The sequence below is a fragment of the Dioscorea cayenensis genome, chromosome 5, assembly GCF_009730915.1.
Source record: "Dioscorea cayenensis subsp. rotundata cultivar TDr96_F1 chromosome 5, TDr96_F1_v2_PseudoChromosome.rev07_lg8_w22 25.fasta, whole genome shotgun sequence".
NCBI lineage: Eukaryota > Viridiplantae > Streptophyta > Magnoliopsida > Dioscoreales > Dioscoreaceae > Dioscorea > Dioscorea cayenensis.
In genome coordinates, this window is record NC_052475.1 from 26053127 (window position 1) to 26160261 (window position 107135).

Below are 107135 nucleotides of genomic sequence, written 5' to 3' on the forward strand. Positions count from 1 at the left end.
CAAAACAAAGCAGAAAAATCTTTAACATATGAGAGCGAGTTAATAAAACCATACTCGATACCTTAGATTGTTGGGTGGGAAATCTGCATTGGTTGCTCGGGGGACTTCTCCTTGAGATCTGGGTGGAAAGGGAAAAGGCTACCCGATTCTGGAGGCTTGGCCAGGTGAGACAACCGGAGGCGGCAGGAATCGGAAAGGCTGAAGGCAGTTGAGAGAAAAAGCCAGTGGCAGGCTCCCGGTGAATAAATTGGTGTGTTGGGGTTGCCTAAAACCCACCCACTTCTCAAGCGCACTTGAGATATTTCTGACCCCGACTCCGCGTCTGAGGCGTTTTGTCCATAAAGGTGGCTTCATTTCAGATTCGCGTCAGATTCTACGGGTTTTGGGGTTTGAAAAAGCATAGAGTTTAAAGGGTTTAGGGATTCTGTGTAACGGGGTGTTTTTGCGATTCTGACTTGGGGATTTTTGGCGATTTCCACTTACTTTGTCAATGTTTTTATTAATAAATTTTTATATATTTACTTTTTCTCTATAGATCCCTCTCTCTAGATTTTTTCACTTTTTCTGAAATCAATACCAAAACAAAATTATCAAAAATGATACTAATTTTCAACCGGTTCATAAAAATTGTCGCTTTCCTCACTTCTTCACTTTAAGAGTTTATACAATTTCTCACAATATTCTCATAGTAATTCTGTTCTTTATCTTAAAAATTAAAGGTTTTAATATGTGGGTATTTATATTTCTTTTATATATATATTACTTTAAAATTACATTTTTTTTTTTTTTGAAAAATGTGGATAGTTCCATTTAATTCAAACATGTCAATTTTTTCGCTTTTTAAAAGTTTGTTTGATTACCAATAAATGAAATTACAATATATAACTAAAAATATTGTATTTTAAATTATATCAATGCTATTTGATTTATTATAACTAAAAATGTTAGGTTGATATAAATTGAAAAGTATGTGAGTGAGATAATAAAATTGCCCCATTATCTAATATTAGTACTAAGTATTTAAAAATTCATTGTAAAAATCATTTAAGTAAAAACAATTAATTAATTTAATAAATTATTTTTAAAAAATAAAATTATTTAAATATTTTAAATTTTATTAATTTTATTAATTAGAACAATTTATAATTTAATTTTAAAAACACTTACTCTATTAAATACTTTTTATAAAATTTTTAAATATAAAAAAATATCATATAACTGTTTAATTATATACATTTTTAAATTATAAAAATATTGGTGAATTCCACTTGCTTTATAGCATTTTAACTTATAATAAATTTTATTATAAGTTGAAATGTCAAAAAAGAAGATGAGATGTAAGTTGTTTTCAATCAATTTATATATAAATGAAATTTTTACATCAAACTAGATAATCACTTATATATAAAATCATTTATATTACAATTACTTACAAACAATCAACTGGCCTTAAACAAATAAAGAATTAAATACTTATGGTAGAGTTGGTAATAAATCAATCTTCCTCAATCCCTTATATTTATTTTTAATGGATTAATTAATTAATTTTATTCTATTTTAGTTTAAAATTGTAAATAAAAATTGATGACATCAAATATAATTCGTTTTTATTATGGAATAGTAAAAAATAACAATAACATAAAAATAAAAATAAAATGTATTTTCAAAAACTTAAAAATAGTTATTATCTTTTAATACTAGTTATTATATATTTTCAACACTATATATTTTTCATGTTAAATATACAGTTGATTTCCGTATTTTCATATTTTGTATGATTTTTTAAATTAATAGCAATGTTTAACACGGTTAAATAAAATAAATAACAATAAAAACTCTTCATTGGTCTTGACGTCATAGTTTGTGGAATTCGAGTTCCTTATGACTTGTGTTTAGCTTTTCTCCTTTTTAATAAATTTATGATTATATTTTTTTATTAATTAATCATAATTATGAGCTTCTTACCAACTTAATAGCTTTAAGGATATGATTACAAAACTGACATTCTTGTGGTCATAAATGGGCCTCAAGATATTTATTTGAGTAAAATAGTGATTAAAACATGTTGAGTTATGTGAGCCGTAAGCTCATCTTTCTTTTTCTTTTCTTCAAAAAATTTGGAGCTTTGTTTATTTTTCAACCTATTATTTCTTTCATCCCATTGGCACAAGACTCACAACCCACTTCATCCAATTAATTAATTAATTAATTAGTTAAGCATCTTTCATAACCCAAACAAGTAAACCTTATCTTTTCTTTGACTCTACTCTAGATATATCTTTTCAAACTTGCCCATTGATTATATCAAACACAAAAAAGTAGATAAAAAAATATATATATTATTTAATTTTTAAAATATAAATTTTATTTTAAATTTTTAATTATTGGTCCACAGAACATTGTAGGGAATGTTATGTAAAATATAATTTTCTCTTTTAATTAGCAAATTTTTTTTTACATGCATAAAAATTATAATTCAAAATCACTTGTTTAAGATATTTAAATATCCACAACTTAGTTTGGATTTTATTATTTCTATTCTTTACATCAGGGTATTCAATTTTTTTTTTTACTAATAGACAACAAATGCTCCGTTATGGCATTTAAACATAATAACAATGAAAATGAGAAAGAAAAAAATCCCAATTTTATTGCTCCATAAATCATCAAATAAAGATACATTAGTTAGAGATAAAACATATGATTCACACAATGACCTCCTTCCATAAATTTCCTTACTTCCTTGAAAGTTAATGACATTTTTGCCCCCATTTTCCCTTTCTTGATGTTGTAATGCAAGCCATGATCAAAATCAAGATGTCATTCCTTTGAGTTTTAGCATTCTCTGGACATCCAATATTGGTCCTCTTCCTCTAAAGTCAGCAAAAACCTTAAAAAAAGAAAATTTACCAAATAATAAGAAAAACATCAGTTATTTTAATAAAATAATTTAAAATTTTATTTTATTTTTAATAGGCTTATCATTATATATGATTGAAACTTGTTTAATTTGATCATTCTCACCTCATTAGGAGGTATTCCACCACCAAAAGAAAGGAATGTATTTCGGAATTTAAGACCAAGCTTCCTGATACCCTGAAAATAAAATAACATAAAATAAATTTATCATTTTTTTAAGTAAATTTGTTTAGTAGATTTTTTTTTTCGGTTAGTATATTAGGTTCTATTCTTTTGCAATTAAATCATGTAATATATTATTTAAAAAATAAAAAATAAAATACTTACTTCAGCGTTAGACAACCCCACACCCTCCAATTCTGAGAAAGCATCAGCCGCAATCACATCGGATAACTGCAACAATAAACCAAAAATAATAATAATTTTATTAAAACAAGTTATATTTGCATAAATAAATAAATAATAAAACAAATTAAAGTGGAAATAAAGGCTATACCAGATAATCAAAGAACACAGAACCATATTGACCTGTGATCACATAATATATGGAAAAAAAAAAAACCAAAACCAAAATATCAGTTAAAATTTATATGAAAAAACGAATATTTAAATATATATATATATATATATATAATGGAAGTTCATACCTCCAAACTCTTGTCTCATGGTGCTGCAAAGGGCTTTGTTTTGAGGAAGAGGAGGAAGGAATTCACTTTCTGATTGAATCCTTTGGTAAACATCATAAATAGATTCAGAGCCACCAGGAGTGTATTTTGAATGTAATTCCAAATCCACACTAGCAATTTCCACCTGAAAATTAAATAATAAATATTTTTAAAAACTCATTGAAATGTGAATATTAATTTATTAAACATGTATAAAAAAAAAAAAAAGAATTTACCCAGCTCTGGAGTTCTACGATGAGAGATTTTTTGGTTGTGACAATGTACATATCAAGAACATTATCAGGAATAGGGGCCCCTGTTTGGTAATGTTTTCCCATTGCCTTCATGGTGTCCCTGCAAACACAAACATTTAATATATATATATAGATATATATATATATATGTTTAATTATAATAACTATTTTAATTGTAAACAAAAGAATAATATTAAAGCAGCAGCATCATTATTATTATTATTATTATTATTATTATTTTATAATAAATGTAAACGAGTAATTTGTTAAAAAAGTACATATGTTTTTTAAGTATACCATGCACTTTTAGCATGTATAAAAATTTGGTTTCTAGTCTTCACCTGCATATAAAAAAACTTTGTGCTAACAGGCTAAAACGCCATTATTATTATTATTATTATTAGTAGTAGTAGTAGTAGTATGGCTTTCGTGATGTTGAAATGTATAAAAATTAACTTAATAAATAAATAAAATAATATATAAAAAAATACTTAATGGTAATACCTCTGGAAACACCAGTAAATCATAAACATGGAAACCAATTCATAAGACCCGGCATCAAGGTTACGAAATCCGGCAACCATGTTTTCCTCTTGCTGGGTCAGTATGCCTTGAAGTGCATGTCCTATCTCATGGAAAAGAGATCGAATCTACATCAATAAAAACCATATATATATATTAATGAATAATTTAGGATATTAGACGAGTTAAAATGTACTTATCTTGAATGGTTTTAGAATCAGGATATTTCATGATCCTCTCCTATCACTTATTTTTTTTATATTGTTATTAGAAATAACATTTGTCAAACTATGATAGAAAAGAATTAAAAAATAACTTGGTTCTAGAACCAAATAACATAAATGACGTTTAAATAAACAATTATAAAAACCTCGTAGAATCCCATGAGAGTGGGAGTGTTAGGAGTGGGAGCGGTGTATGCTGCTCCAATCAAATAAGCCGGTAATCTAACTGATTGACCAGGACGAGTAAGTGTCTTGCTATGCACAATGATTTCACTAGTCCAAAAACCACCATATTTTCCTGCTCGATAGTATGGATCAAGAAAGAGATGTCCAAGAGGTTGGCCTTCGCTATCTTTCACAATGAAAAATCTCACATCTTCATGCCATACCTATAAATTTATTTTTATTTAATATAATAATTAAATATATACATTAATAAATCAATAAACATGAAATAATAATAATAAAGACTTACTGGAGCTTGGCCATCTGCGGGTTCAATGACAACACCAAACATTTTCTTTACGGTGGCAAAAACTTGGTTAATTAGTGCTTCCAGAGTGAAATATGGAGTCACAGAATCCTGCAAGATTAATTGTAAATAAATTTTAATAAGCAAAATATATATTTTTATAGATATATAAAATTGTTTAAAAGTAATAACCATAGCACTAGAAAAATTAATTAGACCAAATACTGACTTGATACTAAAATGTAATTAGATTTGAATAAAAATCATCATGAAAATATATATTTTTAATAAATAATTAATAAAATTATTGAGAAAATACGAAAAAATAAAAAATAAAACCTCATCTATGAACTTTGGATCACCAGCGTTTTTTATCCACTTCCAGTACCCAACATCCCATTGTTTCAAATCACTGGCCGCGCTTGGATCTACGCTTTGAACAAAGCTCTTAAGATCATCAATGTCTACACACCACCAAACAAAAATAAATAAATAAAATATATATATACACAAATTATTTGGAGTATATACACACACACACACATATATTTCCTTAAGGAAAAGAAAAAAAAAAAAGAAATACCTTCAGTTGACAAAGCTTTTGAGGCTTTTCTTAGATTTTCAAGAACACCTTCAACCATTTCCAATTTCGCCCCCAATGTCATCTTCAAATAAATAAATAAATAAATATTAAGCAACATCAAGATTTATATAACAGTATATATAATAATTAAGCATTTAGAAAAATGATATAAATATATTAAAACAAAAGAAAGAAAATACCTTAGCAAAACTATCATATCCAAGAAGTTTAGCAAGATCGTGTCTAAGTGTCAGCATTTGCTCAATGACTGCACCATTATCTGTGCTTCCGGAGGATGATTTCTGAATGTCTGCAAGATAAAACTCTTGACGCAAAGAACGATCACAAGCATGATTAATGAGAGAAGTGGGACCCAAATCTGAATCAGCAGGGAAACAGATTTTGCCAAGTGTGTTCTCTGCTAAACCCTGCCATCAAAATATATATATATATATATATATATCATCTTAGATTAGCTTAATTTAATATATATATATATATGTAAGTTTATGTATTGTATTTAGAGTGATAATTTTCAGTACCGTTAGTGAACTCAGGTTTCCAGACATATCTGTTAAAGTGGTAGGTAGAACACTGACTGATTTTTTCTGAGCCATATCTTGCACAACATAGTAATCTGCAACTGAATTTCCTGCGTATTGTTCTCCCAATGTGTCCAGTTGCTGACAATTAATTAAAAAAAAATAAATAAACTCATTTATATATGATTTTAATATGTATATATATATATATATGTTGTTTTATTAGTGTGTTTACCTCCTTGATTTGCTTGACTTTCTGTTTATCTGCAGCACTGAGTTCAACACCATTTTGTTTTGCTTGCTCCAAGTAAACTGCCACATTTATAAATTTAAACATGTTTTTCTTTTTAGTTTATAAAAAATTTAACACAAACCAATAAATTCACTTATTAATAATTTTTGAAATCCAATGTTTAACTAACGTTTGACAACACTTTGCTGAGACTTAGTTAATGTTGAATAAGAAGAAGAGGCTTGAATAGCTTTGAAGGCATTAAGAATCGGAACGCTTGTCCACAGCTTGGTCTCCAAATCATCCAACAAGTCCTAAAATATAAACTCATACTCATTAATAATAACAATAATAATAATAATTTTAGAGTAAAAAGTGTAGGTATATACAGAAGCAGTGCCAGCAGGATCAGCAAAGTTTACTAAATCAAATCGCATATAGTTTGCCATCATATAAGCGAACACTTGAATCCGATCATAGATCTTTTCCAATGGCCGCACTAATGAAATATAATCCGGTTGCGCTGCTGACTCTAGTGCTGCAAGATCTTTTTCCTGCACCAAATAAACATTCGTTACTCAGTACATCATCTAGACTGGTTTAGAGTCTATAATTTTTTTTTAAAAAAAAAATAAAAAATAAATGACATCGAATCAAAGACTTATTAAAAAGAAAAAAATAATATAATATAATATAAAGATATAATATTTATTAATTACCAACTGAGAGACAATTGTTTTGACACCGGGAACCAAATGATCAGGTTTAATAAGGTCATAAGGGGGAATGTCCCAATCCAAAAGGAGAGGATTGGTTTGGGTAGCATCTTGTTTAGCCAAAAAAGGGACAGAAGGAGAGGGATTTGAGGAAGTGAGGTGCCGAGCCGTGGCAGAGACGGAGGAGCAAGTGAGCTCCGCCGTGAAAATAATGGCCAAGGCCAATAGACCAGGCCTAGCCATTTTATTCGGCTCGGTAAAATTAATTACAAAGGAGTGAAGCCAAAGTGTGAGATGAAAGAAAGGAAGAGTAAAAAGGTATATATATATAGAGAGAAGAAAGGAATTGTTTCTGTTGGATTTGTTGTTGGTTTCTTGGCTATGTGAAAAGATTGGACCGGGTCTTATGATCCTAAATTTAGAGGGAATTGAATGAGCGATGGCCCATGTTATTAATTTTTTTTAAAATTTAATTTAATTTAATTTAATTTAATTTTGTTCACATTTATATTGTAAAAAAAAGTATATTTGACAAGCATTAACATCAACTGCCAATTATTAGTTCATCAACATCGGATCCCATATAAAATACTAAAATGTTTGTGTCAAACTAAAAAGACAAATTTGAATTTTTGAGGTAAACATATTTGAATGTTAGCTAACAAATTGAAGCATGATAAATATCTTAATTAAAAAAATAAATACATATTTGTCTTGTCAGTGTTTTTTTTATTCAAATGTCATAAGGCAAATATATAAATCTAATCCATTATGTTGATCATTGATCATTGATCATTGACACGATAAAAAAAACACTATAAAAACAATTTCTTATAAGTAATTTATATACTTTGGCAAATGATGTTTTTGCCCTCGATACAATATTTTTAAAAAAACCATCTATTATATTTTTTTTGATTAAAATATCTCATTAATTAAGATGGCAATATCAAAATTCCTTTAAAACACAAGTATCTATAAAATATATTTTCTCCAATGGGCTTTACTGATTATTTTCAAAACATAAAAAAGAAGAAATTATATTTTAAAATACGTAAAATAAATACAATAAGTAGAATATCAATTTTGGGAGAAATTTACTAAATAAGATTTAGGCTTAGTTTGCTAAAGCAAATAATTTTAAATTCGATTCTTTTCTAGAGTTTTTATCCCCTCTCTCAAATGATAAAAATATTAACATAACTTATTTTAACGATAATTTAAAATTAAGTATATTTTAAATAACTATAATGATCTAAAACATTATCATATCAATATTTATTAATTCTAATTAATGTTTTGGATAATGATCTAATCTAAATGTAATCGCTCATGTCCCCATCTAACATTCATTTAATATTCAATCTATGGTTAAATTAAGTATATATCTCAATATTTTTATTATTATACTAAATTTGCTATAGGGGTAAGTAATTTTTTTTCTACTATTAATTAATTAATTATTTGGTTTATACATATGGCATATTAACATTGTGCTCTATAATATTATAGTATGACATATTTACATGCTTAAATATCATATATTATATTTTAATTATTTCTAATTAAAAAGAAACATCAAATGTCGAACTTAAATTACATACTATATAGAAAATCATAATTGCTATATTACATCTTCAAAATATTGGCATCTCGAAATTACAAAAAATAAATTCTTATAAACAATGGAACACGTGTAACACTACTAATTTATTTATTTATTTATTTATTCATTCTATAAAATACATAAGCTTCTTTGTCAAAAAGCTAATGGAAAATTCTCAAATTAACTAAATGAAGTAAAGGATGGACAACCTCCTGGGTGGGCTCCTGGGTGGTGATGGCGGCGGCGCTCGCGGCGGTTCCCTTGCAAAACCTTCGAAGCAGGCGGCTAAGAACGACTCCCGTTCCAGTCTCCCCTCCGGTGGTGGCGGTGGCGTGCGACCAGGCTTTTCTTACTCGCAGACCGCTCTTTCTCCTGTTGCAGAGGAGCGTTCCACTCCCCCTCGGTCCTCCAATACTCCTCATCCTCAGCAAACCCAAGAGTGGGTAGTGGTCAACAGGGGAGGTAAGCGTCTCTCTTCGAGCCATGGCCTTGGCCGTAGCTCATCCGGTAGTTCCTCGTCTACGTTTGTTCCCGCTCGTCCCGGTCCTCGTCCTAATGCGAAGCGACGCCGCTCACCTGAGTCCCCTTCCCAACCTTGCACGCGGTGTTTTCGGGTTGGTCACCGGGCGGATGAATGTCGTCACTTGATCGTCTGTTTACGCTGCTCCCGGGCTGGCCATACAGCATCGTCGTGCCAAATGCCTTCTCGCTCGAAGACTGGTGAGGGTTCGCGACGGGGTAACCTTCCCTCTGTTCAGAATCGTGGTGATTCCTTTTCTCGTAGTGGTAGCGGCCAGGCCAACCTTGGTGCTGGCAACTCTTCCCCGCCTCGCCGTCAGGTGCCTCCCCGCCCTGAGGCCGCGGCCCGGCCCTTCTAGAGGCCTTCGGGCCCCAGCCGGGGGGTATCTATCTCCATCCCTCTCTCTCTGGACATCATCCGTGCGAAGAAGGAGCTCAGTTTTGTAGTGGTGGCCTCCTTTATCTCTGGATTCATCTCCGCCAATAAGCTGCTGGAGCTAATCGCCGTGGAGTTGGACGTGGATTCCATCGGCTATGCATCTGGTTTCTGCGGGGACTCCTTGCTTCTCAAGTGCTCCGAGGAGGAGATGGCCAAGAAGATCACCAAATTCTCTGATTTCAGGTGCTCCTCCGCTTACGGCCTTTGCACCGTTCGCTTCCGCAGATGGTCTCCAGAACTAGGCTCCTCCGGCAGAGCTATTGGGAGGACCGATTGGGTCCACATCTGGAACATGCCGCTCCACTATTGGGGCTTGAACGCCGTCTCCGACCTGCTGAAATCTTTTGGAGAGGTGGTGACGATGCGTCGCAATGCGGAGGAGCCATCGTCGGCGCTGAGTGCTTTGGTGCGCCTGCGTCCCTCAGTGGTGCTCCCTATGACGATCGAACTTAGCGTTGGCATGCGTCGTTTCCTGATTCTCCTCACCGATCGTCGCTCACCGGTGCCTCGCTTCGACTCCCAGACGGACAGGTTCTCTCTCCCGGACCGAGTCCATGTTGCTGTTCCTATCCTGGCGAACCCCAAGGGCAAGCAAAAGCTGGTGGTTGAGGAAGGCCGGAAACGTGTCTCGAAGACTTCCAATGTTGTTCCGGATGCCGGCGAGAGCTCCAGCCATCGTCCGGTCGCCCATGAGGGGGGGTTCTCCAAAAGACCGTTGGTCTTACCCCGCCCGTCATGTCGACCGACGTTCCGTCGTTGCACTCGCGCGAGCGACCGGTGGATCGCCCGCACCCCCATGAGCGGCGTCCGTACGGTGCTGTCGAACGCGCAGTGGTTCATGGGCGGCGTTCCTCGGACATGTCGACTGGTGAGAAGTCCCGCGATGTGGTTCTCGGGAGAAGCTCCTCGGACGTGTCGATGGGAGAAGAGTCTCGCGATCCATGCAGCCCCATATCTCGGGGCATGCCGTTGGAGTCTGATCGCGAGGCTTCACGTGAGGAAATCTCCTATCGCGCAGATCCGACGGCTGTTACTACTCCCATCTCGGTCTTCCCATCCCGAGGAATTATAACGGTGGATGATGTTTTGCCCGTTGCAGCTCAATCCTGAGGCAGCTGTGATGCTGATCTGGATTCTTTGATTGTTCAGCAGCCCATGGGCCTTGGTCCAGGCCTTTGTCCGGGCCCGGAGAATGAGTTATTCAAATCTCAATCTCTGGGCCCTCTTATGAGCCCAAGTAATGTTGAATTCTCCAAATCTCAATCCTTGGGCACTAAGGATGGGCCTTATTCCACCTTGGGTCATGAGGATGCATTGCTTTCACTGTCCCCTTCCCCTTCTTTGGGCCAAGCAGTGGCTGATTCACTGACCCCGATCCCCAGTGATTCGGTAACTAAGGTGTCATGTGAGGGCAGTCTATCTGAGCTGCTTCCAGTGTCTTTTAGGAACCCTGATCAGCACCCGGTGGGGATCCACATCCCACCAGGTTTCACTTGGCATTATATGCTGGGCATTTGGTCTATCGTCCCTAAGGAGAATACCCTTCTCCTTGACTCCTTCCTCCCGGAACCCTCTTATTCCTTGGCAGATGGTGGGGACGTTGATGAGGAGCAGTTGGGGGACGATCTTGCTGTTGAGGCAGATGACCCTGACCTCAATCACCTTGCTCTTGTCCCTTTCGAGCCCCCTGCGCAGTCCCTTGAGGCAGATGGTGACCCTGATTTACTGATTACTGATGATCCGATTCAGGAGATGCTGCCACAGGTGTCTTCTCTTCCCCAAGCACAACGTAAGAGTCACAGACAGAAAAAGCCCTCCTCCCGCTGGAATGAGGATGCAGGCTTCTTGCAGCAACCTCCCCGCTCTACCAAGAACAAGACTTCAGGGGCATCGCTTGAGGGTACGCCTACTGACTTTCTGTCTATTAATTCTTGGAGTGATGCTCAATTAATTCAATATTGTTTAGCATGTGGCATTAAATTTCTTGACTCCGACAATCATAGGGCTGCATGCTTAGATTTCATTAGGAAACTAGAGACCTCTAGAGCTGGCCAGTCAAAGGCACAGCCGGGCCCGATCTCGGGGTCCCGATAGGTTTGTGTTTCCTTATGAATTTTATTTCCTGGAACGTCAGGGGCTTGGGTGGGCCGTCTAAAAAACACCTTGTTAGGGACTTTATTGATCACTTTAAACCTAGCATCGTTTGCTTCCAAGAGACTAAGCTTGCGGTGGTGGATTGCCCCACTTGGAAAGCTGTTGCTGGTAGCATTCTGGATTGTTTTTGTTTGCTGCTAGTGGCTCCTCAGGGGGTATGATTATCGATTGGAACGGTGCCCTTTTTAAGGGTAGTCTTGTCCACTCAGGCAACTTCTGCTTGACGGTGGAATTCCTTTCCGTTCTTGATCGTTCTAGATGGCATTGTACCACTGTTTACGGACCGAATGCACGCAATTTGAAGTCGGACTTTTGGTCGGAAGTCAGGAGCTGTAAGCCGCCACCTGGAATCCCCTGGATACTCTGTGGTGACTTTAATGCGATTTTTTCTGAGCTGGACAAGAGTTCTGGGAACGTGTGTTGGGATGATATTCGTAATGGCCAGGACCTCATTCGGGATTTAAACCTCGTGGAGACCCAACTTAGGGGTCGTCGTTTCACTTGGACCAACAACCAGCAGACCCCCATTTGGGTCCGTCTTGATCGGTTTTTGATCTCTCCCGACTGGCTCTGCCGCTTCCCTAGGGCTCATCAATTTGGTCTCCCTAGATTTGGTTCTTACCACGTCCCCATTCGACTCGAGCTTGGTCTTCATGTGTTCAAGCGTTCCTCCTTTAGATTTGAAAAATCGTGGTGTTTGACCGATGACTTTCATGAGCGGTTAAAGGGTTGGTGGGAAGAGCAGCACTTTGAGGGGTGCGGGGCTTTTGTGATGTCCAAAAAGCTGATTGGTCTTAAGAAGCGTCTCAAGCTTTAGGCAAAGCACACTTTCGGCTCCATTCGAGATCGTAAAAGAGACCTCCGTCATTCTTTAGACAGTTTGGATGTTGCTCGGGAATCCAGAACGTTGACAGCTGATGAGCTAGGGAGAGTGGAGTCGATTTCACACGAGCTTGCTCTTACCCTTAGACAGGAGGAAGTCTACTGAAAATAAAGATCTCGGGTCAAGTGGCTCCGGGAAGGTGATGATAATACCAAATTCTTTCATGCGGTTGCGAATGGTCGCCGTAACCGCAATCTCATTGCTGAAGTGACCTTTGACGATCGTGTGTTCAAGGGGGATAAAGATATTGGGCATGCGTTCACATCCTATTTTCGGGCACAGTTCGGTGCCAAACGTGATACCCATATGCACTTCGACTGGAATGTTTTACTCGCTGATAAACCAAGGGTTGATCTTTCTTGCCTGGAGGCCCCTTTTTCCGTCGAGGAGATTGCTACGGCCACTAAGGACTTAGGGGCGGACAAAGCTCCAGGCCCGGATGGTTTCCCTATCCTGTTCTTTCAAAAGTTTTGGAACATTACCGAACGGGACTTGGTTAAATTGTGTACTGACTTTTTTAATCACTCGGCCAATCTGGAAAAAATCAACTGGGCAAATATCGTTCTTATTCCTAAAAACGATTCCCAAGTGTCGGTCTCTGACTACCGCCCTATTAGCCTGATCAACGCTCCTCTCAAGATTATCTCCAAAATTCTTGCCACCAGACTCTCTAAGGTTATCGATCAGTTAGTGGATAGCTCACAATCTGCCTTCATTAAGGGCAGGTCCATCATGGACAATGTGGTGGCAGCTGAGGAACTCATATTTAGTCTTCAAAATAGGAATCTTGATGGGCATATCGTGAAAGTGGATTTTGCTAAAGCATTTGACATGGTTGACTGGGATTTCTTACTTGAGCTTTTGGAGGCACGGGGCTTTGGCCCGCGTTGGAGGCTTTGGATTGCCAATCTTCTGTCCACGTCCAAAGCCTCCATCCTTGTTAATGGCTCTCCTGAAGGCTATCTCAGATACCAGCGTGGTTTGCATCAAGGGGACCCCCTGTCGCCGCTGCTCTTTGTTCTTGTGGCTGACGTGCTCAGCTCTATGTTCAACCATGCTCTTACTTCACACATTCTGTATGGGGTCCCGCTTGGTAGCTTTGGAAATGTTTGCCACCTGCAATACGCAGATGACCTGATCATCTTATCGGCAGGTGGGACGGAGGACCTTAGGATTATTAAGTTGATCCTATTTCTCTCTGAAGGTATCTCGGGTTTGGCGATTAACCTTCACAAAACTTGCTTGTTCTCTACCGGTTTTAGATCCCTTCCCAGCTAATCTGCCCTAGACACTCTTAATTGTGCTGCTAGCGCCCTCCCGATCACCTACTTGGGTGTTCCAATTGCTGGTAGAAGGCCACGTAGACAGGACTGGGAGGTTCTCATCCTCAAAGTCAAGGATAGGCTCACCTCTTGGAATGCTAATTACCTGTCGCTGGGGGGCAGGCTCATCCTTATTAATTCCGTCTTGTCGGCATTACCCACTTACTGGATGTCGATCTTTCGTCTCCCTAAGTGGGTGGTTAATCGTATTGACGGCCTGAGAAGAGATTTTCTGTGGAAGGGTCCTGATCTGGATAGGCCTAAATGCCGTTTGGTCAACTGGCTTCGGTTGTGTCGTCCTAGGGATCAAGGGGGCTGGGGGATCATCAACCTTGTCGAGTTCAATGGTGCTCTTCTTGGGAAATGGTGGTGGAAAGTCTTAAAGGTTGATTCCTGGTGTGGATTGGCGCCCATCCTGTACAATTATTTCCAACATCATCCGAGGTGGAACCTCTGGTTACCCCGCCATCGCCGTTGCTCTTTCTTTTGGCAAGGCCTTCTCCCTTCGTTGGAAGCTTTCAAAGCCTGCCTTCGCTCCCATGTCAAGAATGGTCTCACCACGCTCTTTTGGTTGGACAATTGGTACGATGGTTGTGCCCCTAAATTCCACTGGGCTGAAGACTTCCACTCGACTACCTCCCCTTTTGTGACTGTTCGGGAGATGCTCTTGGACCTCCCCTCTGGCGCTTTGGGTGACGATCCCCTCTTGGCAGAGCTTAGTTTCAGCTTCCACTCTGCGTCTGAGGATCTTCCTGACCACAAAATCTGGAAGCTTACTGTTGATGGCTCTTTCACTGTCAAGTCTTTCTACAATTTTCTTATCGATAGGGGACTGAGATGCAGTGTCACCCCGAGGATCTTCAAACGCTTCGTCCCACGGAAAATTGCTGCTTTTGCATGGCTGGTTTGGGATAGGAAAATCCTCACGCTTGACACACTTTTTGCCCGTGGTTGCAACAAACTGGCTACTGCAACCTGCCTTCTCTGTTGCACGGATACTGAGTCAATCGATCATCTGTTTTTTAGGTGCCCTATGGCAAGGGATATCTGGGACCGCCTTGCTCGCCTTTTTTCCTTCCCACGTATTCCCTCTTCCTGCTCGGACCTTTGGGGTGCCTGGTACCGCGAGCTTAGCCCTCGGCTCACTTTGTCATGTTCGTTGATTGCTAGAGTGTTTTTGTGGCAAATTTGGCTTGCTAGAAATAACTGCTTTTTCAACTCAATTTTTATTTCTTTGCATGCTCTGTTTATGAAAATTTGTCATATGTACATCTCTTGGATTCCAGTGGTCCCTGCTAGGGATATGCACAGGCTTGAGGAGTCTATTGCCGCGGTCCGGCGCTGCATCCAGTTCTCAGGCCCCCCTCGCGAGGAGATGGAGCCCGATAGGCTCGAGGAGCGCTCTGGCTAGTGTTCCGCTGTGTTCCTGTGGTCCTGAGTCTTGGAGGAGTCCCTCCCTCCTCCTTTCTGTGTCTTAGGGTGTCTTTGTTTTCCCTTGTTGGGATCTGTTTTTTGTCTTTTACATGCGTGTCTTTTTTTGTTTCCACTTACAGTGGATGAGTCCATTTGTCTTACGTGCTTTTGTACTGTTTTCTTTGTTTAATTCATTTGTGGTTTATCCACTTTATAAAAATTCTCAAATTTAAATCTTATGGAAAATAATAATGATAAGATGTCTACAATAGTGAGAATCCCTATCTCCTCTTTTATCGCTTCCCTAGTCAATCAAGAACCGACCGAATCCGCCTCACTCGTGTCAAGACAAATGGATCAATAACTCTTTTCTGGTTTTTAGCGCACCCTGCCAAAAATATGCTGTCATCCCACACGTCTTTCCCATACAATACAATGATACAAAACCTAAAAACACACATGCACCAAAATTCAATACAATTATTAATGTTAAAATAATGCCATCTAAATATGCGTTCATTATTTAAATTTCATTTAATAAATGCCCAGCATCCATCATTAGTTCTCACGAGCTTATCTCCTTTAGTTTTGCATGATTCCAATCTATTAAATTTTAACACGTAATCATATGAGACACATATAATAGATTGGAATCAATGTATTTTTTTTATTCTAAAACCCGAGGAGATGAACTTAGTCCTCACCATTACTAGTATTCTCAATTCTGTTTTGAATCCTCCTCATCCTTAATTACCCACCTCACCATGGAAAACCAGCACGTTCTTATAGTAACCCTTGGTTCACAAGGCCAACTCAACCCTGCTCGCCGGCTCGCCGTCCAGCTTTCCCGGCTCTCCTTCTCCGGCCGCATCACCCTCGCCATCCCTCTCCACTTCTTCCGTCGTCTCTTCCCTTCTTCCCCTCCAAACCAACCTCAACCTCTCCCCGGACCTCCTTCCCCTCACCAAATCTTCTTCTCCTCTTTCTCCGACGGCTGTGACGACGGCTTCGACCCCAACACCGGCGACGGGCATCTCTTCATGGTCAAGTTCAAGAAAGTCGGCTCCCAGACTCTCTCCACCCTCATCCGTAACCTCTCCTCTCAGGGCCATCCCGTCACCGGAATCATCTACACTATTATCTTATCTTGGGTCCCTGACATCGCCGGAGAGTTCAACATCCCTTCCTTCTTCTACTGGATCCAACCGGCCTCCGTCTTCTCCATTTACTATCACTACTTCACTGTCTTCAAAGACCTCACCAAAACTCAACTCCCAGGCCTTCCACCATTATCCTCCAAAGACCTCCCTTCCCTTCTCTCCAATCCCACCTCCGACCCTTACCTTCCAGACTTTGAACTCATCTTCAAAACACTAAACAAAACCAAAACCAAAGTTCTAGTGAACAGCTTCACTGCTTTAGAGAGTGGAGTCATCTCCAGCCTTTCTGACAAGCTTGAGCTTCTCACTATTGGACCATTAGTTGATGATGATGAAGATGTTTCTCTGTATGAGCATGACGACTCAGATAATTACATGCAGTGGTTAGACTCCAAAGAAGAAGGGTCAATAGTTTACTTATCATTTGGGAGTCTATCAGTGTTGTCAGAGAAGCAAGTGGAGGAGATACTGAAAGGGTTGGAAGAGAGTGGGAGACCATTCCTTTGGGTGCTGAGGAAGAACAACAGAGGACAAGGCATTGATGAGAAGTTGATCAAGAAGATAAATTATGAGGAGAGGGGTAAGGTGGTGGGGTGGTGCTCACAAGTGAAAGTATTGAAACATAGTTCAGTGGGGTGTTTTGTGAGTCACTGTGGGTGGAACTCCATGTCTGAGGGATTGCTTGCCGGCGTACCTATGGTGATGGTGCCACAGTGGATGGACCAGATGACGAACGCGAGGTTGGGGGAGGCGGAGTGGAGGGTGGGAGTGAGGGTGGAGGTGGAGGAGGATGGGATGGTGACAGGAGAGGAGTTGAGGAGGTGTTTGGAGGTTGTGATGGGCGGAGAGGAGATCAGTGAAGGAGTGGAGATTAGAAAAAGAGCTGCGTTTTGGAAGGACAAGGCTTTGGAGGCTCTCGGACAAGATGATGATGATGATGATGATGGCTCTTCTGTTATTAATCTTAAAAATTTCATCAAAGATGTTTTTTAAGTTATTATTATATATTGATTTAATTATGGGTGTTTTGTTTTATGTTGGTAATTAATTAATTAATTAATTTTTTTTGTATGGAAGTTGCTGTAAGGTTGTGTTTTCAAAGAGATGTGAATGTGAGACCTCATCTCGAATTTTAAAATAGAGTTTTTAATTATTTAATATTTTTTAAAAATACATCAATAATTTTAGTTGATAAAAAATATATAATTGATTAAGTATTGAATTAAAAATTTTAAATATCAATTTATAATAATTATATTGATAAGGTTTAAAAAATTTTATGGTTTCAACTTTGTATGAGGCCTTGAATAGGTATTAAATTAAAATTTTTAAATATTAATATATTACAACAGATAGTTATAATAGTTATAAACTTATAATGATAAAGTTTTACAGAATCTTATCTGTTAAAGATAAAAGTTACTATGAAGGCTTCAAAATCGGGCGGGAGCTAAACTGGTTGCTTGGCTCATTTTATCTTTGAGCTGCTCCCACCGGTACACCTTGTCTTGTACCTTTGTTTGCCCGGTAGTGGTCCATTTAGTTTTTAATTTTTATTTAAAAATAAAAATCTAAAAAAAAAAAAAAACTAAAATTTCCAAAAAATTATAAATAATAAATAAATAAATAAAATTTATGCATAGTATCCGGGCCTGATAAGGCCCACGCCATCCCAAGCCCAGCCGTGACGGCCTGGTAATAACGCGGGCTTTAACAAGTTTAAGATTTCACCAAAGTGGGCCTTAATGCCACGTGGAAAATTGTTCTGCAGGGCGGGGGGAACTAAAAATAGAATGAAAAAAAGCGCTTAAAAAAATCAATCTTGGCTCCAAACTCCAAAATTCAAAGCCCTGATTTTTTTCCCCAAATTCTCAGATCCCAGAGGATCACCTTCTCTTCCGCTTCTCCGTCTCCGATTTGAGCATTCCCCGACTCACCGCCACTCCACTTCTCTTCCGGCTCTCGATCTCCTTCTCCACCTCCGTCTCTGCGGCACCATCTCACTAAGAGGTCAAAATTTAGTCTGGTTTGATATTTTTGTAGAATTTTATCAATATTGGCCACTCGATTCCTGCACATTTCTTCCTAAATTACATATGAATTTGAACGCCGTTTCATTGAGAGGTTCCAGAAATGCAAACTCATCCTCTGTGTCTGTGTGTCTGTATTGCAATTTTCTCATAATTTGTATGTTTCATGTTTGAGTTTTTATGCATGTTTAACCATGATTCTGCTGCCAATGATGTTTTCTATGTGTTTACTTTCATCTTGTCACTCATTATCATTTTTTGTCACCACAGATAGTGTAGTGCATTTTTTTGGCCTTGCCTGATGTCAGGTTATTACAATATCAATGATATTCTTATGGAGGAGGAGGTTAGGTCTTTCATTGAATCTTTTTCTTTGTTTTTAAACTTGTAGTAAGTGTGTTATTAATTGTTATTTTGTGTCTTAAGCCCATGTCAGTAGTTTTCCAAGTTGGAGCAAATGGGGTTGGGTTGCTGGATCCTGGTTCAGATACAAATAATGTAAGTTTTGAGAGATAACAGAGCTAGAAACCCTATTCATTTTTTACTTCTTGCTTATCATTTCTCTGTTTACTCAGGTTGATAAGGGTGCCCAAGTTGATCTCCCCTTTTGGCTTGCTCATGAGTTATACTTGAGGCAAGCAGTGTCAATAAATGTGCCTGCTTTCTTCAACCAAAAGTATGTTTTGTTCTCCTCTCCTCCTACATGCTCTAAATCATGAAGTGATAATTTGTAAGCACTACCACATGTGGTTAGAGAATGGTGTTTTGATAAATTAGTTTCTATCATCCAAGTATCTACATTTTAGGAAAAATTTAATTGTTTTACAAGCATGATAGTAATTCTCTTCCAATTTTATTATCTAATGGCATTGCACCATGATACTGCAGGACAAGAAATGAAATCCAGGCTGATGCAGCATGTGTGGATCTCAGGATTAGGTGTCCATACTTTTATGAGTTGGGATGCAAAACTGTTCCATTGTGAGTTTCCTTTCGCATATGTTGCCGAATGCCAATGAATAAATTTGTAGGCCAAATGCAACCCTTCTGCTATAATTCTACAACTACAGTTTCATTTAATTCTAGTCATTTATGGATATATTACAGTATGGTTTCCTCTCACTGATCTTCATCTGTGGTTAGGATTGCGGACAAAAGCATCGGCCCATTCCTCCTGCACTCATTCAGCAGCAGGTACAAGGAGGTGCTGAGTAGGTCACACAGTACTCCTTCAACTGCCGCATCTAAATTCTTGCCCCGTCTCACAAAAGAAGAAACTCAGTGTAAGTCTCTTAGCCATCCCTGGCTGCTCTCACATGTATTTGATAACACTATGTAGATTAACACATCCATCACTTGTTTATGGATGAAGTGTTTGAAGCTGCTCAGTCTTCAATGGCATCATTTAAGAAATGGAGAGTTGGTGGATCAAGGTTGGAGAAGGCATCCATTCTCGGCAGAAAGCGGAAAACAACCTTACCAATTGACCCTCCTTCCCCCTAACTTTTTTCCATATTAGTATCAGAGGATATTTACCACAGTAAGGCAATCATCGAGGTCGAAACAGAGTTCACTGAGTACCAACTCATTGGCATCATCATGGCTTTCATGTGTTGTTTAACTTTGCTTGCTCATTCTTAATTTGACAAAGATTTATGATCATCAGGCACATCGAATGCATACTGTAAACTGAGTTGTTTGTTGCCTTGTTGGCAATGTTGCCAGAGATAATTTCTTTCACTAGTATTGTACTAATTGTTTTAGTTTCACCAATTCAGACCTGGCCCAGTGGGTTAAAAAGAAGGCCTGGGCCTGAATAAATAGCCCAATAACGGTGAACTAAATAAACTCTAGTTTATATAAACCATCTGTAAAAATGGATGTGTATGAAAATACATTTATAACCATAAAGAGTTTTTCTTTTTATATGCAACCTTCCGCCTTTAAACTGTTTGATCCCATTACATTACGGACCATTTTTATTTAAAAATAAATAAATAATGAATAACTTTTTTTTTTCCGTGGTATGTATATATTGATGGGCCATTTGGATTATGAGGAACGGGAATCACGCTCTTTACTTTAATGTATAAATATTTATGTTTGAGTATACATCAAAAGAATGGACAAGGGAATGAGAGGCAAATGGACATATTTGCTCATTAATTAATTAATTTATTATGTTAAATAAAAACTATTAATTTAAATGATTAATTATAATAACAGGAATAAATAATGACATTCAAAATATTTAATACATACCGCCCTTGGCATTGTGAGGGCACAAATGCAACATTGAGTTTTCATAGGGTTATATGTATAACAAAACAAAAGCCCCTCAAGTTATGTTAGGTTGGATATGGTTTGAGGACTTGACCTACCACCTTAGACAAGTGAAACCATAAAGCCTCATTACCTTTAATGAAAATAAAAATAAAAGACATGACATTGTAATACTACATCAGCCTGTTTTCTTTTTTTCTTTTCTTGAAAAAAAGAAACAGGAACATGTGTCAAGTGGCCCCAAATCCTTTTCATCATATTTCATTAACTCTTTCTTTCTTTCTGTCTTTCTTTATTTCTTGGTTGCTTGATGTTCATAATAACATGGGCTCCATCTTTACTTGTTTGCCTTGTTTGCTTCTTGCCATTGTTATTGATAGCAACCACACCCATGTCTTCTCTATGTGTTGTGAGGAGCACTCACCCTCTATCTTAATACTTTTTATTGCTTTCTTTGTGGGTCCTGTTTAGATAAGCATTTAATTATAATTTATAAGGTTTCATTAATTATTATTTTTTTTTTAAAAAAAAAAAGAAGAAAAAGGGTATTGTTAAACATTATTATTATTATTATTATTATTATTATTATTATTATATATGTGTGGGAATTTAATACCATGAATTTTTTTATTTTATTTTTTATCTTTATTGAAATGTACGAAGATTCTGGTTTACATAAGTTTAATGGATTGAATCACTGGATGTATTGTTATATGGTAATTTTAATTTTAGATTAATGTTTTTTTTATGGGTTTCACTATTTTTTGTTTGGTGTTTATCTAGTGGTTTTGTTTCTATTTCATTTTTTTTTAATGTATATTGCTTTAAACCTTGTGTTAATAAATCTCTATTTTATTTTATTTGTAAAAGATTATATTGAAATATGGAAATTTAATGATGATATATTTTGACAAGTTCCAAAATAATCTATTATTCAACATCGCCCTATGTTAACATAAATAATGACATATTATCGAGATGATTATCCTTGGGAAGGGAGAATAAAAATATTTACTAAGGACGATTTAAAAATATTAATTAAACTTTCCATTTTTCTCAAATGGCCATGTTTTAAAAAACGTTTACTAAAGAGTTAAAAAAAATCAATTCTAATTTATTAATAATAATAAATAATTACATTAAAGTCATCACATGACAAGATTACGATATCATGTGACGATATAATTATATAAAATAACAAATCTATTTCTTATTTTTTTAAAAAAGTTGCCTTAAATAATAGATATATATATATATATATATATAATGCTAATACATGAACAAAATAATTTTTGAATAATTTTAAATTATTGAGAAGTAGGCATTAAGACCTTTGTCATGAAGAAAGGCAGCAGAAGGCATGTGGTGCTGATGCAATATCTCACTGATTCAACCACTTTTATTAGATCAACAACCTTCTTGAATTCTTGCCACTTTTCTCATTCTTTTTTTCATGTTCACATTCACATGGAATAAATACTACTACTTCTTTATTGCTTGCTTAAGTAGGTTAAAAAAGTCCATTTTTTAAAGTGTTTTTTGTCAAGTTTTTTATGTAAAGCAATGTTGGAACTTTTTTGTTAAAATGCATTTGCACTGATTAATAAAAAAAAAAATTCAATGATAAAAGCAAATATAAAGCTATGCAAAAAAGGGAATACAGAAAAAAAAAATTGACACTAGTAAGAAAATAAATGGAACTTTATTAAAAATCTTGAGATAATTTTACATAAAAAATGCATGAGTTATATATAGGTTTAATTTTTTGAATAATCACTAAAATTTGGTAAAATTACGGGTTCTTCACTCCCGAGTTTGATTTGTTTAAATAATCGTTTGAAGTTCTTAATTATTTTCAGTCTTGGGTCAACCGAATGATTCTGAGAACCGTTAGGTGACGTGGATCTGGTGAAAAGTCTAGTCAGCGTTTAGAAAGCGTAGTCAGTGATTGGTAATGGGCGCTGTAATCGTTCGGTGGTGACGTTTGAAATAATTAAGCATCGATGATTATTTTGAAAACAATCAACTGAGTGAAATAACTGTAATTTTCTAGGCTTTAGTGATTATTCAAAAAATATATATATATATATATCATGGCATAATTTTAATAACATATATTTTTCTTATAAATTAATGATATAGATTTGACACATGGATCTCCATATATCCAATTATTTGAAAACATTTGTTTGATTTTAGCCAAATAATATTACATCAATCACTATAAGTATGCTTGATATTAATTTCTGTATAAAGTCTCAAGTTGGCCTAGTTGGATCATTTGAAGGTCCCACTTTATCAAATTAATGAATCACAACATTAATAGACAGACACTTTATTGCATGAGAGTGAGAGAGAGAGAGAGAGAGAGAGAGAGAAATATAAGAAAACAACTAGCCATTGCTTGGCAATGCTTGGCAATGTTTTGAGTGACATGGCCTTTACACTTATGAATTTGAATCCAAGGTTTTACATAAAGAAAGTATAGTAAGTTTTTTTTTAAATATATATATATATATATAACACTGTTGCAGGTACATACCCATATATAAAATATGATATCCAACTTAGTCAAAATTATTTATCCTTTCAATTCACTGATAGGGACAAAATATTTAATAGTTTTTGTTAATTTTTTTAGAAAAATAGTTTTTTTTAAACAAACATATTTTAAAAAGTGTTCATTACTCTAATAAATAAATAATAAGTTATTTAACACCCGTGTAGAAATTGAGAGTTTGATTATCTCATAGCACCCAGTTAAAGTATAGTAAATATGCATAGTTGCTTGTCTATATTATATAAAATTAAAAAAAATGAAAATGACAAATTACTATATTAATATTAAAAATACTCAATATTTAATAAATTTTTTTATATAATTTAATTAAGTTTTACATTAGATAATTAGACTGTTATTTATTTTATAAATATAAATAAATCCCAACTTTTAATTATTATAGTAAAAAATTAAACTCTCAATTTTTCGCTATGGAAAGAAATGCGTTATTATTCTTTACTTGTCAAAAAAAAAGGATTATATTTTTTTACCTTATATTGTGTTTCTTCCTTGTAATCCCAAAATTTTTATTTAATATAAATGATGACATAGTTTTTAAAATTATAACTCCTTATCACTTATTTGCTCATTAATAATAATTAAAACAATAATTAAAATAATAGTAATAAAAAATATATTTTGTGGGACAATGTCACAATATCTCATTTAGTAAATAGATTATGAGGAACAATTAATATACAACTGACGCATTTAATTAGACTATCCTTGAAATGTCTCTTTTACCACAATTGGTCAACATGATTTAATAAATTTTCAAGTACAGAGAGGAAAACCAAAACATCAAAATGCTCGCATTTGATCATGAGGTTTACAAGATTTGGTGATTGATTTTAATTATTTTCTTTCATTAATTCATTATTTTCAAAATGAATTATGTTAATTAAATAGGCATTATGATATATATATATATACAGAATGAAGAAACTCAAACAAATTATAATCTTTAGCAGAATCTTTTTTAGTGTGAACTATTGTATTGGTATTTAAATTGATTTGAATGTAATTTGAAGATATATTTTCATTTAATTTCAATCTATATTTACAAATAAATTAAAAAAAAGTGATCATTTTCCTTGTTTTGTCATTCTCTTCATCTTTTTCTTAAAACTTTCATGAATTTATGGCAAGATTGATTGATCCAAATTAGATATATTGTCATTGCCAAAAAAACTTTTAATATTAGATAATTTTTTTTTTGTTAACTAAAAACTTTTGAAATATTATTATTTTCTTTTAAAAAGTCAAGTATTTGTACTCATGTTTTTATTTGCAAAATTCATTATCTGTTAGTCCCATATGGATACCACATCTTCCACTTATTTTATTGCATTAATATATATATATATATATTATTTTTATTTTTTATTTTTTTGACAATGATTCAATGAATCTTTTTTTCGTTTTAAATACCTATTTCATACCATAAAAGTAAAAATGACATTTGGAAATGCCGGATATAGAGTTCAATTGTCATCACTAATAAAAAAAATGTAAATTATTAAATATTTGATATTGGTTATGCCCCTTCCTGGGTTTGCCATAGATTTTTCCTCCAAGGGAAAATAAAAAATGTGGTAAAAAAAACTTAAAAATATACCAAAAAGAAATTGATTTTTATTTAGTAATTTTTAAAATAACCCGGATTTATAATTAAATTATTTACTCTATAAAACTCCAAAATAATTTATCACCGAAAAACCCAATAAGAATCTTTCAAACACACATTTACCCATCAACCCTTAATTAAACTTCTTTTTTTATTAAAAACTCAAAAACCTTAACTTTTTTATAAATACAGCCAAATTATATTAAAAAAAACCACAGTCAACCTCTACAATCAATTTTTGTAGATTATTAAAAACTTTAAAATCATTTTTTTAAAAAAAAAAAAACTAATAAACAGTAAAAAAACCCACTTGCATCTTTACCACTTTGCCACCACATCCACCATCCTTTCCATTTACTGATTTACTTATTATTAAAAAAGAAAAAAATTAAAAAAAATAATTAATTTGCCAACTGTTACTAGGTCAATTAACACCAAATTCTTTACATAAAACTTTCGTTTCAGAAAAATCCAGATTTAAATCCCATTTTGTGCAAAATGAGTGCACAGTTAAGTGAACATTACTCCCACATGTACATCTCTGACTATTTTTAGATGGGAGCATTTATTACTTATTTATAAAAAAAAATTAATGTTTTTATAAAATTTTATAAAATAATTAAGTATTTTAGTCCGTAAAATCCGGTTAATCATCAAAGTAAAAGAAGAACGAAGTAAATAAAAATTCTAAAATTAATTTTTTTTTTTATAAAAATAACACTAATAAACAGTAAACCCCACTTGCATCTTTACCACTCTGTCTCCATTTTTACTGATTTACTTCTTAAAAAATAAATAAAAAAAAGAAAAACACTGAAACGCGCTTTTGCCAGCCAATCTTCAGATCAAAACCCAAGGAATAATAAATAAATAAATAAATAAAAATAAAAAAACCCAGGTCCCCACCGCCGCCTCCCCCACTCCTTCTTCAAGCTCTCATCCAAACCCCCCTCTCAATCTCTTCTCGGATCCCATCGCCATGGCCATCAAGCTTCTCCTCATCTTCTTCTCCGTCACATTGCTCTTCTCCTCCTCCAGTGGCGCCGACGCCGACGTGATAGCCGCCCTCGCCATATCCCTCACCAACACTCCTCCCTCCTGGAAACCCAACTCCGATCCCTGCACCTCCAAATGGCAAGGCATCAACTGCGACTCATCCGGCGCCGTCACTGAAATCAACCTTGGATCTAAGTCCCTCGGTGGTTCCCTCCCCCCCAACCTCAACAAGCTCTCCTCCCTCAAATCCTTACAGCTCCAGCAAAACCAGATCGCCGGCAGTATTCCGTCCCTCTCCACCTCTCTCCAAATTGTCGCCCTTGACGGTAACTTGTTCAATTCTATCCCTAATGGCTTCTTCTCTGGTCTCGCTTCTCTCCAGAAGATCTCCCTCGATGACAACCCTTTGGATCCTTGGTCCATCCCTGATGATCTCTCCCAGTGCAACAGCCTCACTGATTTCTCTGCCTCCAACGCCAGCATCAACGGAACCATCCCGGACTTCCTCGGCACAATGCCGAGCTTGCAGACTCTCCGCTTATCTTACAACCAACTTACGGGGGGTCTCCCTCTCTCCTTTGGCAGCTCCGGCCTGCAGAACCTCATCCTCAACAACCAGGGCTCCGGCGCAAAGCTCTCCGGGAGGATCGACGTCATTGGATCTGCCACCCAGCTTTCCATGATCTGGCTCCAGTCTAACAGCTTCACCGGTCCGATCCCCGACGTCTCCAACCTCACCAACCTCCTCTCCTTTAATGTCCGCGACAACGACCTCACCGGCGTCGTCCCGGAGTCACTGCTCACTTGCCCTACCCTCACCAACGTCACTCTCTCCAACAACAAGCTCCAGGGGCCTTTTCCTCAATTCTCCTCCAGTGCCAAGCTTGATGTGGATAAAGGTAACAACTTTTGCAGCAAAACTCCGGGGCCTTGTGATCCGAAAGTGATGATCTTGTTGTCCATCGCCGGAGGCTTCGGGTATCCGATTGATCTGGCAACCTCATGGAATGGGAATGACCCTTGTGCCGGATGGGCTGGAGTTGCGTGTGACGCGTCCAAGAACATCCAAGTGCTCAACTTTGCAAACAAGCATTTCACGGGTATTATCTCCCCAGATGTAGCTAATCTTACCACGTTGACGAAGCTGATACTGAATAACAATTCACTCACTGGCAAGATCCCGGAGGCATTGGCGTCAATGCCTTTGTTGCAGCTCTTGGATGTTTCGAATAACAATCTTTCGGGGAGCAAACCAAATTTCAAGTCTTCGGTGACTGTGAAATTGTCTGGAAATCCTAGTCTGGGTGATGGTTCGGGTTCTGGTGGTAGTCCTGACCAGTCTTCTGGTGATAACAATGGATCACCCGGAGTATCTCCTTCTAGTGGAGACCAATCTGGTAAAAAAAGCTCTAGTTCGGCTGGTTTGATTGCAGGTGTGGTCATAGCTGCAGTGGTGGTTGCTGGTTGTTTTGCAGGTTGTTTTTACTATAATCGGCACAAGAGAACCGCTCGCAAGTTTGGCAGGGTGCAGACACAGAGCCCTCCTCATGAGCCTGAGATGGTGAAGATTGGGATCATGGGTATGCAATCAAATGGTGCAGCTAGCAGTGAGCTATACAGCCATAGCAGCACTGATAGTGCTGGTACCTATTTGGTTGAGAATCATAGCATGAGCATGTCTATTCAGGCTCTTAGGATTGCCACCAATAATTTTAGTGAAGATTATATTTTGGGTAGAGGTGGATTTGGTGTGGTCTACAAAGGTGATCTGAATGGGACTTTAGTGGCTGTTAAGAGGAATGAATCTTTAGGGTCTAAAGGAATGGCGGAATTCCATGCTGAGATTGATGTTCTCAGGAAGGTTAGGCATCGGCATTTGGTTGGTCTCCTTGGTTACTGCATTGATGGGAATGAGAGGCTTCTCGTCTACGAGTATATGCCAGAGGGAACACTGGGGCAACACTTGTTTGAGTGGAATGAGGGCAGGTATGCTCCTCTTAGTTGGAAACAAAGATTGACAATAGCATTAGATGTTGCGAGGGGGATTGAATACTTGCACAGCTTGGCCCAAGAAAGCTTCATTCACAGGGACCTCAAGCCATCCAACATTCTCTTGGACAAGGATATGCGGGCAAAGGTCTCAGATTTCGGCTTAGTAAAGCTTGCTGACAACACAAAGTCCTTGGCAACCCGGTTAGCTGGAACTTTTGGGTATCTTGCACCAGAATATGCTAGTAAGTCTTTTCCCCTTGTTATTTAATTTTGAATATCACCTGCATTTTTTTGCTTCCAAATGGAATTGCTAGGTTGTAGTGTTATTTAATGCTTGGATACATGTTCATAATGTGATGCCGTGTATTATGAACTTGACTCATGCCGTTCTTAATCAGCTCAAGAAAAGAAAAATGAGATTGTTATGACATGTCTTGGTTGCTCATGATATTCAGTATTTTTCCTGATACGTGTGACTTTTTTCGGAATACAAGTCCTTTATTTGCCTTGTTGCTCAACACTTTAATCTCAATTCTTAGTATCTTTCTTCTTCACTTGACTCCTCAGTTATTGGCATAGAGAAGTTATTGTAGTTATAGAATATTAAAGTAATGAACCATATAGTCAGGAGCTGCCTTCATGAAGAATTGAAGACCAATTTAAGGATTGAAAATGTGTTGTATTTGACTAATTCTCTTCCTCTAAACTATGATGCTTATGTTGTTATGTCTAAATGGTATAGAAGGTTGTGTTTCCTATTGCTAGGTGACATTTCATTTGTATGCTAATGTTACATTGTAGTGTATGATTTTTGTACACTGCAACCTTATGCAATGTTTGCTTTGTGATAAGGTGTCAATTAATCATTACAGACTAAGGTTTTAGATTGTTTGATGCTGTTGGTTGATATTTTTAGTTTAAAGAATTTAGTGTAGTCACTGTCCTTCGATAAACTCACATTTCCAATTTGTCAGTTAACCAGAAAATGTCCACCCAATTTTGTTTACTTGGCCAGATTCTTAACTGTCTGCTGGTTATAGTTTCTGGTGATGTTTGCCACATTTCCAACAAGGCACAATATATTCATTTATACACTGGGATGTGTGACTGTGTTTCTTCTTCTTCTTGGAGATTAATGCACTCTCCCTGTTGTCTAATTTATGTTCTTTTAAACAGCCACTGGAAAAGTGACAACAAAGGTTGATGTGTATGCATACGGTGTGATTCTAATGGAGCTGATCACGGGACGGAGGGCACTAGATGAGACCCGGCCTGAAGATGAAACCCACTTAGTAACATGCTTCCGTAGAAACATCATCAACAAGGAAAAGTTCATGAAGACAGTGGATTCATTTCTGGATCTCGATGATGAATCTAGAGAAGGTTTATTGGAAGTGGCAGAACTAGCGCGCCATTGCACTGCACGGGAACCTTATCAAAGACCTGACATGGGCCATGCTGTTAATGTTTTGGCTCCACTTATCGAACAATGGAAGCCTACAAGCTATGATGAGGGAGATTTATGTGATTCAGGCACAAACCTCGCTCAGAGAATGCAGAAATGGCAACTCGGGGACGGGTCTTCAACAACTGATTTATTCGGCAGTTACAGAGGAAGTATCGAAAATTCCCGTGTAGCAAGCATGATGAGAAACTAGCTACATATCTCATCAATCAAGAGACAATTGATTAAATGCTCAGATGCTGTGATGAGGTGATGAGGTGGGGAAAGTCTCAAATTGCATCTACTTCTAAAGATGGGTTCCTACTTCAAGGGATAGCTTCTGAAACTCTCTCACTCCAACATCTACTGTTCTTTGAAGTCCTTATTATTTATGATCCTTTCTGACATCTTATTTTTAGATTCTGATTTGTATTTTTTTTTTTGTCTTTTGATCTTCTTCTTTGAAACCCAGATGACAGAAGTTGTTTGTTTTGTTGCATTCTCTGTTGTGATGAAAGATATTTTTTGGTTTTGTATGTGGATAGTTAGTGGAAGAGCACATATTTAAGTTAGGTGACCGGAGAACATTTTTTTTAATATATATAAAAAAAAAACGTGTAATTTCAATTATATCTTGTTTATTTGATTGTTTGGGCAATGCCATTATATAAAGTTTTTATGAGGGGTTTTTTCTTTGCCCTTGCATATCTGTGCATGTCTTCGCCTAGTTTAGTTTTTCACACACATATATTTAACCTTGCTAATCAAATAGCATTTTAACTTTTAGTTTTTATGGTTCCTTCCATTTGGCGCCCCTTAAAAAAGTTTCTATATATGCCTGCATGCATACCATTTCTAATCAAATATCATTATAGTTTTATTTAAATTAAGTTTTTCTAATATATAAATTTGACAGGGGTATTTATGAAAAAGAAGCTATAGATATTGATTGCAAGATGGATATAGACAAATGATAATCTATTTTAGTTAGAGATTGATAGGTTGCATGAAGTGGGATTCTCTGTCATGCAAGATAAGCATGCTTGTAAAGTATAAAAAAAGAAAGAGACTTTTGAGGGTCAGTGATCACATGGAAGTGGGGAGTAGTGTGAGTCCTCATATCATGTGGTAGTTGGCCAGAGAGACTTTGAAGATGACATTTGTAATTGGTGTGGTAAACATGTTTGGTTGACTTGAAAGTTAAGTCTGTCATTAATTATACTACAATTTCTATTTCTATTTCTATTTATAACCATGTTTAGAAGAAAACTTGCAGTCTTGGATTATGATGGTGGGTGGGAAATCAGAGGACTGTGTTCATACTTACATGCATAACACACCTAAGCCATGTTGAAGAAGAGTCTACAGGTTGCTTGAATGGTGGCGCTATGTTCGGAAAGACTCATTTCAAAATAATAAGTTTTAATAAAAAAAATAATTGAAAACTCTTTTAGGAAACTAGTTTTGTAGTTTACTTTACCGTTTTAAATTTCTGTATAAAACTTTTCCGAAAAACTCTTGATCTCTTATTATTAAAAACCTATGATGTTAAGGACCATGAAATTTTCTAATTATTATTAAAAACTCTTGATCTCTTAGAAAAACCAATTTGGTGCAATTTAGTTTTAAACTATGATGTTGTGGTTGTTCTAGTTTTTGTCCTATCATTTAGTGATTGTATTTTTTTTTTAATAAAATTATAAATTTTTAATTTTTAAATCATCATCATAATAGATAAATAGTAGTACGATTAACTCCCACGTTATATGCTGAGGGTTCAACTCCTAAAAAAAATCATTATTTTAACCTTATTGAAAATTTAAAAAAAAAAACCCAATAACGTTGCTTTTAATGTTTATTGGTTGTTTAGAGCTCTAGAAAACAATATTATGTGAATCAGGGGAAGTTTTCAAGCTACGCAAATTTACACGTCTTTTACACGTGTTTTTCATACTGTGCACAAGCATACCTGCGTGTACTATCACGAGATATCTGGGGAGAGATATGCAAATTTATTTTATTATTTTTAAATGGGTAAGAAGTACTTGAGAGAATGATAAATGTGAAATTAAATTCTTTAGGATCGGATTTATTAATAACTTTTTACAGCCAATAACGCATAATCCACAGTTAATCCGATTTTAACTCAAGTTTTGGTTATTTATTTATTTATATACTGAACAATCAGCCAATGCTTGAAGATTTTTGTTTTTTCTTTTTTTCTTTCTTTTATGTCCCACATTTTGGGATGAAGAGTATTACAAAACAAATAAATATGATATCGTGCCAAGATTTTAATTTTTACTCTCTTTTTAATATTGTTTGAAAATATCTTAATATTTTTTATGCGATAAAAACATCCAAAAGAATATGTCAACAATATTTATTATTTTAAACATGGTTTGTCAATATTTATTATATTTGTCAACGATCAAAATACGCCATCAATGACTTTAAATCATTCTCAAATGGTAGCAAAACACTTTCTTACTGTAAGAAATTTGAAGGAAAAAAGTGGACATTGGTTAGAGATTGAGAATGATTTTTTAAGTATGAAAAGGGCTCTAAAGTAATTTCACATAAGCTTAAAAATCATTAGGGAGAATGCATCAAAGAAGAAAAGAAAAGGAATTAGCGTAATACTATATGCAAGTTGTCACTATTTGCATACTATTTCCATGCTATTTGCAAGACAAAAGACTAATGCAATGATCTAACTTTCATAGAACACAGTGAATGAATTATCAGTATAATGAATACAGAGAGTAAAAAGAAAAGCTTGGTGAACTTACTTGGATTGTGCGTTCCATTTGTTTATGAACTTTAGCTGAAAATTTAGTATATTGTAGCAGATATATTCACTGTCTGGATGACTCTAGCGAAAATAATTCGATTTCTTCCAACAGCCTTTTGTGTTTTGGTTGAATTTCACCGAAGCCTGTTTTATGAAACAACATGAGGTGAATAAGTAGACTGCGCACGTTACCTATGTCATCTGGAATGGAAGTCACCTTCTGAACGTGTATCACTTCACATTGCTGTTTAGAGCCATCCATATATACAAGCTTTCTAGCGGCCTGCAATTTTAGACAGACCATTGTCAATATCGGTCGTGTTTACTCAGTTCAACTTGTAGTCTAAAGAACAAATTGCTTTTCAAAGCAGGAGACCAGAATTTAGCGAGAGAATGCGAAAAGAAGTTAAAATTAACACAGCACACTGAACAAAGCCTTTAACACAAAATTATGTTCTAGAACAATGGCAGTTGAGAACTTGGACATAGAAACTATAACTTATTGTTTCAGAGATTTAGCATGCATGTTAATGTTAACTCCCGGTGAAGATCGTGGAATGAATTTAAATATGAGAATGGAAGTTTAACCTGAAGCAAGTTACGAAGACTTGCGATTTGACCTTCGGCTAAATATTTTCTTGACATTAGTGCTCGGAACATCATAACTATCTCTGTGCTCAAGTTACTGGCAGAAAGGTTGCTTATTATCCCAGAGATACAGGAGCTACTAAATATAGATGGCATCCATTCAGGCACTTGACCCAATCTAAGCAATGCAACAGCCACACGAGCTGCTGCCTTGTGCTGGTTTGTGAAGGATTTCAATGCCAAACGAGGAGCAGCTAGAGTCAATGATAGTTCCTCCATAGCCAGCCTACACCATTTAGAACTTTTGATCATTCTCTTATCCTGCATCTCCAACTTTTCCCACCCCAAAATAATAGACAAAGAGGTACCACAATTTGCAGCAACAGTACTGTCATCGTAAAAAAGTAAGCCTTCTGTTACGGCCATCATGGACTCCAGATACCTGCCTGAGCATTTTGAACCCTCATTTTTGCTAGTTGTTTGATCTGAAATTCTACTGAGCAACTCCACCAGGCACTGTGAAGCAACCAGCTTGACCAGAGAAGAGCCAAAGTGTACCAACCTGCATAAATCATTGCACTGAATGCGCATAACCTTTAGGGGCTGAACTTCACCTGATGTTTGGAGGAAATCTTGCCAGTCAATAGTCTGGTGAAAGAGAGCATGCGAACTGGAAACAAAGAAAAAACTGTTATTCAGAAACATGGAAAGAATCGATCTGGGTGGAACAAGTTAAAAGTGTTAACCTTTTTAGTGAGTAGAAGAATAGCAAAAGAACAAATACTAGAGATTCTCCAGTAGCAGTTTCTTCATTGTAATCAGCTAAAGCAGGACCCTTTGCGCAGGCTGTTTTTACCACAATATCAACTGCTGAAATCAGAGAAGTGCAAAGAATTATGGCCTTTGAAGATTCGGTAAGCACATCACTGGAAGCATGTTGTAGGATTAGGCAAAGAATGCTGATTACAAGATGCTCTTCTGATCCACTTGTTTGAGAAGCTAATTTGGGATGTAGAAACTCAAGCAACTGCATAAAAGATGCAATCAGCATGTTGTCATCAAATAACTGAGAAAGATTGATATATCGTGTCACCAATAAAAATCTATTCTTCTATAACCAAAACTAAACACATCTGATCCAATTTTCTGGTGATCAGGTATCTGGATTAACATTTAAGCTGCTTGCAGACATGAATAGGTATTATCCAATTTCACTATTCAACTTGGGTCAAACAGCAGTGTAAAGATCAATTTCCATGGTAGCATTAGGCAGAAGCAAGGAGTGGCATACCTTGAAAGTAATGGCAGGCCATTTTCCTTCCTTGGAAATTGCAGTAGAGTTTATCAGATAAAGAATGTTGAAAATCAAAAGCAAGCAACTCACAAAGATCATGTGTGAGCAATGCCTTGAGTGGCAGACGTAATAGACTGCATCACTGATGCCATTCAAAGAAAATTGATTAGAGGAATCTGGATATATGCCCAAAATTGCTTCAATAACTCTCAATATTGAAATCGTGTCATCTTCCCTTCCTTCCTCAATTACATCTTCCAGTAAAGAAACCAACAGTGATGTTGCACAATTATCTCCAGAAACCACCAGTTCTGCTACCATTTGAAGATCCATTGTCTTAATGTTTCTTGAATAGGTACTGACTTTATCCTTGCCTGTGCTATGTATTCTACAAAAATTCAGCAACTGGTAAGACAAGGGCTCTATGAGTTCTTCTTGTTGAAAAAGCCATTTTAGGGCTTTTGGATGACTGCGTATATTAAGCAAGTCCCACTCCATTTTAACTGCCAAGTTGAAAAACAGCTTTTCAGCTTCTGTGTTGTTAGATGTCCTATGTCCCGCAGCACTTTTAAAGAGTCCATAAAGAAAAATTAGTTGAGTCAACAAGATGGTATCTGTGGTCTCACAGGAAAAATTGTGGCTATTCACAAGAATATACTGCTCTAAAGAAGCCAAAACCTGGTTTTCATCAGCTAGCCTGAGGTGAAGAAAGAAGATTTTTAAGATTGTGAATAAGGCATAATAGACGGAATTAACCATGCCGCAAGTTACCTCTCATCATACAATGAACTGACATACAAAATTAGAAGAGTTGCTCGTTGACAACACATCAAAGTGGAATCATGTGAACCATCCTGACCAAGAAGAAATAACAACTCCATAGGGTCAGATGGAAGATAAATATAAGCAAGCATGATGGATTCTCCAAAACCTGGGCCAAAAATTCGGTCAACAATAGAGCTGAGCATTAAATAGATTCTAGACTTCATTCGATCTGATGGAAAAACACCCAAACATCCAAATGACAATGTGAACCAATATGAGGAAGCCAGAGTCTCTGCAAACTTATGAGCTTGAATTTCATATCCTTCTAGTAAAATAAGATGAAAAATCTCAAGTACTCCCAGAATAACTTCCTCCTCTTCCCCTTCATCCCTATATCTTTCGAGCCAAGACAACAGGTAGGTTTCACAGATTTGTATAACGCTTTTCTCCAGCTCTTCATTTTCAGCATCTACAGTGGAACTTTCTTCATGATTATGCATGTGTAGTTCTTTTAAAATGTAGAGGGAATACAAAAGATATGGCGTGGAACTTCCATGGGGTAATGAAACAGATGAAGCAACTGCACTCTTTGATGCCTCTTGGATCACTGGTCTTAATTTCTGCACTTGACTAGCAGATGGTGATTTAATAATCTCCACAAAGGTTAAACAAGCCAAGATGAAAGTTTCAGGAGGGATATCCACTTCCCCCCTGCCATGTCTTGAAAAGAAACCTTTCAATGTGACTATTATCTCTTCAACCTGAGATATAGATACCATTCCAGGACAGTTTGAGATGCAAATCCACACAAGCTTTATAGCCTGGTGTTGCACTGGATGAAGAGGTATCTCTACAATGTAATGGAGAACCGAAAGCAATGTGGGAAACCCAACATGAAGTCTTTGTCTGAAAGAATCCTCAGCAGTTGCTAAAAGATCAAGAACATGGAGGCAGGAGATAACCAGGGGATCCTTGTTCCCTGGTTAAATAAGGAACAGGCAATAAGTATCATTTGTCTTCATCATTAGCCATCAGAAATAAATACTCGCCACAGCTGTTAAAAGTCTATTTCTCACCTGAAAGCCTGAGTGCTTCAAAAACATAATCTGCAATATTTTCCTCCATTAGCGTTTGAATCTGTCCAAAGCTATTCGAGTTAGACGAAAGACAATGAAATACTAGGTCCAATGTGCTGATCTGCACTTGCGCATCAGAAGAGAGCAAAGGATTTTTTATGGCATCAGCAAACAAGTTAACCAATGGAATATGAAGCATTTCTTTTTCTGTTTCTGTCAAATTATCTGCTTCTTGGAAGCTCATATGAATTAGATCACTTCTGCACGAATCCTCAAATAACCCCTTCTTAGCTAATACTGTCAACAATGCTGAAAAAATTGAACATACTAATTGTCAGATATGTACTTGGAAAAAAAAATTATTATCAAATCATCATGTTAAAATCCTACAGCAATCGTGTTCAAAATTAGAAATATATACTTTAGTGTATTTGGTCATCTGAAAACAAAGAATACTTAGGATACTGAAAATAACCAGGAATAAGTCTTTGTAGAGACTCCATAACAGGGAGTCTTGTACGGTATCAAATTTTTAAAGCAAGAGAATTTATGGCATCTAAATCTTTTAGCAGTTACATTAATATTTTTATGATTTAATTTCTAAATCAAACTACATTTCAGCTATCGAGTCTTGTGCAGCTACAAACAGTGCTGTTTGGTTGGGAATAACTTGGGGCAACCATGTGACGATATCCCAAGTTGCCCAACACAAGGGGAATAACATTTTTAAAAGTTTTGATTTGTTTAACTGATATAACCACTTATTAGTGACAATAGAAATATTATTCACTTTTAAACTTTTGAAAGAAAAATCATTATTTACTATCTGCCATTAACTGGACCGATACAATTTGAATTGGAAAGCACTACGAGTTAATGCTCATGAAAATTTAGCATAACTTGGGATAAAAGTTGCCCCAACAATACTAATTCAAATGCCAAAGCCCTAATGAATAGTATCATCATCACCATCTTCCAAGAGTTATTTTGTGAGGATCTAACTATAAGAAACCCCTTGGTCCAAAAATGATGGTGCACATTAAGGTGGACTTGAGTAAAAGTTCCATTTTCTATCTGGCAAACTACATTGAAATACACAACAAGAATACAATTTCTATAGCTAGTCTATAAACACAATGCTTTATCAGTAGAATAGGTAAGAAGAATACCTATACAATTTAAACGCACTTCATCATGCTGGGTCTTAAGCAAAACTTCAAGTGAAAGGCGCAGCAGCTGGCTTGTTTCAATCAATGAGACTTCTACATGATTGTTGTCATAGCTATCCCATGGCGTGCCTTCAAGAACAGATAGCTTATACAATATGAACAAGATTTCTCCCCGAATCTCTTCACTATGACACAAAGAGGAACAGGTATTACCAACATAGAATGTGCGATCATTACAAAGTAACATTAAAAAGTATATGTGCATCTCATTGTCTAGTTCACCTTGGAAGCTGCATACCAATGACAAGGTTGGAGAAAAGAGCAGCTTTATCTCTAATATGGGTTGTTGGGTTACTGCTTTGGTGAGAATCTAGTAGTAATCCTAAGCAATGAAGCTGCATTTTGAGGACATAAACAGATTACAAAAATGAACAGACTAACAAACTATAACATTGAAGAAGTGAAATCTGAGCTGTTTCTCTGACATCATACAACAAGAACAAAAAAGGATCCCTCGTCATAGTGTCAATCATCTAGGCAAGTTAATATACACCATTTTCCATCCTCATGTCCTTATAGACCTTAAAAGAGGGGTCTGAGTTTGAAAATCTCCAAAAATCACTCTTGAAAATAATAATTCCAGAAGTTTTGCTTCTATCAGCCAGATGAGTGTTCGATCTGAACAAACAAACGATGAGGATAGAGTGATTACCATGTGGACCTGCCGCCGGCTCCACGCGAGCGAGCCGGAGGAAAGCACATCCGAAATCCGAGAAATAAAATCCGAAGAAATGGACCCAGATCCGCCATCACCGCAAAGATCGGAGATGAGGTCGATGATTTGGCGAGCCAGGGGCTCGTCGTCGAAGGAAGACAGGGCGCGAACAAGAGGAGCTACAAGGAAGTGAGGGTGGACCGTGCGGAGGCCGAGGAGGAAGCTCGGGCTCCGGAAGGCGGCGGATACTTGGGATAGGGCGTAAGAGACGTGGTGGGATGGGGAGCTAGGGTCCGAGAGGAGGGCAGAGAGGCAGACCAGGCAAATGGCGCCGCCCTCGAAGGTCTGCAGCACCAGCGACGAGCGGTGGCCCTTCCCGCAGGACGGCATCTCGCCGGCGATCCCCATCTCCTCGTCCTCGTCGCGCATTTCGCTTGACATCTTCGCGGCAACTCCGATTGGTATTTGAGTTCCCTCTTCTGGCTGGATTTTGAATGCACTGGTATTTATCAAAGGACGGAGTGATAGGATGTTCCGCCGGATCATCTTATTCAAACAGAAATTTGAGTATTAAAAATAAATTAAAATATTTTTTTTTATTATTATTTTCCCTTTGCGCACTGCACTTGCACTGCATTTACTCATATTTTCTTTTATATATATATATATTTAATGGACTATATGCAAAACTATCTCATTTATTCAATTTCCTTATTCTTATTTGATTTTAAGTGGGCCCCGAAACCCACGTATCAAAATTAAACGTTCCATAAAAATCTTTTTAGAAGGAATTACATGAGACGAAGATAAGGACAGAGTGTTTTTCCATGATTAAAATTAGGGAAAAAAAAATTTGGCTATTTAAAACCAAACATTTGAATTTGCACAACCATAAATCAAAATGGGACGTTTCATATCAATACATCAAGCCCATTCCAGACAACCTTGCACTCTCTAATCCTGCCTATGAACACAAGGGGCGACATAAGCCAGCAAAATGTTTCCACTGTGTAAAGAAGCATAATGAGAAGCATTTTATGTAGTCTGAAGATTGCAAACATGTATTTTCTCAACAAAAAGTTTTATCTGACAAATCCTATATCTATCATCTTCTAAGCACACAAAATTCCTGAATCTCACATTAAAATGTACCTGCACACATGTATTCTATCTAAATCTCTATTGCCAACAAGACTACTGAACTTACAAAAGAACAATTTTGTGGTACTATTTGCACAATCACGGTTCACAACCGTCACACTCCCCACACGAGTGGTCAAACAAAAGGGGATGTTCTTCGATCTTGATTAATAGCCGGCATGGCTTTGGTATCAAAATCAAATGTGGCGTTACGGAGGCTTCCCCAAGACCATATCAAGTAAGGATACACAAGATGCATGTACAGGTTGTCATGACTGCACAGCAAGCCTCTGGAGATGCTCACAGAATACTTGAAGGCTCACATCATCAGTGAAAATAACATCTGAGCCTGGAGTGACCTCACGCGCAGAATTATAGGTAGCTGAAGGGTTCAGCTTAGCCAACAAAAACCTTGCCTGTAAGTAAATAACCACAGATGAATATATGTCAGCAAGTGATCATAAATGGGGTTTCTGCACATTATACTGGACTTGAACCAGAGTATGTGCAGTCATCCCGTGTCCAAACACAACCAGAAAGCTTTAAACAAATATGCATGCGCTAGTTTTTAAGACATAAACCTAGCAGCACCTGATCTAATAAACAATTTGTCTTGCATACAGATCAACATCATGAAGGAATCCTCTTTATTTTCCTGTATCCAGAAACTTTAATCCATCCTAAATTTCATCTAGAACTGTTCTTAAATATATATATATATATATATATATGGAAAAGTGTGCAATGACTACTTTGCATACAACCCACAATCAACTTTATATCAAGAAGGAAAAAACTGCATAGGTTTTTATATAATGATGTTAATTTTAACTGAGGTTCCAAAAGGGGGACAGACAGTCCACAGAAATTATGGACGACCAAATTAGGAAGGACACGAAAACACTCCCACAGTTTACTTGTAACTTTAATGAACTCAACTCCCACTAATATTGTTTCTGTTCTCCAAGCGATGCTCATGCAAATAGGTCAATGATCTCATATATAAAACCAATTCCAGCACTTACACTATTTGGAGGTATTTTAGCTGGTAGAGAGTAGCAAAGGAAAGAAAATGATTACAGACCTGAGAACCATGTTGATCACATATAACTAATCTAGGGACAGGAAATCGATCTTTGATGATCATCTTGGCATCATCTTGTGGAGCTTGCAGTAGCTGAGCAAAGGCCTAAAAGTGAAAAGAAAGAAAGTGAGTCCAGTTACATAGTTTTAAAAACCTTGTGAAGCACTACATAACCATAATAGAACTCAAGATCTTAAAAAATAACAGACATAAAAGATGAATCAAACAGAAAAGCATATTCAGGCTGAAATCAAGCGGCTTGCCAACCACCTGCTTAATTTTTTTTTCTTTTAATTTACTAGCTTTAGTTGCTAGAATTATATGAAGGGACATGTAATGCAGCAACAGTCCTTCCTTTTTTGAGCAGATCATATTGAATATGCGCATTTAAAATGACAGTTGGGGATTTGCTTTTTGTAAAGAAGATGAGTGATGGTTCTGATAATTACTAGCATCAAAATTTTATAAAGCACTGCAGCACCTTTGCCTTATTCCGGGACAATATTGACCAATGCCAAAAACAGTAAATACAAGCATTTAACACAAGGAAAGATGACATTCAGGTGTTACTAATTGCACAACAAATATGATGAAGTCACTAGATACCTGATGCTCTGGCTGATTCTGATAACCCATATTCTTCCAATGAGCAATTGTCATTCCATGAAAAATCACAATGCTAAAATATGCATCTAGGAGAAGAATACGATCTGCAGCTACAGAAGCCACATCCAATAGTGCAGGTGTTGGAGTTGTGCTAAAAGAATATGAAAGCAATGAAGGCTGGATCATCACAACAGAGTTGGTAACACTTTCACGGTTCAAAAGCATCCGGAAATAAGCAGTTTCATCAGGACTATTGTTGAAAACCTGCAGTACAGAGGTCAAAAGCAGCTGTAACAAAAATGCTTTTAGTAGCAGGAACTCAGAAACTATCACAACCAGTAATAATATCACCTGTACAAACTGTGATCGTCTGAGATTAAACACAAATTGCGGAAATATTGAGAAATTAGGATTTATTGTAAATGAACTAGGATCATCTTTCCTATAATCTCCAAATCTTGAACAAAGTCGGATTAGGGATCGATCCAGCCATCGTGTTGCATCAAACTCTTCCTGGCAAAAAGGAAACATAAAGTTTATAGGCTAGTAAGTTTCTTTCTGAGCGCTACAACTTAAACACTGATTTTGAATAAGAAAAAATGTATATCATGTATACTATTATATTATGTCTTTTTTGAGTTCAACATAATCCAATGCACCAGTAGCAAGAAAATTTTTAAGTGGCAAATTTTGGGATTTGCCACCAAGGAAACAGGAAACAAATAATAACATGTGGAGAAGTAAATTTGATAGACACCCTTAAGGTGCTCTATGGTTATACAATTATTAATGGTGATGATAGCCAGTTATAAACTCACCTCCATTTCCATTTTCAGAGAAATGTATCTTGCCAGTACAACAGCTGCAGTTTCTTGGTCAAACCCTTCAACCAATTCCTGTATTCACAACGATTGTTGGGATCACCAGAGAAGTACATTAAAGTGTAAGAAATGTAACAGACCAATGAGAATGGACTCAACAGATAAAATCGTTAAATTCAGTAAATAATAGACCTGCTCATTGCTCCACAAAAAATATTGAAACTACAATGGCATCAACACACAAGCCTCAACGACTCATAGCTCACAGAATAACTAAACTAGTATTAATGGCACAGCTTGTCTGCTACAAGTTAATTAGTTGTTAGTTGGGCATAGAACATCAGACACAAGTCCTCATGTATGGTTCCAAAAAAGTTAATCCAACTTCTAATCCCAACATTGAAGTGACTAACTAAATCAATTCAGAAGTTAAGCAATAACCAATCCTTTGAAAAATGTGCAATGGACAAAAATAAGTGAAACATTCAATGCGACACTAAACTAGATATAATACTATAGAGAAAGAAATATAATGGTCTTTCACACCCAAAACATAATAACAAGATAAATAAAAGACATATTGTGTTACATTTTAATTGCAAAATAATCCACTAACATTCTCCTAGGAAATAAGGATGGCACTATCATCAGATTTATCCCCAGAACAGCCAAGATAAGGGCCAAATCAACTACATAGGCCAAGCATGACTGACCTCTGCATTGGTAGAGATGTCCAACCATTTCCTAGTGATGGTTGTAACCCTGATTCTCATCTGACCCTCAGCATTTTGATAGCTACAAGCACACAAAATTTTTGAGTTAAAATTAACAGTCACTCAATAGATAAACAGAATAGCATAACTAGAAAGAACCCCCCAGTAAAAAGGATTACCACCATACTTTGTTACGAACTGAATGTACAGTTGTTCATGTGTGGTTCCCTGTTGATTTGAGCGTTCGCTAGGTGATAAATCAAAAAAGACCGTCAAACAAGTACTCCTATCAAGGCCACACATTTTCCATGCTGTCGTATGTCCTTGTCCTATAACTGTATCAGCACAAAGAGCTCCTTTCTGCAAGTGTTACAACAATCAAGACAATAGCATCAAGAATCCAAAATGTAGATATCTGATGAACATAACATGAAACCATATGAGACAAATCAATAGCTTTAGAAAGGACAACCTTTTGCATAGATGTACAGGGCCCAATTATTCCCTGAATTTTTATGTCCTTTGAACAGTTAATATTGAGCGTGCCACTGAAATACAGAAGAAACCCATGTTAAAAGTGTAGCGTTCAATATCTGTCATGTAAATCCACGACTTAAAAATGGCCCCAAAACACTTACATCATTAATTAATTAAAAAAAAAGTTTTAAAAACAAACTGAAATTCAACTTTAATAGTTTGTTTGATTCATGAAATTAGAACATACAGCCTTTTTGATGCAATAACAAAAAAGTCCTGCATATGGTACAAGAACTGCATCTTTGTTCTCATTTGAACATCCATATAATGATCGTTGGTAGGGGTAATTGTTAGCTTTCAAAAAAGAGAAAAAGAAAGGGGTGATAGAGAATCATGATACGTCCCACAAAAGACTGATAACAAAGGTCCGCTTTGCTTTCCAGTGAAACCTAAGTAAAAAAACTGGCATACTTTTCACAGATAGTTTTCTAAGCATATAAGAAAGGATCAGAGAGAAACAAAACATATCAGTTCCATCCAATGATACAAATCCTTAATCAAATTAGTAAAAAGTGGTGTTCTTTATCAACTTATCATACAGACTAACACTTTAGGATAATCATGGGCCAAGTTGATAAATTGGATGGAACTGCTATCAACTAGCTATCATTACTAAAGGGTGGATGGAACTGCTATCAACTAGGAGGCAATATAGTAATGGTGTTCTTTATCAACTGCTATACATTAGATGGAACTGCTATCAACCCGGGAACATCCAATTATACAAATCCTAAATTAGTAAAAAGTGGTGTTCTTTATCAACTTGTCATACAGACTAACAATTTAGGAGACGGCCCATGATTACCCAAACAAAATTTCAGAAGTTGATGTTGACCTAGCAAAGAATTATGAAAAATACTTATGAGAAAGCATTTGCGGTGTATAGTTTAAAAATCAGAATAAGACTCAGAGCAATTTCATCAAATTGAGAAGCTACAGACATGGATGGGGGTCCCCAATGAGGCCAACAATGAATAAAACTAAGGAAAAGATTGGAGCAACCAGAGATGAGGAAAATATACGAATGAGTTATTATGAGTTAATGACATCTATATAAGAAACAGTTTATTTAAAGACAGGGATGAACTAATCAACCATTAATTAAAAATGTCACATTCAAATATTTTCTAAATTATAACAAAATGATTGATATTATATTTGTTATTTTCCGTTAGTTCACAGCCAATTATTAGAGGAAGGATGAAATCCAGCTCCCAATCTGCTTAAGCACACATGTTAAAGAAAAGGAAAAAGAAGTACTGATGCCTACTTGAAGGAAAGGCCAAGAGACTGTTCACCACCATAAAAAATACGCGTAAAGGAGTCCTTCAAAATTGGATGTCCAAAACTTTCAGCCAGGACAACTAGACCACCAGTCCTCTCAACGGCAACTTTCATTTCAGCAATTCCAACCTTGATTTCATAATACAAACAGAGAGTAAGACAAAATGCTTTGGCAAATATCGCACCCCGATCTGACCATGAAAATAAATAACCTCCATCTATATATTAAGAAAAGGTTGATGCTTCCACACATTGATGCTTAGCTGAAGCCACAATCAAATAGTATATTTTCCAATTAAACTTTATATCTTTTCAAATTATTAGCGTGAACACATCCCAATTCACAAGTTATTAATACCTGAAGCCTTTCAAAAAACTATGTATAATGTCTCAAAAAATATCACAACAGATGTAAATTCTCTAGTTTTATACATGAACTAAATCAAAACAATGTAGCTCAATTAGGATAACTATTAGCTCAAACCTGATCAAGGGAAGCGGCAAAAACATCTAGCACGTGACCCTGGTCCACCAGCTGGTTCGCAAGATTTTCATAAAATTTTACAGCTTTGTGAAAATGCGGACTTGCATCCTTATCAAGATCTTTATGGGAGCGCAATGGTTCTGACAGTTCTTTAGAAACAATCTACAAAGGATAGTCATATCAAAGTTCACAATTCTTTTAAGAATAAGAGAACCCAGTTCGAAATGAGGAAAAAAAAACATCAAGCTGGCATGAAGCAAAAGAACATCTTTGCAGAACCTGTGGGAAGATGCAAGTAAAATATAGATGTACAAGTCATTTTCATTTGAACCATATTATGGCCCAGTTTAATAAGCTCAAGAAGACAAAAATAGGAACACAGTTAACGATGATAAAAATATGAAATTATATGCTATGGTTGTTTACTCAAATGGTAAAATATGGCCATAAGTATGGTACAGTTAGCAAGCAGACAATTCAACTGTTCTGAAAAATGTGCATGGATCGATTTGTGACCAGAAGCATATCAGATGTGTCAAAAGATATAAAGAGAAGGTACATGATTCGAACTCAACACACTTGTGTAAGCATCATATGAGGTTGCAGCACATACCCCCATCAATAGGAAAATCAATTGGTGCTATAGATTCATAACTAGCTTGGTTAGTTTATTAAGCATCTTATATTCTGTTGATCGGGAAGCCAGCGTACTAAAACGTACTTTCTCGCTTCATTGGGTTCATTTTTGAAGGAATCACTGCATAAAATGTATCCAAAGTCAAATTTAAGATGCTCAGCCTTTAATGCTCACCTTACTATTTGATACAAGGGGAACAAGTTCAGGCATTCCTAAATGAAGATAGTCACAGCAAACCATGCCCACTTCAGCAAGGTACTAACGAAACTTCAAAAGCTGAGAAGAGAATCAAATTGTGCCCACTTGATCAACACTCAAAAATCTTGCGCCACAAACTAATTCTAACCTAGATCAACCGACAAAAATCACTGAAACAGACAGATATGAAACCACAAAGTGCGCTGATTAACAGAGGACCACATGTGAATCTTCACAAGAACCAATTTTTAAGCAGATGGTAAAAACAGAAATTAGAATACATTTACATTTAGTAGAGACACTTCAATATTTCTACCAACAGGAGGCCAGAGTCTCCAGTACAAGGCCAATTAGCACAAGGGCAGGTCCGCAAAGGAAATAACAATATAAAATTAATGGATATGGACAGGATAATGCATTCATGGATAAGGGCAAGCTTACCATTCCAGGGCCTTCAGTACACGGCCCCCCAACCAAAGCTATGATGCGTGCCCCTGTCCCAGGCAAGCAGGCACCCAACAAGCCGGCTGCAACACTCAAAGCTACAGCAGTGCACCTAGTTGGGCGGTTCCCCATCTCAACCGGCCACTGATCACTCTGCAACTCATCTAACAACTACGCAAACACCACCAAACACATAAATCACAAGCTGAAAACAGAGCACAAAATTTCAAGAGAAGAACGCAAAGATCTCACCGCATTGAGTGGATAATTGCATTCTGAGGCCGGGAGTAAAAACCTATTAACTGATCCAGCACGTTGCGGCAATCCATTGGGCTGCGGGGTCACTCCCTTCGGCTGGCCCCGATGCCCAGACAACCCGAGCTGGTCCAAAATCTGTTCCTTTGTGATCTCCTTCGTTCCCCGAAAGACAAAAACTTTGGAAATATCAGTGCAGCCCAACTCGTGCAAATGCGCCTGCGTGCCAAACGTGATGAGCCCGACGAGTGCGTTCTCAGGCAACACTGCGAGTGCACGGCGCATGGAGGACTTGAGGAATTCGAGCTCCTCTTCGATAAGGCAAGTGTCGAGAACGAAGAAGAAGACGGGGGGTGGCGGCGGCAGAGAGTGGGGGGCGGGGGGAGGCGCGTACTCGACGGTGGATAGCTGAGGGTAGAGCTCACCGGGAACGTTGGATTCGGAGATGCCGTCGTAGTGGGGTGGAAAGAGGTTGCGGGAGAAGCAGAAGGGGCAGGTCCAGATCCGATTGATGAAGTCGACGCTGCAGAAGGGGTTGAGGACGGCGAAGCAGGGGGGCTTGCAGCGGAGCGGAGGGTAAGGAAGGACGAAGTCGTCGGAGATTGGGTATATCGGGGAGATCGTGGCGGCGAGGGGGACGACGCACTTGGAGGCCTCGACTTTGGAGCGCGGCCATGCGTTCCAGGTCATGCGGACGCCGCCGGGATCAGCGGGCGGTGGCGCTCCGGCGCCGGCCATGTCCGCGGCCATCTGTGGGCGTGGATCTCTTGCGGGTTTGAGAAAGGAATCGAAATCCGGGGCTTTGGAGCGTTTCCTTCCAACTCGCTGGGTTTTTTCTCTAGTTTTTCACACCTAATTACAATTTTTTTTTAAAAAAGGCTAATTACAAATTTTTTTTAATATATATATATATAACCCATCATCTAGGGACGTCCCTAGATTTCAAATCTAGGGATGTCCATAGCCATCGGATGAAAATCTAACAGATCTTATCATTATGAACAGTAGAAACCGCGTTTTACAGTGTTGTACAGTGATCATGAACAGTGAAAATGTGTGCAGTGTTTATATAATCAATCAACTATCGGATGATGATCCAACGGCTTAGATTTAAAAACATCCCTAGATTTGAAATTTAGGGACGTCCTAGATGATGTTTTCCCATATATATATATATATATATATACTTTAAAGGATAATAATATTTTCTTACAAAAAAATTATATATATATATATATCTATACACACATGCTTGGACTTTTAAAGGGAGATTTATATATGATTGGTATCTAATTTGTTTATGTTTTTTCATTTCAAACATAAAGTTTTTTTTTTTTATTAAAAAACGACAAGCGTCTTCTTTATATTAATATAAACAATACTAAATTGTACTATAACCCAGATGTACAAGTATATGTACAATATGAGAATAGTATAAGAATTTCAGGTGAACATTGTATGAATAGTATGGTGAACAATATTGTCATGGAAGATATTTGAACCCATAACCTCCCCCTTATACTTTGTTGTCATACCATTGGGCTATCCAATTGTTAAACATAAAGCTTTTCTCATTTTTTTTATTTTAATTGTTTATCCTTTTAAAAAATTTACAAAACATACATTTTCTTTGATTTTGCCCTTTTACCTAATAAAAATTATTTAATGATGGAAATTTAATAACGGGACTAAATAATCTCAATGAAAATTATCTTATCATAATCTTTCTTTTAAATTTTATGAGTTTTAATAGCCACTTTAATACTCATACAAAGCTAAAAAATGATAAATAACTTTTAATTAAGAATTTTTTATTTTTATGTTAAGCAAACATTCTTTCTTATTGTTCTTTGCTCAATCTATCTGCACAAGTCAATGAACGACAATAGATTAACCACTAAACATTTAATTATCTCCATTAATTACCATAGATAATTAATACCTATAAAGAAAAGCCATGCAATTTTTTTGGAATGATGTTGGTTTCGTTTTAGCGAGCTTGGTCCAACAGAATTGGATCAACTATAAAAAAATATTAGAATAAAAAATTCAAATCTTAAATTCAATTCTTACTACAAAGATATTAATAGACCTTTAATTACAAATGCAAATTTACAATATGAGCCCTGTGTCAAGTGAGATAATAAGAGCCAAACAATGAATTTTTAGCCCGTGCGCACTCGTTTGATAATATTGTAATAATTGTTTTTTTTTTTTTAAATATCCAATCCAAATTGATTGAACACTATCAAATTATTAACCATGACAATATTATTTGTCATTTTATGCTCGACTAATATCATTATTATATTTATTTGTTACTCATCGAAGCGTGCACTTCTCATCTTGCTACCATGTACATCATGAAACATGAGAATTTAGGGGACCTTCGTTTTGTTATTGTTATGTATATTCAGTGGATTTAATTCACAAGCATACAATGATTTTGTGGTACACAATCATTAATTAATCAATAATACTTTTTATTCCCATTAGTAAATATATATTTTTAAATATATATAAATAAATAAATAAATATGATTTTCACCCAAAACAAGGTTTTTTTTTACAATAGGAATAGTCCGAAGGCCCTGCTAAACCATCATAGGCATGCACAAACTTCGGTAGAGCAAATAGGGACGGGACCTGTGCACACATGGGCGCTGGGACCATCTGCGCATAATCACCACTCACATCTCCCAGAAACGTGCCCTCAGTCGAGAATCAAACTCTCACCACTCGGTGAAGAGCTCTATTGGTGACCCGTATATCAATAGACCATTTGGTCGTCGGCATAGTCATGCGATTTTGGGACCACTCCCTATATCTTTGCATTGTGGCACAAGCAAGTCATTAGCACATTGACACAATGCAACCTATTTAGCCATAGTATATTGTTGTTGTGTGGTTAATTGTGCAATCAGTCAATATGGCATCAGGCCTGGTTAAAATTCAATTTGAACATAAACCTAGCACTCTTTATTCAATCCCTTAATGTGCAAATAATTTTATCTATAAAATATATTAAAATTTTAATAAATTTGTATTCAATATAAAATCTCTGTGTTAAATAGAATGACTTGGTCTCTAGGTAGAGCTATTATCTAGGCTTTAGAATAGCACACTATTTTTAGTTCATGCACATGATCTCCAACACTTCCTCTATTTGTGTTATTATAACTGATTGCCTGTAACTGAAATTACCAATATATATAACTATGCTACTGCCCAATGATTGATTCGGGCCTTTCAATACTTTATTCTTCTTCTTGTGTCTTCCTTACATGGTATCAGAGCCCTAGAACTTCACCAGAGATGTCGATCCATTCCACAACCACCTCCTACCACACATCTTCTAATGCTGGGCTCTTACCTACACCCAATTTCCCACATTCTTTTGGTCATCTAATAAATATCAAACTAACTCATGACAATTACTTCCTCTGGAAGGCAACCAACAACTCCTGGGATTTGCATATGGTACATTCCCAGCACCGGCAAAGATGATTACCTAAGGCACCGACAGCGGCGCACCTCTTGTGGCAAACCCCGAGTACCAACAATGGGTTCTCCAAGATCAGCTAGTTCTTAGTGCACTCCTAGTAACATTGTCTGAGGAAATCCTCTCTCAAGTACTCTTCTTGACCACTTCTCATGAGGTTTGGGTCTTACTTGAGCACTCCTTCTCTTCTCGCTCAAGAGCCCGCATCATGCAATTAAACATTCAGTTGTCTACCATGCAAAAGAAAGAGAGCTCAGTGCCAGATTATTTCCACAAGGTGAAACACCTTGCTGACACTCTAGCGGCCATTGGACATCCCTCCAGGATGATGAGATCATCATCTATATACTAGTTGGACTTAGATCAGAATTTGACCCCCTGGTGACCTTCATCAGTACCAGAACTGATCCTATAAGTCTCACCGACATTTATGCTCATCTCTTGAGCTATGAGACTCGTATGGAGCACAACAATACTACATACCAGATGTCAGCCAACAATGCCTTTCGAAACAATAGAGGAAGAGGTCCAGGACGATATGCTTCACGTGGGCGCGGACATGGATGTGGCAGAAACAATGTCCAAAAGAATGGTGGAAATCATGACAGTAGTCACAAGAAGCTGGTATGCCAAATATGTGACAAAGTCAGACACACAGCTCACAAATGCTGGTACCACTTTAATCAGTTATACCCAACTGATGACGATAGAGTTGCTGCCAACACCGAGACTCAATCCTACAACATTGACAGTAACTAGTATGTGGACACAGGCGCAACTGATCATTTTACAAAATAGCTTGACAAGTTAACTCTGAGGGAAAAATACCAAGGCAAAGACAAGGTGCAAGTAGCTAACGGTGCAGGTTTGTCTATAACTCACATTGGTCACTCTCATTTTCCCACTTTTGGTCGAGCTTTACATCTGAAAAACATCTTGCATGTTCCTCATATCAACAAGAATTTGTTATCTGTTCATAGATTTGCTTCTGATAACAAAGTATTTTTTGAATTTCACCCCACTTTCTTTCTCATCAAGGATCAAGCAACCAAGACACCTCTTCTTAAGGGCAAAAGTCAAGGAGGACTTTATTTCATCTATTCCGCATCCACCAAACAAGCTCTTAGTACTAAGGTCACTCATAAAGATTGGCATTGTAGGCTTGGTCATCCCTCCTCGGCTGTAGTTCAACAAATTGTTATGTCAAACAATGTGCCCTGTTTGTCTAAATTCAACAAGTTAGTTTGTGACTCTTGTCAACAAGGCAAAAGCCATCAGTTACCATTCCCTAGTTCAGTTAGTCTTTCTGTAACACCTCTCGATCTTGTACACTCAGATGTGTGGGGACCAGCTCAAGTGTTTGTAGGAGGCTTTAAGTACTATGTAAATTTTATTGATGACTATAGTAAATTTACATGGGTGTACCTCCTCAAAAACAAGAGTGATGTGTTTCAAATCTTTGTACAATTTCAATCTCATGTTGAACGTCTTCTAAACAAGAAAAATTAAATGCATGCAAACTGATTGGGGTGGGGAATACCATAAATTAAATACTTTTTTCAAGCAAATTGGTATTTCTCATCATGTCTCTTGTCCTCACGCACATCAACAGAATGGTACGGCTGAACGAAAACATAGACATTTAGTTGAAACTGCCATGACTCTTTTAGCTCATGCATCTATGCCTTTGAGATTCTGGGATGAAGCGGTTCAAACTGCTTGTTTTCTGATCAACCGTCTCCATAGTAAAGCCATAACTCATGTCACTCCCTTAGATAAACTTCGTGGCATCAAACCTAACTATACTTTTCTGAAAACTTTTGGATGTGCTTGTTGGCCTCACCTCCGATCTTATAATACTCGTAAACTGCAATTCAGATCCTCTCGTTGTGTTTTCCTATGGTACAGTAATCTTCATAAAGGATACAAATGTCTTCACCCCTCTACTAGTCGAGTATATGTCTCTAGAGATGTTGTGTTTGATGAACATTTGTCTCCTTTCCAGCAAGTCACTGAAAATCACATTCCATCTCAGTCTCATTCAAATCCTATCATTCTTCCTGGTTTTTCTTTTACTCATCCACATCCCTCCAATGACTCTGAACATGTGACATATGATACACTTGCTGTTACTGCCCACCTTGACTCCACAAGGCCTTCACAGCAAGCGGAGGCACTAGAATCTAAATCTGCAGCTCCGTTGAATGCCAACATTCCTATAGACTCATGTGAGCAAGGCACTTCTACCAAGACACTTATTACTTCCTCTCGCCGACATCCCATGCGTACAAGGCTTCAGGATAACATTGTTCAACCGAGACGGTTTAATGATGGTACAATTCTGTACCGGAAAGCATTCAAAACCACTGTCAGTAAACCAGCTGATCATGTTGAAGCTCTCCAACAACCTGAGTGGAAGCAAGCAATGTATGAAGAACATATGGCTCTTGTTAAGAACAAGACATGGCACTTATTTTCGCCAAAGAGAGGTATCAATATCATTGATTGTAAATGGATTTTTAAGGCTAAAAGGAAAGCTGATGGAAAGATTGAAAGACACAAAGCAAGGCTAGTAGCTAAAGGCTTCAAGCAAAGACATGGGTTAGACTATGAAGACACTTTCAGCCCTGTCGTTAAACCCACTACCATACGCCTGATCTTGTCCATAGCGGTGTCAAAGGGTTGGCAAATAAAGCAATTAGATGTTCAGAATGCTTTCCTACATGGGTATTTAGAAGAAGTAGTAGTATACATGAGACAACCTCCTGGCTTCATGGATACTCAACATCCTAATTATGTGTAAAAAACTAAAAATTAGATAAAGCTATCTATGGACTAAAGCATGCTCCTAGAGCATGGTACTCAAGGCTCACTCATAAGTTGTATCAACTAGGATTTGCATCATCCAAAGCTGATACCTCCTTGTTTATGTATTAGAGTCAATCTATTACTATCTACATGCTTATATATGTGGATGATATAATAGTTGTCAGTAATTCCTTTGATACTACTAATGCTCTTCTAAAACAACTCAAAGCAGACTTTCCTATCAAGGAGCTTGGGGATCTACACTACTTCCTAGGTATTGAAGAGAGAAAAACTCCAGATGGCTTGACATTGTCACAAGGAAAGTATATAGATGATCTTTTGAAGAAGGCAAATATGGCCAATTGCAAACCGATTACCACTCCTATGAACAACTCAGAAAAATTAACTAAAGTTGATGGTGAACCACTCTCTAAAAAAGAAACTACAAGGTATAGAAGTCTAGTTAAAGCTTTGCAATATTTGAACCTTACTCGACCAGACATTTCATACTCTGTTAACAAAGTTTGTCAATACTTACAAGCTCCAACCAATCAACACTTATCTACAGTAAAAAGAATTTTTCAATATCTCAAGTTTACATCTGATGTGGGGCTGAAAATACAAAAATTTTCTTCAACACTACTAAGTGCATATTCTGATGCTGATTGGGCTGGTTGTGGTGATGATAGGAGATCAACAAGTGGCTATGCAGTGTACTTTGGCTCAAACTTGATTTCATGGAGTTCAAGAAAGCAAGCTATAGCGTCCAGATCAAGTACAGAGTCTGAGTGCAAGTCCTTAGCAAATGCTACAACAGAAATAATATGGGTTCAATCATTACTGCAGGAACTATCTGTGCCTTTGAGAAAACCTCATGTATTATGGTGTGACAATTTAGGAGCTGTGTACCTCATTGCTAATCCAGTGTTCAATGCGCGCACCAAACATATTGAAGTAGATTACCACTTCGTCAGAGAAAGGGTGGCTTGCAAGTTATTAGAGATCAAATTCATTTCATCTCAAGATCAGATTGCTGACATTTTACAAAAGCCTTGATGATTCGTCACTTCACAAGTCTGAAGAACAATCTGAATCTTGTCACCACAAGGTTCAGATTGCGGGAGGATGTTAAATAGAATGACTTGGTCTCTAGGCAGAGCTATTCTTTAGGTTTTAGAATAGCACACTACTTCTAGTTCATGCACATTATCTCTAACACTTCCTCTATTGTGTTATTGTAACTGATTGGCTGTAATTAAAATCATCAATATATATAGCTATGCTACTGCCCAATAATTGATTGGGGCCTTTTAATATTTTATTCTTCTTCTTGTGTCTTCGCTACACTCTGATCCTATGTTATCTCCATCAAGCTTATTCACAAAATTAAAATAATATAATGATATTTTTTTCCTCGGCCTAGTTTGAGGGATAACCTCCTTTTCGCAACCGTGGGTGAAGGATTTGTATATTTTATTTTAAAAAAAAATTATTGACTTGTAAATTCAACACATCAAAATGAGTGGAGCATTTGTTAGTACCTTGGGTAAGAGGTAAAAACAAAAATTTTAATTAAAAATAAGGACTTTTCTTTATATAAACATAAAAGAAAACAACCTTGAGTCATGCTTTTAGATCCGTGGCAGATGATGCAGATCAGAAGGCGTTATCAAGGGCCACTATCTTCTCCCACTTAGGCTTGTCGGTTCTGTGCCGTCAGATCGAAGGGCCATGGTTTGAACCGCTGTCCGAACCGGATCCACGGTCCGGTTTTGATGAACCGGTTGGAAGAACGGTACAAAAAAGAAATCCAGGCGCCAAGCAAAAGCAATCGAGAGGAGAGAGAGAGAGAGAGAGAAAGAGAGAGAGAGAGAGAAAAGGAGATCTCGAATTGCATTCCATTTCTCAGAGAGATCGCAAGGGAGGATAGGGTTCATTCTCTCCCATCTTCTCTACGGTACGTGGATCACTCTCACTCTCCTGTCTCTTTTCTTGTTCTCATTCGTTGTACCTCAGCGATCCGTGCTTCTTTGTCTGGTGTTTGTTGTGATTTGATCATTGAGCCTTTATGTGTTTTCTTGATCGGAGATTTTTTGTTTTGATGCTTCAAATGAGGGTTATCAGGTTTGGAATCAGCTACAGATTCAATTCTCATGAAAAATTTTGTGGCGGTCCTTTGGTTGGACTTCTTGAAGCCCTAGATTTTGCTAAGCTGCATGGAAATCATCTTTGTTGTGGTTTTGTTATCGGGTTATTGATTCTAGCACTTTGTAGAGGAGATCTTGATTTGTTCTGATGGTGGTGGTGGCCGAGTGCTTCTCTTTTGAGTTGAAGGGGTGGGACGTATTTGTTTTCCGTTGCCTAATTGCTGTCAAAGCTGATCAAACTCGAACCAAAATGACAATTTAATTATAAGTTTAGTTGGTTATAATTTCTTGGTAAACAATCTCCTTGGTAATTACATCGTTAGCAGATTTTATCTCATACCTGAGCTAAGATCAGATATTCATTGGATTAGATTGACAGGATGTAACTATATTTAAGTTTAGTTTGCAACATAAAGATACCATTCTGCTGCATGAGTGCATAGATTAGTGCAACACCATTTGTGTGGTAGATTGATCCATTTAATGACTATCTAAGAGGAGAAAATCTGTTATTTTGATGTTTCCCTTTCTGGAAAAGGCCGTTGTCTTATTTATTTATTTATTTTCTGTACTCATTTTTTGGCATCTGATTATGCATAACATTTTTGTCATAAGAATAATGTCTGATTACACACATGTTTTTGCTTGTCTTTTAATAAATCAAGTGATGCCTTGCAAGCATATTCTAATCACTAAATTACTTTTGTAATATATTGCTTTCAAAAGTTTACAATTATCTATACTGGCAGGTTTGTTCACAATCTAATTTTGTTCATTTGTTTTCATTTCCTCACAGAAGGTCCTTTTTTGCCTGCTGTCCCACTATGTGATATTCAAAGGGTCAAATATCATAGTTATATGCTTCTTCTCCAATAATGAAGCGTTTTGTTTACATCAATGAGAATGATGCAGTCAAGGATCTTTATTGCGACAACAGGATATCAAATAGAAAATATACTCTATTGAATTTTCTTCCCAAGAATTTATGGGAACAATTCAGGTTTTGGATCCATACTGTAACTTGCTATATTATTTTATCAACAAGTTATTTCTGTACTATAGTCATTATCTGCATCTCATGTTGCCTTTTATAATTCACTGTTGATTGAAACAAATTTATGTTGTTGAAAATATTGCCAATTCATCTACTTATCCACTATATCTTCTTTTACAAGAGGTCCTCGTTTTATTTCAGTTACTTTTTGTTTGTCTTTGAGATACTTATTTAACATGAACAACGTTTGAAGGCAATCTTCAAATTTCTGAATGGGATCACTTTTGAAATCTTTACTTTTACCTCCTCTCTCCATAAAAACTATTCTGAGATTGGAATCTCCTTTTCTACAGTAATTACTTCAATCCGTCAGGAGTTTGTTTGTTTTTTTAGAGGGGAAATATTTGTGTTCCTTTCTGCTTTATTTAACTATCATCACCATGTAGTTTGTGAGCTTAGTTTCTGAATGTTTGTTTGTTTGGTTTTGGATGTTAATTATCAGGGATAAAGGTTATTGATTTTTTATTTCCCTTGTCACCCATGTTATTTTTCTCTTTTCCCTTCTCCTATCTTCCTTTCATGCATCATTCTTGTGTTAACTTGTGCATTTGCTACCCAGTGTCTCATCCTGCATTAAAATTTGTAGGAAATTATATATATGTATATATATACATATCCACAGTGCTAACTGTTGTATGCATGTTTATGATGATGATATTTTCCCAATTTGAGAGTCTATTGTGCTTTTGCTTTCTTTTGAAGCTTTTTTTTTTTAATTTTAATTTTAATCATATCTTTTCAAGATTTATGAATTAGTCTTGTTTTTTATTCTCCCCTTTTTTTTATTGTATTTTTAGAAGTCCAAATTTTTACCATTTATCTTATCTCAATGGGCATGCTTACATTGCTAATGGGTTTGTAGGCGGTTCATGAATCAGTACTTTTTGCTGATAGCATGCCTCCAACTGTGGCCCCTCATTACTCCTGTCAATCCTGCAAGCACTTGGGGCCCTCTCATCTTTATTTTTGCAGTTTCTGCAACTAAAGAGGCATGGGATGACTATAATAGGTATCTTTCTGATAAGCAAGCAAATGAGAAGGAAGTATGGGTTGTAAAAGATGGCGTGCGGAAACATGTAAGCTTATTTCTTCTGTATTCTTGTTCTATCTTTTTACAAAAATCAGATATCTAAATAAAGCAGGAATGTGTTCCTTTAGATAGATTTGCTTGCTTCGTATTTTACTCAAGTAGTCAAATCATTCATCTCAGCACCTGGTCTACTTTGAATTGCGTTGTTGCTGAACTCATATTTATTTGAACTGGTTAGATGCCTTAATAAATACTGGGGTTCATGTTAGGATGCGTGAATTGCATTTTTTCCTGATTCAGAACTCAGCAAGGGTTTTATTGATAGAGATATAGCCATGCTTAAATACAATTTGTTACTTATGCCATATGTCAGGCAAACACATGGCCTTATGACCGGTAAATACATTCCTCCAGCTCCAAGTTTTAGCTGGCCGTGTGCCACCCCCTTCCCCCTGGGGGGCCAACAGCCAAAAAAAAAAAGGAGTAGAATTTAAGCTTTTTGTCATTTCTCCTCTTGGCCAAGTTTTCTCATCTTGATCTTAAATTAGGGTCTCATTATTTAGAAAGATAGTAATGTGAAGATGTGAGCATAATGAGATTCCTTTATGCTTTTATAGCATTATCTTCTCTTTAGTAGTAATAAAATGTTTTTTAATTCCTGCTGACAATAAACCAGGGCTTTCCTGAAGTTAAGCACAATTATGAGATCGATCTTGCATCTGTTTATTTTATTTCAGTTTAGTTGGTCCAATTGCAATTTGTCGTGTATAATTGAGCTGATATTGTTCTGATTTGGCCCAGATTTGATCAAACTAAGTTTAATCTGTCTCATTTAGTTTTGGTGAAGCTGCCTGCTGGCAGGGGTAGGGAACATTGAAGGGGGGACAGGTTTGATACAATGCAGTAGGTTAGAGGAGCTCTGTGGATGCCAGTAGGGGATGCAAGACAGGTAAAATTTAAGGGGAATATGGGTTCTACTTCAGATGGTGCCATGAGCTTCCACTTATACTAGTTGGGAGGCATGGGATTCTGATGACAGGTTAATTGCCCTCCATTTGAAAAAGTTGGGTGGCCACAGTGTTCAATATGGGCCAATTATCTTGGTTTTGCTATCATGCTTTGCTTTGTAATTTAAACAGGACTGATATGCATGTAGAGTACATAAGAACTGAGGGACATGTATGTAAAAGTAAGTGAGAAGGTCATAGAGTTTTATTTGATTGTTTTTCAGCAAGTTCAACTGTCTAATCTGTTTGCATTTATTTTGTATTTTTTTTAGCCATGAACAAATGTCTAAGTTGCCAAATTGTATTTGGGAAGTAAACATTAAGAACTTGAGAATGCGTTATGTGCCTGAGATGCTGGAAATTCTTATTTATTGGGTCAATTCTTGCGGAATTTAGTTCTTTATAATTCTGTCCTGAATTGTATTGCACAAGACCTGTTACCTGATGATTTTTGACCGTGTCTGTACAATATGTGTGATTTTTTTACAGATTCAAGCACAGGACATTCATGTTGGTGATGTTGTGTGGTTGCGAGAGAATGATGAAGTGCCATGTGACCTTGTTTTAATTGGAACATCTGATCCACAAGGCATCTGTTATATTGAGGTACAGAAATACAGACACTAATTGGTTTATGTGTGGCTTACTTCGTTTTGTAGTTATTGTTGATTACATTTAATGTGCTTGGCTTGTCCTTCAAGGGTTATTATTTCAAAGGTATTTGTTTGTTTTGCCCTTTTTCTTATTGATATAATCTTTACCAAGGCTTGCTGGGGTAGACTTAGATCAACTTGACTTATATTATGGCTTTCTAGTATGAGTTAGTCAAGTCTGCCATGGCACTAATCCCTGATTGCTTTTTTGTAAGTGTTATTGTATTCAACATTTTTGGATTCTGATGCAAACGTTTTCTAGCTCAAATGGCTTATAAGGGGCAGTGGCAATGGAAAATGTGAAGAGTTATTGTAATTCGTCTTGGGCCTTTCATGGATTTAGATCCGCTTATTCCACTTTGACATCCTTTTCTAGTTTATTATTGTTAAACTTTTGGTGATTCCTAATCTGTGCTTATGATTTGTTTTTTTAACCTAATGATCCTACATGAAAGCAATTGATTGATAGTGGCCCTAGTTGGACACAGAGAACCTGTGATGTTTGGTTAATCCTTATATATGGCTTTATGTCTGCTGATTACTGGGAGGAAGAGAAAACAAACAACTATACCAAGTGTAGGCTGTGTTTTATCTTGGCTATTTATTTTAAATTTTAAATATTGGAACACTGCAGTTTTAATTTTTCATTCTTATGAAGTATTCACATTGTTGAAATGGTATATGATATATTTATTTATTAATGTTATATGAAATATTTAGCTATTAATGTTAATGGGAGCATAAAACTATATAATGGCCTTGCTTTTGGATAATAATATACGGACCTTGCTTTTGGATAATGATAGTGTGTACGTCTTTAGCAAAATCTTGAATTATACTGTAAAGTGACGCGATCTTGAACACCCTTATTTTTTCAGACTTCTGCTCTGGATGGGGAAACCGATTTAAAGACAAGAGTTATTCCATCAGCATGTGTTGGGCTTGTATCTGAACAATTGCAAAGGATCAAGGTACTCTCAACTTTTCGAAATGTCAAAACTTCTGGTTCATTGTTTTTGTTTTATCTTTCTTAATTCTACTTATGTGAAAATGTATAGGGTGTGATTGAGTGCCCAAAGCCTGATAAGGACATAAGAAGATTTGATGCTAATATGAGATTGTTCCCCCCTTTTCTTGACAATGACTTATGCCCTTTAACAATCAACAACACGCTTCTTCAATCATGTTACCTGAGGAACACTGAGTGGGCATGTGGAGTTTCTGTTTACACAGGCAAGTTAGATTTCAAGTAATAGTTCTTAATCAAGAATATTGTTGGTCTAGCACAGAAATTCAGGTGTTCTCCTTTGATGTAAAATGTGCAAACTTCAGCTCTTCCTTTATCATGATTTTATGCATCACTCCATTTCATATTGAATTAAATTTTCATGTAAATTGTGCATGAGATATAAATAGGCTTTGTGGCTTGGCTAGCTCATTTCTGAATATTCATTAATTTGTTTCTGAAATTGTGCTTATCTTGTTCCAGCTATTCCCCTGCTTTAATCTTGTGGCTAGATGTTAAAATTTATAGTATTGTGATCATGGTATATGCATGCCATGACATATAATGTACTTGCAAATAAACTTTTTCATCATTTGTTGATTGTTCCTTTTTTCAGCATTTCTCACAGTATTTTAATACTTATAACACTGTTTTAAATGGTTAGTTTGGTAGTGATAAATCAGATAGGTCTATAAGCTTGTTAAGGGAAGAGATGGTTTCTGAGGGTATGAATTTGGCAGGCCATGTTTCCTAGACTTTTCGTTGTGCATCTAATAAAAACTATTTAACCTGTGCATTACTCGTGTTTAACTTTATTTAGCATATCAGCTTCAAGATTTTGTTTATCGGTTGAAGTGTCTTTTGGTATGGAAGAAAAATAAAGTTATTATTTTTTGAAATATGTTGTCATGGTATCAAGGAACCTAATAAATCCTTTGATTCTTTGAGTTTAATATTATGCTGCTTGAGTTGGTGATGTTTTCATCGTTATTTACAGGAAATGAGACAAAGTTGGGAATGAGTAGGGGCATACCTGAGCCCAAACTAACAGCTGTTGATGCTATGATTGACAAGTTGACAGGGGCAATATTTTTATTCCAAATAGTAGTTGTCATTGTTCTTGGCTTTGCTGGTAATGTTTGGAAGGACACAGAAGCTCGTCAAGTAAGCTATTGTGTGATATCCTTCAACTTCTGGAGGAACATATTTTGCTTTTCATAAATGCAAATACTATGGTGCATGTTGTTTAAGTGTGCTTATTTTTTGTTCTAATATTATATGGAGAGTATCATATTTCAGGCTGTCTATCATCCTGAGTACTAGATGAATTGCTGCCAAATCGCATGATCAGAGTTAACAATATGAGTTGACTTGATGATTTGACATATGCACTTCTCTAATTTTTCTACACTCGATTAATGTGAATGGTGGTTGAAGTTGTGTGCTTTAGATGGTTAAGGATTGATGATTGTCACATGGCTATTTCGTTTTTCACATGGTTTATTGAGCATCATTTTGATTCTTTAGTTTGTGGCACATTCCGCTTCTATTTACTTTTGATGGTATACATCATTACATTTAGGGAGAATTTGCTAGTTGTTTTCTTCTTTTGTTGCTTTAGTAGCATATTATCATTTATCAATATTTTTAGTAGCTATTTTCTTAGGACCCTCATTTATGGCATCTAACTTCTAACAATTAGTTTAAAGGTACAATTTGTTTGTTATGCTTTTTAACATTCCCCTTGTTGGTTATGACTTCCATCCATGATTTTGATATTTGTCCCCATCCTTGAAGTTTGAGCATAAGCAAGAAGCATTCTTTTATTGAATCCAATTGATTCATATGGCTTTTCTTTTCCTAACCATACTGCCTTAGATTGATCGTAAATTCATAATAACTTACCAAAGGAGCAGTGTCTTAAAATACTTTTGATCTTAAGAATGATATTATATTGTTTTATTCTCTACTTGCTTCTTTGTAAACCCTGAGGTGTGTTTGGTTGGGGTTGAAAAACACTGGATTATGGGTCTTGGGGTTTGGATATTTGAATTTGTTTTGAAGGGAAATTTTATTTGTTCTTGATCAAACTTTGACCTATTTAATACTAATTAACAAATATTTTATAATCAGAATTATACTTCTGTAATTCATGACTAGTGTATGTTGATATTAATGATTTTTAAAAAATATTTATTAATAGAAATAATGAATTAATTTTATGAAAAAATGCTGGTGGGATAATGTGAAACCAATGTTAGGTGTTTGGTTGAGGGGTTGGGGTTAAACAGTTCAAACCTATGCCAAGCATAACCAGATTATAGATAATGACTCGATCAAGGCATACTTTATGTCTTTGTTATAATTTAATTTTTATGTTTTGTAGCAATAACTAACAGTATTAACTAGATTTTTATTGTTATTTTCTGTTTTTGAAGCAATGGTACGTCATGTATCCTGAAGAAGCGCCGTGGTATGAGCTTTTGGTTATCCCTCTACGATTTGAACTGTTGTGCTCTATCATGATTCCCATCTCTATAAAGGTATGAGGCATGATTGACGGATTTTTATGATATGTTTAGTTTTTTAGATTCTTGGTCTGCTATATTATCCGCTTGGTCCAATTCTTGTGAAGGACAAGCATGTTGGATGGGTAAAACCAAATCCTATAGTTTAATTGATTCAAAGTATAAAATTTTCACATATGATTTTTCGTTAAAATCTTGGGTCAGATTTGTTTGTGAAGTTTATAGGTATCTAAATAAACAGATTTGTGACAAGGAAATTTATGGTGGACATTGGGATGAGATGGTAGGTTTTTTTACTAATTATATAAAAAGGATGTAGTTTAAACTACTGTGAAATATAGATTTCTTGGGAGTTGAAATTCCAGCTATGATTTTATTAGATATCTTGTGACTAAATCTGTCCTCTTTTTATTCTTGCTTCAGTGTCCTATTTTATATTTGTATAGGTGTCTGGTAGGCATGAGAATCTGATATAAAAGAATTCAAACTTGACAGTGAGGGCTGAGACCCAAGAGATCTCAAATCTTAGGTTCCAAACATATCCATATTTTTGGCTGAAATAAGTCAAAATTTAAACTAAAGTCTGATAATATTGTCTAAACTAGTTTGAATTTTCTTCTTGGATGTGGAAATTATCTTCTTATCTGATAATTTTTTTGGATCTGGACCTGGATCTACAATTTGCCAAATCCATATCCAAATCTCTGTTAGTATAGTTGTTGATTGTTTGAGGAGGCCGGTGGCATTGGGAGTAAAACATGAATTCATTGGTTTAGATGGTGTTTTCTTACAGGATGCTGCAATTTTAGCTTTCTGCTCTAATTATTTCTCCGGCCTGTGTATGTGGATATGCCTAAATCATTTACTTGTATTATTTACAAGATATTTTGTTTGCCTTTTCCCTTTAGGTATCACTAGATCTTGTAAAGAGTCTATATGCAAAGTTCATTGACTGGGATGAGGAAATGTATGATCGGGATACTAATACACCTTCTCATGCAGCAAAGTAAGATACTATTTTCCAATTCTCTATGCGCAGCAGTGTGATGTTTTCATGTTTCTTGCTCTAAATAAACCATTTTCTTCAGCACAGCAATCAGTGAGGACCTTGGGCAAGTTGAGTATATTTTAACTGACAAAACAGGAACTCTCACTGAGAATAAGATGCTGTTTAGAAGGTGTTGTATCAATAGTATCTACTATGGAAATGAAAGTGGAGATGCTTTGAAAGGTTCTCTCCTCTGTCTTAGCAAGGGTTTTTTTGTTATTTTTTATTTTTAATTTTTACCAGCTTTTTACACACTCCTCTTTTCAATTTTATTGTCTATTTGTTTCTTGTCCCCCCTTTTTAATTCTCTTTGATTTTTCCATTTATCTTATAGAATAAACAAATTATCATAATATTTGCACCAATTTGCCAAAAAATATTGTCCTTGTCCAAAGCCATCACTTATGGAATTTCCACTTCACATGTAGAGGGTGAATTAGTTATGGAAGTGATCAATTTGATTGGTTATGAGAAAAAATCTTTCTATGACAAAGCCCTTTGATGCCTAAAACTTGAAATTCGAGGCAAGGGTGAATGTTATTGTGGAAACAATGCTTTATTTGACAGAGTAAAGCCAATCGACATTCTCTGCATTTCTCTAAATGTTATCCCTTGATCAAGCATAGTTAAAGACCTTTTTTCTTCATTTAGCTGATCAGATGCTGAGTGCAGTGCATAACTTTTTGAAGGTTTCTAGATAGAAAAGGCTGCAAGCCACAAAATAATGTTAATGAAACTTTAATATTTGGCTCTTGCTTAGATTTTCATTTGTGATGATAACTTAGTGAGTGCATCCCAGATGAGCTGTTGTAACCTAATTATTGTCTATTCTAGCATAAGATGTTTCACAATACACAATCTTTCTATGTTAAGCTTAGACTCTTTTTGTAGCATGTCTTGTACATGGACAGGTGAAATTTAACAAGAAAGTCAGCCTTGTTTTGGCAAAGGACTGCTAAAAGTTGCACCCACTTTATGGAGATGGTATTGGAGTACCTGTTTTTTTTCCCTGGTCATAGGATGGGTAGAAAAGGATGTAATATATTGTTTTGGACATTGAAGAACATAAACTTGTTCCAGAATAGTAAGCAATAGAATCAACAATTAAGTGGCCAAGGATTCATGTACTATGACTGTGTTAGGCAGAGAGATGGATCGACACACACACTTAACTTAAGATCCACTTGCATTCTAGTGCAATCAAAAAGACCTCACCATTGTTTGCATGAAACTTGAATCAAGCTCTGAGTATCATGTATCAACATTTAGACAATATGCTGGAAACAAAGTGTAAATTAAAAAAACGCAACAGAACTTTTACACTCTACTTTGTGATATGCACTCCATATGGCTTTGAATTATTACACATTGCCTTTCTGATGGCTAAAAAGTTGAAAGGAGATCATATAGGTTCTCTTCTTGGTACCCAAAGCTTTCGGAGTGTTTATTTAATGATCTTATGTAAAACTTTAATACGTCTGAGAAAGGGTAAAAGTCTACTTGTATTGATTCATTGAGTCATTTCATGATAATTCTATGATTTCTGAAGGAGTTGTTGGAATTTTTGGTTATTCTACCCGAGAAAGCCTGTTAAGACTTTATTCAGTTGTTGGTATTGTTTAATGTATTAATTAGTTTGTCTTTGTTGAATGTTATACTAGACTTGTAATTGAACTCAAGGATTCTTAGCTTTTATGTTTTAGTGTAGTTAGTCATAGTCCTCTTTTCTGGGTATGTTCAGTTTTTATAGTGCTTGCCCTCATTTATCTATATTTATACACACATCTGCTTTTTGTCTAGTCCTGGTCCTCCTGGAAAATTCTTTATTGCTTACTATAATCCTTCTTGTTTGGATAATAAACTCTCTCAAAGTTCTTTAAACCCTTGTGCTCTTTCTTGTGTTTTGCGTATGCAAGTTTCATTATTGCAATTTCTTAAATAAATGGTGTCACTTTTTTGTAATGTATGTATTTGGTAGTCTATCTAGATGTATTGGTCTATCTATATTGAGCACCATTTAACCATGTTTTTTTTTCTGTAGATAGATGCTGAATTGCTCAATGCTGTCAGCAACAATGTGCCTGATGTAATCAGATTTCTGACAGTGATGGCAGTGTGCAACACTGTTGTACCTATTAGAAGGTGATTTGTACTCTCCACGTTTCATACATGTGGGATGATACTGTGCTTATTTTACAATTTGTTGCTTCTCATTGATTTCTTTTGCTTTCTGCAGTGACAGTGGAACTATTTTATATAAAGCCCAATCTCAGGATGAGGAAGCTCTTGTAAATGCTGCTGCTTGCTTGCGTATGGTCCTTATCAGCAGAAATGGCAATACACTTGGTAAATTTTTCTCTTCAAGGATATTGCTGTTGATCAGTATCCTTGTTAATAAAAAAAATCTTAAATTCTGTTGACGTTATTGCAGATATAAAATTCAACACCTCAATTATCCAATATGAGATATTAGATATTCTCGAGTTCACTTCTGATCGAAAAAGAATGTCAGTTGTTGTCAAGGACTGTCAAAATGAAAAGATACTGCTGTTGTCTAAAGGAGCGGATGAAGCAATTTTTCCACTTGCACGTTCTGGTAATTTTTTAACCTTTTCTTTGAAGAAGAATATATCCTTGGACTTGGTATTGCTGATCAATATTTTTTTTTTGTTTTATGGAGCAACATCTGCGTCCTATTTCTTAGAAGCCTTTAAATTTATAGCTTTTACTAGAGCTTGACATTGTATTCCAGGATGACTTTTGGATTACAGTTTATATGTGCATTGTTAACTCTGGCCTAACAACCCTTGAAATGAGTCCCATAAATCGACCGTCATGAGGCAATTTGTGCACATGCTAATTCTGTACCATTTGTACAATATCCAAAGTTATCATACCCATAAACAGTATTCACCTTCAATTGCTTATTCTGTATGTTGCTTGCCATTATGCTGTCCTTGTAACTTCATAATATGAAGTTTGCATTACAATATATCTGGATCAATTAAGTAAGATTGTGGTATATTGATTGAATTAAGTTTCAGATTTAAACCACGGTCCATATAATAGTTTGTTTGAGGTAGTTTATTTTTGTCAAACTTGCTTCTTGAAGTATTTATTATCTTATTTTGCAAAGGCATGTAATGCCATCTGTCAGCGGTTCTTACCAATGATAAGCGGAGCATGAATTTTCTTCGGTGATTTTTTGGTTTGGGACATTTTGTTTGCTTAGGATTTAATATGGTTAGTGGGGCTCTCACAGTCTAAATTCTAAAGTATATTTTCATCTGCTTCTCAGGACAGCAAATAAGGACAACTGTTGAAGCTGTGGAACAATATGCTCAATTAGGGTTACGTACGCTTTGTTTGGGGTGGCGTGAATTGGAAGAAGATGAATACAGAGAATGGGCTCGTCTGTTCAAGGAAGCAAGCAGCACACTCATTGATAGGGAGGTAAAGTATATGTGAAAATGTAGTCAGTTGAAGGGTCTATGTTATGATTCTGAGTATGCTTTTTTATCAGTGGAAACTTGCTGAGATTTGCCAAAGATTAGAGCATGATCTTGAAATTCTTGGGGTTAGTGCGATTGAGGATCGTCTACAGGTACACTTGGTTGCATCATTTGTGATTTAATATTAATCATTTCTCATTATTTTCTTATATAAATTTAAGTTGTCTACTGTCAATAGATGTAACTGTGTTTTAATTTTTATGTTTGGTGGACATTAATAAAGGTGATGTAAGACGACAATTTGCATCAGCATCCCTAAATGCGGATAACAACTTATGGTTAAATTCTTTAAGTATCCTGCCTCCAGCCCTAACACGGGCTGCCAATGTGCGAGGTTGGTTTTGGCCTTGATAAATTTCATTAGTTAAATATTCTTCAGACATAACTTTGTTCTCACCCAAGCCTGACTGAATCATTAATTTTTTAGGTCACAGTTTTTTGGCTTTGGGTTGGGTCAGGGACTCAGGGTTAGACCCGGCATAGGTTTATTTTTGCTTGGCTTTTGCTCAGTCTAAACCCAAGCATGATCTTCTCATTTGTATTTTTTCAGCTAAAGCTGGCTTCCAGTGTTGTCATGTGCTTATTTTAGAATTATATAGTTCAAGTGCTGCCAAAAACCCAAGAATAGAGGCCTGGCCTCAATTTTTTACTACTGGTTTTTGGGCCATTCTGACTTATCAAAGGTGAAGGAATTTTAATTTCCATTTGCACAAGTAAAACAAGACTTCCAGGTGGTTTTTTATTTTTATTTTTTACTACTGGCCTCAATTTTTTACTACTGGTTTTTGGGCCATTCTGACTTATCAAAGGTGAAGGAATTTTAATTTCCATTTGCACAAGTAAAACAAGACTTCCAGGTGGTTTTTTATTTTTATTTTTTTTAAAGCCAGGTCTTGCATTTTAAACAATTAAAGTGAAAGGGCTAATGACTCAAGTCTAAATACATGTTTTTTGTAAATATAATTGTTTTTAATAAATCTGCCTTTTAACTAACTCCATGCTGAACTGGCCTTATCCTTTTATGTGCTAATAATGTTTGTGTGTTATCTTTTCTACTAGGATGGCGTGCCAGAAACTATTGAAACATTGAGGCAGGCAGGAATTAATTTCTGGATGTTGACTGGCGATAAGCAGAACACAGCCATCCAAATTGCACTTTTGTGCAATTTTATTTCTTCAGGTGGTCCAAATTTCTTTTTTTTTATTCATCTTATTTTCCCTGCATATATATTCTGTTGCTATTTGAGTTCTTGTGCAGGAGAATTGCTTATATATGTATGGCTTATCTAATCTGATCCATTCTGGACACTGTTTACACTGTTTTTTCTTGGTTGAAATTTGATGAATTGTTGCCAGTGCTATTGCATGGCTTGCAAGTGGTTTATGAGTGGTGGGGATTGTGGTAATGCCAAGTAAATTGAATACAGAGATAACAGTATAATTGCCTGGAATAGTTGAATGTTTTGTTATAGGTTGCGAATTTTTTAAATAAAAGTTCATATTTGATGGCATTGGAAAAGTTTTCTTGCCTTTCAGTGGATTGGATAGGTGTCGGATGTGCAATCTAAGTAGTTGGCATATTCCTAAATCCATTTATAGTGCAAGTCAGCGCTTAAGAATGCCTTGAGTTTTATCTTCCATGATCACCAGGTGCTCTCTGTCATCCTTGTGACAACATGGCAGGCGGTGTTTTGTAGATCTGTCATTAATGTAATTGGGAGAATTGGCAAAGGATCAACCATCTTTCCAAATAATTTCAAATAGGTTGATCACATCCATCATGTCAAGTAGCAGCTCCAAAACTTTTATTCCCCTTCTATGGCAGTGATTTAAACCACCGGATAATGCAGTGGTTCATGCATTGGGCTACATTTACCTGTTTGGCTCATGTGTCTCTTCCTCCCTTGCTTGTTTCCAACCTTCCTGTTGTCAAGTGCTTATGCTCCATCATATTCATTTTATTTCTCCATTTTAACTTGGCTACAGCTAGCATCTCATGTAATTATACAGTTAGCATATAAAACTATAGATATTTTACTGGTTGTAATTCCGTTTATATTCCAGCTTATAGCACAGAGGGCTGGATGTTAATTGTAGAAATAATTTGTAAAAAGATAGTGAATATTGTTTATTATAGTGAACATTCTGGTTTAATTGACAGAACCAAAAGGTCAGCTTTTGTTCATTAATGGAAAAAGTGAAGATGAAGTGCTCAGAAGCTTAGAGAGAGTGTTACTCACAATGAGTATAACCACCACAGAACCCAAGGTGCTTCCTTACCTCTTGGATTTGTATGGCTTTGTAATTTGAGCTATTTAGTCTGGCTTTAGTTTATCAACCTATATATTGTGTGTGACATATTTTTGGAATTTCTGCATGTTTTGAGATCAAGATGATCTGTTTACTTATGGAGGCTGAAAGTTATTCTTTTTTAGCTGATGCACTGTTGTCTACTTGCTAAAATACCCTGTGAATTGTCTGGTCAAATGCATATCTTCCTTTAATTTGTATTCGGCACATGTTTTTGAGAAAGTTGATGTGTCTGTTTACGGTTGAGGTTGGAAGGAACGGTGATGGTAATCACAACTAGTTATTTAGGCCAGTTGGTTAGGAACCAATGGAAATAATTCAATCATTTGTGATTAAGAAAGAAAGAGAACATACTTAACAGGTAGGGAGGTTTGTGTCCGTTTGCTGGGGTAGGTGTGAACTTTCAAATGATGCAGTTAAAAGTTTAGGAAATGTATGATAATTCTTGTAGTAGCAGGTGACATATCCTTCAAATGAAATTATTGTCCAAGAAATTATCTTGATCTTGCGTCAAATATGTCATGTATCATTTGTGATATAAATATCTGAGTTTGTGAAAGGTTGTCTTTTTATGATTATAAAGTGTTTTAAGAATGTCAAGAGCTATGATTGAGCTTATGGGGTCTGGTTTCCTTTTTATCATGGTTTGATGACAGTGTCACACACTTGCATTGTAGTATGATGCTAATCCTGTAGGCATGCAGTGCAAAGCATACCTATTTTTTTTAGTATTTGGGTATGACATAACCCATCTTTGTATTGGTACATTCCTACTAATGTTTCATTTCTATTTAGTTATTATTTAGAAAGTTTAAGTGGCCTGCTCGAGATGGAACTAATTATGTGGGTGCTGATATCAGTGATATGTATGTAGGCTATGTTGGTTTAGGGGAAAAAATGAAGGAAAAACTTAGAAATTACAAAATAATAGAAAATACATTAAAAAAATGAAGGGAACATTTTTATCTGGTAAAGTTAATGACGAAACTGATGAATATAATTTTATTTCTTTCTTTATTTTTTATCCCTCAGTGATTATTGCTCACAACAAAAGAGGAGATGTGGAGAAGGGTAGGAGCGCTTTTTAAAAAAGCTTCACCTCCCATTTTGAAAGCCTTTATCACCAAAATTATGAAAGCCTTTATCCAGACTTTGTTTCTTTCCCTCATTTCTCTCTGAGCAATGCAGCCATAGTATTCTCCACTTAAAAGAGCCTGCATTTATATATATATATATATATATATCCCTTTGTTCTTGCTCTTGGCATTATTAAATTAAGACTTGACATGCTGTATCCCAAACTCTAGAGTTCTCTTTGATTGATAAATTTATGTTGATTACTTTTCTCCATTTTCTCAGGACATGGCATTTGTTGTGGATGGATGGGCCCTTGAAATTGTTCTAAAACATTACCGAGAGGCCTTTACTGAATTAGCAATTCTTTCAAGAACTGCGATCTGCTGCAGGGTAACACCTTCTCAAAAAGCACAGGTACCTGATGCTTTTCTTGGTGATTCTTTGACCCTAGGATATCTGTGCTATTGGAACTTAGCCCATATATAAATGCCATGCTTGTGAACCCTTTGAAACAATTATTGCACAAGACCAAGAATTAGGTATTTTCTTCTGTGGCTAGTGTCAAGTGGTTATTATTACTTTTATCTTTATTATTATTATTTCAATCTAAAGCCCATAAGATGGGAGGATAACACTTTATGGATGCATTTACAAAATGAAGTTCTGACGTTTTCCCTGACAATCGTATCGAATAAGGGTTTCCCTGTTTAGGTTAATATTAGCAGGAATAGCATGCCTTGGGGATCATATCACCAAAAAAGTTATAAATGATTGCGAACATAAAAGGTGGTAACCTTGCGTTACCTAGAAGGGGATCTTGTTTTATTACAGAAGTTGTTACCCTTTATATCGTGAGCATGCCCTTTTTCTCTGCACCTCACATATCCTTGACCATGTTTCTATGTGCCCACTTTCTATCTTGGTCCTCCACAATTTCTCTATAATTTATGTCCAAACCGCTCTTTCTCTAACTGATGGCAATGTGCGCAGGAGTGCCCAAGCACACACACACACATATTTTTGGAAAAAAATATTTTTTGGGAAAATAATATTTGATTTTTGGTAGTGTTTAAACTAATTTGTGACCAAACTGTGTATTTCATATTATTTTGTTTGATGAAGAACAGGGTCCTATTATGATCTCATTTCTCTAAACACAGTCATACAAAAAATCTAACTCACGCATTCACACTCATAAACATTTTTGTGAAAATAACATTTGTTGTTGGTAGGTTCCATTAATTGATTTGCTGACTGAATAGTATATCTCATATTATTTTGTTTGATGAAGGACATGGTCCTATTATGATCTTATTTATCTGAACATGATTTTACAAAAAATCTAAAATATATCAAGGCAATTAAATAAGAAGTGCACTTTTCTTTGCAAACAAGTTCTGATGCACATGATGTTTATGCTTATCTCTGCAAAGAATGTTGACAAACAAAAACCTATTCTAAGCATTGAATTTATAATAGTAGCCATGGAAATCCATATTAACCCCTCCAATGATGTCAATTAATCAAAATATTAAATTTTAGCCAAGGATGAAATGTTACTAAGTGGTGGATTTATTTTAAATATTAGGCATAATGCATGTCTATGCTTCTACTAAGACGGTTCTTAAATTGAAACAAGACAAAGATCTGTGGATGAAGGAAAAATGATGCCCATTCAAAATTTGGATTTTGGAGAAATGGAAGTTAATTTGCTAATTTGGAATCTTGTGCTAAGAAGTGGGAGATGAAAATGCCATGCTGTGAGAATAGGGTTGCATCAACTAATATTTTTTTCTTTCACCATATGTTATTAATTAGTAGGAATTCAAAGTTTTTGAAATCTCTTTTAATTTCTTAGATGGGTTGCCTATCCTTCTTAGACTTTTATTTAATTGATACACTCTTTCAATAATTCGAATATGTGCATTTACAATAAAACCAAGTAGACCTATAAAATTCCATTTTTAATATTTATGTTTTAACTCATACAGCTTGTGGAGCTCTTGAAATCTTGTGAATACAGAACTTTGGCAATTGGTGATGGTGGAAATGATGTAAGGATGATACAACAAGCTGATATTGGTGTAGGTATAAGTGGAAGGGAAGGATTGCAAGCCGCTAGAGCAGCTGATTATAGTATTGGGAGTAAGTTGTTTCTCCAAGGTGTATTGCTTTATCGTTCATGTGGTCTCCATTGTCTCTTTTGCTGGAATTTTAATTTACATAAATTCAGTTTGACATCTTTGTTATCAAGGCAAGCAGCTTGTTTTTTGTTTGATTCCTCAAGCCTATTCCTTGTTTCTCTTTTGTCGGGGTAATTATCCTTTGCATTTCTTCGTTAGTCTCTATTTACATCATGATTTAACATCACTTAGGAAGCTGAATAATATAGATAGACTAAAACCACTAGCTGTCATCTAAATTTATGAGAACCATGCAGTTTTACCACCCTGCTTGAATGTGCTGGTCACTTAAGCTTCTCCTCGATCCTGAACTATTTAGTTCAATTTTATTTTCTGGGAACATAAATCTCTCATTAACATTTGTATGCTCTCTTTTTTTTTCCTGTTTTTGCAGAATTTAGATTCCTTAAAAGGTTGATACTTGTCCATGGGCGTTATTCGTACAACCGTACTGCATTTCTGTCTCAATATTCCTTCTACAAGTCATTGCTGATATGTTTTATACAAATTCTGTGAGTTTCAAGGTTTTTTAATCTCCTAATTTGGTTTCTACTGCAGTTGTATATGGAGAGAAGTTTCTTTCCCTAGACAACTTTTAGCGTTATGCTCAATTTTCCTGTTCTAATATTTGGACTCTTGTAGTTTTTCATTATTTTCAGGCATCTCTGGGACTAGCTTGTTCAATTCTGTTAGCCTGATGGCCTATAATGTCTTCTACACAAGTTTACCGGTTTTAACCAGTGTTTTGGACAAGGATCTTAGTGAAAAAACTGTGATGCAACATCCCCGGATTCTGTTTTATTGTCAAGCTGGAAGGTTTGAATAGCTCTTCTTTATTGTATTTGCGTCCTGTGCTGTTTTGCTAGATTTATTTATTAAAAAATTCTTCTGTGGAATTAGCTACCTGTTTGACTGTTAACTTTACTATCTCTTTTCGTGAACCAGGCTTTTGAATCCGAGTACTTTTGCGGGATGGTTTGGAAGATCATTGTATCATGTGAGTTCAAATATTCTTCTAATGAATAATAAATGTAATGCAGAGTTCTGTATGAAAGTATATTAATTACGTTTGGACACCTTTTTTCTTTTGTGGCCTTTTTTTTTTTTCATAAAGTTTCTTTTGTGGTCATTGACCCACTGGTTTCCTAGGAGCCAAGGGCTCTAAGCCAATTCAGGCAAGGCATTGAAAGTGCTATAAGAGGGTAAGCCTCTCAGTGGGTGGGGGTAAACAGAAATAACCTTTTGCTTTTAGAAAAAGTTCACAGATAAATCCAATCTGAATAGGAGCTTGATAATCTAATTCAAAATTCTGTTGATTATTATCATGATTCCATATTTTAGATCATTAGCAGTCTAAGTGAAACCTTACTATGTTTCCCTTCCCTTTTCTTATCATGTCCCTTCTATGGCAGGCAACTCCAACATGTCTTTTATTGTGTATTTACTGCTGTGGAGTACATCAGGCTGGACTTTCCTAATAAAGCCTTACTCTTCAGAAACCAAGGCATGAGGAAATGCCCAAGAAACAAATTTAATTAGTTCATAATGCTTGCAGAAGTTGGGCTGCCCTTTTTTTTTGTCCGACTATATGAATTATAAAGTTCATCTTAATGCAAAATATCATCAGGGATTCACAAATCAAAACCAAGTCTACATAGTTTATTCATGTTTATCATGAAGCATGCTCTGTTTATGCATGGACTATTTTTTGACTAAGGAGTCTTCAGTTGTTTATAGAATTAAAGCTTCAAATCATGGTAACATTGATGAACAGCAGATGAGTAATAAATAACAGCTAATATGTAGTGGGTGAATGCATATGACTTGCAGATGATCCATATGAAGTATTGAAATAATATTCTTTTCCTTTGTATTTCACTTTGCTATTTCTGATTTGTAGTTGGAGACTTCTCATCTCTTGTCATGCTTGCAATCCAATTCAAATCTAATGATGTGAACTATGTTCCCTTATGTGATTACAGGCAGTTGTTGTTTTCCTAGTAAGTGTTCACGTTTATGCTAATGAGAAATGTGAGATGGAGGAGGTGTCAATGGTGGCCCTATCAGGATGTATATGGTTGCAGGCTTTTGTTGTGGCACTGGAGATGAAGTAAGGGTTCATCATTATTTTTGCCCCTTACATTTTGTAGTTTCTAGCAGAATAGTTTTGATATCCTGAGAACCTGATTCATTCTTGCAGTTCTTTCACAATTTTGCAACATCTCGCTATATGGGGCAATTTCACTGCATTTTATGCTATAAACTGTGTAGTCAGTGCACTACCATCTGCTGGGATGTATACTATCATGTTCCGCCTTGTTAGACAGCCATCATACTGGATTACCATGACTGTGAGATTCTAAACTGCTCTACTTTGTGATTTTAGCTTGCTTATTAGAGTTTGCTGACACCAGTGATTTTTCTTTTTTAATGAGGATGCAGCTCATTACTGCAATCGGTATGGGGCCCGTGCTAGCACTTAAGTATTTCCGATATACATACCGATCAAGCGCAATTAATCTACTTCAGCAGGCAGAACGATCTCGAACCCCCTTTTTCTCGATAGGAAATCTCGAATCACAGTTAAAATCCACACAGAAGGATGCCGAGTCATTGTCTCCACAACCAAAGTCTAGAAGCGCTGTTTATGAGCCCTTGCTCACTGACTCCCCAACTGCTGTCAGAAGGTCCATAGGTTCCTCAACACAAGATTTCTTTCAGCCCTCACAATCTAGACTGTCTTCTTACGCAAGAAATTACAAAAGCAAATGAGTTCTCTGATGACTCCAAGGACCATTTTTTTGTCATACTCATAATTTGCTGTTAATACAGATGATTTAGAAGAAGCAGACATCATAAATTAGCAGGACAGGCTGCCTGCTAAAAGAAAATTTTGCTGGTTCCTGCCACTGAGTCACTAATATGCCTCTGTTACTTTGGCCTTAAAATTTCCTGCGATATTTATACCAGTGAATGACTATGAACAGCTCTCTCTTTAGCATGATATGTATGTGTTTGTAAGAAGGTACATGTTTATAACATTAAAGGTGCTGAAAAGTAGTTTTTTTTTTAATTGTGGACTACTAGTTGGTAGATTGCTCAAAGGGCTTATCAAGGGAATTACTTCTATTAGGATGCTTATATCACCATGGTGGGATTTACGTTTGTAAAGTGTAAAATAAATGAAAATGATAAAGACCTTTCAGCCAATTTCTCTCCCTTCTGTGTGTTTATTAACTCTTCATATTTTCTTTTTACTCAAACTTTAGTTTTTATGTGTACAGGAAAGGTTTGGGTTTTTTTTTATTTTAATTTAAGTTTATAATTTTTTTTAATGTTTTATTTTTTATATTTTTTTTTGCAGGGTTATATCCTTATTTATTTATTTTCAAAAAAGGGCATGTGCTTGTAATATCCGTGACTAATTACCCAGAAAATTTTTAGAGTTAATATGTTTGGCATTTATTTTCGTGCTTGAGAAAGGCAGCCAATGGCGAACGGTTTGAGGTGGACCCTAGGTACTCGTGTCACTCGTCTATTGGCTGACCAACGTGTCTGCAGTGTACTGTAACTTTACAGTGTTCCGCGGAACATCATACTCAGCCACTTCCCCTTTCAATATTAAGGAGGGACTAAAAATAATAAATCTCAAAGCCGTAAGAAAGAAAGAGAGAAGAAGGTATTCATGGCGAAGCTGCTTCTCAGTATCGCATTCGCTGCCGCCCTGATCTTGCTCGGTACTATGGACCTTTCATCATTTTCTTGAATGCCAGATCTTGAGATTAAGAGTGTTTATTTGATCTATTTACTCTTTTTACTTGATTTTTTTTTTTTTTTCCATGAAGTTTCTGCGAAAAAATCTGGGGATGTAAAGGACCTTCAGATCGGTGTGAAGGTAAAGAAGCAAGATTTCTTCGATATTTTGCAAGCTTTTGTTTTATCAGATCATGTTTCTTTTGCATTTTTTGTAATTAGTTTGGTGGATTGGTTAAAGAGTAGTAGATATGAGATGATGCCAGCTCCTTTTGTATAACGAAGATAAATTATATAGTCAGATTTGTGATAAAAATCACATCTTTTGGTTGCTTACTGGTGATTTTGGGTATGAATGTAGGATTATGATGTATGTACACAGGAGACTCAGATTTGAATGAATATACTAGTTTTCCTGTTTATGAAAGGATCTTTGCTAGCAGCGGATGATGAAATTTGTTTAGGATGTAAACAAGTTAGTTTTAATTGGCGACTAAACTTTGCCAGCTTTTTAGTTGGAAAACATTTTTTTTTTTTTACTGGTAGAATTTATCTTTTGTTTCTGTATTATGACCTTGGATGTTTATTCTGACCCGAAAAAGGTCTCATAATACTGTCCTGAAAATGTAGGTCCTTTGTTTCTTTTTCTTTTTTATAGTAGATTTTTTTTTTTTACCCTTTTTTTCTTTGTTATTTGTAATGCTAGCAAACCCGAGATTCATTATTGTGTTGATGATGAGAATCCGTATAGATGTATGCTTGCATCATTGCATCAGATGTTGCTCATTTCATAGTTTTAATTGGTCTATGTGGTTGCAGTTCAAACCTGAATCTTGTGACATCCAGGCCCATAAAGGAGACCGGATCAAAGTACACTACAGAGTAAGTTATTTTCAACTTTTAAAGTTTATAAAGAAGTGCATTGTTTTAGAGTATACAATTATTGTCCATTCTTTTTTATTTATTTATGTTGGATTTACACTACGCACTTTTAATATTGTCTCAATGTACATTTTGTGAATTTATACATGTTGTTATTGTATTTGGACCAGTGTTTTGCTGCCTTTGCGGTTTGTTTCATCAAATGCCACTTTCCTTTTCATGTAAAAAATTTGCTCTCTTCAGAAAGAATTCTGAAGTGATATTTAGGGCACCAAAAGCTTGCTTTGGAACTGTAGAAATTTCTAACTCACTAATATATGTTATAATGTTGATTTAGTTAGGTGGCTAATGGTTTAATAGGCCTGATAGCATTGGTTTTTTACTTCAATCATCCAGGATAAGAAACCTAGAATACCACTAGAAAAATCCATTTTCATGAATTTCTGCCGCAATGGCATTTACTAGGGAAGAAAATCTTGATGTAAATTTTACCGTTAAATAGAAAACTAGGTCATAAAATAAGAATACTGACGCTAGTTTTCAGTTTCTAGAACAATGTGTATCAATCGTTGATGACAATTCAATTGTCTTGGATCAAATTGCTACAGATGTCTTTTAAAATTGGTTTAACTTTAGATGTCCCATTTGTGATGCTTTAGCCAGTCCCTTGTTTTTGCTGTCAAGATAAATGCAGGGTAAATCAGAGAGGACTATGTTATTGGTGTGTGCATCAAAGAAATTGTAAAATTGATTTATTGTTATTGTTTTTTTAGCAAGATGTGTGCACATGATTAAATATTCATTTTAGAAGATTAAGACCAAAGCAAACTGATTCCTACATCTCCTGTGGAAAGTGGAGCAAAGGATCCGTAAAATGCTCAAATTTATGAAGGAAAGTGGAAGACAAAAAAAAATTGTGAAAAGTAATTAATGTATTTTGTTCCCTGTTGAATTCCCTATAGGGACAATATTTATGCATCAAGTTCTGAATATTTATATTTATATTTATATTTATTGTCACTTGGTGTTCTGCCATGCTTAGATCTCATATATTTCAGCTGAAGCAGTCTTCCCATTTTCCACATGTTGTTAATGAATTCCTTTTTATGCAATAGGGGACACTCACAGATGGAAAGGTTTTTGATTCCAGCTTTGAGAGGGGTGATCCAATTGAGTTTGAGCTTGGTGCTGGTCAGGTGATCAAAGGTATGTGATGGAGCATGGACAAGTAACGAACACGCTTGACATTGTTAACTATCAATTATCAAGTGATTCTAATTAATTTTGATGCATGTTCGTGTACCGTCTTCCAAAATATCAGCATCTCAATGATATTGCTGAGTATAAGTAAAACATAGTTATCATTTATTCTTTTCCGTGAACTAATAAGCTGCTCTTACTAACCAATAGGATGGGATCAAGGAATTTTGGGTATGTGTGTGGGTGAGAAGAGGAAGTTAAAAATACCATCCAAACTTGGCTATGGAGATCAAGGATCACCTCCCACCATCCCAGGTAATATTGAATTTGCACTCCATTTTCTTTTTCTTTTTTAACCAAATGTGTACAAAATCTTCATTTTACTTTCTCTGCTAGAATCAGAGTTAATCTAGTATTTGCATCCATAAACATAATTGAGAAGCCCTAAGTTCATATCACTGAAATTTCTCTGCCCAGACTGGATTTTTGTGTTGAATGTTGAGCAGCACTTGGCTCTGCTTCAATAATTTCCAATTGCTACATAAGTAATCTTTCATCCTTGTAGGTGGAGCAACCCTAATCTTTGAAACAGAACTTGTTGCGGTGAATGGGAAAACAAAAGCCGAAGATAAAGCATCGGAGAGTGACACTGAGCTGTAGCAAACTGGAGTTTTGTTGACATTAGTTCTTGCCATCATAAAGTTGCAGTTGTTAATGGACATTTTAGTTTAAATGTCTAGGTTTTCACTTTCAATTGATCGTTCACGGCGGAAGCAGATCTATCATTTTTAATTTTCAAAACAAATTAATGCAGTGACAGAGTTGTTCTTTGATGAAGGTTTTTCATTGCAAGTTTTCACTCTATCTGAATTTTTTTTTTTTTCCTGAATGCATTGAACTTCTTGACTTGTTGATAGTTTTGAACACACAGTTCAATTATGTTGTCAGAAATCGCCAACGACCTTTGGGTCTATTGGCATACGGGTCGCCGATAGAGCTCTCACCGAGTGGTGAGAGTTCGATTCTCGGCTGAGGGTACATTTCTGGGAGTTGTGAATAGTGGTTGTGTATGGGTGGTTCCAACCGCCCACGTGAGTGTGGCCCCATCCTCATTTATTCCACCGAGTCTTGTGCACGGGTTCGCCCCGCTCCTCTTTTCCAAAAAAAAATTATGTTGTCAGAAATCCTAAAACTGAATCAAAGGTCCGTATTAACTACTTTCTCCGTTCCTTTTTATTTGCTGTGATTAATTGAATTTCACATACCAAGAAACTTAGAATTTCCACAAAAAATTTATAAAAAAAAGTTAGATTTTTAAAATTGCCCCTAATTTATATCATCACATTTCTCTCTCATATTTAATTCTATGAAAAGAATTGAATATAGTATTAAGGGTGATTTTGAAAAAAATAAATAAATATTTTTTAATGTTAGAAAATGACAAATAAAAAAGAACATGGATTTGTGACAGATAAAAAAGAACGGAAGGAATAGTTCTAACCTGATCATGCCCAAATTTCAATGAAAAAAAAATTAAACCCAAATTAAAAAAATAATTTAAAATCATGATAATTGTACAAGTTTGTTTGCGGCGGAATTTATGAACTCAGATTTTTTTTTAAAAAAAATATTGATAATAAAAGATATTAATTTTACCTCATCTAATGGCTCAAAATTATTATTCGATGGGATAGTGCCTCTAATAATTAGTTAAAATTTTAAATATTATTACAAAAATTAAGATGAAATGAACAAAGTGAAGTCAACAAAAGTAAAAAATTAAAAAAAAATTATGACATATTAAATATCAAGCTATTTTCTCAGCAACACTAATAAAGTTATTGTGTAAAATTGATATTGTTGAACAATGAAAAATTGTTTGGGAAATATTCATATATCAAAACCCAATTTTTTTTAATTATATATGTAATGAGCTGAAAAATCAGATTATTATTATTATTATTATTATTATTATTATTGTTATATATGTATATAATTGTCGCCTTCATTTTCCTTCCCCTCGTACTCAATCCCCTCTTCTTTCTCATAAAATTTCTTACTGTCTTTACTATAAAAATATATATCCAAATTTTACAAATACATATATACATATATATATATATATTTTATTTATCACTTTTACTATGGTGTTATTATTATAGGTAAAATTCGCCTGTAAAAGCTTTCATGTGATGTGACTTTAACAAGGCCTCTAGAATAAAGAAAACATACAGGGTGTTTTTCATAAAAATAGAAGGACCTCTCTAGAAGAATCGCTATTATTCTTAGATCCCATTTTATCAATTTTTTTTAAAAAAATCTCTATTTCTCTCTCCTTCGCGTTCTCAATAGAACCCTCTAGAACACTAATCCTCCCCTTCCGAACTCTCTCTCCTATAAAACCCTAGCCTCTCTCCCATTCTCTCTATCTCTCTCTCACTCTCATCATCAGCAACTTGGAAACCCTAATCTTCTGATCTTTCTTCGATTGTGCGCTCTTTGGTTTCTCTTTTGTTCTTGATCTGCAATGGATGAGGATTTTGATTTCTCAGCTGGCGATGAGATGATGAACGACGGCATGGGTATGCCCAATGAACCCCCGGCTCTGAAGGTCGGTGAGGAGAAGGAGATCGGCAAGGATGGCCTCAAGAAGAAGCTCGTCAAGGAGGGTGAGGGCTGGGAAACCCCTGAGGTTGGCGATGAGGTTGAAGGTACACTAACACTGATGGATCTCTCTCATTTTTTAAGAAAGTTTTAGATCTAATTAGTAAGTGATGGAAAAATGATAGCATGTTCGAATTTTGGCAGTGCACTACACGGGAACGCTTCTCGACGGGACCCAGTTCGATTCGAGCCGTGATCGCGGGACGCCGTTCAAGTTTAAGCTTGGCCAAGGTATTCATCCTTTTTGTTTTCTCTTTCTTTGAGTGCTTTCTATGTTTATAGTGTTTATAAAATGCTTTTTAATTTGTTAGAATTTTTTGTGTTGTATATCAATATTTATTTATTTGTAGATTATTGAAGATCTAATTGATGTGTAGTCACTACAGAAATTCCATTTTCCGAGTTGTTATTTTGAAATTTTTATGACCTAATTCTTTCATGACAATATAATGAAATTTTGGGGGGTTTTTTTTTCACTTGTCATTTGCTAATTTATAGAAGTTTAATGTTGCTAAATGCTAATTTTATGTGTTTGACATTTTATTAGTCTGGGGCCCTCGGTACCTTAACGGTGTTTAGAAATGGGTTAGAGATGGGAAGGCAATAAGAAAAGGATTGTTGGGGAAGTATTGGGAATAAGTTTAATGGTAATAATCGTTATTTGGTTGAGAGCGATACTCTTATCACATGTTGTTAGACCTGGCTCAGTCCGTGCATGGGATAAGGCAAGGGGGGTGAGGGGTCAAGGGTTCAACCGCGGACTTTCCGAAATTAACTAATATATTTAAATAATATTTATGTTAAATGAAAATAAATTATTAAATAGCTTGACATAAAATTTAAATGGTGGAGTTTAAATGATTTAAGTTGGAAAGTGTTCTGTTTATAAGTTACAAACTCTCCTAGACTTCTTATTATGTTTCTTTCACTTTTGAGTGAAGTGGAGGAGGGATTGTTGCCTTAGAAATAAAGCATTTTGAAGGCTTAAACTTGCTATTAAGTGACTGGGGTATATGTTGCATGTGGTCTTGCCTAAAGTTGACCCAACTCAAGTAGAGCCTTAGTTTTGGTCTTTTGGGGCAATTTTTTTTTTTAAAAAAAAAGAGCCTTTTGGCCTGGTCAACCCACCTGGGTCATCCAGGTCCCAGTTGGACAGCCTGGTTCAGCAGGCTAACCGGACTGGACAAGTGACAATTCCTGGTTCAACTGTTGTCCTTTCTGATTTGGGTTAATATGTCTATATTAATAAAAATGTGTCCCCATGATGCAAATTTATCTTACTAGGTAATCATGGGAAAATATGTCTATATATATGTATACACGCATATCATATAGGAAGGAACTATCAAAATAAAAAAAATTTATAAATGCATATTTGTAGAACTCCTTGGATTTTGGGAAATTATAAATCAACAATACAAGGGAATTAAAGAATGCGGGTATGGTAAACGTGCCATCCTCTTAATCTGGAACAAGCTAATAATCTTGGGTGAAATTTCTAGGGATAAGGAGCTTACTTGGTATAAGGGTTTTTATTTCTCAGAAGATGCAAAAGACAAGTTTTGGTTAACAATCACTGAATGGTGAAATTTCTAGGAATAAGGAGTTTACTTGTTCCATCTCCTTATCTTCTATCGAGGCACCACCCAAATGAATAAAACAATTTTAGAAAACATTGGTGGTTCTTTGAAAGATATTTTCCCTTTTTGTTAAATTAATCAGGTTTTGGTAAAAATGACAGTAAAAAAAATTGGTGGACCTTGTTGGTAAAAGCTGTTGGTTGAGTGATTTGTGAAAATGCATCCGGATAAGAATTTCTAGATGGCTAGATTGTAGTGCTGTTTGACTTTGCTGTTCTGTGGTTAATTATATCAGACATGAATTCCTTGTAAGTTAAATTTATATGCCACACTGTACTGTAGAACTAAGCAACATTACTTTTTGCCTAGCCATGTGAGAAGCTGCAGTGTACTTTTTCTACAATTATGAGCTCAGTTTCTTCTAGCTTTACAGGGGATAGTTTTTGTTTATTTACAGTGACTATGCTCATCCCATTTTTGCTTTGCCTTGTCTGTGTCTTTTGTGGGTATACCACATCTATGATCTACTGCTTTTTAAGTGTTGCGTCTGACCTTTCCCTTTGTCAATATTTTTAATTTAACTATTATTCCTCTCAATATCTAGCCTAGTGTGGATTCTCTACTCAGACTTAACTAAGAGTTGGATTACACATTAACCTGCAAGGATATCTACTACTCTGATTATCTGACAAGGTTGGAGAATCTTCTTGTTGCTGCTTTATTTAAAATCTGTTTCTTTTTTGTTTCTCTGTTATCAGGTCAAGTAATCAAGGGATGGGATGAAGGAATTAAGACAATGAAGAAGGGAGAGAATGCAATCTTCACTATTCCTTCTGAACTAGCATATGGTTCTTCTGGTTCTCCTCCCACAATCCCTCCAAATGCTACACTTCAATTTGATGTTGAGCTCCTCTCTTGGGCAAGTGTTAAAGACATATGCAAGGATGGTGGCGTTTTCAAGAAGATTATTAAGGAGGGAGAGAAGTGGGAGAATCCAAAAGACCTTGATGAAGTTCTTGGTATGTACTCAAACACTTCTTTGAACTTCTGTGGCTTAATTAATTGAGCATTTGAGTAATTTAAACAACGTCAATCTGTGCAGTGAAATATGAGGCCCGGCTTGACAGTGGAACTGTCATCTCCAAGTCTGATGGGGTTGAATTCACTGTTAAAGAAGGTTAGTTTTGTCTTATTCGTGCTCCTGATTAGGGATTCCATTTTTTCTACTTTTTTTTTGGGTGGGTTGACAGTGATATTTCTGGAATAGGGTTCTTCTGTCCTGCATTGTCAAAGGCTGTGAAAACCATGAAGAAAGCTGAAAAGGTTCTGCTCACTGTTAAGCCGCAATGTAAGTAAACACACTGTAAAAGAGAACTAATGTGTTATGCTGAATTGGCTTCCCCAATATTGACAACCACTTCCTGTTCAGATGGATTTGGTGAGAAAGGTAGGCCAGCCAGTGGTGATGAAGGTGCTGTGCCACCTGGCGCAACACTTAACATAGATCTTGAGTTAGTCTCATGGAAGACTGTCACTGAAGTTGGGGATGATAAGAAGATTCTCAAGAAGGTGCTCAAAGAAGGAGAGGGTTATGAACATCCTAATGAAGGGGCAGTTGTTAGAGGTATATCTATCATGGCAGAGGATATTCTGCATTTTGGTTATTGTCGTGGACTTTCTAACATTTTCTAATATTGTTTCTGGTACTGTAGTGAAATTGGTTGGAAAGCTAGCAGATGGCACGGTGTTTGTGAAGAAGGGTCATGATGATGAGGAGCCACTTGAATTTAAGACAGATGAAGGTTAACTATTATTTCTTATGGAACTTTGTTTTGTTGTCCATTCTAGCTCATAGAATATGAGCTAACCTATTGGTTTAATGAACAGAACAAGTGATAGATGGACTTGACCAAGCTGTGTTGACAATGAAGAAGGGTGAAGTTGCTCTTTTGACGATCCCTCCCGAACATGCATTTGGAGCCACAGAATCAAAGCAGGATCTAGCTATTGTTCCACCCAATTCAACTGTGTCCTATGAGGTCGAACTTGTCTCCTTTGAGAAGGTAGCCTCACCTCTTTGGTATCTTCCTGTATTGGTCCATCAGTGTATTCTTGCTGGGCATTTCTTTCTGATTGGCTTGAATCGAATGTGCCTTGCATCACATGCAGGAAAAAGAGTCGTGGGACTTGAACACTGCAGAGAAGATTGAAGCAGCTGGCAGGAAGAAGGATGAAGGTAATGCCTTGTTCAAAGCGGGAAAATATGCAAGGGCTTCTAAGAGATACGAGAAGGTATAAAGATTGTTCCACACAATATATTATTTGAATGTTATTTTCCATTCATTTTTTTCTTGGGTCCTGATGAGTTTGCTTTCTAATACAGGCAGCAAAGTTCATTGAATATGACTCCTCGTTCAGTGATGAGGAGAAGAAGCAGGCGAAAGCACTGAAAGTTACATGCAACCTTAACAATGCAGCTTGTAAGCTTAAGCTTAAAGACTACAAGCAGGCAGAGAAGCTTTGCACCAAGGTATTTCTCAGGCTTTTTAAGCTTTTATGTTTTCATTGGTCGAGGATGGAAATATCATGAGGAAAGATGTAATCATTTAACTTGAAACAACTACCACTACCAGGTGTTGGAGATCGATAGCTGTAATGTGAAAGCCTTGTACAGAAGGGCACAGGCATATATACATCTTGTTGATCTGGATTTGGCAGAGGTGGACATTAAGAAGGCACTCGAGATTGATCCTAACAACAGGTAAATTTTATTAGTGTTTTTCTTAACTTTGTTTGGTTAACAAGATAAATCAAGGTATTTGATTGGTGGTCTGTTTTTTAAATTGATCACAGGGATGTGAAGCTGGAGTACAGAACTCTCAAGGAGAAGGTGAAAGAGTATAACAAGAAAGATGCGAAATTCTATGGCAACATCTTTGCGAAGATGAGCAAATTAGACCATATGGAATCAAATGTAGGACATACTCTCTTTACAAATCTAAATATATCTGCATATTTTTTTAGCTTTCATAAATTAATTATTTCTTTTGTTTGTTTTGTAGAAGGATGAGGAATCAAAACAGGAGCCAATGACCATTGACAGTGCAGCATAATTATAAGTATGACCTTGTAGTGGATGTCTGGTCGTGTGCCTGCCCCCTTTCCTTGTTATCTTTTGATTTCATCATGGCAAAGCCATATTTTATGAATTGCGGTGCTGTGAGTTTAACAGAACATTTGCTAAGCTAATAGCAACTTTCTTGTTATGGTACTATAAAACTGGAAACATTGTTTCTTGCCTTTTAGTTTTATATATAGACCATGTACTCTGCCTTTGTTCTCTTTTCTGGGTTTTGTATAAATAAAGGCCATATTGTGTTTTATACATCTATAGCAGGCGATTAAGTTGGAACATACTTTTTGTGTCCAACTGTATACAACTGCATGTCAACTACCAACTCCCAAGGGCCCAAAAGCACTACTTGTTTCACTTGGTGGGCCGCTATTTGGGCCTCACGTAGCCCAAGCTATATTAACTTCTCTATTTTCTAACTGGGTGGAACAGGCCCAATTAAAAGCTCTTACATCCATCTGTTCATAGGCTATTTTTGAGCTCAAATAAAAATAATAATAAATGTATTTAATTTTTAAAAAAAATCTAAAAAGCATCCTTTAATTGTTAGTAAATAAGATTCTGATTTTTTTTTTTTTAATTATCTTTTTTGGCCCCTTACACGAGTATATAAACCTAACTTCCAAGTCCACAAATCATAGGTATGAATGTATTCAATACAGGGTAGATAATAATAATCACACATGACAAGTCAAAGTAGTGATTTTTTTCTTAAAATTTATATCTTTGACAAAGAAAAAACTCACAACCATGATAAAACTTAAATCTGAAGCACATGTTCAATATTGTTTTGCTAGTATAAATAGAAAGACACATAGAAAGAAAGAAAGAAAGAAAGAAAACCATGGCTGATGGCTTGGCTTACACCTCAAATAAATGACTCTGTGGGGGCATGCACCGGCAAACCTCTCCTACCTCTCCTTTTTTTTAGTGTTTTCATATGAAAAGTCTACTCTCTAAAGACTATTGCATCGTAAAACAATGGTGTGATTAGTTAGAGTCAGAGGGAGAGATTTGTATGAAATGATGCAAAGCGTGAGATCATTTTAAATGTAAAGTTTCATAAAGTACAGAAAGAATAGGATGGTCGGTGGATGCAGAGAAAATAAATTGTGGTATTGTCGGATGAATTATGAACCATCAAATGTTTTGTGTATTCTTTTTTATGTATAATTATTTGAGATTTTTTTTTTTTTAATGTTGGATATATAAAATCACGTCAACTACGCGCGTTTATAGATTTCAAAACTACTAACGTTGATCATGACCGTTGGACTAGATAGTGTGATTGTGTTTATATAAGGGTGTGTTATTTACTTGCGTTTCTCAATTTCAAATTTATAGGCCTTGATTGTGATCATTGGAATGAATATTGTGATTGTGCTTATGCTTAAAGAAAAGTGAGATGCACAATATGTTAATTTGAATACAATATTTTGATATGAACCATTATGATTGTAATAATAACTGAATCAATCACGGCCATTGCACTCGATTTCTATTAGATTTATAGTAACTTTGATTAAAAAAAAATCAAAACACACTCAACTACTCATTTATGAACCAAATAAACCCCCATTTGCACTATTGATGCTATATTTATCAACCAATTTTTTCCTTCTCTTGTTTATTCTCGCTTATATGTCAAAAAAATTAATTTTGTTGACTAGCAGAAATTTTACTTATTTTAGATGATATAAGAATAATTTTTTAAATTCAAATTTATCATGCGTGTTAAGTTAATTTTGATCATCTTTTATTATTTTAGAAAATATTCTAAAAAGTCTTTTTTTATTTATAGATTTTGATTTTTTTTTTATAAATATTATTAGTATTCGGTAATACTAATAATAGATTTCAATTTATCATGTATGATAATTAAGGACTTTCGGTAATAGTAAGTAAACATTAAATAAAGTTGTTTGTTTGGTAATTCATTTTCGTCAAGTTAAAGGAAAAAAATTTTGATCCAATTTAAATTTTATTTAAAATATATGAACTTGGTTAATCAGTTAAATAATTCCTTCTTACAAAAAAAGCAAAGTCTTTTTGCAAAGGCTTCAAAAGAAGTTACTTTAACTTCAAACCTATATCAAGTATTATAATATTTAGGCTAATTAGTGTAGTATAAAAGGCTAATAGCATCTTTTGGTTGGGTCGGTAACTCTAATCATTATTTAATTTGACAACATGTTCACATGTATTTTTAAGTTCTAAGATTTTTATTTTAAAATCTGCCAATGAGTTTGTAGTTTATTTTATTATTCTTGGCATGTTATATATACCTGCTGAACCAAGTTAAAAACTTTTAATATACATATATATATATATATATCCACTAGGTTAGTTCAATGATTGTTACAAACCATTGTATGAGTAAGGCACAAAGTCAAATTCTTGTGCTGAAGTAATGTAAAAGTATTGTTTATATGTTGTTTTATACTAAAATATAATTGTTTGTCGGGTTCAAATCGGTCCCATGTGAGAGATAGTATATTCTTTTTTTTTAAGATTGCATGGTAAAAAGGTTTTTATTTCAAGTTACCTATAATGCACTTCATGAGGTTATTAAATCACAGTAACTACTAACTAGTGCACATTTGTATATGCTTGTCCTTTAACAACGCTTATTTTTTTGGTAAATATATATATAACCCAGCATTAATATTAATTTAATTAATCAATATAAAATTATCATATTTTTCCTTTCTTATAATTTGTCTTTATGCTTATTTTTTAATCTATATTTTTAAAACATTCAAAGTGATTTATATGTTTTCAAATTATTCAATAAGATGATAAATTCATAACTCGGAACATGAGATTATTTTCTTATTTCGCAAATTCATAATATATATATATATATATTTAAAAAATTAAAACAAAATAGTAAATGTGGTGTAATATAAGTTTTATCACATATTCTTCCATAATATTGATGAGACGATAGTTTCCAACAAAATTATATTGCATTAATATTTTTCAACAAAATTTAAAATAAAGTGAGTAAATTTTATTTTATTTTTTCTTTTCATGGGTTCAAATCCCTTCTCCGACAGTACTATTTACTATACTGTTCACCCAGGATTTTATCTGGGTTCTAGTACTGTTTGGTACCTTTTATATTCATATAAAAAGGGGGCTTGTCGTCTATTATTAAAAAAAAAAAATATTAATTTTTTTAAAGATAAAATGAATAAATCACTCATCCAACCAATTATAAATTATCGTTATTCTAATGTGCAAATAATAATAGTATATTTTTTTATGTATCGACCGACAATAATAATGAATATTTTGAAAATAAAAAATAAAATCAATATTTTAAATATATATGGACAAAATTAAGTATCATTTTAAGCACCAAAAGTACGCTTAAGCCTGTATCAACAGACGATACAAAGTTTATTTTATAGAAAGAAGAAGAAGGAAGTGACGAATATATGAATAGATAAATTAAAGGAAAAAAAAAGTGGGATGGTTTATTTAAAATATAACAAATGATAAAGAAAAAGGGAGAGATATTAATTTAATGAATCATTGGGGTTCATTGGAAGATGGTGACCTTGAAAACAACAAAATATCTCTGGTTGGTTATTGTTGCTATGCGCTTAAAATATTATTTAGGTGGTAAGATAAGTAAAATAATGGTTCTAGTGTGACGCGGAAGAGAACCTTATTTTTATTTTTATTATTTTTTATTTTTTAAATGAAAACTATGTGCTTCCTTATTTCATGCACACATGGTTTACAAAGAAACCAATTCAGTAATTACAAGGGCTCTCATTTTCTTATATATTTAATACAAAATGTCAAATTTGTTGTCATCGTAGAAAATAATATAATAAGATAATAATTTACACTTAACATTTACTTTAAAATTTATATTTGGGAATATGAAGATAAATGTGAATCTATTATTAAGGGGAAATATTATAAAAAAATTAGACAACATTTTTTAAGAAAATAATTATTTATAATAATTTCTTGGTTTATTAACTCTGGGTACATTATATAAAGTGTTTATGTTTTACTAAGGATGTGGATTTGAATCTCAACTCAGTAAAATAATGGCAAAACTATGTTGAGAGATTAATTAACTCCACATTTGTGCATTTTTCTGATATGGTTTGTTCATAATTTGGAAAAAAAAAAAACAATTGTCATATTTTGTAAAATGACATTTAAAATAATATATTATAAAAATGATTTTTACCATTAACATGTATTCATAATGGTATTTTTGTCTATAATTGATGTAAAAATGATTTATTTAGATTTTTTAAAAAAGATAAAACTTACATTTCACTTTGATATTTAGCAGGCTAAAGATAAAATCACTGCATTATATAGTTCAACTATTCTCTGAATTAAACCTTGCACAAAAAATAACTCTCTTCTATAAAATATATATATTCATATATAACAATTTACCAATCTCTAAACTTAACTTAGTCTATGCTCAATTATTTTTTTAATATTTTCAAACAACAGTATGTCCCATTCCTTTCACCCTGCCCAAGAGAATACAAAAACAATAACAACACTGGTAGTGTTTGTTTAAAGGGATTTGGAGTTACATGTAACTCCAAATCCCTTACCTTTTTAAAATCCGGTGTTTGTTTTGATGTATTTCATTTTTCATGTGCTTTTGAAATCCCATCATTGAGGGATTTTGGTTTACAGTCAAAATGACCGTAAAACCAAATCCCGGGAGTTCAAAACTAGTATATATGCATATGTATATATACATATATATATATACAGAAATCTATACATATACATATATACACATATACATATACACATACATATATATACATAAATATATACATATACACATACACATATATACACCTATACATATATGTATACACATACATATACATATATATATACATAAATCTATACATATACACATACACATATATGTATGCACATACATATACATACATATATTTATATATACATACATGTATGTATATACATTCCCTAAATATACCTATATATAGTATGTTTACATATATAAATACACACACATACGTATATATATAAATATATGTATGTATGTATACACAAATATATACATATACATATACATATACTACATATATATATATACTCATATACATATATGTATATATATGCATATACGCAGACATATCCATACACTTATACACATGTTTTCCAATTCCAGATTTACAAATCCTTCCAAACAAAGATAAAATCTTATAATACAGAATTTGAGCAGTTACAACTAAACACAAGATGTTGACTCGACTCAGTATTGAAAGTCATATTTTCGCTACATATGTAGCTTCGAAATCACCGCATTTAGAATTACATCCAACCAAACGCTACCTAATACTACCCCATAATGAAACAAGAAGAAGACAAACAAAAGCCACACCCAATCATCAAACTCCCTCATGCCATTAGTCCTTCACCTCTTCTTCTTCTTCTTCTTCTTCTTCTTCTTCACTGAATTTCATATATATATATATATATAATCTCATTTAATTTTAAGTACATCCACTTATCATATATAAATATAATTACTATATATCCCTGCAATGAATCAACTTCAAGGACACATGCTTTCCTGTTTGCATGCACAACAATAATGATTCAAGGTTTTCTGTTTTTATTCATAGACATACATGCATCTATGCCGACACAATGCATCTTTGAAGTTTTTATTTCTTTATTATTATTTTTTTTCTTTTCATTATAATTAATTATCTTATTAATAAAAAAACTCTTTGTTGTTTGTTGTAATTTTTATTTGTGGAGTGGGTTAGCACCTCTTTCTTAAGGTATATGGTCAGAGAGGAGAAGGAGAGAAGCATGGGTTGTTAGATCTTGACCATATGCATGAATTTTTTTATTTTAAATATATATTTATTTATTTAATTTTGTATGGGATTCATGGCTTCTATGGACCTTCCATGTAGTCCAAGGCCATTAAAATTAATATAATATGATATGCTAATCTTGTGTTGGCCACTCATGCAGTAGCTAGGCTTCTCATGGAGGAATTGATATTTGTCACCTTTGTTTTGTTTTGGGTCTTTCATGGTAAAAGTTTGGTTCTTTTATTTTTGTGAAAATAAAAATAAAAATAAAAATAAAAATAAAATAAAAACAATTTTTTTTTAAATACATGTTGTTTAGACGACAAACAATATATTGATATAAAACGCAGGGTATGATGAGAATATTTTACAACGGTATAGAATAAAGAATAAGAGAATGATTAGGTTAAGAAAAAAATATTATCAAAAATATTTTTGAGCTATCTAAACTGTCTTGATCATTTATTTGACTTTCAAAATATTTAATTTATTTGTATATATTATGTGTATTTTTTCAAATAAGTTGACTTGATATCAGATTAACAAAAACAGTAAAGCTATCGAGGACACCTCTTGATATATATATATATATATATATATATGAGAAGCAAATTATAATTTTTCGGTGCTTTTAAGTGTATGTTAAGAATTTAAAGTTATAAAACGTTTGTTTCCCCATTTTAATAATGTATAATTATATATTATATTAAATTGGTCAAAGGTATATAAGTAATTTTATTAATTTAAGGGCTGCATATATATATATATATATATATAAAACCCATCATGAAGAATACTCAAGGTCATCCATGAGTCTATATATATATTATATGTACATATAACATAGAACTTTTGCTTTAAAATAAAGCAATTTGCCAATAATATAAGCCTATAAATCAAAGTAATTCAACTAGCAATTTCAAACAGTATTTTAGATAGATTTCTAGAGGTATGCTATGCATGATGCTTAAGCATCTAACAATTAAATAAATATATATATATATATATATATATGAATGGTTTTACATTGACTACCAAAAATAACACCATCTAGATGGTCTCTTTTATAGTTTTCCAGGTTTGGTATGTTAAATTTAAATAAAATATAATCCCAAGTTCAATAAGGTTTAATGAGACACATATAACTAACAAAGTTTGGTTTCCTTCACTTCCAAAGATGCAAATGTTTGCATATATAATGATATATCCCAAACATGTTTTTATTGTTAAATGCCCAATAATTAAGTGATTAACAAATTATTAACAAACATAAATTAAAACTAGGATCTCAAATTATTAGGAGAAAATTAACAACCTAACATGTTTTTTTTTTAAAGTAAATCATAGTTTTAATTAATTTGATTGATAAAATGATTAAATGAGAACATACATGCAACTATTAAAGTAATCATCAAGTTGCATCGAAGACTTTAATTTAAAGTTAATATTTCAAGTTTGAAAATATAGCCATGAACAAGTACAATAATTTGATAGGGTTGGTGAACTTTGATAGGGTTTGTTAGGGTTTAAGGAAAACCCTAATTCAAACACACCCTTCACTAAATGGGACCTTAGGAGGAAAAAAACACACCAAACTATGATGAAATTGACCATGTTGTGATGTTGGTCCAAAGTGGCCAAAATTACAATGCTCTAGATCTATGCCTTGTTTAATATTTCATGCACTGAAAAAGAGAAAGAGTGGGAAATAAAAGAAATATACAGCTAATTAGGGCCAACATGAAATGAATGTATAACAAGATTCGGGTTATATATATATATATATATATATCGGTTTTATGGGACCTTAAATCAGCATCTAGCACTCTCTCCTTCCACCAATTCCTCTCTTTTTCATGTGATTTCGCTTACTAAAATTAAATTCCCACCGGTTCTCTATTTACTCTATTTTTTATTTTTATTTTTTTAAATTTGCGGACATTTACAAACATCAATAGATGACGTCTCCATTTTATAGATATATATATATATATATACATTGCATGTAATTTTCAAATGAAGGATGTTAATATTTTGAAGTTGCCAATAACGCCTTAACTTATTGACAACATTGTTTCTTACACACGAAAAAAAAAACCTTCAAATTCCCGTTGTGTAGGGTGAAGGAGCATGAAATAATTTGCGCATACCCATCATTTGCACACCATATTAAAAAAATTAAAATTAAAATTTTTAATTTAGAAAAATCAAGATAATGCATTTTTATTTATATTTTATTTATTCATTTTATTGATATCATAAAGTTTAGATGCTGCTTATGAATCGCATCGAATAAAGAATTATTTAAAAATAAAAAAAAAAAGCTTGAAAGTTCCTAATGTCTTTGCAACTTGATGATCAAATCCAGGACCATCTTCAAGTATCTATCAGCTTTGCATGAAGGCAATTTCAAAGAAAATTTGTACAATTTTTTTAATTAATTATGCATGCAAGGGTGGTTTTTTTTAAACATATGTGCAAATAACTCATTGACTTTTCATAATTGTATATAATTTTTTTATCAGAAATATACACAACATACAAAATTTGAACATGCTCTTTAATAACTGCAGACTTAAAAAAAATTAATAAGATTTTTTAATATGAACATGCCCATCAACAGTAAACATTAAAAAGCTTCCAATAACTGCAGACTTTTTTTAAAATTTTAACTCTCCTGATTTGACTCCAATGATTGAACTGATTAATAATATGCAAAGAACCCTTTAATCCACCTTGAACTAAACCAATGATGAAGAATACAATATATCATTTCCTTTTGCAACAGTATAATTAAATCCACAGGATTGAACTTAAACAAATGCAAACAAGTGAAAGAGAGATTGGTGGAAGGCACCTCCTCCATCTCTAACTCCAATCAAATCAATATTTATAAATATAAATAATTATTTAAAAAAATATATTTAACCTCTCCTGCCATGTGACTGTCAACAGCAATCCAGAGGCACTGTTGTTCATACAATAATCTTAACAACACTAATCATGCCTTTAACTTTCAACAAAACTATTAGTTTTATTTCATTCCTATATATATATATATATATATATTATATATTAACTATGCTTTGCAAATGCTTTACAAAATGAAAGTTTTAATCTTTATCTCTTTTTAACTACCTTTACACCACTGCAAAGGTTCAAAAGCAAATGGGAAAGAGAGGAGGATAAGAGGAGAGAAGAGGAACTCCACTCTCTCTCTCTTTCTCTCTCTTTCTCTTGCTCTTGTTTCTCTTTCTTAAAAACTCTCTTACTTTGTGTTCTCTTGCTCTTGTTTCTCTTTCTTAAAAACTCTCTTACTTTGTGTTCAGATTCATATATAAATCACCAAAAAGGTCAACATGTACTTCTCCTCTTCTTATTCTTCGCTTTTCTCTACTAAAGCTCTCATCTTGTTGCTTGGTTCTAGTGAAAGTTGGTTTCTTGGAGAGGTTTGAGAGCTTGGCAATGGAAAAGGAGAGGTTTTTCAGCTCGGCGGCGATGAACTGGCAGAGGAGTGAAGCGATGGCGGCGGTGGAGATGAATTGTGGCGGTGGGGAGGAATTGCCGGCGTTTCTGAACATCAATTGGGATCAATCCGTGGAGCAGAGTGCAACGGCGCAGTTGGAGTCGGCGTTGAGCTCGATTGTCTCATCGCCGTCGTCGTCGCACCCTCCGCCGGTGGCCGCGGAGAGCGTCGTGATCCGCGAGCTCATCGGGAGGCTTGGGAGTATCTGCAACTCCGGCGAGATCTCGCCGCCGTCTCATCTCAATACAAGTAATTGCAGCCACACTCCGTTGAGTTCCCCTCCAAAGCTCAACCTCTCGATGGCGGAGGGCAGGGGAGGAGTGCCGATACCCGGGAACTTGTTCCCTCCGGCGAACTTCCCGCCGTTCGCCGCCGACCCGGGTTTCGCCGAGAGGGCAGCGAGGTACTCGTGCTTCAGCGGGAGGAACTATGCCACGCTCCCTGGAAGCCAATTTGGGATCCCGGAGACCGGGAAGCTGTCTAGGGTTCCCAGCAGCCAATCACTGAAGGTTGATGTGTCGCCACTGGAGGTGGAGCCGAGGTCGAAGCTCACCGGAAGGGTTTCAGGGCCTCCGACGCCGATGGAGACGGAGCTCAAGAGCTCCCAAGAGGCATCGTCGGTCTCCGGCGAGAGTAATTCAAGGAAAAGGAAAGCAGCGTCCAAAGGCAAAGGAAAGGAGACTCCTTTATCCTCCAAGGTAGTTAACTAAAGGTTGAACCTTTTTGGTGTTGTTTTTTCCTTTGAATTAATCAATGAATTCTCTGAATTATGATGAGAAAAGGCTGAGAATTTGTTGGTCTTTAGGTGGCTGAGGAGGAAGATGGGAGTGCAAAGAGATGTAAACTGGGAGAGATCAATAGATCAGCTGAAAAGGATGGAGATGTTCAGCTGAAAACTGAACAGAATGATACAACAAGTAATGGTAATGATAATGGTGATCAGAAACAAGGCAAGGAGAGCAATGCCAAGCCACCGGAACCTCCAAAAGACTATATCCATGTTCGGGCCAGACGTGGACAAGCCACTGATAGCCATAGCCTTGCTGAAAGGGTGAGAAACAGAGCTCAAATTGTTCTCAAGTCCTTGAACTGTTTCTGAATTTTGCCCGTATGGTATGATTTTATCAGGTTAGAAGAGAGAAGATCAGTGAAAGGATGAAGTTCTTGCAGGATTTGGTGCCTGGATGCAATAAGGTAGGTAGTTTTTGTGATAAATTTGTCATTCTTGATGTTCAAGGTGTTGAATTTTGGTTGACGAATTTTGGAATTCAGGTTACCGGGAAAGCAGTAATGCTTGATGAAATCATAAACTATGTTCAGTCACTGCAACGACAAGTTGAGGTTAGATTCACAGAAAGATGAAAACTTCGACAGAGTTCTGAATTTTTAGCAAAACTAAGTTCTGTTCTTCATGTGTTTGCTTGCAGTTTCTTTCAATGAAATTAGCAACTGTGAATCCTCGTCTTGATTTCAATGATGTGAGTTCCCTGAATTCTCTCCAAGCTCTGCAATTGTTTCAATTGTGTATGTATTGAATTGGATTCTTCTTGGAAATTCAGATGCATCAAAACCGAGGTCCTTTGCAGCATTCTTTTTATCCAATTGAGAGTGTTCCGGGGGCCTTCTCGTATGCTTACCAGCCTCAACAGGAAGCTCCTCTTCAGAGTGTTGTTACCAATAATGCTCTTGAAACTCATTGCTCCATGAATCCTTTGGATTCCGGCCTTCGTCGAAGTCTCAGCATGCAGCCACCACCCTCTGACGGTTTTGCAGATGCTGCTTCCCAGGTAATTAACAATTATTTGATGGTAATTGAATTATAATGAATTAATCAATACTGATCAAGAAAGTGGCATGTTTTTCAGCTTTGCAATTTCTGGGAGGATGATCTCCAGAGTGTTGTTCAGATGGGATTTGGACAGAATCAAGAGGATGCATTCTCTTCTCAGAACTTCCATGGTTTGTTGAATTGAAGAAAACTAAATAAATAAAGAACACATTGTGAATCTAATTTCTGATGAAACAGGACTAATTGTATGCATCTGATGCAGGATCTCTGGCCACATCTCACATGAAAATTGAGCTCTGATAATTAGAACACTGATCAGAGCATGAGAAGCAGACCTTTGTACATACCGAAACATCGGTTCGAAGAAATTTTTTTTCCCATTTCTCTTTTTAATTTTCCTCCTAGAAACACTTAAAATTCTTTTGAGAAATTCTCTCAACTATCATTGTACAATCCTGCTCGACTAATTGCGTCCAGTGGTGCTACTGACACCATATGTAAGATGCTGTAACATGTTGTGAGTGAAGAGAGAAGAGAATGTAACTTTGTATTTTTATCAGCAGAATCCTTGTTGTGAATTCATCCTTTCCGTTTGTTTCAGAAACGTTAAAAGTTATAATTCTTTGAATGTATGCTGGAAGTTGCAAGGAAAATTCATCACCAATTGATGCCAAAATGGATGAAAAGAATAGCATCGAAACTGACATGGTTGGCATTTTTTTAAGGCCAATTGGAATCCAATCTGGTGAAACTTTACAGTTCAGTTGATGAATACCATGAATAATGCCACTGAGTGAGTCCAGAAGAGATAGATTCCATCCAGCAGAGAGCATCTCCAGTTTCCATTCATCTTTCTGTCACCAATCATCAATGCCTCTTATTTTATAATTACTTCAATTGTAATCAAGAGCTTGGAATTTACATCTCATTGTTTTTCTGACAAGAAATTCTTGTCTGATTCCTCTCTGAAATTTCTTCAATGTTAGGAGAGTTGTTATTGTTGCTGCAGTGAAGTATCATTAGCCTCACCAACCATTCATGATCACACTGCTAAATAAGTATCCAATGCTTTCCAACTCTGATGCCTTATCTAATCAAGATCTTGAGTGAGTGATCAATCACTGTCCTAACTTCTAACTTTATTAAATTTGGATGCATTACTACTATTCACTAAACAAGACTCACAAACCTTTACCCATCTATCTGAACGCATACATTGAAGGAATTCAATGCCTGAATTATCGGAATATCACTTTAGATCTCTGCTTTTTCTTTTTGGTCTTTGGTTTTAACTTTTTTCCAAATGAGAATTCAGAAAACAACAGATTAAGATTATAATAAAAAACAATCAAATGTCAAGTGATCAATCAAAGAATTGAGAAAACAAGTAGGATGGTGTAGGGATTCATGCCAGTACTTCTCAGAGATGGTTGAAGGTTGCATTCATGGCAGGGAGGACAGGGCCCCTAAACAAATGTTAAGTGGTCTCACCAAGATTGTAGAGTCTAACAGAGTTTTGAGTCCTTTTTGTTAGAGTGAAGGACTGACTAGTCAACATAGATGCAGGTGAACTGTCTGCATTAAGGTTCCCTATCAGTAGGAGATGTGGGTCATTTGATTTGATCCAATCCTTTTGGGTTCTACCCCAAATTGCGGGCTTGGCCCGGCCCCTTCAACCTCAAGCCTGGCGCTTTCATGTTTAATTTGGAATCAGGCTGGTGGTTCTATATTTGGTTGATACTTGGTTTCCTTTTGTAATATATATTTTTAAATTTATTATTATGTGTTATTTACATTAGTTTTTTTTTTATAATTTTTATTATAAATTTAATGTTTTGTTCTCTGTTTTTATTATTTTAGTTGTTATTGTATATTATTGATGATTATTTATCACCCCAGTATAGTTTGGTATAAATTAGATCAAAAAGCTATTGAGCTTTATTCTATATTTAATTAATATTTAATAAAAAAACCCACTCTTATAATAGAAGAGTAGTAATTTATTTATTTTGTTCATAAGTGATCGAGGATATGACTCGATTTTAATATAATGGTTAAGAGTATATAGTTTGTTCATATTTATTAAAAAATAAATTAATAAACAACTCATAAATTCATATCATTCGAGTAAGCCACATCAAATACTTAAGACACAAGTTTATTTTAATTGTTTCTACTTATTTAAATTATATTTTTTTATTTATATATAAATATTCATCTCATTAACATTAAGCCCGGTTTTTTTTTAATATATATATATATACCCAACTCGGGCCCTACTAGAATTAGAGTACGGACATGCAAATGAGCCCCATTTAGAGGCTTCAAAACAAAGAAAGGGATTCGAAAACAAAATGAGATCACTGTAGATATTGTTAGGACCATTGCATGTACCAGTGGACCATGCATTCTACCAAGTGCTAGACAACTGCTTTAAACCCAGCGACATGAGAAATAAATATATATATATATATATATATCTAATAAATATGGATAAAATACATGTCGAAGACATGCGCACGTCTTCTATTCTAAATATATCACATGTTTTACTCAATGCTAATAAATTATGAATGCAATTGATAAAATGGACATTTTACTATGTGTCTATTATTTATGGCCTTCTAAAATTCACTTCCAATTTGTTGAGTTTTTTTTCTTTTTTGATCATTGGATTTAATTGTATTTATTAGTGCAACCGCACTATAATTGGCATGATTTGACACCAAGTTAAGATGACGTGGTAACTTATGTGATGTATCATAATTAATGACATGATAAAGCATGGTGGCATGGTAAGAAGTCTTGGTTTAGAAACAAATATCTTGAAAATCTTAGAGAAGCTATTTTTGGTAATGTGTTACAACTTGAAGACAATATCATATCAAGACCATATTTAGGTGATTTGATTGAATACTAAATATGGATGGAGCTTAATTGAAGAAATACCTATCAATTGTATGATTGAAGGCTAGTGAATATATGATTTGAAGAAATGTTAATGAGTATGATGGAAAACTATTAAGGATAAAATTGGAAGATATGCCTATTGTTGGCATGATTGAGATGATTAATTGAAGATCTTTCTTGGGAAGATTTGAAGACCAAACTTGGATGAATTGAAGATCAAGTTTGAAAAGTTTCGTGAAGACGCACAAGGCGTGCGCCCCTTGCGAGGGGACTGCATGGAGAGGAACTGAGGAGGTAGGCTAGTTGTGGTAGTCGTTATCGGGAGATCATGCTGCACCGACTCGGACTAAGCATGACCGGGAGGTTGATGGGTCTTGAGGTCGTTTGCAACGTAACCAGAACTCAGTCAAGTCAGCAGTCAGAGCCATGTTGCAGTTCATGTTACAACAGAAGTTGCAACAGCTGATTTTGAAAGGTTTTTAAATTAGTAGCCGCGGAGATTTCAAAAAAAGTATGTGCTATATTTGGGATGTTGAGTCATCTATATAAGCTACCTTGCTCTGAGATTGGGTGTGACTCTTAGGGAGGAAAGTGTGTGAGCACTAGACAATCTAGAGAGGGTAGTGATCTTTATTGTTAGGAGAGTAAGTGACAAGTGTTTGTACTCATTTATTTTCATCTCTTTTAGTAGATTGTTTGTCTCCAGGCTTGGTCCCCCAGACATAGGCGAGTGGACGCCGAGCTGGGTTACCAATCTTGTGTGTCTCCTTCTTGTTTGGTTTGTGTAAGCTTTCTATGAGTGTGTGAGTGTTCTCTAAACCACAAAACCACATCGGCAGAACCAACGATATTAAAGATTAAAATTCTTATATTTTTAATGTTTCTTGAGATCCACACAAGGGAGTAATAATAATAATAATAATAATAATAATAATAATAATAATTGGATTTTAACATATAATAAAAACTCACAAACCACCATTGATATATTACATCCATAATTTTTTTTATTTAAACCAAAAATATTATACAATTAAAACATAAATAACAATAGTCAAATAACATAAAAAATAAAACCGTTATAAAGAAATAACTTGTATGGGTTGGGTCTTTGCAAGGCCCGAGTTTGACCATTCAATACATGCGCATCACAAAGATTCCGTTATTGACCTAACATACCAAAATCACTATTAAAATTGATTAAAGATTCACCACTCGCTGAGGAGAGAATAGCTTGTTTTCTTGCCTTGGCGCTAGTCTAATAGTGCTTTGAGCTCTGGCCATGGTGGAATTGCAAAGCATGACTTCTATCCAAACATGCCCCATTCTTCTTACCTTTATCGCTTCAACCACATTTTCCTCTTTCTCGTTGTTGTCCTCATTGATCACCGGCCTTATGGGGGGAGTTTCAGCCTCTATGCTTGATATTAGGGAAAAATATGCGGCACCTTCAGTGCAGGTGTTGTTGGATGTATGTTTCGTATTTTTCTTATGGAATCAGTTGATGGGGCAGTTGTGATGATGAGTGTTTAGATGAATGTGGCGATGGAGGCCAGGGAAGAAAAAAGGACATCGAGTAGGGGAAAAAGGGGAAGGAGAAGTCTTTTGTCGGGTAATCTAGATTCCAACGAATGTCCTCTCTGATCATTCTATCTGTTTTTTTATCGTGGTTTTAAATTCTCTTTATTTTGAAATAAAATTAGAGTTTTTTCCATGTAGATTTTGAATCTAATCATTGTTTTGTTTGTGAATAATTTGCGGGGATCTTAAACAAAACAATATTTCCAATATAATTAGAATTGGAATCGAATAAGTTAAGAGAGCCAATAGATGGTTTTCCTTTTAAGAATGTAGCTTTGGATTTTTGCTTAGGGTATGCTTTTTCACCTAAAGCTCATGGAATTGTGGAGCAAGTTGTGAGTTTTAATGTTTGTTGGCAATAAAGTTAGCAAAGAAAAGTGAGAACTTCAAGCATCTTTTGTGTTTATTATAAATGAAAGTGAATGTCTGAATATGTTGCTTTAGCTATATGAAGATTAAATTTAGAAGTGGAAACTCAAGAACTAAATATCGCTGGAACAAATCTTAGTTGTAATGATTTCAAGACAGTTGGACTAAAAGACAAAGTGGGGAAGTGGCCTACATCCCAAATGCTTTAGAATTGAAGCTATGAGAAATCAGGCATGAGAATTGCTAGGAAGTAAGCTAGTTCTCCTACCTAATTACCTACAATCAAACACGTGTCACACCCTTTGTGAAACAACGGTAGATTTGATTGATGGATTGATGATATGACTTCAAAGCAATGATTTCATGGAGAAAGAGCTCTAATACTAGTTTCATAATATGCTAATGTAAGTTTTTTAGGGAGCAATATTTATCAAATTTAAGGTGGTTCCACCTCAAGATCTTGTTTTATGGATGTCTACAGTTGCATATAGTTCATTAAGCTGAAGTAAAATTGGTTATGTTTTATTCCGAATTTTTTAGATGGTGAATTATGAATCAATAAAGCTTGAGTATATTAGATGAAGAGATGGACCCTTTGACCAAAAATGTATCCAAGACACAAAATACATGTACACAAAATAGATGGTGAATTATGAATCAATAAATCTTTTGGGTGTTGGGATGTTCCAAATTTTTTGAATTATGATGAGACAAAATTGAGAACTCATTCATCTATAGATGACTAAGGTTAAGGGTGAGAGCACAAAGAAATGCAAGTTCTTAGAGTGTGATGGACTTGTGAACAAAGATGGAGAAGTGAAGCTAAAAGCTAAGCAGAATTGAGGCAATAAAGCAACCAATGACACCAATGACAGTAAAAAATAAGGGAAAGAAACCAATGCCAACCCATTAGAACCTTCAAAAGATGATATCTATGTTAAGGCTAGGTGTGGACAAACTACCAATTGCGGCAAACTTGCAAAAAGGATGAGAAATAATGATAAAAGCTATTCAGATGTTCCTGAAATTTTTTGTTTGTCTGGACATTGATTTGTGTAGTAAATTATTTTAGGTCAAACGAGAGAACATCTATGAAAGGATGAAGTTTTTACAAGATTTGGTCCCTGGATGCAATAAGGTAAATAGTGTTTATGATAAGTTTGTAATTCATGATATTCGCAAAGTTGAAATTTGGGTGCAAATTTTGGAATTTAGGTTACGAGGAAAGCTGCTATGCTTCATACTTGATGAAATCATAAACCCTGTGCAATCATTACAACGCCAAGTAGAGGTAGATTCACATAAAAACGAAACCTTTGAGAGACTTCTTAATTTCTTTTGCAAAACAAAGTTTTGTTTTTTTATGCATTTGTGGTGAAGTTTATTTCCATGAAATTGGATGTTGTAAATCCCCACATTGATTTGAATGATGTGAGTTATTGGAATTCTCTCTATGCTCTAAAGTTGCTTCAATTGTGTATGTATTGAATTGGATATCTCTTATAAATGCAGATGTATCAAAGCCAAGTTCCTTTGTTGTAGCTTACTTGAGATATAGTGGTCCGAGGACATTCTCCTATACTTACAATCCTCAATTGGATGCATATTTTTAGAGTGTTGTGACAAATAATGCTTTTGAACCACATTGCCTCATCCTAAGACTGCCACCCTCTAATGGCTTTGCAAATTCTCAGGTAATTGAGAACTATTCTATGGCTGATAGCAATTAAATTAAAATGAATTAATACTTTTTAAGAAGGCATTATATTTTTCCTTTAAATGGATACTGGTCAAGAAAGCTTCCTTACGACTTATTATATGAATCATGGATATCACTGCTCCGTTAGATCTATTTTTAAGTACAAGGGTGTACAATCTAGGTGATGTCTCAAGGCATGATGACATTCTTGCTTTATCACTCATGCTTTCAAAATATTCTTATGTTATTGCATGATGTTGCAAACTTCACTAGAATGTTGAAGCTTATTGGGGCAAATCTAAGTATTTCCAAGTAATAAAATATTTTCCTCCACATGAAGATGCAAATATAAGAATTTTCACTCTAGCAAATTCTCAAATGTAAAGAGATTATCATGAAAAAATTCCATATGTAAATTAGAAAAGAAAATGACTGATATGCAGTCGAAAAACGAAAAAGTTAGGAAGACAAAATTCTTACTTGCTACAAAAGAACCCCAAAATAAATTTTGATCAGGTTAGAAGAGAGAAAAGTAGTGATAGAGTGAAGCTTTCTAGGATTTGGTGTCTGACTGTAATTAGGTAAGCAGTGTTTATGGTGAATTAGTAGTTCTCAATGTTCAAGGAATTGAATTTTGTGTGTGACATATGGAATTCAGGATGTAGGGTAAGTTGTAATGCTTGATCAGGTCATAAACTGTACAGTTGGTGCAGTGCCTACTTAAGGTAGATTCATATCGAGATGAAACCAACGGTTTTGAATTTTGTAGTAATGCTAGCAATAGAAAGATATGAGCATATTAGATTAAGAGACTCTTTTTTGCACCCCTTCCCCAGAAGATGTCTCCATGACTATCTACATGATAAAAAAAATTTGGTTTCCACCTCTTTATAAAATTATATGATTCCATAGTAATTTTATACTGTAAAAAGAATGTCCAAACAACCATTATTGTAATTTCTTACATAATATTAAATTTCATAGGAACTACCACCATTCCCTATGGAATTTAGTGGTACCCAAACAGGGCCTTAATGCATGTTTATTGGAGTTAGAACTTTTATCTATAGGTGGTTGTGCATGGAATGCAATACAATACAAGTTCGAGGTGACAAATGGAGCAGAAAGATGACATGAAGTCAAAACCATAGGTTAATGTTGTGGGCTCTCGTGAATGATATTTGAAATAGTGGTTAGATCCAAGATGAGGGGACTGTAGATGGATTGAGAAAGCTACTCGATAGCCACAACTTGGCTAAAATGGTGAAAGCAAGGACTCAGCTTTCAATCTACTTTTATATCCTTACATTTGTTTGAAGCTATAGATGGTCCTTAGTTGACATGTCTATCAAAAATCTATCGAGTTAAAAAGGGATTAGAAAAAGAGATCGTCAATGAAAGGATGAAGATTTTGCGAGGGATCTAATTCATGGTTTGCAATAAGGTAACCCGTGTTTGTTGCCTTTGATGTTTATGGTTGTTGATGCTATAAAAGTTCATGGAGTTGAATCTATAATCAAAATTGTGGAATTTAGGTTGGAGGGAAGCAATAGTATTTGATGAATCAAAACTTCTTGTGAAGTTAATTTTTATGTTTTTTCTATATATGCATTACTATTCCTTTTTATGACTATAACCTTTGAATTCACATTGAGAGTTCAATATGGTAAGTTACCTCTTAAAATATGTGTATTTTTTCAATTTCTCTTTAATGCACAGTTTAACTGTGCGCGTGCATTGACTTATGTATTTCATCCAAAATTCAGATGCATCAAAAGCAAGGTCTTATATTGCTACCTATTATTTGGCAGAAGTTGTGCATGTAGCAATATCATATGCGTATCAGTTTCAACCATCCTTATCAAGAGTTTTGTCGGCACTAATTTGTCTTGAAGCACAACTCTCCATGAACCTTCTCTAATTTTTATCGGTTTTGAGTCAACTAATAATTATGCTACTAAACTGCTGATGTTTTGGCATCACATATAACATGGTGTCACTGACACTGGTACTATACTGTAATCTCACTAGACCATCTTAGAATCAGACACTACACATAAGATGCCTCATATTTGCCAAGTGAGTTAATATTCTACATCATTAGAACACTTGTTAGAATCCATGTAGGTGAAATATCTCAATGAAGTGTAGCTAATTTTTCTTTTGAGATTAACCATTTCAGAATTTTTGATTTTATAGATTTGTTTTTGTGTTTGTTGTGTTGATTGAGATTGAGATTTTTACATTTATAAAATATATATATATTTTTTATAAATATGAATGAGTTAGAACTAATTTATGCACAAATGTTCCTTCCATAGTTTGTACTATTGCTGTCTTTTTAATCGAAGTGCTCATTTTTCTATAATTAAAGTAAATTATTTACACTTATATCTAGATGTTTGCTCTTAGCATTAGATTAAAACTCTTATCTTATAAAAATAGATAACGCTGAAGATCGGTTTATATGGACAAAGGTGGGAAGGCTATCCAACAACCCAAGAGATATTATAGTGTGGATGTCAAGCCAACAACTTTTCTATTTTGAAGCAACTAGTTGTCTAATATTCTCTTAATCCAGATCAAAAGTTGCAACATGTTCAAGTTTTGCTGAAACATATTAATAAATAAATAAATATATATATATATATATATATTTTTAATCTTTCATCCTTGATCTTCAAATGAAAAGAAAAGGCAAATAAAATCTTATCTAATCCAAGAATTTCTTTTCAAATTTGTTAAAACTCTGAAATTGTGACAACACACCAAGCACTAGTCAAAATCCTTACGTTTACTTTAGAGAAAGAGATACCTTTCTTGAGCCTCCTCGACGCACCTTCCACCCCTCGCTTTTCAACACCCACTGAATGAACGCCACGTGGTGTGTTTAGTAATTATTGACACGTTTCTTTTTAATTTGTCCATCAGAAGCCTCCTGTGTACTGCGAACACAGGATTGGTAACATGTTGGGCTGTTGATCAACAGCGAGTTTAGACACGCGTCGCGATCATCGGCGAACACGAGGGAATTGGGTGGACGGTTAGGATTGAATCGAGAAGACCCTCGTCTCCATTTTAGTTGAGGGGGGGCAGGAGAAAACACATCGATGGCTTAAATCGGGAGCAGCTGCTCTGGCGATTTCGTCAGGGTTTCAATTCGATCGCTATTCTTGCTCGTTGTCTTTGGCGTTGATCCTTGTACTCCTCCTTCTCCAGGAATCGCTGCGCTCTGGTGGCGTGGTTGATATCTGGATCCAGTCTCTGTCGTTGAGAAGTTGGGATCAGTCCGGGAGATGTGATCTTTGTTTGGGGTGATGGTCGAGACCACAGCAGCAACAGCAAGCTGTGGTGCGGCAGCTGCAGCTCCAGCTGCTGCTGCTGTTCCGATGATGTTTGGGCCAGGTGGTGTTTGGGAATCTAGGGTTTCTTGCAGGGCCTTCTGGTGGAGGCGGATCCAGAGGAGGCGCATCTGCTTCCACCGCTCTGCAGTGCCTCCACGGAAGTCAAGCCCTTGCAGCCTGTGAAGTCCATTGGTTGTATGCTTGCTTTTTGGTTTTTTAATATATATATATATATATATATTCTCACTTTCCAGTTTGTGTTGGGTTCTCCTTAAGCTGCCAAAGCTCGAGTTTTCTGCATTTTTTTCCGCTTATTTTATATTGCATTGTAATCCACAATAGTCAGTCCCCAAAAGAGTTTTGGAGCGTAGGGCAATGAGATTGTGATTTTCAATGATGTTCCTGGTTTTATACTTTGATGGATGGGGTGAATTTTGTGTTTGCCTTTTGATCTTGAAAATTGTCTTCTTATTTTATGTCATTGGTCACTGGAAATTGATGTCTCAGGTGACTGAAATATCAAAGTGACTTCTAATGTTTGAGATAGAAAATTGGTTGGGTATTTTGGGGTAAAGTTCTTACTATTTGCTCAGATCTGGTTGTTGAAACGGTTTAGATTGAGCGATGAAGTGAGGAAACACGACTGATGCGGATGACCAATGCATTATTGCTTAGAGTACTGATTTGATAATCTGCTTTGCCTGAAAGCGTTGGTTTCGTGCCTTGATGGCTTGACGCTGGGCTGATCACCACCAGCCTTTGGGACACCCAAAGCCATTTATGAGAAAACCCACCACTTTTGACCGATGTCTCCTTCTTATTGG

General features: G+C 35.4%; 11 protein-coding genes and 1 non-coding gene across 14 annotated transcripts; 8 read left to right on the forward strand and 4 right to left on the reverse strand.

Annotated features, from left to right (window-relative positions):
* Positions 1-2666: 2666 nt before the first annotated feature.
* LOC120262371 (probable cytosolic oligopeptidase A) lies at positions 2667-4378 on the reverse strand. Its single transcript, XM_039270467.1, has 7 exons — positions 4343-4378; positions 3821-3938; positions 3567-3729; positions 3416-3447; positions 3247-3312; positions 3025-3096; positions 2667-2890 (listed from the first exon to the last, which is right to left on the reverse strand). Exons 1-7 carry the CDS (start codon positions 4369-4371, stop codon positions 2813-2815), a joined length of 558 nt encoding a protein of 185 aa, XP_039126401.1. The 5' UTR covers positions 4372-4378; the 3' UTR covers positions 2667-2812.
* A 304-nt stretch (positions 4379-4682) lies between these two features.
* On the reverse strand, positions 4683-7372 carry LOC120260183 (organellar oligopeptidase A, chloroplastic/mitochondrial-like). The gene is made up of 11 exons (XM_039267623.1): positions 7133-7372; positions 6803-6967; positions 6604-6727; positions 6417-6493; positions 6182-6322; positions 5840-6067; positions 5640-5721; positions 5396-5520; positions 5286-5291; positions 5060-5167; positions 4683-4973 (listed from the first exon to the last, which is right to left on the reverse strand). The coding sequence occupies exons 1-11, from the start codon at positions 7370-7372 to the stop codon at positions 4683-4685; spliced, it is 1587 nt and encodes a 528-aa protein (XP_039123557.1).
* An 8857-nt stretch (positions 7373-16229) lies between these two features.
* Positions 16230-18632, forward strand: LOC120260184 (cyanidin 3-O-rutinoside 5-O-glucosyltransferase-like). Its single transcript, XM_039267625.1, has 2 exons — positions 16230-17579; positions 18501-18632. The coding sequence occupies exons 1-2, from the start codon at positions 16230-16232 to the stop codon at positions 18630-18632; spliced, it is 1482 nt and encodes a 493-aa protein (XP_039123559.1).
* LOC120261710 (probable DNA replication complex GINS protein PSF3) lies at positions 18461-20395 on the forward strand. Its single transcript, XM_039269693.1, has 7 exons — positions 18461-18635; positions 18926-19001; positions 19082-19153; positions 19231-19331; positions 19544-19636; positions 19799-19938; positions 20028-20395. The coding sequence occupies exons 2-7, from the start codon at positions 18957-18959 to the stop codon at positions 20156-20158; spliced, it is 582 nt and encodes a 193-aa protein (XP_039125627.1). The 5' UTR covers positions 18461-18635; positions 18926-18956; the 3' UTR covers positions 20159-20395.
* A 5643-nt stretch (positions 20396-26038) lies between these two features.
* On the forward strand, positions 26039-30129 carry LOC120261264 (receptor-like kinase TMK4). The gene is made up of 2 exons (XM_039269078.1): positions 26039-28355; positions 29290-30129. The coding sequence occupies exons 1-2, from the start codon at positions 26105-26107 to the stop codon at positions 29769-29771; spliced, it is 2733 nt and encodes a 910-aa protein (XP_039125012.1). The 5' UTR covers positions 26039-26104; the 3' UTR covers positions 29772-30129.
* Positions 30130-32043: 1914 nt separating this feature from the next.
* LOC120260680 (protein PUTATIVE RECOMBINATION INITIATION DEFECT 1) lies at positions 32044-38411 on the reverse strand. Its single transcript, XM_039268219.1, has 10 exons — positions 37956-38411; positions 37526-37638; positions 37244-37428; positions 36075-36383; positions 35005-35977; positions 34231-34930; positions 33686-33966; positions 32940-33609; positions 32569-32634; positions 32044-32495 (listed from the first exon to the last, which is right to left on the reverse strand). Exons 1-10 carry the CDS (start codon positions 38397-38399, stop codon positions 32433-32435), a joined length of 3804 nt encoding a protein of 1267 aa, XP_039124153.1. The 5' UTR covers positions 38400-38411; the 3' UTR covers positions 32044-32432.
* A 558-nt stretch (positions 38412-38969) lies between these two features.
* On the reverse strand, positions 38970-46986 carry LOC120261256 (protein transport protein SEC23-like). Its single transcript, XM_039269070.1, has 12 exons — positions 46159-46986; positions 45904-46077; positions 44628-44789; positions 44130-44272; positions 42795-42870; positions 42510-42682; positions 42323-42404; positions 41607-41684; positions 41140-41301; positions 40789-41052; positions 40183-40287; positions 38970-39514 (listed from the first exon to the last, which is right to left on the reverse strand). Exons 1-12 carry the CDS (start codon positions 46909-46911, stop codon positions 39368-39370), a joined length of 2319 nt encoding a protein of 772 aa, XP_039125004.1. The 5' UTR covers positions 46912-46986; the 3' UTR covers positions 38970-39367.
* A 2992-nt stretch (positions 46987-49978) lies between these two features.
* Positions 49979-50117, forward strand: LOC120262691. Its single transcript, XR_005536948.1, has one exon. It is a non-coding gene; the product is annotated as a small nucleolar RNA Z247 (small nucleolar RNA).
* A 4186-nt stretch (positions 50118-54303) lies between these two features.
* On the forward strand, positions 54304-75232 carry LOC120261133 (phospholipid-transporting ATPase 2). Its single transcript, XM_039268865.1, has 25 exons — positions 54304-54428; positions 55415-55618; positions 56535-56748; positions 58199-58315; positions 59241-59333; positions 59421-59595; positions 60366-60532; positions 61807-61911; positions 62805-62902; positions 62985-63127; positions 64990-65086; positions 65181-65290; positions 65376-65540; positions 66243-66397; positions 66468-66548; positions 67516-67636; positions 68618-68724; positions 70126-70257; positions 71835-71988; positions 72421-72538; positions 72669-72842; positions 72972-73023; positions 74009-74136; positions 74227-74377; positions 74469-75232. The coding sequence occupies exons 2-25, from the start codon at positions 55494-55496 to the stop codon at positions 74796-74798; spliced, it is 3312 nt and encodes a 1103-aa protein (XP_039124799.1). The 5' UTR covers positions 54304-54428; positions 55415-55493; the 3' UTR covers positions 74799-75232.
* Positions 75233-75658: 426 nt separating this feature from the next.
* LOC120260471 (peptidyl-prolyl cis-trans isomerase FKBP15-1-like) lies at positions 75659-78698 on the forward strand. The gene is made up of 6 exons (XM_039267953.1): positions 75659-75763; positions 75872-75921; positions 76599-76661; positions 77777-77867; positions 78072-78176; positions 78427-78698. The coding sequence occupies exons 1-6, from the start codon at positions 75712-75714 to the stop codon at positions 78519-78521; spliced, it is 456 nt and encodes a 151-aa protein (XP_039123887.1). The 5' UTR covers positions 75659-75711; the 3' UTR covers positions 78522-78698.
* Positions 78699-80220: 1522 nt separating this feature from the next.
* On the forward strand, positions 80221-85490 carry LOC120261379 (70 kDa peptidyl-prolyl isomerase-like). 2 transcript variants are annotated; one of them, XM_039269255.1, is made up of 13 exons: positions 80221-80572; positions 80670-80756; positions 82864-83124; positions 83208-83282; positions 83373-83453; positions 83535-83729; positions 83818-83907; positions 83993-84168; positions 84275-84397; positions 84489-84635; positions 84739-84866; positions 84959-85079; positions 85171-85490. In XM_039269255.1, exons 1-13 carry the CDS (start codon positions 80389-80391, stop codon positions 85216-85218), a joined length of 1716 nt encoding a protein of 571 aa, XP_039125189.1. In that variant the 5' UTR covers positions 80221-80388; the 3' UTR covers positions 85219-85490. The 2 variants fall into 2 exon arrangements, with proteins under 2 accessions (XP_039125189.1, XP_039125187.1); XM_039269253.1 differs by having other exon boundaries at positions 80223-80572; positions 85168-85490.
* An 8712-nt stretch (positions 85491-94202) lies between these two features.
* Positions 94203-97008, forward strand: LOC120261693 (transcription factor bHLH62-like). 2 transcript variants are annotated; one of them, XM_039269675.1, is made up of 9 exons: positions 94203-94446; positions 94521-95317; positions 95425-95670; positions 95748-95813; positions 95892-95960; positions 96047-96097; positions 96179-96406; positions 96485-96578; positions 96671-97008. In XM_039269675.1, the coding sequence occupies exons 2-9, from the start codon at positions 94559-94561 to the stop codon at positions 96706-96708; spliced, it is 1551 nt and encodes a 516-aa protein (XP_039125609.1). In that variant the 5' UTR covers positions 94203-94446; positions 94521-94558; the 3' UTR covers positions 96709-97008. The 2 variants fall into 2 exon arrangements, with proteins under 2 accessions (XP_039125609.1, XP_039125608.1); XM_039269674.1 differs by having other exon boundaries at positions 94203-95317.
* The last annotated feature ends 10127 nt before the right edge of the window (positions 97009-107135 follow it).

What these genes read in the sequence shown, in the direction of transcription:
- LOC120260471 (XM_039267953.1), top strand. Translation starts at nt 75,712, where the DNA reads ATGGCGAAGCTGCTTCTCAGTATCGCATTCGCTGCCGCCCTGATCTTG. An exon ending in ACCTTCAGATCGGTGTGAAG is followed by an intron (nt 75,922 to 76,598) that starts GTAAAGAAGCAA and finishes ATGTGGTTGCAG; the next exon opens with TTCAAACCTGAATCTTGTGA. An exon ending in GGATCAAAGTACACTACAGA is followed by an intron (nt 76,662 to 77,776) that starts GTAAGTTATTTT and finishes TTTATGCAATAG; the next exon opens with GGGACACTCACAGATGGAAA.
- LOC120262371 (XM_039270467.1), bottom strand. Translation starts at nt 4,371, where the DNA reads ATGTTTATGATTTACTGGTGTTTCCAGAG. An exon ending in TCGTAGAACTCCAGAGCTGG is followed by an intron (nt 3,730 to 3,820) that starts GTAAATTCTTTT and finishes TTTAATTTTCAG; the next exon opens with GTGGAAATTGCTAGTGTGGA. An exon ending in GTGGAATACCTCCTAATGAG is followed by an intron (nt 2,891 to 3,024) that starts GTGAGAATGATC and finishes TCTTTTTTTAAG; the next exon opens with GTTTTTGCTGACTTTAGAGG.
- LOC120260680 (XM_039268219.1), bottom strand. Translation starts at nt 38,399, where the DNA reads ATGTCAAGCGAAATGCGCGACGAGGACGAGGAGATGGGGATCGCCGGC. An exon ending in GGCCTGCCATTACTTTCAAG is followed by an intron (nt 33,967 to 34,230) that starts GTATGCCACTCC and finishes TCTTTTATGCAG; the next exon opens with TTGCTTGAGTTTCTACATCC. An exon ending in GTCTTCGTAACTTGCTTCAG is followed by an intron (nt 32,635 to 32,939) that starts GTTAAACTTCCA and finishes CTAAAATTGCAG; the next exon opens with GCCGCTAGAAAGCTTGTATA.
- LOC120261379 (XM_039269253.1), top strand. Translation starts at nt 80,389, where the DNA reads ATGGATGAGGATTTTGATTTCTCAGCTGGCGATGAGATGATGAACGAC. An exon ending in TGAATTTAAGACAGATGAAG is followed by an intron (nt 83,908 to 83,992) that starts GTTAACTATTAT and finishes TTTAATGAACAG; the next exon opens with AACAAGTGATAGATGGACTT. An exon ending in CTTCTAAGAGATACGAGAAG is followed by an intron (nt 84,398 to 84,488) that starts GTATAAAGATTG and finishes TTTCTAATACAG; the next exon opens with GCAGCAAAGTTCATTGAATA.
- LOC120261264 (XM_039269078.1), top strand. Translation starts at nt 26,105, where the DNA reads ATGGCCATCAAGCTTCTCCTCATCTTCTTCTCCGTCACATTGCTCTTC. An exon ending in TCTTGCACCAGAATATGCTA is followed by an intron (nt 28,356 to 29,289) that starts GTAAGTCTTTTC and finishes TCTTTTAAACAG; the next exon opens with CCACTGGAAAAGTGACAACA.
- LOC120261693 (XM_039269674.1), top strand. Translation starts at nt 94,559, where the DNA reads ATGGAAAAGGAGAGGTTTTTCAGCTCGGCGGCGATGAACTGGCAGAGG. An exon ending in CACTGCAACGACAAGTTGAG is followed by an intron (nt 95,961 to 96,046) that starts GTTAGATTCACA and finishes GTTTGCTTGCAG; the next exon opens with TTTCTTTCAATGAAATTAGC. An exon ending in CTCTTCTCAGAACTTCCATG is followed by an intron (nt 96,579 to 96,670) that starts GTTTGTTGAATT and finishes CATCTGATGCAG; the next exon opens with GATCTCTGGCCACATCTCAC.
- LOC120261256 (XM_039269070.1), bottom strand. Translation starts at nt 46,911, where the DNA reads ATGGCCGCGGACATGGCCGGCGCCGGAGCGCCACCGCCCGCTGATCCC. An exon ending in GCAATTATCCACTCAATGCG is followed by an intron (nt 46,078 to 46,158) that starts GTGAGATCTTTG and finishes GTGTTTGCGTAG; the next exon opens with TTGTTAGATGAGTTGCAGAG. An exon ending in ACATCTCTACCAATGCAGAG is followed by an intron (nt 41,685 to 42,322) that starts GTCAGTCATGCT and finishes TTGTGAATACAG; the next exon opens with GAATTGGTTGAAGGGTTTGA.
- LOC120260183 (XM_039267623.1), bottom strand. Translation starts at nt 7,372, where the DNA reads ATGGCTAGGCCTGGTCTATTGGCCTTGGCCATTATTTTCACGGCGGAG. An exon ending in GAAACCTGAGTTCACTAACG is followed by an intron (nt 6,068 to 6,181) that starts GTACTGAAAATT and finishes TTTTGATGGCAG; the next exon opens with GGTTTAGCAGAGAACACACT. An exon ending in AAAAGCTTTGTCAACTGAAG is followed by an intron (nt 5,521 to 5,639) that starts GTATTTCTTTTT and finishes GGTGGTGTGTAG; the next exon opens with ACATTGATGATCTTAAGAGC.
- LOC120261710 (XM_039269693.1), top strand. Translation starts at nt 18,957, where the DNA reads ATGTCAGGTTATTACAATATCAATGATATTCTTATGGAGGAGGAG. An exon ending in CCTGCTTTCTTCAACCAAAA is followed by an intron (nt 19,332 to 19,543) that starts GTATGTTTTGTT and finishes ATGATACTGCAG; the next exon opens with GACAAGAAATGAAATCCAGG. An exon ending in GGATGCAAAACTGTTCCATT is followed by an intron (nt 19,637 to 19,798) that starts GTGAGTTTCCTT and finishes ATCTGTGGTTAG; the next exon opens with GATTGCGGACAAAAGCATCG.
- LOC120261133 (XM_039268865.1), top strand. Translation starts at nt 55,494, where the DNA reads ATGAAGCGTTTTGTTTACATCAATGAGAATGATGCAGTCAAGGATCTT. An exon ending in TGATTCCCATCTCTATAAAG is followed by an intron (nt 61,912 to 62,804) that starts GTATGAGGCATG and finishes TTTTCCCTTTAG; the next exon opens with GTATCACTAGATCTTGTAAA. An exon ending in CGATTGAGGATCGTCTACAG is followed by an intron (nt 66,549 to 67,515) that starts GTACACTTGGTT and finishes CTTTTCTACTAG; the next exon opens with GATGGCGTGCCAGAAACTAT.
- LOC120260184 (XM_039267625.1), top strand. Translation starts at nt 16,230, where the DNA reads ATGGAAAACCAGCACGTTCTTATAGTAACCCTTGGTTCACAAGGCCAA. An exon ending in ATGATGATGATGGCTCTTCT is followed by an intron (nt 17,580 to 18,500) that starts GTTATTAATCTT and finishes CCAAATTCTCAG; the next exon opens with ATCCCAGAGGATCACCTTCT.